This window comes from Juglans microcarpa x Juglans regia, chromosome 1S, assembly GCF_004785595.1.
Source record: "Juglans microcarpa x Juglans regia isolate MS1-56 chromosome 1S, Jm3101_v1.0, whole genome shotgun sequence".
NCBI classification, from domain to species: domain Eukaryota; kingdom Viridiplantae; phylum Streptophyta; class Magnoliopsida; order Fagales; family Juglandaceae; genus Juglans; species Juglans microcarpa x Juglans regia.
This window is the reverse complement of record NC_054595.1, coordinates 22,707,348-22,820,772: the sequence shown is the minus strand read 5'-3', so window position 1 is coordinate 22,820,772 and position 113,425 is coordinate 22,707,348. Positions and strand designations below refer to the sequence as shown.

The following is a 113,425-nucleotide window of genomic DNA, read 5'->3' as shown; positions in this document are numbered from 1 at the left end:
ACTTACAGAAAATCAAAATCAAAATAAAAACAACTACCATACAACGAAAATACCCACAACTGATAAACCAAAAATCTCAACAAAAACACAAAATCAAAATATGAAAAGAACTAATAAAACCCCAAATCTAAAACTAGCATACAAACACTAACCATAAAAATCAAAATAGGGATAGAGATACAGTCTTACAGAGAGAGAGCTGCGAGAGTGAGAGATCTGCGAGCTTGTAAGATAGTGACAGAGAAATCCTTCCTTAGGGAAAGCAAGCTATGGCTGCGAGGGAGAGGAGAGTGCCTGAGATGAGAGTGAGAGTGAGTGATTGAGGGAGAGGAGACTCAAGAGAGTGCCTAAGATGAGAGTGAGAGTGAGAGTGAGTGAGTGAGTGAGTGAGTGAGTGAGAGTGCCTGCGATTTGTGAGGGTGAGACAAGAGAGTGTTTGGACTCTGAGTTGAGTGGGGAAGAAAAATTCATGTACAGTGCCGTTTTGGTCTCAGGTTCGGCTAACGGGTATTAATCGATTCAACATAATTATTTCAGAATTCAATTAGCATTCTTCCGCTTCTGACCTGTTTCTATTCGAGTCGGTTAATTCGAAAACTTGGTGAACGGTTTAAATGTACAGTCCTGGTGAAATGCTTGAAACCATAACGTTACTTTTCCCATATGTTTCGTTTCGTTTATTTTTTTCTCTATTACTTTGGAAAATATCTTATTTATCACATTTTGACAATTAGACTACCACGCATGCATCCACCATTATGCCCGCTAGCAGTCGCCCTTCAAAGCTCAAGTCAAAAGTGCAATGTCATAATAGAAGGCCTAACTTACATCATTTTTATTATAAAAAAAAAAGAGTAATATTACATGCAGTCGTAGAGTGTGCAAGTATTGTGTAATCGTTTTGAAAAATAGTGGGATCTACTATTAAAAAATTAATTTTTTTTATGTGGGTTCGGTATTTGATCCCATACACCATTAGAATGGGGTATCACAATCTTTCCCTTTTATATTCTCGACATCCTCGTTGGGCCAGTCTGTATGTGGTACGACTTAAGTCCCGCAGTTATGGTTATGATAGGCTCTGATACTATTTGTAACGTCTCAATAGAATACCCAACTCACATAGTATATACTTCAAAAGGACTAGTTAATGCTGCAATCAGGGCTGCAACCAGTGCAAACCAATTAGTATTTTGGCCCGGCCCGACCCGACCTAGCCGACATATTTTTTGGAAACTTCTCGACCCGACCCGACCCTATATCGGGTTAACCCGTTTTATATATCCTATGAATATGCTTGCATGTGAGAGATCATCTATGGCTCAGTCTGCTGCTTAAGATGATTAGTTCATACAAATAAGATGATGTTTAACCCGATTATCATCACGACAAAACTCTGAGGGGGGCGACGATCTTGGGCTTCTTGCTCCACCATTGCGACGATCTTGGGCTTCATGACCTTGATGGAGAACAGTGGTAGCTTTTCTGGTAACCGAGGCCTCTGCATCTTGGGCATCACCTCCGTGTTCCCACACTGTCCCTTTGGTTCCGGCATTCCCATAGACATCCGGACACTGATCATTTGCTTCACAGTAGGTTTGGCCATCCTGTTTGTGTGTTTGGTATGCTTCGTCTCCTCGAAGAAGGAGGAAAAAGATCAAGATCGTTTGTTGAAGAACGAATCTTGGGACCTGAAGTCCTTCCACGAGTTGAGCTTCACGGAGGGCAAGATTCTTGGTGCCATCAAGCCAGAGAATGTGTAACAAGTCTGGGCGTATGTTTCGGCTGAAGGGTTCGAATGAAGTCTGAGATGAAAGTTAACTATGAAGTTATGGGTTGTAGATGAGTTGGACAAAGGGGATTAAGCCAGCACAAATAAATAGAAGACTTGCCAAAAGACTTTTAAATAGAATAGTAATTAATTGTTATTACTATTAGTGGCGAGCATTTTTACGTGGGGTCACAGTAAACAATACTCTAGTTTGCTTTGACTGACTTAGCGGGTTGTTGAGATTTAACGGGTTGGACGGGTCGAACCTGAGCATCATCCAAATCCGATTTTTTCGGTGCGGGTCAGGTCGGATCAAGCTGCTTCTTCCACAGGCCTAGCTGCAATTGGAATCTCATTAGAACATTATAAATAGTAATAACTTATACTTCTTAAATAATGTTGGATCTCATACATCATTATCACTTACGGGGTATCACAGAAAGTGCCCCAAACCAAGCCTAAAAAAAATTAGAACCGGGTAAGGACCAATTCAATGAATCGAGTTTTTTAACAAATTGAACTAGACGATTCATGACACTTTTGAATCGGATATTTCAATATAGATAAAAAGTATTAAAAATCACATTTGATGCAATTCAAGTATTTTATATTATGTATAAAAGAGCATGAAATATAAATTCATTAACTAATTCTCAATAAAAATACGATATGAATTTAAATAGTTTCAATAAATATGTAATTTATGTATTTAACCCCAATCGTGAACATTTTTTTTATCTTATATATGAAAAAGATAAAGATCATTAAGTTATAAATACATGGCAAATGTAGTATTTTATGCACAACCATAAATTTAATATAAAATACTCATTCATCTCCTTAATTTTATGTCCAACTAAAAAAGTAAAGAACTACATATTTTATCTTTCAATTTTTCTGTGATTCTTATTGAATACAATAATGAAAATGTTAATATATGTTTAGTTTTATCATATAGTTGTACAATAAATTAAAAGAAAAAACTCAGTCATTAGACAAATTAAAAATAAATATAATTTTAAATCGGTTAGAATCAATTCGAATCGGTCTAAAATCATCTTCAATCTATCTGGATTGGTCAATGAAGTGATTCAGGGAACGATTCAAAATGTTCACTAAAATCGATTCGGTTTCTTATCGATCCAATCTCGAATTTTAGTAAATATTCTAGGGCTCGTTTGTTTTCAGAGATGAGATGAGATGATATGAGATTAATGTTAAAAAGTTAAATAAAATATTGTTAGAATATATTTTTTAATATTATTTTTATTTTGGGATCTGAAAAAGTTGAATTGTTTTTTTTATTTTGTGTAGAAATTTGAGAAAATTGTAATAATGAAATGAGATGAGATGAAATATTTTCTGAAAATAAACGACCTAAATCGATCACTGAATCGTTTATTGACCAATCAATTTGATTTAAAATGTTCACTAAAATCATTTACTGAATTTTAATGAACACTCAAATCGATTTGATTTCTTAATGATTCAGAATGTTCAAATTTATCTAAAATGGGACAGAATCGAAGTTTTTTTTTACCTTGTCCCAAACTACCGCACATGCCTGACACATAGGCACCTGTGTAGCATCACTTCATTTGACCGGTAAGTCATTTTGGTTTTTTTTTTTTTTTTTTTTTTTTTTAATATATTTAAATATTTAAAAAAAGATGTACCAATACATTAAAAATTAATTTATTAATATTTAGTAAAAAAGTAAAAAAAATAAATAGACAAAGAGAAGACAAACTAACATTTTCCTAACTCCCAAACCGTGTGCTATTTCCGCATAGGCGCATAATCCTGGCACCAATCCCCACACGCGCGACAAGATTGAAATCCTAACCTCCAAATGTGTTAAGATCTGGATTACCCCTCCCCACCCTTGCTGGGCGTGAGCCTTTGTGCATTCATTTGATGAATCTCTACCAATTTGGATCGTCGCGGATATACTGATCGTTTAGATTCGCAATTCATTTTAATTTATTTTATCTCATCTTATTATTATAATTTTTTTAAATTTTTATACAAAATATAATAAATAATTCAACTTTTATTTTACTATTTAAAAATTATCTCAACCCATCTCAACTCATCTCTAAATCTAAACCACTCTCAAATCCTTTATTGAATTACAAAATCGTTATTCTAGCACTCCCTTTTTTGGGCCTGGTATAATTTACTAGAACCATTGTCTGTTTAGTTTATTTTACACCAATAATTTTGTAAAAGGGTTTGTAGACATCTATTCTACAATTGTTATATCATTTATAAATGAAGAATGTTACTCATTATCCTACATCACATATTTTATGTATTTTAATATTATTTTTATTATTTGATTTTATTATTGTTAAACTAATTGAGTTGTTATACTTATCATTCATACACCACATATTTGTTATAGGAAAAAAATTAAAATAAATGTGGTGTGCGATGTATGAGGATGATAAGTATAATTATTCTTTAAAAATATTGAAATATTATATTTTTAAGTCAGCGTGAGACCACACAATCCATATATTTTAAATTGTAAGATTTTATTTGTAATATTCAAATCTTAAAATTTACATTTCAAGTTAAATTATGCTACATCAACACTTTATTAGATGTGCTCTACACACCAATTTGAAAATGTAATAACTCTTCTCGATAATATTATTTGGATATAATAATTTTTTTTTAATATATATAAAAGAAAATGCTACTTAGAGCACTCCCAATGAATTCTTTATCTTATCCTTTAAAATACATTACTAAAACTCTATTTTTCTATTTTACATACTGACTTTTACAATGTCATCTATCAGCTTATCTATTTTTTCTCTATATCATTTAAATATTCTTTTTTCATTCTTTTTAAATATTTAATTTCTACCAATAAATTTACAACATCCATATATTTTTTTATATTTGCAATTTATTTTTATATAGAATGTAAAATAATTCAATCTTATACACATAAAACAAAAATATATAAGCCAATAAAAATTAAAAATAAAATCAAATATGAAAAAATTGGTTTAAAAATAATTCCAAGATATATTTTAGAAGAAAATGAAATATATGTGTTTTAAATGATGAACAATAAAAAAAATTTACTTTCATGATAAAAATTAAAGTAAATAAAAATGAGGGAGTAAATGAAATATTAACAATAAAAATTTTTTTATAGGATAAACAGTAGCAGGGTATTGTAGCTAATTGTATTTTATAATTCATTGTACATAATCGGATAGAGCTTCTTTTTAGAACAATTCTTCAAATTATTTACATTTTTTGTATAATAAAAAAGATATTGAAAATTCTCTTAGTTTTCTCAATGTTACAAACGTTAAAAAAAAAAGAGAAAAAATGAGTTTTGTTATACATTAATTACTATTCATTTATATACCCATAATTTTATTTTTTATTTTTTATAAAGTGTGAGATGTATGCAGTAAATAATAACAGATGAAGAGAGGTTTTTTTCTTTTTAAATAATGGATGATGTGTGGTAAAAAAATGCTAATCAGATCCTCTCCTCTCGGTGGTGTGGACGGTGGTGTCAGGTGTGCATCCTCGCACTAATATTTGTTTTCAGTAATCAACCAGTTTATTAATAATTAATCACGTTACTTTCATTACATGAAGGCCAATCACCACTGCTTCGTTTCGCCTATGACGCTACTCCCTTCCGCACCAAACATTTACCGGCGCATTGAACGGATGAAGCAATCAAGCAACTTAACCCAAGTCGAAAAAACAAAACAAAAAATGACCCTTTTAAGCCAAATCAATCAGTGTTTTGATCAACAGCTTAACACGCCACCATCGAAACCCTAACTCCAAAGCACAGGGCTTTTCCATCCCTTTCTCTCCCATTTTCTCTTGCGTTCTTGGGAACCAAACGGGTCCCCTCACTTCCCCTCTTGCTCCACTTTTCTACTTTCTTTCTTTCAAATTAAAAAAGAGAATTATCCTCTTACTTTGCAGACATTAAAAAGAAATTAACAATTCAAAACCACTTTCCCCATCTTAATTCAAGGGTTAGGTTTCCACCACCCAGCAAAGACGCATGAAAGCTTAACCTAAAAAACCCCCCAAACCCACCCTCTAGATTATTCCCCATGGATTTTGTGGAGTTGGAGGCCATCGAAGGTCTCCGCTGGTCCTGGAACTCATGGCCAGCGTCTAAATCTGATTGCTCAGCTCTTGTCATACCCCTCAGCGTCATGTGCACGCCATTGATGCAATCCTCCGAGCTCCCGATCCTCCCCTACGACCCTCTCCTCTGCTCTCACTGCGGTGCCATTTTGAACCCCTACGCCCGACTCGATTACACGTCTCGCATTTGGTACTGCCCGTTTTGTTACCAGAAGAACCCGTTTCCTCGCTCCTATTCCGGTATCGGAGAGACCAATCTTCCCGCCGAACTTTTCCCCACTTACAGCACGGTGGAGTACGCCCCCGGGAGAAAGAGCATGAGCCCCGGTGCCAACCCAAGTGGTCCGAATTTGAATTACAAGCATAATTGGTCGAACGGGCTCTCGTCGTCATCTTCGTTGGCGTCTATGGTTTCGTCGTCATCGTCGTTGTCGATGTCGGGCGGGGATTTGCGAGGGGGAGGATCTGCGTTTGTGTTCGTTGTGGACACCTGCACGGCCGAGGAGGAGCTACGGGCGCTTAAGAACGAGTTGTTGCTTTTGGTGGAGCGATTGCCGGAGAATGCTTTGGTGGGATTGGTTACCTTTGATTCTATGGTTCGTGTCCATGATCTTGGATTTTCCGAGTGCTCGAGAGTCGTTTTGTTTCATGGAGATCGCGAGGTTTCTTCAGAGCAGGTACTTGCTTAGATTTTTCTTCGTTCTTTTCCATTGCTGTAGAAAATAATGCTATTTGTTTCAACTTGTACGTTAAGCGGTTATGACTGTGTTTTGGAAAGTCTAAAGCTTCAATTGCATAGTTTAATTAGCTGCCACATATTTCATTCATTCACTTCTGGGATGAAGGCAAGACTGTTTTGTATTCCATAGTTCATTTTTCTGGAGTAGTCGTACGAATGGTATTCCGATATGGTGTTTTTTTTTTTTTTTTTTTTTTTTTTTTTGGGGGGGGGGGGGGGTGGGGAGGAGGAGGATTCTTTTGCTGGTTTTGTAATGGTGTATGGTTCAGTGCCTTCTGGTTTCTTTCGGTGATTCTGAAAACCTGATAACGCTCAGTTCTCTCCAATACCCTAGTCGCATGTTTATTTAAGGATATTATCATATTTGTCTTATTGTTCATTTCTGCATTTCTTCTTTGTTCTCTCCTTCATACTTATGCCTTGCTTCTCCAAGAGATGAGGTTAGAGTGTGGCCCATGTCATGCATACAAAAGAACATGCGTACCTGCTTAAGGTTTAATGTGTCTTCTTCGTATCTTTAAAACCTTAGACCCAACAATTTCTGGGTTTCAATCCCACAAAGAAACAGCATCTTGGAAAGACACCAGTTATCCGAAAGCAGGGATTTTTGCTACCAGTGTCTGAATGTGAATTCAGTGTAACTACTGCAATAGAAGAGATCCATTCTTCACCGCATGCCAGGCTGGGTCATCGCCCTCTACGGTCCACAGGAACAGCAATATTAGCTGCACTTGGACTTCTGGAAGGATGCTTAGTAAATATTGGCTCTCGTATCATGGTCTTCTCATCTGGACCTGCGACTCTAGGACCAGGGATTGTTGTAGACACAAATCTTGTGAGCGCCATCAGAACTCATCGAGACCTGATAAATGGTCAAGCACCTTACTATAGTAAATCTAGCAGCTTCTATAAGCGAGTATCCCACAGGTTATCCGATGCATCTATTGTTCTTGATTTGTTTGCTTTTTCTCTTGATCAAGTTGGAGCTTCGGAGCTAAAAGGCCCTGTTGAGAGCTCAGGTGGATTCATGATGCTAGGAGACTCATTCGAGTCAAGCCAATTTAGAAAATGCTTGCAGCACATTTTTGATCGTGATGAAGAAGGAAACTTGAAGATGTATTTTGATGCAACTATTGAGATAGTGACCACTAAAGATGTCAAAATCTGTGGAGCCCTTGGACCTTGTGTATCCCTTCGGCGGAAGAACAATTTAGTGAGTAACAATGAGATTGGGGAGGGTGGTACTTATATATGGAAGTTGGGCACACTCACTAGCAAAACATGCTTTGCTTTTTTCTTTCAAGTGAGCGATGAGCAGAAGGTCCAACCTGGATCTGCATTTTCCATACAATTTATAACACGATATCGATATGGGAACACGGAAATAAGGAAAAGAGTGACGACTGCTGCAAGACGATGGGTTGGAAACCACTCACCAGAAATTGCTGCTGGATTCGACCAAGAAGCAGCCGCTTCTGTGATGGCAAGACTTGCTATTGCTCGAGCAGAAAAGTGTCAAGCCCGGGAGGTTATCAGATGGCTGGATGATGCATTGATCCGTTTTGCTTCTAAGTTTGGTGATTATGTCCAGGAAGATCCTTCTTCGTTCCGCCTTTCATCCAATTTCTCACTTTATCCACAGTTCATGTACTACTTAAGAAGGTCCCAGTTTATTGATGTATTTAACTGTACTCCTGATGAAACTGCTTTCTTTCGGCTGATGCTGAACCGTGAGGGGGTGGTTGGTTCGCTTATCATGATCCAACCTACACTTCTCCAATATTCCTTTGATGGGCCGCCTATTCCAGTCCTCTTAGATGTTCGCTCGATTTCTCCAGATGTTATTTTGCTCTTTGATTCTTATTTCCATGTGGTTATTCATTACGGATCTAAGATTTCTCAGTGGAGGAAGCTTGGTTATGACAAGGACCCAAGCCATGGGAATTTAAGAAAGCTGTTGGAAGCTCCAGAGCTTGATGCAGAGCAGCTCGTAGCTGAAAGAGTTCCTGCCCCTAAGATTATAAAATGTGATCAGCATGGCAGTCAGGCAAGGTTTCTTCTAGCAAAATTGAATCCATCCGTTACTCATAATTCGACATACATGCAAGGATCAGATATTATTCTCACTGATGATTTGAGCTTGGAAGTTTTTATAGATCACTTGCAGGCCCTGGCTGTGCAGGGCTGATGAAAAGGAGCACTGTATAGAGTTTTTGTTTATTTAATCAAACGGAAAGGAATTACTGTATATAGCTGTCGAGAGAAGTTCTTCTAATGGTTGTTACCAACAAGGCGGCATCTCCTGCACTGAGCACAAGACGCGGCTTTTTTCATTTTCTTATCATTTTGTAAGTAGGGGAGTTGTTTTTTCAATATCTACTAGACTAATGAGAACATGATCGCATGGGCATCTTTTGAACCGGAAGATAGGTTGTATGGGAACATGATCGCATGGAAAAGTCTACTTATCAAAAAAAAAAAAAAAAAAAAAAAGATGCCCATGCAAATTACACAAATTTGTGACCTCTTCTTTAGCCTCGTTTGAACCGGAAGATATTTGGCGTTTGAGCTGTATTGTTTAGTTAGGCCACTTCTTATTTTTTCTGTTGGAATGGTGTTATTGGTATTGTTCAAGAAAACTTCAAACAAAAATATAGTTAAACAAAATGTCATTCATCCTTTCTTTTTATGTATTTTCTGTTGTTTGGTCTTGTTTTTCGCTCTCTGGCCTGACTCTGCTTCGAAGCATGGTAAAAGTGCCCTTTGTTCAGTTAGTTTTGATATGGCTAGCAGAAAATTAGTGTGACATATGCAAATAATAAATGATATATAGTAATAAGGCCCTGATTAGGATCGCCTACCAAAAATGGCCACAAAATCGTTTCTAACCACGGCCGAAAGCATCCTACTAAGGGCCTCTATTATGATAATAAAGAGAAGTGGAGACAATGAATCTTCTTGTCTTAGGTCACAAGAATTACTGAAGAAACTAGTTGAGCTATCATTAATCGAAATTGAGAACTTTGTCGTTTAGATGCACCATTTGATTCACGTACACCATCTTTCTCCAAAACTACATCTATCAAGCAAATAAAGAAGGAATTCCAAGTTTACATGATCGCATGCCTTTTCCATATTTAGTTTATATATAATCCCTGAGATACTAGACTTTAATCTTTTCTTTTATTCCTTTCTTACTTTTATCTTTTCTTTTATTCCTTTCTTCTAGTCAAGCCTATGAGGAAAATTTGGACATCCTGGCTTTCAAATCTTGATTTATTTTAGGACTTTATTTTGGTTTGGGAACACAATGGATACGTGGGATATGTAAGGATGGATAATCTTTCCCCATCCATTTAATTAATTAATCTCTTTATATAAAAATGAACATAAAGGCTCCCAGTGGGATATCTAGAATTATTGTGGTGGTTGGCGTACCAAATAATTTTATATATTGCTGGATAACAATAAATGAGTTGTATGTGTATTATATATATATATATATTCTACACACAAAAATGGCCTTCAGGCTAGATGTCATTGAATAGAAAACGAGGATGTTGTTGTTTCTAACAGAAACAAACTAACAAACAACAAGTTGAGGTTTGGATATTAACGTCTTGTTTGGGTACTCAGATATTCTTATAGGAAAATGATAGCATCCCGTTGGAGTTGGAACTCTTTATTTTTTATTTAGTTATTAAGAAAGTATTGTTTAATAATATTGTGAATTTTTTTTTAAAAAAAAAATTAAAAGTGTTAAAAAAATAATATGAAAAAAAAACTTTCTTAATCACCAAGTAAAAGAAAAAAGTTCGAAAAAAAAAAAAAAAATTGGAGCTGGAGCGGGATCCTTAGAATTATCCATTATCGTAATACCTCATTATTATTTTATTATTATTTTTCATATATATATTTTTATTATTCACTACTATTTAATATTTTATCATTATTTTGTTACTGCTTTTTACAAAATATCTGAAAATATCTCATCACCTAAAAGTAATCTAAGATTGTTGAGTTAAAATAAAATAAGATAGGATGATAGTTGAAAATCGAATAAAATATGTTAGAATATAATTTTTGTTTTAAAATTTAAAAAGTTAAATTATTTATTATATTTTAATTAAAAATTTAAAATTTTTATAAAAATTATATTAAATAAAATAAATTGAGATGATTTTATGGTGGCTTCTTGTCGATCGTTCTAAGATACTTGTTTGTTTGCCACCACCCATGGCCATTACGTCGTTTTCTGTATTCACATGTAAACTGCTTGGAAAAAAATAAAAAATAAAGGATCTGATTGGAAAGATAACTATTTACAATTTTAAATTATTTTATTATTATTTACCGATATTATGATATGTTCTATTACCGTGAAATTATAGCCAGCTCCAGATTCTTCCATGTTCCATCAAGCAGCCCTTGACGCCTGCGAAGCAGTACTCTATATTCTTCCCCAGGTTACTTTTCCTTTGTGAATTGCCTAGTTCACGACAGCAATGAGTAAACACGTCGTACGCCACCGGCAATCTGTTATACATCGAGAGAAGAACATCGTCCGACTCCAAAGAACTTGAAATTAGCTACATATAAAACATCATAGAATAAAAATTGGACTCGCACGTATAAGTAGTTGTAGTTTTTTGTTTTTCTTGACTGCTCACCCAAAATTCACAAAAAGAGAGGTGTGGTTGGGTTTTTTTTTTTTTGCGAGAGGTGTAGTTGTTGATGATAATAAAAGTCATATCGCGATACGGCATCTTATAAAGTTCGATCTGCAAAAATATAATACCTTAAATTATATAAAGCTACTATTAAAATTTAAAAGCTATGTCCTTTTTCCGCTTTCAAAGCCAATCGGCCCAAATCCAATTCCCCACTTGATTCTACAGCAATTGGGTGTTTTACAAAAATTTGGTGGTTAGTTTTTCTGTTTCTAAAGAGAATTTGGGATCGGGATGTGAGAAGCGGTGAGGGAGAGGGAGAAAGACATCGATGGCACGGGACATGGAGGTGGTGCCCGCGGACCCCGGTGCCGCGGTGGTTCCGAAGAAGAAGAGCCAGATGCTGGCTCGGAGCTGGATACTGTTGGACTGTACGGGGGAACGGACCGTCCTGGACGTCGACAAGTACGCCATCATGCACCGCGTCCACATCCATGCTCGCGATCTCCGAATCCTCGACCCCTTGTTGTCCTACCCCTCCGCCATCCTCGGCCGCGACAGGGCCATCGTTCTCAACTTGGAGGTTCTCTCTCTCTCTCTCTCTCTCTTCTTTTTTATTTTTTCTTGAGGTGGGGAAAGGAGGGGGCCTGTTTGATTCTTCTCATTCTATTCTATTCGAATACTTTGAGACTGATGGATTTTTTGTTGATTTTTTTGTTGGGGCTTTCAGCATATCAAGGCAATTATCACTGCTGAAGAGGTCAGTCTCTCTCTTGACTGGGTCCCGTCGACTTGAGCTTCGGTTTCATCTTCAATTGTGTTTTGTAGTGTATTTACTCTGTCAATTTAACTACTTTCATTTTGCTGGTAATGGTAGCATTGATGATCAATTATCATTTTTTCTCTTTGGGGTGATCAATTAATCAACTGGGTGAGAGTTGAGCAAATTCATGTCTAATGGACGAAGCAAAGAATCTGCTATTGACTCAAACTCTATGAGCTGATTGATGAATGGCATTTAATAAGCCCCCAAAAAAAAAAAAAAAAAAAAAAACTAGTGCAGTATTAATTGAGTTTTGAGTTTGAGCTTTGTTTGCTGAACGCGATTCTATTTTTTATTTTTAATTGTGGGATAGGTATTACTTCGGGATCCAACGGATGAAAATGTTGTCCCTGTTGTTGAGGAACTTCAAAGGCGTTTACCTCCTGTCAATGCCATTCGCCAAGGTCAACCTAACGGAAAAGAGTACCCAGGTGGGCAAAATGATGTCGAGGCCAGTGAAGAAGATGGTATGTGATATTTGATGTAGTGGTTTAAAATTTAAAGAAAAATGGCATTGATTAGTGAAGAGTTGGGACTGTCCTTGGTGTGTTTGGAAACTGTATTATGTTCTTCATCTTTTCTTCTTTTTTTTTTTTTTTTTTTTTTTTTTTTTTTTTTTTTAATTTTAATTAATTAATTTAATTTTTTATATTAGTGTTTTTGATATAAAACTACATAATCTCAGTCCTCGTTTCATTTCTTGATATCTAAATTATCTAGATTATGCAATGTAGAGTCTCCATTTGAGTTCCGGGCCCTGGAGGTAGCTTTGGAAGCTATTTGTAGTTTCCTTGCCGCCCGTACAACAGAATTGGAGAGTGCTGCATATCCTGCACTTGATGAGCTGACCTCTAAGGTGAGTACTTCTGTGTTTCCTCTTCTTCAAATTTGTCCCCATCTGGCTGCTTTCGTAGTTACCCACCCCATCCTGCCCCTCTAGTTGTGGTTCTCGGTTGCTTCTCCTAGTTGGGTTGTGTTTAACGTGTCCAAAATAATTCTTGGAAGCTTTTTAGTATCTCCATTCTGTTTTCTTCCCTATCTTCATTTTTTGTAACTCCACACAGAGAAACATGAGAGTTACATTGGGCTTTTGCTACTCAGATACCAATGGAGAATCATTTTAGTGAATATTTTACTCCAAGCACCCTATGGTTGTATGAGAATGGTGTTCTTTTGTATACTTCCTGTATACATGGGTTTAGCCTACTTCATTCATATTAATAGAATTTTCATTTTACTTGTAAAAAAGTGGTTGTATGAGAATCTGTGTATTTGAAGATGCGGGACTGTCCAAAGAGAGTTGTTTAAGTCTTTGGTATTTTTCTGAAGGTAAGATGTTGGTATCTCCATGGTTGGTCACTTAGGGCCTCTTCGCTTTTCTCTAGTTTTGGATTTTCAGTCGGAGCTCGAGGGGAGCATTATTTTTAGATGGGTTAATATTGACTAATTTCTCTGGAGAGTTCACCATATTTGTGTTAAATTTTACAATTTTTAGCTTAGCTCTTTTTTTATAGTTTCTCTATGCTTTTTCGTAATTTTAGCTTTTAGGTCTATTTTGCTTTTGTATATACGTCCTTGTTCTCATCTCTAAATTCTTGTAATTTCTCTTAAAACTACGTTTCTGCTCCATCTCTTATAGAAGGGATCAGTCATAATCATTTCTCCCATTGGGTTAGGACTTTGGGCTCCTTTTATCTTCATCATTGTTTTCTACTGTCCACTCTTGTAACTCTCTTTGGCCTTGTTGTTTATTCTTCCTTCTTCAATACTCCATTTCTTTGGGCAGCCGCTATAGATTTTAATGGGCTGGTTTTTCATGAGTTTCTTCTCTCTCTCATGTCTCTCTTGTATTCATCATGCATACTTAGAATAAGCTTTTGTGCTTTTCAACAAAATTTTTCAATTACTTATGAGAAAAACTCTACAGATTAGTAGCCGTAACTTGGACAGGGTTCGCAAATTAAAGAGTTCAATGACCAGGTTGACTGCTCGGGTCCAAAAGGTATGCACATATGTTGTAATGTGAGCCACGCCGTACATCTACATGCTAGAAGGCAAATTTATTATATAGTCAAAGCCCCTCCTTTTAATATTTTTTTGTAATCCTTTTACTGATTTATCCTGTCAAGAATTTGTGTAATATGGATTATGGACCTTTTATTCTCCAAATATATATATATATATTTTTTTAATTTATTGAAATATAGTTTTTATTTTCCTCCTCTCTACCTAATGTACTGATGAATATCAATGCATGGTATACTCTTTTAAGTAATTTTATGTCCAACATATAGGCATTATCAATTTCTTTTCAAAGATTTAAATAAATATTTAGGGATTATTGTAGAAGCCAATTACCTGTTATGTAGAATTTTGACCCTTGAAAGTTTAATTCATACCCGACTCTGCCAACTTGTATTTATCCTTGATTGGTTTGCATCTGAGTGAGTATTTTTTTACGAGTATTTTTGGGATGAGTAAAGAGTGAGTATTGTTACAGTCATAAAACTAAGAAATCTGGAAATTTTGAAGCTTGAAAAACAGACCTTTCCAAGAAAAAATATTTCATAGATTTGGGCGGTTTGTTTGCATTGCACTTAGCTATGGCTTTGGATTGCTTGCATAACTGGCCATATAGTTTTGGGCGGGCAAAAATGGAGGTGCTGAGATGATCTCTATGAGCAAAAATCCAGAGCATCTAAACCATTTACTTCAATTAATATTCCATATTAGTTGAAGTAGATTGTCTCCATTATATAGGTTTAGGAAAATAAAAACAAATTGGAGACTACAGCACTGATAAAGAAAAATGTTGAAACCTTGACAGATAGCATTTAATTGCTTCAAGTATGCAACGCCACCTCAGTGGAAGTTGTTGAGAATTCTATTTGTGATTCTGTCTATTATTCTATTTTCATCAGCAGCAGCATCCCCATCCCCACTGGGGCATGTAGCGTGCGAGTGTAGTCCAATAGGAAAATATTTCAAACATTATCACTCTGATTTTTTTCCTCATGGATTTGATAATAATTTACTTCATTAGGTTGCAATGAAGGAAAATGAGTCTATAATTTCCGTTTGCTTTGCTCATACGTTGGGCAACAAGTACTGAAAAAAAAAAAAATATGTTGGGCAATGAGCAATCTGCTGCTTGTCACTAATTGCAGGTTAGAGATGAACTTGAACAACTACTCGATGATGATGATGATATGGCTGACCTTTACTTGTCGAGAAAGTTGGCTGGTGCATCTTCACCAGTTAGTGGCTCTGGTGCTGCCAGTTGGTTTCCTGTCTCCCCAACCATTGGCTCAAAGATATCCAGAGCAAGTAGAGCAAGTATGGCCACAGTCCGGGGAGATGAGAATGATGTTGAGGAGCTTGAAATGTTACTGGAGGTTCTAATATTTATTTACTTATCTTGTCATGTTTTGTCTGAAGTGAAGTCTCGACTGGGATGTAATATATTTTGCAGGCTTACTTTATGCAAATTGATGGCACATTGAACAAATTAACCACGGTATGTGCTATTTTATAAGTTACTTTTTAATTTTTTTATATGTTTCGTCTATTGGTACTTTTCAGTGGATTCTTTTTGACTGATATGAGACATGTGATAGTTGAAAAAACCATGAAGGGCAGATGCTAGTAATCAGTGACTGGTGAGTAATTTTTTAATTGACTAGTGGGGAGATAAGTTGGAACTCCGTTTTTGTTTCTGGAACTAGTCTGTTGTTAGTTTGCTGAACAAATTGTTAGTTTGTGAGTTTGAAAGTTCTTTCTTTTTATAAGCAGAAGTATCTTGACATTATCAGTATAATGGCCTGGGGCTATACATGCATAGATGGAGAATTCTTTTCAGGGTTCTCTTAGGTCTTCTATACATGGGTCTATATCAGTATCTATATTTTACATATGCATGTATTTATGTATGTACATATATGTATAGAAAGGTTTAAATATAAAAGAAAGTAGTGGAGATAAGGTGTTTGCTGCAAGTTTCTGGGAAACTATAATAAATTTAAGGCAATGGGGGTAATAAACCAGGTTTAGAAAATTAGAAAATGTAATCACAACGTGACGGACCTATATTGCTTGGCTATTATGAACAGTTTGCTCGTGGATTTCATGACCATTTCCAGTCTCTAGGTAAGCATTTATTGTTTAGTACAGTAATGTGCTTGTTCCTTTTAAACATTCACTGAAATTCTGGTGCTAAATGTCATTTGCAATTTTGCATAGCCTGGACATTGTCGGCAAAGACCAGAATAAAATAACCCCCTTTGGAAAGGCAGGCCTAATGATAAGTTGAACTAAAACAAGGACGCCTTTTTGTGATCTGTGTTGCTCATTCTTCCTCATACATGATTCTGTTTGTTCAGTTCAAAAAACTCCTGCTATATGTTTAAGTTTAAAAAAGTAGCTAATCTTTTTGAAGTTTGATAATTCTTTTATCGTACTTAATAACTTTGTAATTGCTTATTTTGAGCTGCAGCTGCGAGAATACATTGATGATACAGAAGATTACATCAATATTCAGGTAACCAACCAAGAATTTAAGATTTTTTTGTTCCCGGCCATTGGAGCATCTTATATGATCTAGAATAAAACTTCGATTATTCTGCAGCTCGACAATCATCGAAATCAGCTGATTCAGGTGCTTCAAACTTCCTTGTGTAATCTTGTACTTTAGTATCAACGAGGATATTGCCAAGTCCTGGAATGTTTTTGTTGTTTATATACATATACATTATCATCATCTACTAAACGGCTGCAGTTGGAGCTCTTTCTAAGTTCTGGAACTGTTTGTATATCGATCTTTTCTTTGGTGGCCGCAATATTTGGCATGAACATCCCGTATACTTGGAATGATAACCATGGATATATGTTTAAATGGGTATGCTAGTAATTTCTGTTTGTAAATTTGCTGCAGGTTTATGGATGAAATTCTATCAAAATGTTGAATGAATGATCTCCCCGTTTGTGTTGGCAGGTGGTCATTGTCACGGGAATCAGTTGTGCTTTTCTCTTTCTACTAATTGTTTATCATGCTCGCCACAAAGGATTGATTGGATCTTGAATTCATACTCACACGTACTGAAGCATTCCTGCTGGAAAGGAGTCTCGAGCTTGAGCACTACGACTCGCTTATCATGCGTGGTATAGTAAATTACTTAGCTCAATCTCTCTCTCTCTCTCTCTCTCTCTCTCTAGATTGATTAAAGTTTCAACAAGGATCGCCTCATGTGCCTATGGCAGCTGGGTTTTAATACAAAGGGAGGAACATGGCGAGTTAGCTAATTTATGAACAATCTGATTTATTGATGTTAGGAGCCAACTCATATAAAGTGTAAAAACAGTCGGCTGAGTAATTTATTGTTCTATTTTTGATTCACATTCTTTCCTTATTGTTCTTTATAAACATCAGTATTTGGTTGAAATGTTGAACATAAGGTGAAGAATGCTAACCGCAATATATTTGTAATGAGTTACGGTCGAGATCAGAGACCGTCTATGCAATCATATCATGGGCTCTACTTGTACTACGTCTTTATTTTTTAGTTGAGAACTGTTTTACTTTTACATTATTATTATTATTTTTTTTCAACTTATAATAATTATGTCATTTTTATTCAACAAAATTGATGTAAAGGACCGTGCTAGCCGGCCCTTTTTATTATTTTCTTTTTAATATTTTTTTAACATTTTTAATTATTAAAAAATATATAATTTCATTAATAATCATTAAATAAAAAAATTAAAAATTAAAATACTCGAGCGGTAATATTGAAGAGGCTAAATAGTATTTTTTTATATAAAATAATAATGTTAGGTATAAATTTAAGGGTGTAGTTACTATGCCGCCCCATCTTTATTGCTTTTTTTTTTTTTTTTTTATCTTTTCATCTTTTCATATTTTTTTAATACATTTAAATATTTTTAAAAAATAAAAAAATACATCAATATACTTAAAATCACTTCTTTAATCACTAAATAAATAAAAATAAAAATTTGACCAATGGTCAAGTAGGCAAAGTAGTGTTTTTCTAAATTTAAAGTGTACCTTTTATAAAAAGGTAGGTCTCACATAAAAATAATATATTTTCTTACATTTTTTCATAGTGGAATTTTACATTTTTACAAAAAGATTGAACGGAAGTTGTCTATTTAAAACTTGTTTGAATCATTACTCTATACATCACATATATTTGTCAAATTTGTGGTGAGGATGGAACCCTTCAGTTGCATACATCCATGTTTTTCCTGCTATATATGTTTGATTTTGATCACTTTCAAAATTTATAGGCGTAACTATTTATCCAAAAATCTTATTTTCTAGTGTCTTCGGCTCCACTGATCTATCAACATGAAGATACTGTACTTATACATTGTATTAAGGTATTCTAATTTAGCCTAAGGACAATTTTCATGATTTGAGATTCCTTAATTCTATTTTAATACCAAAACCTAAAACATGAGAGAGGTAAATATAACAAACGTTACTCAAGAAAAATCACAATTAGATAAATAATTCTTAAATTTTCTAGTGATATTTTCATTCTTTTGTAACATTAGGTTACTGAAAAAATGAGTTCTAATAAATTTAAAACTACAAAACTAAGTTCAATTAGAATTAATGCGTTAAATATATTTTATCATAAAAGTAAGTCATTTTATAAATTTTATTTTACGAAATCCTTTCATAAACAAAACATTTATAGAAAAAAAAAACAAAAAAAAAAAAACTCAGGATGCGCAGGTTAAAACCGTAGCCATCACCTGCGCAGACTATGCATCCCCAATCGCTATCACGCGGGCACCTCGCTCTCAAAGACTCGAACTCAGTTGACCTTCGTATCTCTCGCAGAGAAAACATCAGCCATAACTCGTAAGGTCTTCATGGTTTTGGGTACTGTTTCTACCATTGCGCCTCGAACGGATCATCGACATTGACTACTTTTGCCATTCTCCAAATCGAACAAGACCAGCGGGGAACACTCCAAAATCCAACACTTCCTCACTCTGTCTCTCTTTTTTTCTCGCCCACCAAAAGGAAGCAGAGCCAACACAAGAAAACTTATATTCTTCGTGATTGCCGTGGCCTCTCGTCCACAACGGTGGCAAAACTCATGATTTGTAGTCTGTTGGTGACGTGAATAAGGAGGTGCTTACGTTTTTTTTTTTTTTTTTATGTGTGTGTGGGGTCAGAGGGGGACGGAGAAGCAGAAGATGATGATGGCAGGCCAGGTGGTTAAGCTACAGTGGGAGAAACTCGCCGTATGCATGACCTGTCCTTTATGCAATAAGCTCTTCAAAGACGCCACCACCATATCTGAGTGCCTCCACACCTGTGAGTGCTTCTCTCCCTCTAACTCTCTCTGTTTCTCACGGTTACGTTCCTCCAATTTCTGAGTTTTTCTATCTGATTTCATCATTTTATGTATAGTCTAATATTCTTTCCCTTTTTTTTTCTTGGTTCATTGTGGTTTACGTTCAGTGTTTCCTTTTGGCATTTGGAGTTTGATATCTTGTATATATTCTTGTTTCTAAATCAATTCTGCGATCTGGGTAAATAATATTCAACGTTTTTTATGACTCGGGTCTTCATCAATTTGCATTCTTGTCGCGTTGGTTCATTGTGATCAGTGGACTTAGTAATCACTGTTGGGGACCTGGGGTTTTCTTAAATTTCAGTAATGGTAGACTTGAGCTTCGAGATATGGTAGTTTGTAGAATAAAATAAGTAAGAGGAAATTTTCCTGAGGATGGCCATACATACTGCATGCTGGATTGTATCTGTGTAGGTATTTGCAGTGTCCTAGAAGCTGCTTCGCGGCTGCATAATTTACAATCATGAGTACTCTCAGTACTTTAATCAGTTTTTGATTTGCACCAAAGGCTGATGCCCTATGAAAAGAGTATAATTATCAATTTCCCTGAAGTCTGGGGAATAATAAATGTAGATCTCATAATTTGCATCTTCGTTGGACGTGAGGTTTATTTTCTTGCGTTGTTGTTGTTGGTGGTGGTGTTTTTATTTTTATTTATTTATTTTTATTTTTTTAACGTTTCACTATTGTATGGTTCGGACAAAACCCTCCAGCAATGTCATATGCATTGACCCCAGTATTTGATTTAATTTCAGCATTTTAATCAGTTTTTACTTTCCGCCAAGCGTTAATCCTATACAAAAACCATAATGGTCATTTTCCCTTAATTTCTGTGGGATGATAAATTTAGGTCTCATTGTTTTCGTTTAGTTGGGTATGAATAATGGTTTCTTGCCGTTGTTGTTGTTGTTGTTTTTTTTTTTAATTTATTTATTTATTTTTTTTAATGTTTCACTATTGTATGGTTCGGACAAAACCCTCCAGTAATGTCATATGCATTGACCCCAGTATTTGATTTAATTTTAGCACTTTAATCAGTTTTTACTTTCTGCCAGGTGTTAATCCTATACAAAAACCATAATGGTCAATTTCCCTTAATTTCTGTGGGATGATAAATTTAGGTCTCATTGTCTGCGTTTAGTTGGGTATGAATAATGGTTTCTTGCCATTGTTGTTATTGTTGTTGGTTTTTTTTTTTTTTCCTTTTAACGTTTCATTTTTGTATGGTTCAGACAAAACCCTCTAGTAATGTAATATGCATCGACTCCCAGCCCCATATCTGTTTCTGCTGATAAGGGCTATAAGGCTTACTGGTTTGTTATGTCATTGCAAGTTTGGTGCATTGCATATCAATGAAATTTCAGTATAACCAACATTGCAAGTTTAGTGCATTGCATATCAAGTATATATCTACTCTCAAACAATGTCTAGTGTTCTTGTTTAAAAATTTGTAAACAGTTTGCAGGAAGTGCATATATAAGAAGCTAACTAGTGAGGAGTTGAATCACTGTCCCGTGTGCAATAAAGATTTGGGTTGTGCTCCACTGGAGAAACTAAGGTATTTCATCACCATTACTCCCACGAATTTGGAAATTACAAAGTCGCAAATTGCTTTATGAATATATTAACTGCATGTATGGCATGCCAAAGTGATACTACTTTATTTTTCCTTATTATTATACATGTGATTATTTTTCCTTATTATTATACATGTGATTAGCATGCTCAACTAATAACGAGGTAACTGAAAATTTCATTTACTTACTGGGACCATTTGGCATATTTGACAGTGCATATAATTGATAAGATGACCAGCTGATGCTCCCGGAAATGAAATTTCATGTTAAAAAGTTCTATTCTAATTGAGCAGACTGATGATTGTCATGTTCAGCCCCTATTTATCTCTCTCTTTTTTTTATTGAGTTATTAAGGCCTGTAAAACGTAATGGATCAGATGCCCAAAGTTTTAATAAAATTGTTGTTCAATGTTAAGCATATGCAAATATATTCTTTGGTTCAGTAGGGGAAAGGATGCATACTTTCCCCACCTGGGACAACTCATATGCAGCTTCGGAACATTGCTGTACAGTTTGCAGGACTAAAGCAGCATTGTCATGAAAGCAAAGTATATATCAGGTGTAGATGAGATTTCTGTCTGAGATGGTCAACATTCATTTTGACTCTCATTACATTTATTTTCACCAATGTGAGAGGAAAAAATAAATTGACTTCCATACTTTGTTGGAATGAAAGGTCCATGTTAAACTCTGCTCTGAAAGAGCATACTCAAAACTCTAAATGACATATTTCTAGTGGGAAGCATTTGTAGCAACTTAGAGAGGAAATTAGTCACCTTAGATGTTCTGAAGGCTATCAATTGTTGATCAACTAGTTTAGTAGGACTAATTCTTGTCGAGACGAAGTTGTAATTGCAGGGCAGGTTGTGTATATCTCTCTTTCAGTTGTTTTTGGCTTGTATGAACTAGAGGTCCCATTTTGATGATCTTAAGATAGTGTTTTCTTTTGACGCTACCAAATCCATGGTTTTCTTGAGGCTTTTTTCTGATGCTTATTAGTTTAAGTTTTGTAATATGAAAATATATTAAGGATAAAAATATATTAAGGGACAAATAATAGATGTCAACGAAATTTTGATAATGCTTGCTACAGGGAAACCTGACCCAGTGCAAGGTTGTCGGTTGCTTGCCATCGAACCCAATTCTATGCTTGAGGCAGTTTGTTCACTATGTTATAGTTAGAGACATTTTTTCGTAAAATCTCTCTTTAAGTTGAAAGATACAACAAAAATTGAAAAATTGTAAATGATTTTGACTGGAGAAATGGTTTGAGATTGTTTGAAGTTGCTGTAATTTTTGCTGATTTGCAGGGCAGACCACAATGTGCAAGATTTAAGGGCTAGAATCTTCCCTTTTGTAAGGAAAAAGGCCAATGCACCCGAGGTGGTACCCTCAGTTCCATTTTCAGGAAAACGGAAGGAGAGATCCCTCTCTCCATTTAGGGCCAGCATACCTAGAATAAAATGTGCTGCAAGAAAGTGTCTTCCTCTACTTGAACCTACTCTTTTTGTTGATGAGCCTGTTGAAAAGGAGGGAGATGATAAGAAAGTGGGAGATCACCGTCTAAGTTTTAGCTCAAGTGAGACTCTACATGAAAATTTGCAAAATAGAAGACAGGTAAAAGAAGAAAAACTTTTGTTTTGTTTGATCTGTGAGATATAGTCTGTATTTTTTCTATGTAGTTTGTTTAAGAATATGCACAACTTCCTTGATAATTATCCTTTTATGATGAAGAATTCGTCTAATGCTGAGTCATATAAGCAGTATGCGCCTAATAAAGGAACGGAGGACCATCCTGAACTGTGTGAAGGAAAAACTGATTTTTTTTGAAACCCTTAAATTGCCAGGTGGAAGCTGCAAGCAAAACAAAATCTATTAAGTTCACCATGCATGGAATGGTGGTCAAGCCAGCACTGCCCAAAGCCAAAATTAAGGGACATGGTAATAAATCAAAAGGCCATGGTGATGACAATGGCTCAATGTCTGCACCATCAAGTTTAGTGAAAACTAGAAAGTTCCATGGTGTTCGACAAAGAAGAGCCGCTGTCTCTGAAGGCTTGATTAATATTCCTGGACAAGCTCTGATTGATGTAGATTATAAGAATGACAGAAGATTTAGTCCAATTTGGTTCTCATTAGTTGCCTCTAATGACCAGTGAGATTCCATTCCTTTGGTGTAATGAACTGATCATAAAAGAGTTTTTCACAATTCATATATTAAGTTTTGCTTTTGATTAATGACTTCAGGGAAGGAGATTCACCCTTGCCACAGATATCCTCATGCTACTTGCGGGTTAGGTGAGTTTTATCAACCCCAATTCCTGCCAGTACTTGTATTATTCATTAACTATTAGCTGTGTTGTTAAGAATGAGCTTCAGGTTAAACTAAGGCCCCGTTTGGATATAGAAACACTCTCAATCCATCTCATCTCCTCTCATTTCATCATTACAATTTTCTCAAATTCTCATACAAAATATAATAAACAATTCAAATTTTTCAAATCCCAAAATAATAATAATATTCTAACAATATTTTATTCAACTTATCTAAAACCATCTCATATTATCTCATCTCACTATCCAAACGAGTTCAAACCTCCCAAACAATCTCCACCACCGAGTATACTAAGGATGAACTTTGTAGACCACCATCAATAGATGTTGACGCCGGATGCAGGATAAGGATTATTCTGACAGCTAGCTAAACAACAGAAGCTATAGATATTGAGAAAAATGCAAACAGAGAGAAAACTCTGATATTAGAGTTTATTTATAAAAATTGAATATCTCTTCTGAAGCCCACAAGCTGGGCTTAAATAGTTAAGGAAAAAGAGTCAAAAGTACAATTATGACCAAATAATAAAATACGAAATAAGATAAATATCTTGCTAAAGTCTAGCTGAAAATCTGAATAAAATCGTTCCTCAAAATAAACATTATCATAAAAGAAAAATAACAAAAAATGAAAAAATGACTAAAAATGACGATTCAGAGGAGAAAACGGCTGATTTTGGGCTTGAAACGGGGACTACCAGGCATAGCATGGTGACCATGGTGTGTGCGTCGAAGAGAACTTTCTGAATTGGGGTTATATATGCGATTCTGACACCTATAACCAAAGTTATAGCCAAAATATTGTCATGTGTGCAATATCGCCCCCATTTCCTTGCCCAACCAAGGAAAGCCCCGTTCCTTGCCCAATCGAGGAATGCCGGCCTTTCCTTGCTGAGATTATGAATATTCACATTTTTCTGTTGGATTTGCACTGATCTGCCTTCTCTAGGTAGTCTGGCACTTTTAATGTCGAATATGTCAGCTCATCATCACCAGAACCGGATCCCCTTGCATCAGATGTGTGATGCGATCATAATTTACTGTAGATGTTAGAGGCAACATGCCTAACTGTCTGAAGTTGATCCAATTAGTGCTCATTATCGTTTGCATAAATTTAACTGTGAAACGCATGCATTTTGATTTTGTCAAATTATTCTGGTTTGTACTGGGTGCTGCAGTATATGTTTTATTTGTTTGCTTTTGTAAGGGTTTTGATATCAACTTAAAATGAGAGCACCCTTTAGAATAATTTCTACCGTGACTCCTATAACTTAACGGAGAACGTGCCCCCAATTTTTACTGATTTTCTCTTCAAATTGTCACAGGGATGGTAGTTTACCCGTTTCATTTATAAAAAAATATCTTGTGAAAAAACTGGATCTTGATAGCGAGGCCGAGGTAACTCTTTACTTTGTCTGTTCGTCTAAAAAAGAAACGTGTGTTTGTGCAGGGAATATCTTTCTCCATAGTTCATATTATCTTGACATTAATAAAAGTCTTTACAGGTGGAGATCTTGTTACGTGGTCAGCCAATAATTTCTACACAGCAATTTCATGACTTGGTAGACTTGTGGTTACAGACAAAACCAATGTCAGAAAGAATTCAGACATCTATGGGCTGCTCAGCCAAGGAGTTTGTGATTGTTCTGTCTTATGGTCGAAAGATAGACCCCATGAATATGCTTCGATGATGCTTTAGGGTCATCTCTTACTAATCTCAGACCTAAAAAAGGCAGTATTAGTCTTCCCAGCGTCCATGAAAATCTTAAATTCCCTTCTGTTGTATTGAAACCACCCATGCATAAAAGAGGCTAGAGCTATGAATCTATCTATGATGAGTTGTGATGCGATAATTATTAATAAAATTCTATGCTTCCTTTTTCTTGAGTATGTTTTTCATCAATTTTGTTGTTGGAATGTTACATGCAGGAGGCAAAACTTATTTCATGATAACCAGATGAAAGGAAAAGTTGGCTCGCATTCTCATTTTCTAGTAATAAATTCTTAGAAGTTACTCAAGTTTAAAGCAAAATTACTCTTAAATGGTCAGAACTCAGAACTACTATTATAACACAACATTATAGATAGAAACTCTTGGTCTCTCTCCATTTAAGAAAAAAGTGTTACACTCTCCAAAAAAGTCAACTAGCAATTTTTTTTAGAAATTGAAGAGAAGCGTTATAATCATAAAAATATTATATAAAAGTAAACTAAAAAATTGACGTGATTTTATATGATACGTTAAATCTACTTTACAATCTAATACATTACGTTAGCTCAAGTTAATTTGTAAATTTAATTTTATAATTAAAATATTTCTCCAAACTTAATAAGGGATAGTCATATAAAATAGATTCAATCGAGTCAATTGACTGACCGAATTCTTTATTTTTCATATTCCTTTTCTGTTTCATTTTCGTTTTTTTAAAATTATTTTTAAAATCCATTCTAAGATGGGTCAAATGGTTGTCGGCCCAACTATCATTCCCTACGTAGTACGTACTCATCTAAATCTCACATACTGTTGGTACGTGGGATTTTCTGAACCAAAAATTCAATCGACATGAGATTTACTTCGACGCGTCTCTCTCGAACGGTATCCTTGGACAGACTCGCCCACGTTCCTCAGGAAAGAAGTTTGCCAGGAATGCGCACCCCTTCAGGCCTCTGGCCCTCAAGTTCTCTCAACCTTTCTTTTCATCTGGTTCCTCAAGTTCCATTCAGGGTCTGTCCAAAATCTCGAGCAGGTTCTGTTTCTTAAGCACCCTTCTCTATATGGTTCTGGGTTTCTTTTCATTTCCCAAAATGACTTTTTTTTTTTTTTAATTATGAGATTGATAATTAGACCATTTTCTTGTACTGGGTCGTAATCTGTTATGTCTGAAGCTGGTGTTTCTAGGATTGTGAAGCCTTTTGTGAATTGGGTATTTGATAAATTGACTTTAAGAGTTTATTAGTTTCTCAGCTTTGAGTTGTTAGGTTTTTATTTCGAATTCTGAAGTTGGGGGGTGGGGGGAACAGTAGCTGATACTGCATGCAATTTCATGCGTATTTAATCCTATGAGTTGAAATTAGATACATCCAAAAGCACAAAAATTTCGTTGAAGCAAAATTATGCAATTCCATAGTTTGGTCACTGGTAATCTTCTTTATTATTACTTTGATATGTAATGGAAAACTTCTTTAGATGCATTGTCCAAAGGAAGATGGTTGATTAAATGAGCAAACCAATATTAATAATCCTGTTGCTTTTGGTCATTTTGAACTAGATCTCGGACATGTTCTGTGAAGTAGAACTGCTCAGGGATGTGGCAGTCCCTGCAGAAAACTTGGAGGGAACTAGACTTGTTCCCCAGAGGTTCATCATAACGCGCCTGTTGGAGGACTTGTTGAATGAAAAGGCCAGCAAGGATCATGGTTACTTTCTTGCAATAACCAGCTTAAAGAGCATAGGTAAAGGAGAGGTTGTGGATGAGACAGGGGACATTTTCTTCCCTGTAGTCTTTAATTGTCGTATCTTCTTACCATTCAAGGGAGAGGTTTTAGACGGAGTAGTTCACCGCGTTTTTAGGCATGGAGTCTTCTTGAGATGTGGACCTATTAGATATGCTTTTCTCTCAGCAAGAAAAATGCCAAATTACCAGTATGTTGATGGGGAAAATCCAGCCTTCTTGAGTGATGAGCTTGTAAAGATAGAGAACGATATTGTGGTCCGTTTCATGGTGCTGGGAGTAAGGTGGATTGAGAAAAGGGGTGACGTCAAAAAAGAATTTGTGATGCTTACCACTTTAGAAGGTGATTCGCTTGGACCTATTTCATCATCTGGATCTGGTGAATTGTATTTGTAACTAAATAAGAAAACCTGTATGTTTCTCTGTAAATGATTTCAAAGACAAAATGATCTCTTTTTCTCAAGAAAGAAAAGATGGATCGTATATCGCAAATGGGAAGTTGATGATTCTGTGTGGTGTGTGTGTTTACCAAAATATCAATTGTAGCTTTAGAAAGGTTTAGGTCTTATTATTTAAATATGTATTTTTGAACTTGTTAAGAAATTGTTTGTTGTTATTACAATGAGATGATGCTGATGAGCGTTTGTTCAGCATTTCCATACTTTAATCAAAGGATAGCTGATGCACTTCTTTTATATTCTCTGTACACACGTTTTCATTGATATCAAAATACAGGTGCCACTCAGACTGGCGGCCGTCGAGGAGGCTTTGTTGAGGCGATGCAGTCGCATATTCCAATCCTTATCTAGTAGCAGTAAAACGGTTGCTGCTCTGAAGTTCATTGACACTGAATTTCCATGAAACATTGATATATTTATTACCTTCTCATGCTTATGGCTTCTCCTTAGTTTATTATGGTAGTAAGTGTGATGTGTTTCAGACCTTCAACCATAGCCCCGTTAATAGCCATATAATGGGTTGAACCAAATCAGATAAAACTGCTGGAAACCGACTTCTGCATTTGTCTTCGATGTCATCCAGGATTCTGTTGCTTATCCTTTTCCTTACAAGAAAAAGGATAGTCTTATTAGGTACAAGTGGTTTAGTACGCCAAACCACGTATTGACGCAAACAGGTTTTTTTTTTTATTGAAAAGAAAAACAAAAGAAAGAAAAATGTTAAGAGAAGAAAAAAATAATCCGTCTCATGAAAATTATTTGTCTCAATTTGCAAATATATACCAATTGATTTTGGAGCATTAACTATTATTATAGTATTTAACTTTTATGACGGAACGTGTGAGATTAAAATTTAAAAGATCCAATAATTTATAGCTCTTGATGGGAATATTTACTTTGACATAATATAGGGGCTCTTGATCCCTCTCTCGCAAAGTTTATGAGAAGTTTCCAACTACTTAAAGAAGAGTGAGTGAAAATACCAAAATGTTAAACTAAAATTTGGAATTCAAGGTGCTAATATTTAGAATATTTATAAAGATTCCATTCATTGCATAATAGTTCAAATAAAATATTTTTTATTTACTTTGACTAATAATCAATGGGACATAACTAGCTTAAGGTTTTTTTTTTTTTTTTAAATTATTCTCATCAGCTTCTATTCATTATCTCACACTCTACATCCTATGAAAAATACCTCCACACTTGATGAAAAATACCCACACACCTTATGAAAAAAAAAAAAACTATAGGTGTGGGGTGTGAAAGTAAATAGTAATTGATGCATATAATTCCTCTTTTTTAAAACAAGATTTATTTGCATTTTTTCTTTAATGTTTGTCTCAATTGTTTTTTGGGTCCCAACTCCGACGTCCCCTTGCGGTGCATCTGTTTTATTAAGGTTGCATTTAGATGTTGAACTGAATTGAGTTGAGTTAAGTTGAGATGATAAAATATTATTAGAATATTATTTTTTAATATTATTATTATTATTTTAGAATTTGAAAAATTTGAATTGTTTATTATATTTTGTGTAAAATTTAAAAAAATTATAATAATTGATTAAGATGAGTTGAGTTGAATTTAACTTCCAAACTAAGCCAATTCAATGCAATCTTCATTCAGAAAAAAACGAAAAAAAGGAAAAGACAGAGAGAGATAAACTGTAACCCTATTCTGGTGCGAGGATAATCTAGCACGCGTGGAGTGTAAACCCCCACGTATCCAAACGGACTTCAGATATTACTTCCTCGCCATGGATAATAATATACGAGTAGAAAGAGATTTAACCTCCGATATCTCACAAAAATATCCCTGTATGCTAGCAGACCGATTAGTTGATTGATGAAATATTTCTGAGGGGCAGCCATGGCCCTTGCACCCACTCGTCAATTTCACCCAACAGCAACTTTCTTTGATTCATTTCATAGCTCCTTCTCCAGGTTCCACGGCACACCCATTCGGTTCTTCAGGTACGGCTCCTCCATTTCTACCAAAAGATACACTTTCTACGCAAATCACTCCAGTATCACGTCTAATTCAAATCCTGAGCAGCACCCACTTAGGAAATCTAATTTTTGCCAGCCCATTTCTAGTTCTAGTCATCGCAGTAGTATAACTAGTGATAGTTGGATAGATAAATGGAGTGAAACCCACCAACATAACTGTCCAAAACCACCTCGGGCCGTGTTGAATTACCGTAGTGGTGAGAATGGGAGTGTGATGAACTCAGGCTCGGCTGAGAGTGAAGGCAACAGTGGTAGTAGTACAATGGAGAAGATTGTGAAGAAGTTGAAGAAATTTGGGTACATTGATGATGTTGATGGGAGCAAACAGAAAAGGCAGGAGATGGTTATTGAAAAAGGGTCTGTTGAAGATATATTTTATGTTGAGGAAGGAATATTGCCGAATTCGCGAGGTGGGTTTTCAGCGGAATCACCGTTGGGGGTGGAACGTGTGCTTGGAGGTAGTGAAGAGGTGAGGTTCCCATGGGAGAAGCCTAAGGAGGAGGAGGAGGAGGAAGACAAAGCTTCAGTGGTGAGAAAGAGCAGGACTTCAATGGCGGAATTGACTCTTCCAGAGTCGGAGTTGAGAAGGCTGAGGAATTTGACATTCCAGAAGAAGCACAAGACGAGGATTGGAGGTGGTGGCGTTACCCAAGCAGTTGTGGACATGATTCGTGAGAGGTGGAAGTCGTCAGAGATTGTGAGACTGAAGATTGAAGGTGCCGCTGCACTTAATATGAAGAGGATGCATGAGATACTGGAGGTCTGGTTCTTATAATTTTCTTATATCTTCTTGTAATTTCTTTTTCTTTTTTTTTTAACTGTTTCTATCTTTATTTAACTTTCTGCAGAGAAGGAAAAGTGAAGAAATCAGTAACTAAAACTATGAAATAGTAGCTTTGCTTCAATTCTTAGTGAGGATAAAGCAAATTAATTCTCTTCATGGGAATCAATATTCAAGCCCCTTTGGTTCTTGTTGCAACGAAAAGCTGTTAACTAATATCTACTAGATAGGCATTGTTATCCTTTGATATGATTTGGCTCCATCTTACACTAAAGGGAAGAAGGGTTTGGAAGATAGGCATGATAATTTCAAGTAAATGTTTTTTGAGTGGCTTTTTTTCCCAAAACCTGCTTTCAAGTTGGTCGTAATGAGTGAGGACTAGGAAATTTCTATAGTTTGATACATTTATGCTTGAATGATTAAGGTAGAGGTCCTATCCTATAAAAGGTCCTTTTCTTTTTTTGTTCATTTTTTGATTTCATTGATTTTTTTTGCCCATTCATTTGGTGGAAATTTCTTTTATTGTGCTCAGAGAAAGACTGGTGGACTGGTGATTTGGAGGTCTGGTACTTCTCTTTCTCTATATCGAGGTGTGAGCTATGAGGTTCCAAAGGTGGAACTGAACAAACGAATATTTAAGAAAAATGAGATTTCTTCTACTTCCTCATCGACAGCTGCTGAAAAACATTTTAGGAGTCCTTCTGAGCGTGGTTCTGATAATAATAATAATAAGCATGCACCACAAGAAAACTCAAATTCTACTGCTGAGAGAAAAGACAGGGAACCATTGCCAGACGTGAAGTATGAAGATGAAGTAGATAAACTTTTAGATGGTTTGGGTCCTAGATACACGGATTGGCCTGGATGTGATCCATTACCAGTAGATGCAGATATGCTCCCGGCAGTTGTTCCCGGTTACCAACCTCCATTCAGAATACTTCCTTATGGAGTGAGATCAAATCTTGGTGCAAAGGAAGCAACAGATTTGCGAAGGCTTGCCAGGGTTCTTCCTCCACATTTTGCCTTAGGTTTGTCTCCTGCTTTCTCTCATATGAGCTTGAAAATGTTCTCTTGATTGTGCCTCAAATATTCTGCCTCCAGGTAGAAACAGGCACCTCCAAGGTTTAGCTGTGGCAATGATTGCATTGTGGGAAAAAAGTTTGATTGCAAAGATTGCACTTAAACGTGGCGTACAGCTGACTACTAGTGAGAGGATGGCTGAAGATATCAAGGTAATAAAGCATACCTGGTCAACCTTTCTGACTTTAGGGGTTAATTCTGTCAGTGTGGATCTTGTAGCTCACTTATTTTTAGGAAATTGATACTCCCCACCGACAAAGTGTACAGATTAGTGCTTTTGTTTTTCCCTTTAAAAACATTTGTGTATTTTTTAAAAAAAATAAAAAATAAAATAACACAAATGATTTAAAAAAAAAAAATTACACTGTCGGTACCGAGTTCGTTACCCTTTATGAGTGGCTCTACCGCCATCCTATTTTATATTTTCCTTAGATTAATTTACCAACTCCCAAAATGGAGTTGCTCTGTTGCTGAGCATTTTGGACTCCTATTTTGTATACTAATTATTTCCACCTAGTATCAAAAGCACACATGGTTTATCTTGTAGTAGTTACTTGCAAATTTATCTGATTATTTGCTTCGAATTCCATGTTAGTTATACAGGTGTGCCATATAAAACAATTGGTAATAACAAGTTGACTGTTGGCCGCAGAAATTGACAGGGGGCATGCTGCTTTCAAGAAACAAGGACTTCTTGGTCTTCTATAGGGGTAAGAATTTTTTGTCACGAGATGTCACTGACGCCTTATTAGAAAGGGAGAGATTGGCGAAGTCGCTTCAAGATGAAGAAGAGCAGGCCCGATTAAGAGCTTCGGCCCTGGTTATACCAAGAGTCGAAATAGCTGAACAATCTGGAACTGCTGGTACACTTGGAGAAACTTTGGATGCAGATGCTAGGTGGGGTAAGACACTGGATGATCGCCACAAGGAAAAATTGATGAAGGAAGCAGAAATGATAAGGCATGCCAATCTTGTTAGGAAGCTCGAAAGGAAGCTTGCTTTTGTGAGTTCTTTAAAACTCAGGCTCCAAAGATTTGATATCAAAACCATCTCATAAGTACAAGCAACGTTTTTCAGTTCTTAGGTCACTCTGAACTTGCTTACCCAAAAAAGTAATCTTTGAATTCTTTCTTGAATATGCAATTCCCATATGATTTGCGTTGTGTTATTGATTCCCAAATTTTGCACCATCGTTTTGTTACTTTTTAGTGATACTTCGTTGTGAGAATAGATTAGATTAGCTCTAATCCAGAATGTCCTTCATTGAAACTCTTATTTTATTTGTTTGTTTTTTCTGTTAGGCTGAACGAAAGCTGATTAAAGCTGAAAGAGCTCTATATAAAGTAGAGGAGTCTTTAATACCAGCACAGCAGCAAGCTGACCCTGATAGCATAACAGATGAGGAGAGGTTTATGTTCCGCAAACTAGGTTTGCGGATGAAAGCTTTCTTACTTCTCGGTAAAAACTGTCTGCCAAAGTTTTCAGGATTTTTCTTGCTGGGTATGAATTATGAGAGTGTGCAATGAAGAGGGTATGATTTCTTCTTTCAGGTAGACGCGGAGTATTTGATGGTACCGTGGAGAACATGCATTTGCATTGGAAGTACCGAGAATTGGTTAAGATCTTGGTGAAGGCCAAAACTTTTGAGCATGTAAAAAAAATTGCATTAGCACTAGAAGCTGAGAGCGGAGGTGTGCTGGTTTCAGTAGATAAAGTTTCCAAAGGATATGCTATTCTTGTTTTCCGTGGAAAGGAATATAAGCGACCTGCAATGTTGAGACCAAAGAATCTTTTGACAAAGAGGAAGGCTTTGGCGCGATCAATTGAGCTACAAAGGAGTGAGGTATATCTATGCATTTGTATATTATTAATGTGAATATCTAGCCTTTCCAGATATGGGGCGAAAAAGTATGCCTAGCATGCATTTGAGATTTTAATAGTCTCTGAAGTTTATGCATCTATCATATAGAAAATATAGCGACAGCAGAAGACTGGATTCATGGATTATAAATACAAGATACATTCTGCCCACATACTGAACCCCTTTGTAGATCAAAAGGTCTTTTAAATGTTTCATCCGAGTCACGTGCAAAGATTATGGCTGATTTTCTGGTAATTTTGTGTAACAGGCTCTCCAGAACCATATTTCAGCTCTGCAGAGTAAAGTGGAGAAACTAAGATCTGAAATTGTATTCCCTCTTACATATTTTAGTTGTCCCTATTGAAAGTAAAGCTTGTAATTTGGCAGATAAAAATATTAACCATCAATTTTGTGGTCCAGTCTGATTTCCTTAATGTTTTTCATTGCTAGGAGCAAATGGACGTTGTGAAAGACCAAGGAGATGAAGTTTTTTATGACAAGTTGGATTCTGCCTACTCTACTGACGATGAGGAGGCTGAGGTCTGTGTTATATATCATCTCATTTTCTGGAACTGCTAATATTCTGTTACATAAGAACCTTTCTAACATCTAATATCATCCCTTTTTCCCTTCTACAGGAGGAAGGAGATGAGACTTCTCTAGAGACGTATTACAGCGAAGACGAAGATGATGTTGATAATGACAGTGATGGATCAACCTGCAACCTCCAGTCTGAGAGAAATGTTTCCTGCGATTTCCAAAATCCAGAGCCTGAAACAAAATCTGAGATTCCCGAGCCAGATGGATATGCAGTTACCAATTCATTGAGCAATGAAGCTGATGAAATAGACCAAGAAGGCAATATAGCTCGGCTAGTGTGAGCCTAGGAAAAGGACAACAATATAAGTTGGTGAGGCAGAACAGTGAGATTGTGGAAGGCTTATAGCAATAAGATCCCAGAATGCCAATCACTCTATACAAATCATTTTGACAAAACCATGTGTCCATAAATTCTTGTTACCTTTTCAGCTTTTAAAGTCAGGTGTTTTACTCTTAGTCTTATCATTGCTAGATTTTTTGAGCTACACATTTCTCGTAGGGCAGATCAGTTTGACCTTATCTGTGGCAAGACTTGGAATCGTAACTCAGATGGCTTGTTAGTCTGCAAACAATGACGCACTCGGAAGCCAAAAATGTAAATTATGTGGACTGAACAAGCCCCCCATTACGTGAAAAGTACATTGTTTTAAACAATGGCGGGCGATCTATTCTCGTACAGCTGACCGAGTTTTATTTACAATCAATGGATGTATAAAGAAGCTTTGAACTTTCAACACAAGATTGTTTGACTTTGTCTATGATGATTATTAAATTAAATTTCGCACCATCTTATGTTCATAAATACACTTGTGCTATGCGTCTAATGTTGTTTCTATTGAGTGAAATCATTCAGTCCTGCTTTATAAATAGGATCGTGCTACGTCCACCGCTCCAGCGGTAGCTGGGAGTTACCGTTATTATAATTGTTATTCTTCTTTTTGTTGTCTTTCTTTACATATATTTTTTTATACTTTTAAATATTTTTTAAAAAAATAAAAAAAATACAATATTATTAAAAAGTATTTCTTTAATTACTAAGTAAAAAGAAAAATTAAAAAATAAAATAAAAAATTTCAGCAGTAACACCAAACTATAAGAATAAGTGGTGAGAGTATCATTTTCTTAGTTCTGCTAGTTATTTTGATGTGTTTTTTTTCTTTTTTTTTTTTTTACATACATTTTGTTAACACTTTTAAATATATATATTTCTAAAAAAATTCACAACATCATTAAAGAATAATTCTTTAATCATAAAGTAAAAAAAAAAACAAAAAACAAAATAAATGCTAGAGGTAGCTCCCGATGGGAGTTGGGAGCGAGACGCGTAGCATTTTCCTTATAAATAATTATGAATTTGTTATCTGAGTTCTAAATAATTTGAAATGTTATGTCAGTAAATGTTATACATTAAAATCTGAGTGGTGCTACTCTGTCACCTCGATTTACCCGTTTAGTGCAAATTGTATTTTTCTTTTCTTTTTACTTTTTTATTACAAATATTTTTTAAACATATTTAAATATTTTTAAAAAATAAAAAAATATTAATACATTAATAGTTACTTTCTTAACTATTAAAAAAAATTAAATATATGAACGATCAAAATGAAGCAAAATGAGAGGCATACGAACATTATATGCATGTACGAAACACTCCGTATTCTTTCTTTCTTTCTTTCGTGACGCTTCGTCGTCTCTTAGTTTGTTAGAGCACTCTCATTGGATTAGTTAAAAGCTAAATCTAATGAGTATTTAGCTATTAGAGAGTAAAATATGCTCACATTGGATTAGTCAAATTCTAAATATTCAGAATTTAACTACAATAACTTTCAAAAGTTTTTCTAAATTTGAAGGTTAATGTACATACATCAAATACGTATTTTATTAATTATTTCTCTCTCTATTTCTTTCTATCACATATTTTATCACAATTGATATATTAATTTGAGTTAGTGATATATTAATTTAATAAGAATATGATTATTAATTAATATATAATAGGTAGAATAGTAAAATATGATAAAATAAAATAAATTAATAATTAAAAAAATTAAATATTTTTGAAATTATTAGTTATTCATTACTATATAATGAATAAATATATAATCTAATATGGAGATTTGATGTGAATAACTAAAATCAAATTCATCTTATATTATTTTATTATCCTCTAATGAAAAAATAGCTATTTCAATGTGGAGATTTATGTTAATGGAATAGCTAAAAGTCAAATTTTTCTTATATTCATAAAAAAATTTTTGAACTTTAACTAATCTAATGAAAGTACTCTTAAGATTAATAATAGGAAAATGTTATGTTAAAAAAACTCAAGTCAACTTAGGAAATATGATTATCAGGTTTTCCGTTCACCACACGGTTGCTTGTCCATTGTTAACAGTAGATGAGCCCTCACACGTGTTACATAATATATGGACCAATAACAAATTCATCATCTTTTTATTTTGAAAAATAATGATATGCAAATCTTATACACTCATTTAATAAAATAAATAAATAAATCTTACTTATATAAAAAAATATACTTTTTAATAATAAGTCTCGCTTTTTTCTACTATTTATACACCCTAGAATCCTTTAATTTAAATTTAAATAAAGAATTAACTTTGTGATTCCTATCCGATTGATACTTTCTTATATAATTTTTTTTTTTCATTTTTATACGTAATTATCATAACACGGTAACAATGCATTCTAATATATATCTACAAATATCATTTTTTTTTTTTTACAATACAAAACGTGGTCAATAACAAGCAGCAAATATTAAGTCAACATCTGGTCTCGAATGTCACTCTCGTGCGGCGTAGGTAATCCAAATGTTGTGGCCGTGCAACAAGGGCGGCTGATGTGAAATCTAGCGGACAGAATTGTCTGTTCGCTGTTTATGACAAAAGTTCTAGTATGTGGTCAAGCTTCAGAGCAGGACTAGGATGAACTACAATCTTGAAAACTTGTAAGCTTTGACTGTGGCAAATTCTCCCAGGCCAACACAACAACGTTGACCACGTGTTAAATATGCTTCGACAAGTCCTATATATATATATATATATGTGTGTGTGTATATCAATCCCAATCCCAATCCCAATCGATCGTTACAAAACAATTTAACAGCTACGGCCGGTATTTGAAACCCCCGGGAAAACAAAAGGCAGAGACAAGAATGATGGAAATGTTTTGCCCTCAGGATTTGCAGAGTGGCATGTTCTGGTATGATGCTTATGAGGCTCCGCCGGTGAAACAAAGCGCTTTTGTGGCGTACACAGAGGGACCCAGAATTGAGTTTGGGGCAGGGAATTGGAATTCAGGTTGGAATCGTGGAAACAATATGAACAAGAGAATGGTAGAGTTCTTGAGGAGGAGTTGGCATCCAAAAATTGAAATCCAAGAGCACGAGAAAGAACGGGGTTTTCGCCACATGATGAACGAACGGGCGAGGAGGGAGAAGCAGAAGCAAAGTTACATGGCCCTGCATTCAGTGTTGCCATTTGGAACCAAGGTGAGTGTGGATTTTTTCTGTAAATGGGTGCGGTTGTCTTAATTTAAAAAAAAAAAAAAAAAAAAAAAGGTCATGTTGGTTATGAATCTGTTTTCTTTCGTGCTTTTTGTGTACGTGTAGAGTGATAAGAGCTGTATTATTCAAACGGCGGCCAAGAAAATTCAAGAGCTGCAACGGCGTGTGGAGGAGTTGAAAAGGAGAAACAAATTAGGGGTTGAAGCAAGCATGGTGGCAGTGGAAGGGAAGAGAGACGTAGGGGTAGCCAAGATTAGAGTAAGAGTGCCTAATCCTGCATCTGGGGTTGATTCTATGGTGGAAGTTCTTCAATTCTTGAAGACCTTGGGACTGAAAACCAGAACCATCCGTTCAAATTTCTCTGCTCAGGAGTTCTCAGCTGAACTGGAGATTGAAACCGAGGTAGTCCTCTCTCTCTCTCTCTCTCTCTAGCTGGTTTTTTTTTATGAGCAGCTGTTGCATGTCTCTGTTGAGATAAGGACATGGATGATCTCCAACTAGTCCTAGTGAGTGAAAGCTGTTTTCTTCTTCATAAGCTATTTTAGGTACTTGTAGCAGCACGTGACATTCACATAATAAACTTTAGAACATTTGGAAAGATTTCTAATGCCATTGGAGTTTTTTAGATTCACATGACATTCACGTCCACATATTCATCTGCGGTCAAACTTTAAAAAAAAAAAAAAAAAAAAAAAAAAAATTGTCTTTTTAAGACTTCATGGAATTAGCAAGCAGCCCATGCAGTAATTTGGAAGCAAGCATATCTTAAATATGTGAAACATCGCAAGACATAAAGCCAAACATAAGAAAAAGCATGTATCTTTTGGATTAGGTACAAGGATCGTACAGAGGTTTTTTTTTTTTTTCTTAAATTGTCTCAAGACATTTCAATTTTGTCGCAGATTTTTTTATGAAATTTATTTTAAAAAAGAAAAGAACCTTCTTGCAATTAATAATTGTTAGATTTTGAAGAACAAATCACCTAAAAGTTAAGAAGATTGTGATGCTAGGAAAGTTCCTGTCTATGAATATATATATCTATATATATATGTATGTAGGAATATGGATGGAACTGTGGTTACCTGCTCTCATTTTATTACTGCTACTATTCTTTTCTCTCTTTTTTTTTTTTTCTATTTTTGAAAGACTGGAAATTAATGGGATTATGCACGTGGGGTGTTTATATGCTAATTTACAAATACTAAATAGTTTTGACTCTTTTGATTTTGAAAAGATGGTGGGAGCTGCTGACGATGCTGAAAAGGCAATAGACAAAGAGATAACACTACTTGAAGCGGAGAGGAAGCTTCTTCTCCATTTCGACGAAGAAGGATGAAGAAAGCTAAACCAAATGGGTAGGCCACCAAAGAAAATCAACATCTTTTTAACCCTTTTTCTATGTTATATAAATTATGAATGATTAGGTACGCAACTATAAGGAGAAAAGAATAACTTTACTTAGCATCACACACACTACACTTCTTTTAATTTAATTTTTTCTTTTTCTCTTGACATGTAATGTATGGATGATAAGTAAAATAATTCAATTAGTTTAGTATGAATAAAATAAAATAAAAAAATTAAAATATGTATGTGTATGATCTGGGATGATGAGTAGTATAATCAGAAAAGAGAAAGGTGTTAGATTTTCTATGTTTTTGACTTTGAACAAGAATTTAGACGCCTGTTTATAACTCTCAAGCTTGGCTACTAATCTATCTAATTGAGCCCGAGGATGCCGTAGCGTATTGGCCGGTAATGTATGGGTTATTAAACTAATTATAAGCTGAGAAAAAAAGTAACATAGAAGCAACAAGATTAAATGAACGGTTTGACTAAGGTGGTCGGTCTTCTATCAGTACGACAGTTTAAAATAAAACTTCATGTTTCTAACAAGGAAAAAGTGACAGTTTAAGCTGAAAACGAGCATTTTCTATAAATCTTTTTGTTACTTGTAATTACAAAAATAAAATAAAATATTCGAACGATAAGGATAAGATTGAAGGAGCCTCATTTTCCTTAAGATCCATTGTGAGAGAACTTCATACATCATATTTCTTCTTTTACTTTTCTTTTTCCCCTCAGCAAAGAGGAAGATAAATACATTGTGATGTGAGAGAACTACATGCATTTTTTTTCCTCCGCAGTCAAGATTTTTTTGAAGGTATTCGAGAAAAAAGTTCGTGTCCAATGAGCCCAATAAATTCTTAGAACCCAAGAGAGAGAAGACCACAAAAACCAAAGCCCTTGCCAACCCCTAGAGATTAGAACTACGAAAAAAGTTATCTGCAGTCGCTATGCGTAATTGTTGGGAAGTCGGTGCCTACGTGAAAAATGAAACGGCGCGTTCACAATAAAATGGAAAACGATCTGCTTCGTCCCCTCCCCTTCGTCTTCCCACAAACACTCCCTCCCTTCAAAGACCACTGTTCCCACGAATAACACTCCCTTCCCTTCGAGGACCACGAACAAGCCCTCCTCCCTTTGTCTTCCGAGATCTTCCCTCCCACGAAACTACTTTGCCTCTCCACAAATCTTTAACTAACCACTTAACATTTTGTTAGTAATTTAGTATTATAATATCCAATGGATCTGGACTTCATTTCAATCTCTGCGACTCACAAATTTTCATGTTTTTAAGGTATTATTCTCTGCAAATTTAAGGTCCCTTCTGCAAAACTCATCCGGCATTTGTGCCGTTGAGCTGTTGCAGTATGAGGCCTTGATGCTTTTTCTACTCTTAAGTTCAACAAGCCAAGACCATATTTATATGGATAGACTTCAGATGGGTCCTAGGTATAATGGTTTTTTATTGAAGCTACAGACTGGCCATTGTGTTTTAATTGTTTGTAAATTTAAACGCCATGTTTCCCTTATCGGGTGGGTTGGAAAAATATACTTGCATCTCGTGTATTCCTTAATAGGCGATAGAAATTCTACTTCATTTTTGTTGTTAGCTGAGCAGGCTAGGCCATATCCTCTCAGTTTCTTACATTTGTAGAAAATAGAGTTCGAGGAAATTAATCCAAGACTTCTTTCAGATCCTAATTTTTTTTTCTTGGTAGAGAAATGCTTCAACGTACCAGGAATCCTTGTTTGTGCTCTAGTATGCTACTCACCCAAAATAGAAGAAAAATCTCCCATTTTCCTTTCCTTCCAACATTTTTTTTTTCTTTTTTCTTTTTTCATGTAAGCTCCCATATACAGCCGGTTACCGACCGTTTGCAAATGCCGCTTGTACGTAGCAGAGGTGTCTATGATCATTGATCAATAACACTTTGACCCTATAAGTCATGGACGGCATATGCACAGGAGACCCAAAACAAAGAGCTCATGTACACCATACACCAGAGCAAGAAACTTTACTTTTTAAGAAAAATTATATTCTTCATCCTCACACACCGCACAATATACCTTTTTTTTTTTTCTGTTATCAAATGTGTGATATATAAGTGATGTGCAGAAGAATTTAATACGTTTAAGAAAAATAAAATTAAAAAAATAAAAAAAAAATGTGACGGGAGGATGAAAATTAGCAAAGCTCTACTTTTAATGAAAATTAGCAAAGCTCTACTTTTAATGAACATGAAGGGCGCAAACTTAATAAACCAAAAAAACTTCTCTGCGATACTTTGTCAAAGCACACAAAAAATGTCAAACATCAAAACTAAAACATAATCATTGGTATCAAATGCAAAGGCTTCGCTGACTATAAACTGAAGTTCCTTTATCCAATTAAAGGATTCAACAAAACATGGAAACATTAAAACCCAGATTGAGTAACAAACAAAAATTTGATCATCACGGAGGTTCTTTGACAACAAGTCTAAAAATACCGGCCTCTTGTGATGATTTCACTTCAGAGGAATGAACCTTGAAGAATGGGTGGCACCAATACCAGGTCTACCATGCTTGACAGGCTTATAGCTGATTGAGAATTCGGCCAGGTAATGCCCAATCATTTCAGGCTTGATTTCAACTTGATTGAAGGTCTTGCCATTGTAGACCCCAATAATGCTTCCAATCATTTCGGGTACTATGATCATGTTGCGGAGGTGGGTTCGGACAGGTTCTGGCTTCTCACCAGGTGGGGCCTCCCTTTTCTGATCCAAAAAATAATGAAATTGAATCGTTGGAATATGAAATGTAGTTTTCTAGGCCATTATACTTTCACAAAAAAAAAAAACCCATCAAATGGAGAAGAAGGCATTTCCACTCATAGAGGTCGGTAGAAATAAGAATTTCGGATTAACAGACGTCCTAAAAGGTGCATTTATATATCTATTTCCAAACTGTCCACAAAGCATAGAGAGGCCACACTCAGCATCAAACTGTTGATATGCCGTCCAAACATTCCTTACAAACATAAAGAAACAAGCCAGATGTCTAAAAACCTTGATACATTATCATCACAGGCAACACCGATGTCAGTATAATTATATATTCTAATACCAGTTAATGGTCTAACTACAGGCCCATTAGACATGACCAACAATGCCTTTCTTTGCTAGACATCCTCTTGACTTTCAAAGACTCCTTGGAAGTATATGAAAGCAAAGATCTCATCCCATGGTACAACTCAAAAATCATATAAATAATTACAAAGGTTATCCCAAGATAGATTACTAAATGATGAACTCTATTCATCATATACAAGCAACTGCAACTATCACTGTAGAAAACCCATGCCATTCTCATCCAATATAGGAAATTATTTCTAGTTTTTGCAATAAAAAATTATGTAACTGCTATTTCAACCTAGAATCCCATGCATTATTGCATACAATATGCGCGTCGCAGAATACAAAGCCTATTACCAGAGCTTAAAAACAAGCATATATCTTCATTATATATACCAAATGGCTTAAGCAATAATATAAGAAGACAACACCATCCAATTACTGAAGTTTAAAACAAAAAAGCATAAATAGCAGGGACAAAAGCAATGAATCCACCTGTGTGCGCAAAATACGTTATTTAAACTTATTTAATCACAAAGCGCATCGCATTAGACGTGACTTTAATGAGAATAACAACAATGATCAAGAAAAATTACCGCTTTGCGAAGCTTCTTAATCAGGGCCATTGGCTTCCGCTTCAATCCCCTCTGAAACCTGTAACGCCACAACCAATACACACAAATCAGACCAATTCTCGACCTTAACACAAAGGACCCATGAAAAATTCAGAACCATATCCTTAGATCCTTTGCGAAAACTATAACATATACCTTCTGCGAGCACGGGCATGGAAAAGCTTAACGAGCTCATCGGTAGACATGTCAAGGAGAGCGTCCAAATCAACCCCTCTGAAGCTGAACTTCTTGAACGTCCTCTTCTTCGGCTGCCCCGGTAACGCCACATCGGTCTCAACGTCAGCCTGAAACACACGAAGAGAGAAAGTGAGGCTGAGAGAGTCAGAGAAAAGGAAGAATGTACGGGAAATAATGAAATTTGGGGTTGACCATGGTTGGAGCTTGGAGTCGCAGGATCCCTTATCGAGTTATCGGCAAGAAAGCTTGGGTTCGATCTGTGGCCGCTAGGGCTTTCGGGTTATGTCGATGGATGTATATATAGTAGGTAGTGTGTGTGTGTATCTGTAGCCCTAGATTGAGAGTGTGAATTTTTTGTAGAAAGGACCTTTAATTTTCTTTAAACTTATTAAAAGTCCCATAAGTTTGTAAATTGTAGAAAGGGACACTTACGCTTCTTTAATTTTCTTAAAAGTCCCCGAAATTTTGTAAATTGTACAAAGCGGAAGAAAATTGTTTGGGTTTTGAATTAAAATATTTTATTGAGTTTTAAAAAATACGAGAAAAAATTTTGAATAAAAATATTATAAAGTTACAAAATTATTTTTTAATATAATTTCAATTTTAAAATCTAAAACCATTGTATTGGTTTTTATTTTTTATTTAAAACTTATAAAATTTTGTAATAATTAGATGAAAAAATTAAAAATTAAAAATTATTTTATATATGAGTGATATTTAAGAAAAAAATGTCTGAAAATATCTTACGAGACGTTAAGGATATATTGTTACACAAACAAGACAAATTCCAACGACTAGCATATAAGTAATTAATCAATCGTTTTAAAAAATGATATGAGCTTGACAGCTTCAATAAAACATGAAAATTGAAACTAACATGTGGTAACTGTCGTGTATTAATGTTGATTTTTTTTTTTTATATTAATGTTGATGTTGATAACACTCGAACAGCAACATCGGAGTAGATTTTGGCATGTATAGTCTATAGACCTACATATTTTTATTGCCTTTCCACTCTATAATCTATGTAATTGTAATTCAATTGTAATTTATGGCAAAAGTTTATCATAAGGATATTCAATATCTCGATCGTACGTACTGAGTATACAAAAATGGTAAATGAGGGGTCATGCATTATTTTGTAATAAAATTTGTTATTGAAATTCTATACATCAGCCACTATTTACTTTCAGACTTTATTATTATAGTTTTTTTTTTTCATAGGAAATGGAAGTGTTTTTATAAGGTATGAGATGTGAAATAGTGAATAGTAACTGATAAGAAAAATTTTTCTTTCTTTAAATCATTACATGTGCGTGTTCGTTCCCTCTTAAACGATACTAAAAATAAAAATAAAAGGATCAAAATGGTACGTTTGAATCCTAAACCCATCTCAACTCATCTCAATTCATCATTACAACTTTTTCAAATTTCAACACAAAATATAATAAACAATTCAACTTTTTCAAATCTCAAAATAATAATAATATTAAAAAATAATATTCTAATAATATTTTATCATCTCAACTCAGTTCAACGTTCAAATGTAGCCGAAATCTCATTCCCAATCTCTCCTACGAGCCCTCCCTCACAAACACACTTGCCTTAGATTGAAGATCAAAGCTCCATTGCATGGATATATTCACAAAACTCCAGCTTAATTCCATCAATAAACACAAAGTTTCAGTTCCCATAATTCAATCTACCTTCTTCCCACATTAATCCTCAAAAGGCAAAACATTGCAAAATATTCAAAGCAAGAGAATGGATTATATTATTCCTTTTGCATTTTCATTTTTAAGAATACGGGCCCTTAGCTCCAACTGAAGGCTAGGTCTCGAAGGGGACAAAACAATGTCTTTCCAAATGGAACCAGGCTCGAATATTGGGCTCGGGTGCGCGTAAAGTTCGTATATGGATTCTGCTTCAGCATTCAAACTGCTTACTTCTGTCAAACATTTGATTTCCTCTGTATCGACCAGCAGCCTGTCCTCTCCATCTTTCCGTGCTATCAACTGCACATCCATGCCAATCGTGTCAGCTTAAAATATAGTACTTCAAACTACTGATCTTTATGCTGTCATGCGAACTTAAGCTTTGACATAATGCACAAGGTAAACTTGCAGATTTCTTTACTTTTCATGGAATGGTAGAATTAGGATATCCATACTCATCTGATCCTAACACTTTATATGGTTTGGAAATAAATAATGTATGTGGACCGCTATATTTAATGCTGAAGTTCTTCACATTGACCACGGCTAGTACTTAGTGTTGTGAGGTATACATATTATGTCTATCTCTGTCCAAATCATAGAAGAGAGATTATATTTGCAATCGTGAAGTGCGCAAGCGCCGCACAATCATTTTAAAAAAAGTGAGTAAATACGAGATCTACGTAAAAAAGAAAAAAAAAATTTAATAATAGATCTTACTCTTTTTCAAAACGATTGCAAGGCACTTGCATACACTACGATTGTATATAAGATTACTCATCATAGAATCATGTGCTTGAGTTAGAAAATTGTAAGAAATCTTGTGCCAATCCAGACCATCAGGTTCCTAACTATAATTTCACATGGTTATGCAGTAATCGAGCCAGTTGATTGAATGAAATGAAGAAGAAGAAGAGAAGAGAAGAGAAGAGAAAAAAAAAAAAAAAAAACAGGAGTGGAAGATTGAAAAGCTTTTTGTTTTTTCTTTTACCCTGGGTGGACCAGTCACAGCATTGGTGCAATAGAGTCTGGCATTATCGACAAGTTGACAGTATCTTGGAAACGCACTCGCAAATCTCTTGTGGGACTTCAACTGTGAATTAACCCTCACTGCCCTTCCCATTATTATAGCTCTCCTGCACAAATCCCCCCATAAGAGAATATATAGAAGATTAGTATCACATATAAACAACCTTTCAGACCCTAAAAACAATAAAATAAACCAAAGATAATGGTGGTGGTGGTTTAATTTATACTGTACCTGATGCCCCTGGCAACAGCTAAATAAGCATCACAAACCACACCAACCAACTCTATTCTGTAAGGTTTTCTAACGGTGGCTCTTCCATTTTGTTTTGGTTGTTCTTCCTCTTCTTCTTCTCCTTCTTCTACCTGCTCCCAGTAATTTTCAGTAATGGTGCCATCGTCGGCCACCTGGTAGCCTATCCCCATGCGGTAGCGGCATTTGTGTACATTACGAGCCATAGCAATGGTCTGCTCAACGAAGGGCTCCCATGACAGAGTGCCATCCATTATAACATCCCGTCCTTCGTTCAGTGCAGTTACTAGCAGTGATGAGGCAGCATCGGTGGAAGATTGGTGCACCTTATCAAAATCCAGCAATTCAACAGTGTTTTCTTGTCAGTTGAGAAATATACTTTTTCATCTTGAATGTTAATACCTCAATCATATTAATGTGTCACGTTTAAGCAGAAAATTAGCCGAGAAATATGTGTACCAGTTCAGCGGTTTGAAGCATGTCAGTGTGATGGCCTCTAGAGCTAAGGGCCCTGTAGATAACGTCGGTCTCTTTGAAAGCATCTGCCTCTACTACCACGGCACTTGCCTCTGCTTCTGACCAGAATGGTCTGCCGAAAGGGGAAATAAAAAAGGAAAAAGCACATCCAGCCTCGCATCAATCACCAGATGAGATGTTGATTATGATGTTTATAATGGTGAATACTAATAATAGCATTGGAGATAACTATTAATTAATTACCCTTTAAGAATGTCTTTAAGGACAGTGCTCTTGCCAGCACCCATGCCACCACCCATGAGAAGCAGCACCGGACTCCTCTCGCTGTGGGCCACTGGCACCATAACCTCTGTACATTTTGATTCATCAGTAGTACCCTTAGATGCACTGCAGATTGCTTTCATCTCTTCCACCAATGTATTGAACACCCTTGTCACCTTCAAATCCTTAGTCACCCTTTCAACTCTTTGTTTCCTGATCAAAGGTGAAACGAGACTAAACATCATGAGTAGAATGGCAACATTAATCATAGGAAAATCATTTGTGCAGGATGCGCGCATACTCTTTTTTTTTTTTTTTTTTTTTTTAAAGTAGAATTTATTTGAAATTTTCATTTTTTACTGTGAATTTTATTTTATTTTCAAATAAATTAAATGAGAGTTGCACAGCCCTCATCAAACGTGCAAAAAAAGCAATTAGTAATCATATCTAAATTCTAATTGAGCCCACAGCAATTATTACACCCAAGTGGTCGATATAAAAATCATATAAACAGCAAATAAAAGTTAGGTATCATGTGATGCATTAAATTAAATTTATAATAAAAATAATTTTATATAGGCGTCACTTAAAAACATATTAATTTGTGAATTTATTTTATAAAATATGGCTAAAATATTTCTCTCCCAATAAATAAACTGCAAACTGAAAAGGAACTCACCTTGTTACAGCCAAGATCATGTCTTTGAGCTTTGTTTTTTGGCCGGATTCGCTGCTCAAAACCTAACATTCAAAGGATAAGTATATAAGAGGTTGGCAAAGGAAATATAGAGGAACAAAGTAACGAAGGAGGATGATAATTAATTTCAACAAGGAAAAGAAAAAGTCCATATGTCTGTACTAGTTGTTTTCCTCTAGAATTGGCCTACCATTCTTTCTTTCCTTTTTCCCTTTTTGGTTTGCTTTGAAACTGGACTTGGAGCCGAGCCATACCTGACCAATCATAAAAGAAGCATGACCCCAATGGAATGCAAAATAGCTGAGGATGCATTTCTCAAACTCCTCAATCAACTTCACGTAGAGGGACTCAGCGTCTGGTTCATTCGCGAAAAATGCATAGATTCTCTCCTCGCACTCTTTGGGTTTTTTCAAATAATCGTAAGCCAACTTGCATAGTTGGGGACATTCATTTGCATCTGAAAATCCCATTTGCCGAGCTGCAACATCAACAAATATCAATGATTTAATCTAAGTCTTTTCCCCCAAAACAATTTCATATATCTATAACTTTCCCCAGAACTTAATCTTTAACATCTTTCTATCTCAACTAAAAGTAGTGGAGACTAGGCTTTGTAGTTGAAAGAGCCCATTTTGTTTTGAGTTAACGGAAATAATATATTTACCAACATAATGGGAGAATCTCTCGAGCTTTCCGACACGGCCGGATTCTGTCCTTTCTAGCCGTGGAATAATTTTTTTGTCTCTGGCTGGCCTAGACCTCTGCCGGTAGTATTGTGCGGCCGCGGCTGCTATGAATCCGAAGAAGGAGGCGGCGAGGATGTGCGTGATAACGACTTTTCCAGGACCACCATCTGTAGAGTTTCAGTGGAAACTGCGTCACCATAGAGAGAGAGAGAGAGAGAGAGAGAGAGAGAGAGAGAGAGATGGGTTTACCAAGCTGCATCTTGTTAATACTCAGAGGAGGAGGACACGTCCCAAAAAAAGAGGAAACTGATCAAAGGCAGGAGCTGAAGTTGAGAAACTTGCCGAGCTTAATGGATCGATCGAGATTGGGGACCTGGAAAGAAGATTGTTTTGTCTGTGGAACCAGCCAGCCAGCTTGGTGCTGACTTTACATCATCTAAACTTCTATAATTCTCTTATCATCTTATAGTATCACGTGGTTATAAATTATTTATTATATTTAATTTATAAATTTATTATTTAATATCACATAATAAGATGATAGAAGTTAAAATAATGAATAGATTTTTTCTTACATAATATTTCCTGAATTTACATTTGGTTATTTTATTCGAGACTTATTTTTATATTAAATTATCTATAAGTTAAAATAATAATAAAATTTTAATAATTTAATAATATTTGTTCCTAATTTATGTTTTTAATATTTTATACTTCTACTAATTATATGTTAATTAATAATCAAATTATAATTAATATATAATTGATAAAGATAAACGGTAAAAATTCTAACAAAAGAAGATAGAGACAAATTGTAAAGATCTTAATTATAATTAACTTATAATTGATAGATACAAATGGTCAAAATCCTAATTAATAAGTAAAATATGCACGAGAGAGGTAGCCTTTTGAAAGGAAATTTGAGAAAAATAAGATAGAGGTGAATATTATAGTGGTTTTACAAAATTATTCCCTAAAACAACCTGATTTCTGAAAGCTCCAAAATAATTTTTACACTAATTACTTTGTTTTCTAGCCAATCAAAGTGCAAAGGGAGAGTGTTTACGAGGGAATAAATAATTTTTAATGCTTTTAGGCTAATTACTGTGCTTTTAGGCTAGTTACAGTAAACACAAATATGACTCAAGGACTTATTTTATTGTAGCTAAAAGTCTTTGTTTTTTCACATTTGCATAATTCAATGTAATACATTTTTATGCTCTATTAGTCAAACTTCTCACTTTATTTACATTTATATAATCTAATGAGAGTGCTCTAAGTTGGTTAAATTTTGTGCATTTTGAAAAAAATGACTAAATATAAAATTTATACGAAAATTTCTTTTCAACCTCACCTATTTATTTTTAAAAAAATATGATGGTAGACGCTAAATATACACTCTAAATATTACATTTTTTTATGTCAAAAAAACACGTGTATACAAATGATAAATTTTTTAAATATATAAAAATAAAAACAAAAAAATGCAGGCTTGTGCGTTTTGGGGGTGAACATTTGGTGTGCACCAAAGTATTTTTTTTAAAAAAATTATTAAATATGAAATCTATATGAAAAAAATTTTAATAGTGAATTTTTTTTTTCAAATAGAGCGAACGAGGCATACTCTAAAACTATATCTAGTATTTTTTATTTTAATAATGAATCTTACTTTTTTCAAAAAAAAATTTGAAACTTGAACCATCTGAAAATATATCTAGGATTACTTTAGTTATAGGGAAACACTTTTAGATAGCCTTGCTGTTTATAGGAGAAAAACAACCTTCCAATAAATATAAGACACGTAAAAAAGTGGTGAATGAGGACAATACACAATAATACAGGTGATTAAAACCGAATTACTTTGCCTCTAGATTTTCTCTTTCTCGAAATCCATCCACTGCTGAAATCCTTTCCCATTGCACAACAACTCGTCGCCGCCACTGACCATGCATTGAGATCTTACCGTCGCTGCCACCAAATGGAGACCCCACAGTTGCCGTTACCCCTTCGAGATCTTGTCGTCACCATCTTCAAGATTTTTCCGTCGCACACCAAAGATAGATCTTGTCGTCATCCACTACACTGATCAATGGTTTGATTTTTGCAGTCTATAATTGAATTTGTTGGTCTTTTGTGATGTCGGCTAACTCAGTTTGGAAGAAAGAAAACAAACTAGGGTTGTCTTTACATTTGGGTTATGATTATTTAAAGCATTAAAATTGGCAAAAAGAAATTATTTGGTCTATATTGGTGCTAACTTGGTTTATTTAACAGATTACTTACTTATAATTTTGAGAATAAAAATTTCAAAAGTGATGTATAAAGCAAGTCTATCCAAAATGTAAATTATAGAGATTATTGGGTTATCGTGCTTGTCATGCTCTCTGTTATCGGGGATGAGTTTGGGTTGGGATGGAGTGGGGTGGGGTTGGGTTTGAGACCTTGGGTTGGAATACGAAGACATGGAAACATGGTTTGTTGATCTATTTTGTTCTAGTGTAGGCAAATATATGGTAATTAAAATAAAATGCTTATGTGTCAGACTGCTATTGGAGGCTTGGTTATTGTGAAAGATCAGCCAGACTGATCTCTAGGTTTTCTTTTAGTTATAATGAAAATAAATGAGTTTAATTGAAGCAAATCAGAGAGTTTTTTTTTTTTTTTTAAAAGGGTCGATATCCACACACATAGCAGTGTCGTTCCAAATTTATTAATAAATCTTTACTTATGACGAAAGAATACTGTAGTAACATCATAACACTTGGGGGCTTACATGATAAAAAATCAGGGAGTTGAAATCAATATATTTTTAAAGATATGATTATCAACTACTTTATTATTCCTTTAAAATAAAAAAAATACAGAGATTTATTTTATTCAACCAATTGTTTTTATTTAAAAGATATGACTGTTTTATGAGATATGCTGTCAGAATTGCTTATAACATGCATGAGGCCGATCTTATTGGATGGAAGGTTTCCACCACAAAACAGAGGGAATGAATTCTCTCGCTCTCTCTCTCTCTCTCTAATTTTCTCTATCTTTAAGCTAGCAATGTGGGCAGCTTGTTCATCAGAAGAACGTTTTTCCTCATAGTACTGTTATAATTATAGAGAGATTAAATAAAAATAATCTTATAAATTGATATAATTTTATATAATTTGTTAGATTTATTTTATAATAAAAATAATTTTATAACATGACGAAACATATAATGTCATATCAGTTTATGAGATTACTTTTATATAATCTATTTGTAACTAGTGAATTTTCCTTTTCGTAAAGTAATTTTATAAAAGTATATTAAAAAATTAATGTGACTTTATATGTTATTATAAAATAATTTTAATTGTAATGTAAATTTTATAAATCACACCAAATTATATTATTTTATGAATTTATTTTGATAAAATACTCTTGACGGTAGCTCTTTTCTATTGATATTATCCCTCGTAGAAAACACTAAAGTTGAGACTAATAGCAAGAAAAATAAATAACTCCCTCTCTCTTTCTAGTTTCTATAACCTTAAATACTAAAATTGACAATAAAATTGATCTATAAGCTTTAGTTTTTTTCTATTTAAACTTTCACTATGATCTAATTAATCTCTTTCTCACCCTCCCATTAAAAATGTGTAAAGAAAAAAAAATATGATGTTAACATTAATAATATATTTAGAAAATTATTATAAGTAATTCTATATACAACTGTGAAGTGTGCAACCGTTGCGTAATTATTTTGAAAAAAAGTGGAGTCAACTATTAAAAAATTAATTTTTTTTTTCATGTGGATCTCATGTTTTATTCATTTTTTTTAAAGCGATTACGCGGTAGTTGCATAATTTACGATTGTAAATATCTTTTCTATTTAATGTGAGGGGTGAAGGGGGACTTACCAGCTTTCATCCTTACATTTAATGATAGTTCATGTAGACGTGAGTGTGCAAGCGCTCTGCAATTACTTTTAAAAAAAATGAATAAATACAGGACCCTTATGAAAAAAAATTAATTTTTTAAATAGTAGATTTTATTATTTTTTAAAGCGATTACATAATACTTACGCATTCTACGATTATATGTAGCATTATTATTTTTCGTATTTCAAATTACCGTACAAGAAGTGTAAATTGATTTTTTTACTGGGAATACCACGTGAAAGGTGTCAATCACATGAACCAGATTTTACTTTCTTATCATATTATATTTTATATACACTGGCGTTCTTTAATGTGTTATAATTTTTTTTGTTGAGAAGTTTTATTGATCATTTCACATTACATATTTTAAATATTTAAAAATTATTATTTATTATTGTTAAACTAATTAAGTTATTATACTTATTATTTATACACAACATATTTGTACTTGTTATAGAAAACAAATTAAAATAATTACAATGTATGAGAAATAGAGATGATAAGTAGAATTATTCAAAAATTTTTTTCATGAGCTAATTCTATTTACAGAAGTCTACCTGTAGAATTTGCTGCAACATAAAAATCCATTGTAAAATATAAAGATGCATTTTGATCGAATAATATATGTGTATATATATATATATATAATTATTAGTATAAATTTTAAATATATAAGTTTCGTGCAGTATTTTTATTAAAAAAAATGGATTCATTATTTATTTTATATAAGATTTGTACGAAACTTACACACCTTAACATTTTTTTAAAGACAAAAATTTATGTTATTTTTTATAATAGTACAAAATATTAACTTTTGTCTAAATTGGTGAATCAAGTAAATAATTATATAGCACGACTTGTTCATTGAAAAGATCACCTTTCAATAATCGTTCATGCATAGTTACGGGATAAGGTTGGCGTACCTACCGTTGATCAATAGGTAAATAAAAAGACTATGCTGCACGTGTCTCCCTGTTTTATTTTTATTTTTATTTTTATTTTATTATTATTATTATTATTTTATCTCTTTTGCAACAAATTTTTATTTTTGTTCCCTCTCCTAAGTCCAACCACCATGGTTCACGTTCAGTTAATGGATTTCGGTAGTTGAATATCTTAATGACACTCAACGACAAAGCTTAAGAAAAGAAGCCCACGAGATGGGAATTACATACATATATAGGAAAAGTTTTCTTCTAAGGGAGTTCACGCATCAAACTATACATCAATTCTTATATGTAAGACATCTATTTAATGAAATAATATCAATTAAAAATAAAAATAATTTTTATAAGATAGAGAACCTTCTTATTCTCTCAAAATGTTTCTTTTTTTATTTTTTTATGATAAAAAAATTATGTGAGCATTGATACGTGATTTGATGTGCCAAACCGCTTGTACTTAGTAATTCGGTTGTGGATGGTTTAGCTAAAATTTGTGCTAATGGTATTACGGGATCATGGTTATCTCTTCCTGAGTTGCCTCCTTCTATTAGAGGTAACATTAGGCTGGATAGAGGGGGCCTTCCTTACTTACGTTGAATCCGAAGCAGTTGATAGAAAGCTATGTGAGCTGGTCTTTTGAGAGATTTTGTTTTGCAGGTTGTTATTTTGAAGGTTTTTTTTGAGGCTTTTGTATAGTGGTTGAGTTTATTTAGTTTTTTAGGCTTGGGTTTTGGTTTTATTATAATATTTGTAGCCCTCAGGCTTCGGATTGTAACTACGGTTTTCTTCCGTCATAAGTGAGGGTTGATCAATAAAATTAAGGACAGAATCACAATTGGACATGTGACTTTCGACTCTTCTAAAAAAAAAAAAAGACATATATATATGGAATATAAAAATTTTATGTACAGTCATTTTTGTATACCTTTTATACAATCCACTAATATGATTGATTACGTTATTTTTTTAATATAAAATAACTATTTTAACCAAGTGCATCAATAAAATATACAAATTATATGTAAAAAAAGATGTATGTAACAAAACTTTATATAATATCTTCGTGCCGGCAATGATGTTTTTTTGCCAAAAAGACATGAGAGAGGCAGGGATGGGTGGCCACACTGAATAATTTAAAAGGAAAAGGTGACAGGCTGTGGTAGGTGTTTCATCTCGTCTTGTGGTAGGTGTTTCATCTTGTCTTCTTTATCATCGATAAATGGTGAAGGCATTTTCTAAACTCACCATCGAGAATATCAGTCCTCTTACCCCCTTTCTAATGTGCTTTTAAGAATTGGAAAATGCTAGTTAGTATGACTCAAATATGTCCATTCATATATTTTATTTATTTTTTAATAATTATAGAAGTGATTATTAATAAATTTGTATTTTTTTAATGTTTAAAAATGCTTAAAAGAAAAAGAAAAAAACCATTTACACCGGTGTGCATATTTCAGATGCATCCTAACATTGTCCTTGAGAATTTTCTAAACGCATATTCTTCACGGTGCATGGGGCCCTTGTCGGTCCGTATGATATTCCATTAGACGCTCTTTTGCTTTTCCATATAGGAAAAATCCGACTAATTATAGATCCTTCATCATCACCTCTTATCATCTTTCACCAGAACTTTACTTATGAAGTTCTATGTGAAAAAAAATAATGTTAATCCATGCATACCTGAAACTATATGCCATGAAGTTGAACCAAAACCTTGAATCTTCCTCATTTCTACCACTCTTGATATGGAATACGTGTCTCGCATCCAACGAGTCTCGTTCTGGGTGAAACTATACCCAAGCTAGTGTCCATGGAAGTATATGTGCATCTCCCTCACCCCCTCTCAAAAGCAATAGATCAATGCTTAAAAGTTTGGACTCAAGTATAACTGCTATGTATATTGTATTGGGCCATTGGGCAATTGGCATTTCACAATATAACTGCCAGTAATCTCAAAGTTTTCCAGGAAAAGTGGCCCCAGAAATACGGCTAGACCACTTTGTGTGTGAAGGAAGTGCCATCATCTCAGAAAGCATTTCTGACAACTTGTTTGCTGTCCAGGCCAGCAAAATCATTTGAATCCATAAAAAGGGGAGTACGATTATCTTGGGCTAAAAAAATAAACAAAAATCTTTTCTTCTTCATCAACTCAAGAGGACAATCGATAACTTCAGCTGCACATACATGCTTTACATAACCAAACATGAAGGATTTCAGAAACTTACATACAGAATGCAATGAGGCTCGCTCGTTTTGTAGCTTGCACATTCTGGCTTCATCTGTGCTACAATTATACTTGGCCGAGACTTGCATAGATAATTCCTGAAATCACCAGATTGCTATAAGCCTAACATTCTTTTCTTCTTGATTTTTGCAGTTAAATCTTCTTCAGATGGGATCTTGCCACTGTCCGTAGAGGTTGCATTCCACCATGTCATAAGCTCATCCTGCAAAATGTGATGGGATTCCACCATTGCACATAGTATGGGTAACAAGCAAGATTCAGAATACTGTTAATTCCAATTGTAGGATGGCACCTTGAGAATCAACATCCCTTTGACTTGTGTAAAACAATTGAGACTATCATTATGATAAAGGATCTAAAAATTAAGATTGACTACAAAGGTGGAATATAACAACAATTGGCTTGATATTTGATGATATAGGAAACTCCACTGTCTACACATTGTTAGGTTTATATGATATTTTACTTTTTTTTTTTTAAATCGCATAATTATCCAGTTCTCGAACCCATCAACATGGGGCATTCCTGACCTTATACTGTTAGAATATGCCAAGCCTGAAAGATGAGAAATTGAATTAAATCAAACTCACTGGGTCATTTACTGATGTCAGTAATTGACGATTATACAATTTGAACAAGTAAAATTTCACCAAAAAAATAAGTAAATATAATCAAACAAAAAAGTAAATCCGTTAACTAAATATATAGCATAATTTCGAAGTAAGGTTCGGTTTTGATAGAAAGGAATGTCATTTCTTCCATTTATTTTGCTTAGCCCCCAACAACAAATTCCAACTAGGGTTTATGTTGTATCATGCCTGAATCTAACTAGGGTTCGCACTTTGCAGTGGTGGAGGAATTGGATCAGGGAAAAGAGGGATTCTAGTTGTAAGATATCTAATGAAACTGTCGTTGGCATTGAGATCTTATTCAAAGAGGAACAGATTAGCACTGTGTCATGTTTGGTACTCCCTGAACTAGAAACAAGGTGTCTGCTTTACACCAATTTAATGAAAAACAGAACTACTATTTGACTTAGCAATACCAGCACACATTGTAAACACGTACAAGGATTCACTAAGAAGGGAAAAAACCACAAAGAGACATAAAAACATGCAGAAATAAGTAAATTACAATTGAGACTGCAAGCTTGAATAGAAACACTGCACGACAAAGAAACAATAGGCTACAAATTCAACTCATACTATTACCTCAAGGAAATCATGATTGGAGATGTATTGACTCCCTACTAAGAATTTGTTTCCACCTACGTTTACACACACAGGATTTTTGGCATTCTGTGGTGAATTCTCTCTTTGCTTCCCTGTGCACCCAAAAGAAAAATAAGAATAAAATCATTGGAGAAAAGAGTCATTCTATGGTTAAGGTTTAAAGAAGCACATAAAGATGATCCAATAATTGATATCCATATAAAAATCTACTGCCTATCAATTCATTTGTTATCAGAACAAGCTAACAAACACAAATTAATTCAAGTTATACCAGTAATGCAGGCTACATGATATCCAGTTCCCTGCAGTCCTTCCCACTTCCCAAGCCGCACCCGCAAGAAAAAACCGTCAAGATGTGACAATGACATATAGGAATTCATCCATCTGGTGCACCCATGCAACAGAGAGAATATTCTCTTAGCACACGAAGAGAATCAATTATAGAGATGATCACCGTAGGAAGAATTAAGTTCAAAGTCATCCCCTAGAAGGATGGTTTACTAGACTAAAAGTCTGCTTGAAGATCAAGTTCTACCAAGATAAACCCACCCAAATTTGAAGAAAAAATCAGTTAACAATTTGGTAGGAAAAAAAACCAAGGAATTTTTGGAAGCCAATTCACTTCATTCAAATAATAGAGTGGGACTTGCTCCTCCAACAGCAAATGAGGTTTTGCTTCTTTGTTGGGTTGAAATATCAGTTTGGGTTGAATTTACTTCTTTGCAAGTCTCCTATGATTAAAACATACGATAATAGTTGGACTGCAGTATGGAGAGTCTATATCAGAAAGGAAACCTGATAAAAGAATCAAATTTGCTACTTCCTCAAAATGCCCAAGTGAAATTTCAAAAGGTAATCTCAAGTGTGATTGAACAGGTATACTTTCCATAGATTAGAGAAGTTCCAGTCAAGCCAGTAATTAAAACAAGAGTTTATTGGCGACATTATAACGACTAATGGAAAGCCCAAACCACGTATGGAGTAACACTTGAAAAGGAATAGTTGATAATACAATTGAAGCACCTGGAATATTATAAACCCTAATAACTTCTCCCTCCCAAACAATGTAGAATCTCATTCACCACCCTCTCATACTAGATCTGGGATATTACATATTGTAGTTAGTATGCTTGACTTACTTTAGGATATCTGAGCGTGACAAACGAAGGCCTTTTATGGTGTTGAAGATTCCTTTGGGTACATCTGAAAGTTTCCTTTTGACTAGCATGATCTTCTGTTCTTTTGAATAGTTTACCCCAAAACTTGGAGCAATGTGTTTCTTCATTAGGTTTGCATTAGATATGGTTTTTACAGGGGCTATCATTTCCTTTGGCTTCCATCTACTATGCTTTGGTATTCCAAGATCATTCTCATCACAAGCAGCTAGAAATTGTCTCCCCCAACCAGTTATCAGCTTCAAATTTTCTCTATTGCCTTCCTTATGCAGCATTTTGCTAGGACCAGCCATAGAAGCAACACCTGTTGTTTGATGTTTCCCGCTTGAGGAAGCACTGGGACATGCAACAGCCCAATGATTGAGCTGGAAACATCTAATGCACAGACAAGGAAATTCTTTTGCCGCCTTATATGAATTGGAATTCCTTAGAAGATCTTCAATCTCGTTTTCTGTTATCTCAGAACACTCTTGTAAATGGTGGCCTTCTATGCCGCAAAAGACGCAGGTTGTTGTCGCATCTTTTGCATTATCTGTTACATCTGATGGCATGACATGCTTGAGGGCATCCAATCTTCTTGCAAAGATTGAAGACATTTCCATTGCACTTCTAAATTTTGGGGAAGGCAATATAGGGTTCAGTTTGTATGCAGACTCCTGATGATTATGGCATTTCATCCTTTTAGAACCGATGACAGCCTCAGTATCAGCAGGATGTTTCTGTGATTCATTACCCAAAGCAGGCATTGGATCCTCAGCTGAGTGCTCCTTCAATTCCAAACTTTTGTGGTTGTTGTCATCATGATTCCAAGGACAAGGAAGAAGCCTCATGCAATCATTGGAGCACTCAACACCCACACTAATACTCTGGCTACAATCATCTGGGTTTAATAAAGGGCGAGAAGTTTTTGAACAAAACCGCGTTATCCACAAGCTTCCCAAAGGATCATTTCTGTAGCTAAAATCATTAGTTGACTTCCCTTCGGATGGTGGGTCAGGAGCAATGTTCTCTGCACTCCTAATCTTATCTTTACACAGAGTGGAAGTGGAGCTTGTTTCATTTTTTTCCCTACCAAATTCCACTCTGCATGAATTTTTATCCTCCCTGGAGTTAGTCTTTCCAATTTTCTGAAAGGTAGAGAATTTTAAAGGAAAAACCCTAGGCTGGGTTGCTGAAGCTGCTCCATTTCCAGACATTGGTAAGTCAAACTTCTCATTTGGCTGCAGAAATGGTTTGACTTTGTTATCATCATCCCCACGAATGGCTATTGGAGTAGCATTAATGTTACACATCTTGTTAGCCAGCTCATGTTCCTTAGATTCTCCATTTTCATTTTTGGCATTCAATGATGTGGTTTCTCCTTTCACCTTTGGCCCATATAAGGACTGAAAAATTGATCGGAAGCCAATATTTTTTAATCCTGGATCTTGATTCTTGTTGCATGCGAGAAGATTCTGATCATTAGGGTCCTGATGTCCATGATCAGGAGGTGCAATTACAAGAGCAGGAGAAGGTGTCTCATCTAGAATTGGTTTTGAGAAGCCCTTCATCATGTTTGTTATCCAGTTCATAAATGAGCTATCTTGTCTTATATAGGATGTTGAACAGGGTATCTTTTCAATTTGCTTCTTCACTCTTTTACTCCCAGAAATCAAGCATTCTTCAAAGCTTGGCCTCTTCTTGCGTGTTAAAAACAACCCAGCACTGTTGCAGCTTTCAACACTCTCGTGGCTGTCATTTCCCTCTTTCGATGATCTTTCCTTAATATCTCCATCAGATAGAGCCTTTTCCTTTCCTTTCCTTTGATTTCTATGGAAATTTCTGTTAGCTGGGGATAGTTCACTTTGAAAAGTTATGTTTCTCTGAAGTACCTCTTTGTTGTGCTGAAAGCTGTTTTGCAGTTTGTGAGCAAATTCTGATTCTACCCTCTTAGTCACTGCACCACGAGCATTTTCACCAATTGGAGTCCGTAATTCATTCTCTGCAGTTTGCTCAAGCTTTTCCAAAGGCCTTCTGCCTGGGGACTTAAGATTCTTGACTGAAGTTTCAGAACCTTTGCATTCATCCACAGGATGAACATCAGAGGCCAAAGCAATATTCATTCCAAGTATTTGTTCACTTCCAAGATCTCTGCCTCCACCAATAAGATCTGCAGAGAATGGTTCATTCACCACCACATCAGGTTTAGGTTCATCTATTTTAATAGATAAAGTATCAGCATTCCTTCCATTTACCTGGCCTGTTGGTAAATTAAATCAGAAGTTCATAGCATGTCAGATTTGAAAAAAAAAATTCGAAAGCTCCATTATTTTTCAAAAAAGTTGAACATAAAAGAAAATTTCGGCTTAATATGAACAGCAAGACACTTTGCAGTGCTTGTGTGTCTAGAGCATAACCAAAGTGCTCTTTTTAATGGTTCTTTTAGAAAGTAGAACCCTGTCTTGATCCCTTTCCAGACCAATACAATCAATCAGTTATAAACCATTGACCAGTTTCAGCTGTGGGATCGGCCTAGAACTATCTCCTGGATAACAAAGTGAAAAGATAGCAGCATGCACCCGTCAGGAATTCAAAGATTGATAGTTGCACAAATATCTTCACCTTCACTCTTTCTCCTATGATCCTCTTGAGCAATATGTAGAACAGATAATTCCACTGCAGAGCTCATTTCTTCCATATCACTAACAGGTCCTGCCAAACAAGAGTTCCCAGGCTTTGTTAAACAGGTTTTGAAGGGAAAACATCACACACACATGAGAGAGAGAGGTTTGCAATCATCCTTATACAACTTAATACTCTTTTTCGCCAGGGCCTATCCCAGACCTTCCCTTCCTAACAAGTTAACATGAAAAGTTTTTTTCCTTACCAGTCTCATCTTTATTGTTTGAGCCACATCCTGGGATTATGCCAGCATGACGTGTAGAGGATCTGGTTGAATTATTTGCACCAGCAACATTATCGTTTGCATATAATGCTGCTTGTGGTGTAATGACTTCCTCATCTATAGGTTTGCCAGTAGCAGACCTCTTGCCAGATATGCTTTGAGGCAGCGAGAAGGCCACATTACTTGATCCTGCACCCCACATAAGAGGGCCCTTTTTATCGGTGAAGCCACATTCAGCACATTTGAGACTCAAACCTTTATGTGGAGACCAGACTAATTCAGACAGGGGGTTGGAGCCCAAAAATGTCATGTCTATCCTTGAACCTGCATTTGCACCTGCACTTGCCCCTTCATCTTTCGGTTGTCTCTGAATGCACCGGTCAGAATAACCCACAGAAAGTCCTAAATCAGTCACTGGTTCTAGGTTCTCATTTTCCACTTTCATCTTTGGTTGGATCAACTCCTTAGCAGGCGATCTTGAAATGCCAACAGAGACCAGATCAGTCTTCTACATGGTACTACACATGAACAATGTAATAATCATGACAACCAGTTTTCTCTCTAGTGAAAGAGGTAAGTTTCACAATACAAGGAATATTGTTGGAATTTGTAGATTAGAATACACTAGTGAATTGCTTCCACTTGAAAACTGACTGGGTCCGATAAGTAGTGGAGATGAATACCCTATGATTACAATTTGAACCCCTATAAGACAACAGGTAAATATCATTATGAAGACTCTTCTGACAGAGGTGAAAATTTTAATCCCATTAATAGAAAGAAGATGCCTCCTGGAGTACCTTCCTTATCCATCTCTTAAGATAGGAGATGGAAATCAAACAGGACCTACAAAACCCACTCATTGAATTCATCGTTAGCTGCGAGTAAATGTTTATGTCAAGCAAATTTGTCGATAGCCTCAAAATCAAATGTAACCTGACTGTGATCTAACATTTGACAAGATGTTATCTTCAGATCATATGGCAGTAGAAATTGGCATTTAGAAGTCCTAGAATCCTCTCGTGAATCCATGCTGACCACATGTTGAGTTTGTACAACTAAAATGGTAGTAAGCTCCATTTCATGCAAAACTACTTCCGTGGACTAGCTGAAAGTACAAAATTTTCTAAAACATTAAGAGCACGCCCACAACAGCTAGAAGAGGCATGATAAATATGGACGGTTTGCTTTTGCAGATTGGCTACATTAAGATAACTTTGGACAACAGTTTGAGGAATGATTTACCTACATCTCTTACAACTATATTACAACTCATATTACAAGCCATTTTGCAACTCAACCAATGAATCATGCTGCTTTGAAGGCACAATAAATATAAAATGAACACCTAGCCCGTATATTCATTGTCAAAACTTCAATAATAAAACTCTCCAGGACCTCAAACGCGTACAAATATGCATACAGACACGCGTATGTATATATACCCATGAAAATATACTTAAACTAGAACAATATTATTTAAACAAACAAAAAGAATTGTGAAAGCGAGAATGAAGTAACATACGTGATTGTAATGCAGTATACAGAGATCACATCGTGAATCCAAGAAAGAAAACCCAATTAGGACGATTCCATTCTAGAATGGCCCCCTCTGAAAACAAAATATTCACAGAGAATTTTCTCAAACCATCTTTCCTCCACGATAAGATACATTACGTCGCAATAAACTTAACTAAACATGTCAGATTCTCTACCTTATTGTTCGACAGTAAGCTATAGCCTAGAAATCAGGAAAGAATAAAAACTAAACACCATTGTTATTTGAAGAAATGCATGTATCAGAAGCTACTGAGGGTCAAGGCAATAGACTATGGAGTTACAAAGAGAGTAACAAAATTAAAGAATAGCCATACAGAATGATTTGTGGAGACCCACTTACCTCAGTCCCTCGAATCCACCAGAATTGCTTTCCTTCTGCGGCCACTTCTTTTATTATACACAGTAGTACTCCAAACAGGGAAGTACAAGATATTATATATATATATATATATATATATATATTTTTTTTTTTATATACAAGTGAAGTGAAGGAGAAAGAATGAAAGGGAATGCATGAATCTTTAGAGAGAGAAAGAGAGGGTCTGAGACAAAGAGCTAGCCTGCCATGCGTCCTGCTACAGCAGTTACATGAAGTTGTCTAGCTTAATTTTCCTGAGATTCTGAGGTATGAGGTTAAAGACCTGACACGTGGCGGATTCCCTACCAATAAAATCATGCCAGAGCTATTTCACATGTATTCCCTAATATATTTTACAGATAATAGCAGTGGCGTATTACAAAATTGAGTACTGTATATCAGTTGTATCTGAGAAAATTGATCTTATTGACTTTGGAGTCAAAAGCAAGCAATAATTTTTTTTTTCCTGTCTTTTTAACTTTAAAGTACAAATTAGATGATTCATCGAAGAAAATTATGCCTAATGAAGAAAGAAAGTTTAGCTTTTGTCAAAACATTAAAAAAGAAGAAGAAGAAATTTATCCTTGTGCACTTTCTCACATCAAGAAATCTTTGTTTGGATTGACCATGTAATTTTAACTAGAAATTTTATTTATCAGTAACTATTTATTTTTATATTTTATATTTATAATTTTTTTTATAGAGCATGAAAAATTTTTAATAGGAGGTGAGAGTATTTTTATAGAGTGTACAGTGTGATATAATAAATAGTGACTGATGATAAAAATATTTCAATTTTAATTTCTTCCCACATAGTGATTATTGGCTCTTTAACAGTATTTTTAAAAAAAAATTAATAACAAAAAAGAATTTTATTAAAATAACCAAGTACACGACATATAGACCCCAACTATGTTAACTTCATGAGACATACAAAGCTACAAAACCTATCTTTGCTATTTTAGCTACATAGGAAATATTATTTAACGGATTTTATATAAATTTGGTAAGGTTTAAAAGGCACGTGTCACACGAATAAAATCGGAAGAAAAAACGTGCAGATAAATCCTAAGGGGAAAAGGTGAAGAAATTAAGAAGAAAAAAACACAAAAAAAAAATGAAAAAAACTCAAGAAGCAAGAAGAAGTATTTCATAAAAGTTATAATATGCTTTGAGCCTTTGATGGGGTGTCCAATCAAAGCTTTTGAGAATGAGAAGAGAACCAAATAAAGAGACAAAATAAGAAGGATGGGCAAGTTGGCAATTTGATTTGAAAGAGATTCTGATACCTATTTCTAAAAGAATAGATGAGGTTGGAGAAGCATAAGGTCCCCAGTTCCCAAAGAAATCAGTCTCAAGCATTTATTTTTGGACCAAACAACATGACTATAGCTGTCTTGCTGTAACTGTTGCATTTGATCGTTACATCTATTCTGCTACAGTACTCATGCCCCCGGCCCCATATACTCCTCAAGCTAACCCTCAAGCTGATATATGTTCCATAAGATGCCAAGAACCCCTGCATTTACCGTTTGTTGAAATGCTGCCTTGCGTGCAATCATGAATCATCCACAACAAGCTTTAATCATCCACAACAAGCTTTCTTTCCCCCACTACAAGAGGTTTTGACCAGAAACTTTTTAGTGTATGTGCAAGTTGTCGATGATGAGGATATTGATCCACTTGATAATGCTGTATAACTAGAAAGGCATGCATGGTACAGAGCATGCTAATATTTAAGATGAGATAAGATGATTTTAGATAAAAATTAAATAAAATATTATTTTTTAATATTATTATTATTTTAAAATTTAAAAAAATTAAATTATTTATTATATTTTGTATAAAAATTTAAAAAAATTATAATAATTAAATAAGATAAGATAAACCATTTCTATATCTAAATGTTATCTTAATTTCTTGGTTAGATTTGACAATTGATCTGATAATATATATAGAATGAGACGCGATCTTTATTGTAAAATTACAATTTGTCTAAAAAACTTAAATTGATAAGATATGATAGATTTTATTATTTATATTCTTAATATTTATCATATCTTTAATTATTACCGTGTTATTATTATATTTAATTTATTTATTAATTTACAATTAAAAAACAGGTGATTAGACATTTCTATATATAATAAGTTGGAATTGATTAGTTTTTTTTGGTGTAGATAAATAATTGATGCAGCAGCCACTTACGTCCAAAAAGTATATGGTAGGTAGTTAATGAGTGGGCAATAAATTGTTACCAAAATAAACTACATACCTTTTTTTGGAATGAAACTTTTTATTTTGTTTTTTTGTAAACTCTGTCACAACCCATCACAATTACTAATATATTATACAATTATAGTATATGTTTAATATACTAATATTAAACATTTAAAACTTGGACCACACATATTAGCTATCAATATATATTTTTTTATAAATGGGAGTGTGCGGTTTCGAACCTAAATTTTTCATTTAAAAAATTAAATTATATGCCATCAGCCGATCAGATTGCATATTAGCTATCAATTGATTGAGAGCAATATATAAATAATATCTCTATTTGTCATTCACCTACCTCCTGAAGAATAAAGATACTAGACCAAATATCACTTATCAACTAAAGAAATATGAAATGAAAAGTTTTCTTTATTTTGATCAAACGTGAGATATAATAATACTTTCACTTTGAATGAATTATACAAAACTTTATTATAAAATATAAAATTATAAATTAATGTAATTTAATGCTATTTGTAAGATTGTAAATTTAATTTTTTATTATAAAATAAATTTTAAGTAAATTTATAAATTTAATTTATTATTTGGAAGATAGACATGAGTGAGGATAGTCGGTACTAGGTGTTGTCCGAGATCAGGCTACGTCTAGGGGGGCCCCTTGATAAGCCTACTTGTCTTAGTGGCTGATTGGGCTAAAGTTGGTAGGCCCACGTTCGGCGGCCATCATGAAATGTAGCTCTTGGGATAATTGTCCGACATACGTTATTTTACTATTATTGTGAATGCAAGTGGACCAGACACGGGTTTGTTTGATAAAAGTCTATTATTTTCCAACCAGCGATTGAGATGGAACATACAACTTTATCGTTTCAACAAAAACGATAGAATCCATCTGACAACTCATTTGACTTTGCATCTACTGACAGAGCACAAGTTGATGATAGACTTGAAAGGCAACAAAAAGCTTATAAATTTTTTATAAATTAAAGAAAATGAAGAAGAAAAAGAAGCAGCTAACCTTGTTTCTGTTTATCCGTACAAAATGCTCCTCCCAAACCCACTCCATTCATGATCCCCCAACAGTTCGTCTGTTTCATTACAACACTTGTAAGATTATTTTTCCTAAAGAATTATGTCGGTAACAGAAGAGAAGAAGAAGCAGCGGCAACTATGGGTTAGTGTGAGTAATACTATGTATAGTCGTAGAGTACATAAGTGCTGCACAATCATTTTAAAAAAAAATGAGATCTACTATTAAAAAATATAATCTTTTTTTAATGTGAATATCGTATTTATTCTTTTCTTTTAAAGAGATTGCACAGCACTTACAAACTCTATGATTGTAAATATCACTTATCAACTCAATTTTAAGGCATTGAGTTAATTTTCAGCAAAGCAGCAACTCCATGAACCTCCTCTACCCCATGATCAACCAAGCACTTTCAGACTCCATATTGCCTTGACAGTTGTACGTTCAGAGTTGCCTTTGGATTTGGTTGAGAAAGATTATAGTTCACTCGTGCGCCCTAGCAAAGTAGTTCTTCATTTTGATTTTTCATTCTCGTTTTGCCCACAGCAAACATATATTGTCCAAGTCTCCTGTTAGTTTCATTTAGAAGAGCACATCCATTTTTGCTAAAATTTATAGGAGCTCATGGAATAAAATCTCAATCGTGTATTTGAAAAGAGAGTGCAGTGACAATATAACAGGAGATGTCCTGTTACTAGACAACCGGAGGCAAGCTAGACCCCTTATTTTTAAAGGAAAATAAAATGATTACAAAATGAAATTACAATATCTGGTAATTAATCACCACAACCATCTACTTCAAAGGTATGGAAGCTTTGAGATGGTGCTAAATCCAAGCCAATCAACCGAGGTAACATGTCTCCAATTAGCCAGAATTTATGTTCAAAGAATAACTTTTATATCGTATGAATAAAAATAACAATCCATGTGTTTTTTTTTTTTTCATGAATCATCAAAACAGATAGAGAGGAAGGTGTGTTCTCATAGGCATACTCACCTCCGTGCGAATCTCTGCCCTGCTCCCAGTAACAAGGCTTTACCTATTGCACCCGAGCGAAGTCCAAAAACAAGTGCCACGGTTCCACCTATAGCTAACCATTTCCAATCAACGCCATATTCTCTTCCTCTCTTGTCATCTGCAGCTTCATCCTTTTTCTCTTCACCAGAAGCTGCCTCTAAAGACTCCATGCTTCCACCCAAAGATATCTTTGTGGTGATTACGCTTCTAGGAAGAGAAGCCTCTGACTTCCTCACATTCTGATATGCTCTCATGCCAGAGTGCAATTTCTTGACAGCTCCCCACATTCCATGACGGACTCCCAACTTCGCCACGTCCTTGGGAATCCCCATGTCTTCGTAATGTATAAGGGTAACCTCACATGCAGACAATTGTCCATCTCCCTTACGAGATTCCACTGCATACATTTTCCAAAATCAGCGAAGGAGGTAACAACGATGTCATTGCTAAGATCTGCTAGTGCTCACGACATTGTTGCAAAAATCAGTTAAATAACTAGCACTCTTACCGGCCTTGATAACCCAACTAGAGAAATATAGCTCGACACGTCGAGGATTGACACGCTTGGGCAAAGCTGGATATGGCACCCCCTACAATAGTGTAAGCTCACATATTATTATATAAGGCATAGGCATCACATATTATCACCCCATGTATATTCTATTTTTAATATGCAGTAAACATACAAGTATAGTTAAAGACAGAGACACTGAACCAATCAACATAGCGCAATAAAAACGAGATTCAAGATAATTAGTGAAAATCTAATACCACAAAAAATGCATAATAAGATAGAAGACTGAATTGACAAAGGAAACTGATAAAATGCATAGCCATTTCATTCTTTAATCAAGTCCTTTTTTTTTTTTTTTTTGTGGGGAGTAACGGGGTCCTCTATTTCAGGACTAGATTCACTACCTTCGTCCTTGGCTGAAAAAAAGCGCAGTACTTTCCTCCCATGGTTTAATCCTAGATGCAGATGCAGTCAAATGATTAAAGAAAGAGGCTTTTATGGGAAGAGGTCTCCAAGGCTACCAAGTAAAAAACTACATTATTAGGTACGTTGAAGTCCTTTGCTAGGTTGCCCAAGGGAGACAAAATGTAAAGCTGTGAAACAGAAGTTCCTTGTACAAGAAGTGCAACAGGGTCATTCATAAACACTACATTAGCATTTCTTACTACAGCACGGTGGTGTTTTGCGGGGACAATTAAGTGTCTTGATCAGACTATTTTTAGGGTTCATTTCAAGTCTAGATTAGACAAGAGCTGAAACTCCGAATACATGAAAGAGCACAGAAGATTTAATTTGTTCAAAACTGTCTGTTTTTTTTTTTTTTTTTTTGATGTCGGGGAACCTCTCCAAGGCATGGCCTTTTGGACCCACCCCTGCAAAGTAAACCCCGGTCCCGTGCACCGCACCCTCGGAAGTTTTCCTACACGAAACTGATTAAATCTCTGGCTTTTTACCTGGAGGAGTGGCCCTAGAGATTGTTTGCACCCAAGGGGATTTGAACCTTGGACCTGGGGGGAGCATACCCCCAAGCCAAGGCCTTCACCACTTGAGCCAACCTAGGGGTTATGTCTGTTAAAAGTAACAGATCTACTTTCTTAGATCTACTTTCTTTGTCAAAAAACCACCACAGGTCCTTTCACCCCAAAGAGGGATTTTAATCAGCTGATAATTTAAGATATTATACACATTACATGAGTGGTACCCCATAGTGGGTAGTATAGGTGGTAAATGAGATCCACATTACCATTGACTAATCTTGAAATACCATTGATTAGTCCTTTTAGAGTATGGACCTACATGTGACTTGGACTTCCTTGGGGGTTACAACATGTTTCTTCCCTATTGTAACCTTATTAATACATTACAAAAGTCCAGAGGACTCAACTCAATCCCTGCGGTCATAACATGCTACACGGGTCTGTTTCTCAAAAAAGGATTAAGAAGCAATAGAGGACAAAAGATTGCCGTTCGATTGAAAATATGTTGCAACCAATACCTTTGTTACACAATAATAAGTCTTTCCCGCCTCCCATATTCTTCGACCAATGATATATTCTCGATCACTGCAGAAGAAAGGGAACTGCAAATACATACAATGAATGCTCTAAAGAGTTGTATTATGAAACCAAGACATAATACAAGTCTGCAAATCCTTTGATATACCAACCTTTTTTATCCACTGAACAATCATTGTCCCAGTGTGTGGGTACTCTTCCAATATTTTGAAGTATACAAGCATAGGATCCCATTTAGGTCGAAACTCATCATCCCAGAAGTAATCTCTAACTACCTCTGGAGTCACATCTTCAAAGACAGTTCTACTGCGGTATACAGTTGGGCCTGTCTGATAACAAAATCACCATCAGATACTGATACACGATACAGTCCAACTACAACAATAATAGGAAAGACACAAAATAGTGAAGAGAAGTACAACTGAAAGATTCATGATTGAATATATGATTATACAGAAGAGAAGAAACAGATTAAGAATGGGCAAACTACTTGGGGCACCAAGCTTCTCAAGTCTCTTTAAAAGCACAAATTTCAATGTTAAAACATGAAAGAAGAAAAACTTATGTTGTCTACCATCTAACCAAGAAGAGGGATGCTAGAGCCACACAAGAATACCACAAATAATCCCACAAGCTGAGATGGCACAATGCCATGTCATCTAAGTTATTATTTTTTATTTTCATTTTTTCTGTTTTTGGAGGGTGGGTGAATTTGCTTTAGATCCCAAGATTCGTGGATTGTGCGAAATTTCTAGCTTCAAACTAGCTTCGAGAATGGTGGCTCCACAATCAGTAACACCTTCGATATTATTGATTGGGGACCCATGAAAAAAAAAAGAAAGAAAAGACCGCTTGGCAAAACTTATTTAAAAGTCTTCTAGCTTAATTGTCTTAGTTACCCACACTTTTCTGGATAACCAAATAGCAGATCAAAGAATCCAGAAAACATCAACCTTTAGACCTTTCTAAATTACTGAGAAATGCAAATTAATATGGAACCCGGCAGCGGCGGTGGTGAGAGATGGTACAGCTTCGATGGGGTTGGGGTTTGGGAATGCAGGAAGACGCAGGGGCACAGGGGGCTCTGTTGGGAACAGAGGAGAGATGTGGGGCTGGGGGAGAAATTGAAAAAACAAATACGTGGCATGTTTGTGGGAATCCCTTTGTAGAATTCATTTGTGTCTCTAGTAGTTTTCAACCAAGAATACAAAGTCCCAATGACCGCAATGAGAAACAGAGACCCTGCATTACATAGATCTCAGAATGAGGTGTCCCATGATATAAAGATATTTCAGCAAATGCAAGTTATGCATGCCGAACACATAACAATCGACTGAAGATTGCAAGAAAATGGATAAAGATAAACACATGAACAGTCTAATCATATTAATTAGTAATGGTATGAGCGCCAATATTCTTCTCAGGTGCAATACAGTTAGATGACACTTATACACATCATTTTAGCAGATGAAGAACAGAGAAGATAGATGTGATGATAATCAAAGTAAGAATCTACCTCAGGCTCATGGCGCCAAGCTTGGTATGCAAAGTTAGGAGTAGACCTATCCATCATACTTTGCCATTCCAACTCTCCACCCTTCCCTTCAAGAAGATGCAATAGGTGTTCTAAATCATTCTCTGTGACAATGTCCTGCACTCGCCCCTCGGCTGCTGTGGTGGGGCTGCAGGAAAGTTAAGGTATCACAAACCAAGTAATTCATGAATAAGATAGCACTATTCCAACACACTGCTGGATTTTGAGAGTAACAGTTTTTGCAAAAGCACTAATAGATTAAACGTAAGGCATTATAGTATGGCAATAGAAAGTTTTAAATCATTTGAAGATCCTTTCATTCCTTCGCAAAAGTGGCTTATTATCCCCATGCACAAACAAGCTCTACCAAACTCGACAGTTGTCTTGACGGATAAATTATCATTCCATAAAAAATCACAAAATCAAATCATTTCAAACCAAATGCACGATTAACATTGATAAAAGAAAAAAATTTAGATTGGAAAAATGACCTCAATACTTGTGTATCTATAAAATCTAAAAGGCGTTTCCACTTCCACACCATGCATGATACAACAAGCATCACATTCTATACTTCACAATTTAGTTAACAACCACTTTTTCAAAACTTTTTCTAAATGCTTATACGCCGTTGATTGACCAATCATATAGACCAAATATACAACACAAACAGCAATCATCAATACTTACTACTGATAAATACATATTGCAATCAAGTGAAAATACTATAAAATCTATCGGAAACACCAAGGATAAGAGTAAGGTTTCGTCCAAGTCATAATCTAAGACCTTTATTGTAATAGCCATACAAGCATTTTCAGCAAAAATTTTCATATCTCGTCCAGTAAAATTGCTTTGAGAAGGCTTAAAATATTTATATTTCCAGGTCCTAGTGACAAGCAGAATAAAAAAAATACCCTCTAGATTTTATTCTTTAAGTTAAAGCACTGGATTAGATTAACATGCTCTCCCTCAATAAACCCGTCGATATAATTGACAGAACAGTGAAGCAAACAGTACTCCCCAAAACCAGCCTCCAGTTCAATAAATTATCGATCAACCATAAAAATACAATATAGTGCTTCCAGGGCATGCAGCTAGTCTCTCATACTGGGTTACGAGTGTATAAGAAACTCAAGTACCAACCTTTTAATCTTTGAACTGAAAATCAAATCACTCTTTGTTTTGAGAATCTATGCCCCTAACTCCTATAGGACAACAGAAGCTCCTGCTGTCCCCGTTGGCTCCAAATTCCAAAAGATGGCCATCTCCACACATTAAACCCTGGTAGCTTACATTCAAAAGTATGAAATCCAAATTCCTAGGTCTCATTTAAAAGATCATCGAAAGCAATTGTGCCACTCTTACCCACAATCTGCCAACTTATATGCATGCAAAACGGATATTTATATCTCAAACTAGCAACGGTATCATCGTCTCGTATGATTAACAAAACCATACCTATCCGAATACTTACTCTGTTTACCATTAAGGCGTTAACATAAGTCCCAACTTTCTACTACAAAACTGAAATGCGTCCCACCACCAGTTGGCAGATAATTATCTAGTGAAGCTCAATTGCATTCAGACAATCCTAGTATCTAACTAAAACATTACATAAACTTTATAAAAAAAAAATACAAAAATGAAAGCCAAAACCAAAAAAGCCAGTCTCCATATATAACAGACAACCTTGACGAACAATATTATAAACACAACAAAATAAAAATAATGCCAAAAAAGTAGAAATAGAATTGAAAAGAACTCACCCAACAGCATCTAGAATTCCTGCGGGGGAAAGCTTTGAAGTTGGCGATTCCTTGCTTTTGCGCTTGAAATTGGACCAAATGGTCCGGCAAACGGAGAAGGCAGAGAGGGCCGTGAAGGCGAGCCAGAGGCGGCGCGCTCCGAAGCCTGGCGGAGCCGTCCAGAGGAAGCGGAACTTAGGGCGGAGGCCGAGGAAGACGAGGCCAGTCCACCTGGGGCGCCAAGACCAGCCGATGACGAGGCCGATCATAACGGCCAGCCAAATCGGAACTGCGCAGAGCAAGATGTCAACGAATGTCTCGGCGATTGAAGGTCGCCTCAGAAACTCCGCCAGATCGAAGAACGGCTCCTCCATTGCTCCCACTTCCCTCAAAACCCCGATCCTCGTGTACCTTTTCCCCGAAGATTGGTGAGAAACTGAGACGAGATCTACATGGACCCCGGATCCTCTCTGCAACGCCAAGCACGAGAGAGAGAGACGCGGGGCGGGTTAGGACGTTAAGACGACGTGGCAAAGTATAAGCCGTCGATGGGGGCTGCTTTTGGTAGGCGGTGGTTTTGTAAGGGGGAGGTTGAGATGAACGCGGTTGGTTGAGCGCGGGGTTTGTTTTGTTAATAATTTTTCAAGTTCAGGATAAGATTTTCTTTCTCATTGCGCTTTTACTGTCGGAAATGTTTTTTCTGCTGTCTTTGTAATTGAAAATAATATATATATTTTTATATAAAAAATAATATTTTAGTTATTTCATATAATTTAAAATATAATATATGAAAAATAATATTTATTTATTTTTTATATAGAAAATAATATAGATATAACTCTTTATAAATTTTTTTTGAACGAGAGATATTTTTATTACGTGGAAAAGAAAAAATCTATTTATCATCTCAACTCTCATCATCTTTTTATTATCTTATAATATGATATTAGATGATAGGTCTATAAATAAAATATAATAAATAATTTTCAATCACTTAATATCACATCATAGGATAATAGAAGGATGATAAAAGTTAAGATGATGAGTAGCATTACTCTTTTACTTAATAGTTAAGAAATTGACTATTAGTAAAATTATATATTTTTTTAATTTTTTCTTAAAAATTAAGGATGTTAAAAAAATACTTAAAAAAATAATAAAAAAAATAAATACACTATACTAATAACCCTATCACTACTCTATACTAAAAGTTTAAAATTCTTTTCACTTATATTATGACACGTGGCAATTAGCTGTAACGGAAGAAGCTAAGTTTATAATCTGTCTCATTTCTTTGGTGTAAATTTTATGACGTATCTTATTGTTTACGAATTGGAAGAATTTTAATTCCATTGTTAAAAGAGAAATTATTTACATCAGCCGCTGTAGTCGCAGCATACTATAATGATGAAGAAAAAAAAAATCACATTGAATATATAAAAAATACGACTGATACATAGCATTACTCTTATTAAAATTAGTATAAAATCCTATTGAATATTGTAAGACTCGTATATTATATTTAATATTTTTAAATCAATTCTCAACTATGCTTTTCGAGGCTCTCTAAACTTTACTTTAGAACATAAGCCAAACTCTCCACTTTCTCTCTCTCTCTCTCGAAATCAAGAGCTTGAAATCTGATTTTTGTTGGAGGGAAAACTCCTCCCTCTCAGTCATTCATTCTTCCATTCATCCATTTTTTCTATTAAGATTTTTTTTATTTAATTTTATTTTACTTTCTTCAAAATCAAAAAAGATAGATTTACAGCTTTCTGACAACTTCCGAGAGACATGCGCAACACAAGCAGATTCACAAATCAAAAATTGTTCGAAGAAAAGTGATGATTTTATGAAAATCCCAGCGCGTGTTTCTCACGCGCCACGCACATCTTCGTGTGGTCCTCACACGTTACTCCTTCCGGCAGCTCTTCTTGACACATGCGCCAAATCACCGGACTCGCCACCACCAGACCTTTCAAATGTGATATTTGTGGTTGAAAAAAGACAAGTATGTTGCCTTCACAGACCGTCACAAATTTCGAGGTCTACCAGAGTTGGTCCAAACTGTTATCCGTCATTTTTCGCATCTATTTTACTGCTTTCTCTTTTGGTTTCCTTATTATTAATTAAAATAAAAAAGAGTTTGTCTCTTGGATATTTGTCTGTAGAAAGTAACAACAATAGTGAAAACTAAACCAATCACAAAAGGAAGTAGTGAACTGGTAGAGCTCCAAATGAATTGTTTTGGTTTATGACGTCATGTTTGATATGAGGACATTTCAGAATGTATCTGATCATGAATGTAAGTTTTTCTGATAAATGAATGATGGCAATTTCCCTTAAAAAAAATTGGCTACTGTTTCAGGACCACTCCCATTAGAGATCATATTTGTTACCTTTTGCAAGGCTTCTCTTCTCTAGTCCTAGATGGCTAACAAAGTGTTTAGGTTCTATGCTACTAATTCTTTTGTGCACGGTTTTGAACATTGAAAATGATAGAGATGCAATATTTTTTACAATTTTTTATAAAGTTATATTTTAAATGAGAGATATTTTTATAAAATAATTTATAAACATAATATCACTTTATGTAAATATCACCACTTTAAAATTACATGATTGTATAAAAAATTATAAAAATAATTGTATATGCATCATTACTCTTTATGCATAGAATTACGTCTACTTTTTTATCAAGTAATTTATGAATTTAGATGTGATATTTTCATCTTATTATAAGATGTCATATTATAAATAGCAATTACATGATCATTAATTTGGATGATATGAAATCTATAATAAGATAAGAATATGGAAGGTATTCGAAGTCAAAATCAAGGTAGTTTGTTCGACTTTTTCACGTACGGCAAGAAGAACCCACCCTAATGCAATGTACATATATATGTCCTACAAAAATAAGAATGCTTGATATAATGTTATCTGATCTAAAATTACAAGGGGCTAGAGTGGTCGGTCCATCCCAACTAGGGAGATGGAATCACAAGTTTTACGTTGTAAGTAAAACTTGTACGTGTATTAGAAAAGTTTGTGATTGTGATAGCCAACAAATTAAATCACTCCTTCACCCTTTTAAATCATGGGCATGAGGTACTTTTTTTGGTATTTTTCAATTTTCTGTTGGATGTTTTATAGAATTTACAAACGGTCAATCACCAAAAAAGTAGTAGAAATTATTAATTTTGGAATCCATGATTTTACCATTTTGACAAGGGATTCCTAGCTGATCTATCGAGCATAGGAATTATTCTTTTTTTTTTTTTTTTTTTTTGTCATTCATATTTCAAGATGTTCTCTCATCTCTTTTGACTCTGACGAAAATCTCAAGTTAATTATTTTTTATCGGTGGGATCTCAAGCTAATTCGTGTAATTCAAAATGAAGTTCTTGTCGAAAGTCTATGTACCTTCGATATTAGTTGGAATTTTATTCTCATACTCCGGCAAATTCCAATAAAAAAAATTCAAAGTGATATATCTAGCGTCTTCTCTCATTATGATTGTTGTGGATATGTTAATATGCTTTGCAAAAATGGATGAGAAGGTTACATTTGGGTAGTGAGAATATTTGAGAAGTATTAAAAATGTTTGTGAATAGTAATGAAAAAATAATAATAAATAATAAGTAAAAAATAATAAATAATAAAAAAATAGATAAAAAATAATAATAAAATAAAAAATAATAATAAGAATATTTAAGATATTCTTAATATATAAATATAGTCTAAAAAAAATCAGAGTGTTGTGATTGTTAGGGATCTAGAACGGACCCACATGGTAGAATTAATTTAGGTATTCCAAGCACGTACGTACGACCTGACAACATTAATGCATGGGTAGGATCTGACCCACATCGTGTTAAAAAAGTATTAGCTAGGAATGGACTAAGACTATAGAGATATTGGCTATCATAATGACATTCTTAAAAGTGAAAAGAAATGATAATTATATTTAAGAACGTGTAAGTGCTGTATAATTATTTTAAAAAATTTAAATAAATACGAAATTTATATAAAAAATAATATTTTTTAATAGTAGATCTCACTCTTTTTTTAAAGCGATTGTATGGTACTTGTACACTCTACGACTGTATATAACATTATTCTAAAGTGAAAAAGAGAGTAAGTTCAAAGCTCAACTTTGATATCTGGGAGCTTCGGCTCATTCCCTCCCTCTTCTCCTCTATCCAATTTCTTTTTCTATGTAGTGTTTTGATTTTATTTTTATATTTTTCAGGCCAAATAAAGGAGAATCATTGTTTAGGACCTCCCGACATCCATTAGCCAACATGCACCCCACCTGGATGCTACCCAGCTGCCGATCTTCAAGACCACCGAACATAGCGCCAAACGAAGTGGAGCGTAGCTCGCACGCACGGGTTGAAGCCTCAGAGCTCGTCGGTGCTGATGAGTCTTCTACCGATGCAACACTCGGCTTTTCTAGGACCTTTGACTCTGGGACTTCCAAGATCGACCATCGGCCTTCCTTCCAGAGTTCACGCACAACTGCCGACTCTTTGTGTGTTGTACCTCCGTTTTTTGCAGCATTTTCTTAGTGTTTTTCCATTGTTTTTCAAATGTATAGCTTTTGTTCCTCTTCTCCCTTTCTCTTTAACTCGAGGGAAGTGTTGAGCTGCCTGGATCGGACGCAATCTGGGGCAAAAGCTGGTCGAGAGAGGCGGGTGATGCTATGGCCGGTGTTTGTATGGCCGGTGCTTGTGCATAGGAGCCGCCTGCGTTGTGGAGGTTGTTGTATGTGCGAGAGCAGGGTGCTTGTGTCGTCTGGGCTCGTGAAGCTGATGCTAGCGGTGGGCATGCCGTTTAGGCTCACGCCAGTGCTCGTGGTGGGGGGTGGTGGTAGAGAGTTTTTATGTGTTTTTTGTATTTCTGTATTTTTTTAATGTGTTTCTTTTTCCAGTTTTTATTTTTTGTAATTAATAAAAAAGAAATAGGCTATTAGACTTGGTGTCCATAGCAGCAGAGTCCCATACTCGTCCTCCCTGGGAGGAAGAAAGGGGTGAGTGCTTATCTTCTTTGAAAGATGGGTCGTGTAGTTCTGTTTTTGCAGAGCGTTTTTAGAAGTTAAGACAATGTCTGCCACAAAAGAATTTGTGTGTGGGGGTGCCCTAGAGCAGATGTGTAGGTTGGCTTATAGTTTGGGTTTTCCCTGTATTGATAACTCACAGCTGTAACTTCAGTACATTGAATGAAATGAAGTCTGTTTCCATTTAAATAAAAATTAAAATTAAAATTAAAAAAAAAAAAAAAAAAAAAAAGAAGAAGAAGAAGAAGTATCTCCCCCCCACCCCCGGCGCTCTCATGCAACACATAAAGTGAAAGCTCCTAAGCTAGCTAGCTTATATTCTTTGCAACTCTATGCAAGCAAAGGCAATTTGGCTCAAATTCTTTCACGAAAAGATCAAACACTACTTTATTTGCTTGTTTTTTTTTTTTGCCTTTCCAGTCATATTTTCACGCTGGATTTTTTCAACGAATTTGGTAAAATAAAGTTGTGCAGACTTGTAAGGAGGGAGCATTTGAAACCAAATCCTAGAAAATATCCAACATCCCCTATATATACTTTTCTGCCTTTCCAATTAATTCATCTCCAACTTAATTAATTTTCCTCATCATGAACAGATTTCCTGCACAATCTTCTGCGGTTAATAAATCCACCAATATTTTGCATGATCATGAAGTCTTTCTTTTGATCAAGGAGAAAAACAAAGCTATGAACTATAGCACTTCTTTTTATCTCGAGCAAAAATTATAAATTCACCAGTAATTTGCATGATCCAGTTATACTGATCTTTCATTTGATCAAGGTGAGAGGAAAAATAACAATTTCTCTACAAGAATTGGTAGCTAGATTGCCTCCTGTTTTCTGAACATATATATATATATATATATATATATATATATATATATATATATATATATTGGTCTAAACCAGGCCATATAAAAATAAATGCACCTGGATCGTATAGCCATACTCCAACAGCTAGCTTGCCTGCCGCCCTAGCTCCTTCGGTTGTCGTTTACGTGAGAGAGAAAGGGAGAGATGCATATATAGAGTGCAAGAACAAGTGATATGGGAAGGAAGAGAATTAGTGAGAACTACTTACATGTACTTGAAAAAGCAGAAGAAATATGCAGTACTGAGAATATTGTCGAAGTGTTGATGTATGTTTGGGCTTCCATTAATCATTGCTTGCATGAAATTAAGTACTTGATCTCTAGCACATTAGTACTGATGACTGATGAGTTGGGGGGAATGAAGCCTGGTCCGACATCATTTGATTTATGATTCTGATCATGATCTGTGCTTCAAATGGTCTCGAACCAGACAGCATTCTCCTCAACTATTTCATGGTTAGACAACACAGAGACAGAGATCAGAGAGAGAGAGAGAGAGAGAGAGAGGACTGTTTGTACTTTGATTTTTAAACGGCCATGCATTTCATGGTCCCATATATACGTGGGGAAGGAGGAGTTTTCTTCTTTTTGTTGGACGGGTGACGTGGATCTCAGTTTCTGAAGCTCCCTATGCGAGACTTTACAGATCATCAATTTATTTTAAATAATATTTTAAGTTGTGTAAGTTCTGTATATTTTTTTAAAAAAAATTAAAGCACATCATTAAAAATATGATTTTTTTTTCTTGCAATTTCAAATTTATCTAATTTTTTAAAGGAAATTTGTAAGATTTATATGCTCTAAAATTGTAAATATCGTAACTTTTCTGAAATAAAACAACTTTTAGGCTAGGTTTGGCACTCGCACCAGCACCCTTCCCTAATCTTTTAATCTAGCAAACTTTCCTTCGGTCACCCTTGTTTTTAACACCACCTGATCGAATTCTACTCATCTTACAAACATAGACAATCCAAAAACGTTTTGATCTAATGTCACAATGTTGTTTTTTGTCCACAGAGCCAAACAGATCTTTATTTAGGTTATTAATTAGGAAAATATAAATAGGTAATAAGATGTCAAATGAATTGAAAAAGACATGCAGTTTGGTGGAAGAAATTAAGACCACTTGCCACCGTTAATAAATAGGCCGTTCAGATTGAGGCAATATTTTGATCAGGTCAAACCAGACTTGTTTTAGCATATCCTACCAGACTCGCCATCTTTCAGTAAGCATTGAAATCATGTGGCATGCATACATACATACATACACATATATATACACACAAGCTTCATCTCCGTCCGATTGACCGATCCTATCATGACCGATCAATATTGCTTAGAGGGAGTTGATCATGTTACGATAGTAGTCTTAAAGGTGAAATGTGTACGATAGTAGTCTTAATTATCATGGTGCTTATAAAAGGAGGTCTCTGTTGTCCCATTCCCATTCGAAGAAAAGGGGAAGACGAGAGGTGGCAGAATCTTCAATATTGATGAAGGGCGTGCCCCAAAATAGTACTATTCCGAGTTTATATGGAAATAAATACAGGTTGGTCTGTTAAAAAAGCTTGAGCTGATTTGTAAAAGATCGAAAAATTAGGAAGATATATGTGCTTTAAATTGTTTGAGATAATGTCAGGAACCTACCACCCATCACGTGTTGCATTTCATGTTCTAGATGGTGCAAAAACCAATTTGGTTCAAGATTTAAAAATGTATCTAATTCGATATGAAAAAATAGAAAAATAAAAAGGGTGTACGAAATTAGTTAGGCCCGTTTATAGTGCTTAATTAATTAACAAATAGATATTTATGTTGTAATCATATTGTTGATTGAGAAATGATAGTTGCAATCGTTAGTGTGCAAGCGCCGCGTAATTATTTTGAAAAAAGTAAATAAATATGAGATTAACATGAAAATAAGTTAATTTTTTAATAGTAGACCCCACTCTCTTTCAAGCGACTGCACGGCGCATACGCACTCCACGACTATACGTAGCATTACTCGAGTAGTATTACTACTCTTAAAAGATTAGATTGTTTATGATATTACAACCAAATACAACACTGAAATCAATTGGTAATTACCAGCGTTACAATTGAATGCTTTCACCCAAATTACATCTCTTTAATTCAAACAGGTCAAGATTTATGTGGCCGCTTAAAAGCAAATGAAATATTTTTCAGACAATTTGAGAAGTTAAGTCGCGGATGAACCATTCTTAAAACAAATTAAATTTTTAAGAGTATTATTATTATCTGCACGGATACTCGTGACATGAACTATACAGATAGCATTGTCACGCCAGCTTAGTCAACGGTCAATGCTGACAATTTGCCCGACATCACAGCATGCCACGAAGAAAGTTGAGCAAGCCGACGTAGGATGCCACTCAGACATGCACGGCCGTATCTGCACAAAGTATTTTACTACCAAAGGGTATTGCAATTTGACAAGGGATGAACTTGAACCTTTGGGTTTGTAGTTTGTACTTCGTAGCCCAGATAGGCGATGTTCATAGCTGTTGGTGAGTATGTTGGTGAGTAGATCAGAAAAAATTCTGTGATTTTCAAACTAATTTTTCTGTGCAACCAAACACGGTTTTAATGCTAATCTTGGAAACTCTTTTCCAAAAACACATAAAATATCAGAATCACTAAGAATCAAGAACTTAAAGTAGAGATGATTTTGGAACCAGCATCCTTTTTGACCAGCAAGTTTTGCTCCCCATAAACGGGGCATGGTGAGCTCAGAAAAGTGATCTTTGCTACTGCGTGGTATCTAAGAAGCTTTGAAACGACGTGCTTTACGCTCCATAGTGTCCTTTTTTTTAGCTTTCGCTTTGAGCTTTTCATAATGAGGCTCACCATAATCACGCAAAAGATGGATTTCCAACACAGCAAAGGACAACTCTCTGCTCCTCCCACACTACCAAGCAAAATGATCTTCCACTTCCAGTACAGATAATTATGTTACATAAATACTATTTTGTACAATATCCCAAAAGCAAAAAAAAAATCGAATCCTAATATAAAAATTAATTAGATGGGAACCACTAGCACGAAACACTTCATTTCTGATCTAGCATATAAAAATTCAGCGGATTTTACAGCCCACAAAAAAAAGTCCATTTTTATATAAATATAACTTAGAATTTACACATCATACATTAAATAAAACACTGCAACGAGTCCTTGCAAGTTTAAGGAAATAACTTAATTGTTTAAGCAGTCACAATAAAACTAGAGAAAATGAAGGCCCATTTCCCTTTTTAAATTAGAAAACTCACCAGAAACTCAAGAATGGACATCGTAGTGCACATCCCCCTGACCATTTACCTTGGTCGCATTTGATTCGCTTATATCTTCTGTTTCTTTCGGTTCATCATTGAATTTCCACGTGGCATTACCATTCTGGAAGTTGCTCCGATTCCTAAAATTATTGGGGCCATTGGTGGTGGTCTCTTCTTTGTAAATACCAAGGCTCCGACGATTTTCCCAAGCACAAGCTCCTTTCACTTTGTGTTCCAGGGATGAACTGACTGCATTACTGCAGCTCTTCCTTCGGCCAAGCTTTGGTGATTTTGCACGAGTTGGTGGCAGCTACCAATCATACAGGCAACAAAATCAAGTTTTTAAGCTATCACGTATAATTAAAGAGAAGCAGTTATGATAGATTTTTCCTACTTCTGTCTACATTAAGACAGCCATTTTTTTTTTCTGTCATTTTTTATTTGTAAACTGCAAGAAGTTAGAAGTTCAAATACTGGCTCAAAATTCCTAGAATCTTTATTAGGCTGGAAAAAAAAAATTAGAACAAATCTATGGGCACGCAAACAAGTACATAAAGAGTGGAGAACCAAGTAAAACAAATGAGGAAAGAATACTAAACATAAAGATTCTAGGAGATCCAAAAAGGAATTTAAATCTGGGAAAGATCCTATACTTATATATGATAGCATAAGAATGAGAAAGGTCCATGCAGTACCTTCTTAAGTTCAGCCTTAGGTGGAGGTCCCTCAAGGTAGAAGCTTGGCATTGGGTTTGCCTTGAACATTAAGCTCTTCCTCAGTTGTTTAATAGCTGCATCTTTCTCTTCCTTAAAAATTCAAAATTGATGAAGAGGACAAAGGCAAAGCTATAATACTAGAATTAAACACCTTGACCATACAACATTAATACACAGAAATGAGTGAGGGAAAAAGTTTAGAAAGAAACCCTATCTATGGGGGGGGGGGGGGGGGGGGGGGTGGGGGGGGGGGAGAGAAGAGAGAGAGAGAGAGAGAGTACTAAATAGTCTGGTTTAAAGTAGCTAGAGAGAGTATCCTACCTTGTCCTCGCTTCACTTTGGTTTTTCTCAGCTTCCAATGCTTGGTGTTTTCCTCTAATTTTTGAATAAAACTGAAAAGATGGCAATAAGGTAGGGATGTGTGGTTTGCATTTAGGAAGTGTCATAAACAGATACTTATATTCAAACATAAAAAGGAACTTCAAATGTAAAATTCTGAAGAGGCAACTACCTCCTTCCGCTTCTCAGCACGCTCCATGCATCTAAATATTGGAGCTGATGCAACAGTAGGCTTGGACTTAATTGCCCTTGCAGATCTTGCAGTGCTATGCAAAGTCAAGGAATGAAATAAATTTAATAACTGGGAGAGATACAAGAGACACTAGAAAAATAGGAAAGAAGCATGAAGTAAAACAAGTAAATAAGACTGCAAGGGGTAAGAGGATACGAGGAAGCAATAGAACAAGAATCTTCTTCATCAGGATGCTTCTTGTTATCAGGTTGCAGTGGCTTCCTCGGTACCAGTTCTGATATTTGCTGCAGTAACATACAGAAGTTTCAAGATAAAGAATTTATATATAACTCGATGGCTGTGGTCTTATGATATTTCTCTCTATCCAAAAGTCAGTTTTACAAGAAATCCAACATTGGTCAGAAGTTACCTGATTGGGCTTTATGATATTTGGATGTCTCACATTGTTTGCATTAGACAATTTATTCAGACGGGTGCCAAAATCAGGTTGTGCACCACCAGGAGAAAGTCCATATGAGGCACGCTTTTCAGTTGCTAGGCAAAATGGCTGTGGAACAGTGTGTTTTGTTCGAGCATTTGCAGCAACAGATCTGGATGCTTGCTTGACAGAAATGTGTGACTTATTATTGTCCTTTTTCTTCTGGGTTTCTGATTTTATACTTTCCACACGCAGACCAGCTTTAACATGTGAGTTTAGTACATTCTGCTCTTCCTTATATTTCTCATTATGACAGAATTCAGATACCTCTACTGAGTTTTCAGTAGTACATTCCTTCACATCATATTCCTTTGCTTCGGTACTCTCTTCTGTACTTTGGATTTCAGGACCCTCGTTAATAGGCTCATATGACTCTTGCCCATTATGATGATTGGGATCAGGTTCATGATCTGAATCATGGGAAACACCATTTGCATAAACTATGACACAATCTGGCTCCTTGTCCATACAAATATCTGCAACTTCTATCCCCATGGCACTGCAATAAAGGAACATAAGTCTCACATTCTCAATAATTGTTCCATGCTTTCATGCCACAAAGATCTCTGCATGCAAACTGCCAATCCTTGCCTTCACTTTCCCAAATTTGTTATGATTTCCAAGTTACCAAGTTGCTAATTGCGATGGTGGTTTATGCTAGAATCATGTAAATGGTAGATAGAAAATTACATCTGAAGAATATTTATACTGTATCATCCAATACCGTTCTCTTTGATAAGTTTAAAATTAATTCTATGACAAAGAAAGAGAGTGAAGACTAATCTTGTAGAGACTTCTTCCAAGAGAAAAAAACAAAACTACATGAGATTTTTTTATATAATTTTAAAGATCACAGAGTACAAGGTGCACCTCGAGTAGCAAACGAAAGAAAAGGAAGACAAACACATGAAAGTCTGCTAATCATTACATTTTGGTTAGTGCCCGGCCCAAGCAGGTATTCATGATAGCAACTGTCTTCCTATATGCTCGACCAAAGCCTTCATTATAGAAAGAGGATTTTTGAACGTTGTTTTCATTCGCCACACAAACATAGCTGATATAAATTGTAATTTTTTGGTAAAAAGAAAATCACGGAAATTATAAATACGAATGAAAGAAAAGGCTAAGCACAAAAGAAATGAGATTTCATTTGATGGGGAGAAGGTTACAAGTACTGCTTCTTTATCAATATTGTAAGAGTAAAGCAAGTTCAGCACAAATAACAGACAACAGGCACACACTCAGATATAGTAAATGGCAAAGTGGCATATTGGCAACAGGGAGATTATTGTATCATTAAAGCCAATACTTCAGTAAGTCTATAACAAATCAAGAAAGGAGATCACTCATCTGCTGGATTCAACTTTACAGCATCCATACGCCTACAAATCTTTTACGCAAATGTAAAAAGTTCAGCTTGAATCTGCATTTCTACGGCATAACCACATGACATATGTATGTTTTCATATACACACATAACGGATTAAACTCAACCAGAGCAAACGGATGCATTAGTCTTTGTTGAGCAGAGATTCCCGTTCTTCTGAAATCGCAGATTGACGAAAACACAAAAGGAATATAACCTCGAGATTATATTCCAAATAAAAACAAGGTCCAAGGAGAGAATAATCGAATCGTAAATCTAATATTTGATTGTTTTTTTTACTTGATTTAATATCCTACATTTTCACAACAGGCAAACAAGCTTTAAATATATAAACAACATTTTCGAATCGAATCACTGTGAAGAGACAGAAATGCAAGGAAAGGCAAAACCAGAGAGAGGTAGAGGTCAAAGAACGAAGAATAACAAGCAACGAAACGACACCGCACGGATCGAGGCATTGAATGTTTGAATTTAGAGCTGCATTTTCAGGCATGCACGAGGGATTAGCAGATCCGAGAGGAGCAGAGAGTGAAGCAAAGAGAATGGCAAATGCCGTAAATAACTCACGGTTATGTTCCGGTCTGTGAAAAGTACGGAGGCTCGCTCTCTCCGGTAACCAGTCTCCAGTGCTAGACCGCTTTGGCCTTATCGAGCTGCGAATGTCTCTCTGTCTCTCTCTGTGTCTCTCTCTGTGTCTTCGAGTGCGTTTTTGTTTTATTGTGCTTTGCAGTGCCTCGTCGGTGCTCACGCCGTCACTTCACGGCGTAATGCAACTTTAATTTTGAAAATGTTTATACCATGCATGTACGTACGTCTCTTTTACGGTTTTACCACCACCGTTTAGAGAAAAAAAGTATTACAAGCTCATAAAAAAGAAAAAAAAAATATTAGAGATAAATAATTTATTAGAGAAATGTTAAATTCGCCAATTTTTTTTTTTTATAAATGTAAAGAAGATTGACGCTGCAAAATATGAAATTTATTAAAATAAGTAGTAGAATATTAAATAATTAAAATACTAACTCGGCCATAATTAAATAACGTAATCATTCGCCAAGAATTTTGAACTTCCTACCTCCAAAATTCAAACAAACGAAGCGCCATTTGGAATCTTATTCCTTCCGTACAAAGAACAAAATTCAAACTTCGTCCTTTCAAAGAGCTGGTACATATTGATGGGATTTGTAGGGTAAATACAAGGTACTATTTGATTCTCAATGATTTACTATAAGTTAAATTAAGATCCGTTTAAATATAGAAATAGTTTTATTTTATTTTATTTTATTATTATAAATTTTTTAAATTTTTATATAAAATATAATAAATAATTCAATTTTTTTAAATATTAAAATAATAATATTATTAAAAAATAATATTTTAATAATATTTTATTCAATTTTTAACTTTTATCTAAAACCATCTGATCTCATTTTATTTCAATTTCTGAGCCTTTTGTGACATTTTATTGGGTGAGCTATTTTCTTTTCTTTTTTCAATTTGATGATCTTAACCCATTATTTCTATTAATATTGGGGATTGAAGTTGGAAATTAGATTCTATCAAGAGTTTTGTTATTTGCAAGTTTATCGCGTCCATATATTATTTATTGTGAGACTAATTATACTCGTAAAAGGTTATATATAATACGAATACTTTTTTCATCATAGTTGAACGCATTTCAATTGTGTGTTAGGTATTAAAAAGCATGGTTAAAATATAATTTTTTGCTTATGCTAAATAAGAGGATTATGGGATTTTTGGCAATGTCCCAAAGATGTTGATATCTTAGCTAAAAACGAAAAACAAAATGAATTAAGGAGAGAAGATGTTTACATGGAATAATGGCCTAGCTAGGTCCCATGCCTCCATCCTTGACTATGCTCGCTTAACCTTCTTGATAATGCCTTAACATCCTCCAATTGAAATAAATAATGATGCCTTGTCCTCTTCCGTTCACATGCCCAATTTTACCCTTGGTATAACCTTATAAATAATTAATATGATCTATAAAATAAAAAACAAAGTAACGTTGTTAATGTGATTCACATTCATGTCAACTTCACATGGATGAGATCATTATATCCTATGTCTCAAGCAACAACAACCAGTTGGTGTGGAGTTCAATCGGGGGATTAGACTCAACACTCAACAGACCAGGGGTCAACTACTTTTTTGTAGAGTGTAGATTACATTACATCTGGTACTCTTGCTGCTGAAAGAGGCCATCCTAGTCATGATGGGTGCAACATGACAAAATGTTGCGGGAAATGTGTGCATGGGGCATTCTTAAAAGTAAAAATTTAATTGTAAGCGATTCTGCGTGTTAATACGTGTATCCATTTAATATAATTGGCCAAAAAGTAAATTGTATTGAAAATAATGCTAATTTGAATTTAGAATATGAAGACAATAACATTAATACGCAGATTGGTATGCAAACTTACTTGTATATAGCAAAACTCTTCCCACAAAATCCATTAATGTTCCTCACCTTCACATGCACAATGCCATCCTAATTAAGCTCTTCCAATCCATGTAGATCTGCTCTTCACATCAATTAATTATAAATGTAATTTCCTATATATATATATATATATAGTATATTCTCTCTTATCAATCGTCAAATATAATGTTATTAAAATTCTTGAAGTAACCATGCATCAACTTTTAAATATATGATATCAAGTTAATTAGACTATGCGTATAATTTTTATATATTTCAAAACTATGCAATAACTATTTTTTTCTTAATTCACATGAACTAAGTACATTTGTTTCCACACTGTTAAGGAACTTCTTTGGTTGATTGGATCGGAGCGTTACAGCATAATTCACAAGACCAAGTAGCCCATATAATGATTTTGGTGATACTTTGACAATTGAACCAACATTGACACCTCACAAACTAAACCTAGAATATAATACCAAACCAAGACATTAGACACCAAAATACCACTAATGGCACTACCCCATGCTCAAAATGATATGATATTATCAATTTGAAAGTGAAATGGAGAATATATATTTTGTTTATTCTTATTTTGAGAAAATATATTTACAACCGTGAATTGTATAACCGGCACATAATTGCTTTGAAAAAAATAAAAAAACATGAGATCCACATGAAAAAAATTAATTTTTTAATAGTAGACTTCACTAAATTTTAAAACAATTACGCGATATATACGCACTTCACGATTGTATGTAGAATTATTGTTCTTGCTTATACTAATATGGTCAAGAGACAAGACACTCCTAAGGTTGTGAAAAATAAGAAGAAAAGTATCTAACCAAGAAATCACACCGAATCACATTCAATTAATGTGATAAATTTTAATTCAAATTATTTAAATGAGTCATATTTGTGGTATCTAACTCTTTGCAGTTTAAGATCAAGTAATTGGGTGATTATGAAGTAACGACCTGAATAATTACCGTGAAGAATCGGGAGTCCAATCAAACACAACCACGCGTCCACTTATGGTTAATTCAGGGGCCAGTCTAATAAGCATAGAGAAAAACTGACAAACCTCCGCATTCGGTATTAGCTTCATACCTGCAGAACATATTCCCGCTCTTTTCACAGTTCAGAGAGAGAGAAATATCTTCAATGGAGGCGAGCGCGGCTGTCGAGGAGGCCAACAAGGCAACAGAGGAAGCCAGTAACAGCGAGAAGCGAGTCTTTGTAGTTGATATTTGTGCCGAGGGCAAGACTACTACAGTACTACTACTGCTGCTAGAAGAATCACTTTCAGGTCTCCAGCACCAAGAAACCACCCCTCTTCTACGTCAATCTCGCCGAGGTATTCTTCATACCCGGAGAATTAACTCTTATAATTAAAAACCATCTCACATATATATGTATTTCAAATTTTTTATAAAATAGAAACTCATTTATTCAAAACCAAAGATATATTTCTCCACGAAGACACCAAGAAATACATTAACGAAATAAATTAAAATTTTCATAAAGATTCGAAAATATTCCTATCTCAAAATATCAAATAACATAAAATAATAAATATACTAAATAAAACTCTCCAACAATTATTTATACATTTTAGCATTTATTCCTCTACAACTATCAAATTTTATTAACATTTTCTACTTTTCAACTTATAGTTTAGGCATTAAGATTATCTGAAAAATATTGTAAAGATATTTTACTTACAAAATAGAGAACAAAATATTTTACTTACAAAATGCACAGTCAGAATATATTATCAAAAATTTTAAAGTGAAAATTCAAAAATATTCTTATTAAAATTTTCATTAACATAACATAACTGAAACATCACATCATAACAAAATTTCATATTTAACTCTCGTGATAAGGTTGTGCAAACCCCACAGCCAACTAAGCATAAATAGAATGTGAAATCTTCCACTTATTATTCTCAGAGTCCCGAGTATACACATAAAAAAGACTACGCAGAAAACTATTTTGACTTTCAAAGTGGGTACACTGGAAACAGAAAAGTTGATACCAACCCAAACAGAGGCCATAATTTTATACTCGTGGTAAGGTAAAAAAAAAAAGAAATAGAATGTCATGCTAGAAGTTTTATAAATCACATATCATATCAAAGTACAAAATATTTTTAGAATAGAATAGAATCAGATCATAAAATATAGTTTATGCACAAATTTTCATATTCGTTCTATTTTGCACAGTTTATAAATAAAATGCTAAAATAGATCGTGTCTACACCAGTTATGTAGTGCTCCAATGAAAAGTCAAAATCATATGACCTATACTCTAAAAGGAATAGTCAATTATACAATTGGAGTCCCATTGAAAACTTATAAGGAGTAAGAACTTTTCATTTTCAAGTAATGTGAGATCTCATACATCATCTACTCTTATCGTTATCATATAGGGTATCACAATCAACCCAGTGATACCCCTTTAAATTCCCGATCGACATCCTCGTCGTTGGTGGTACTGCTCAAGTCTCACGTTTCTAATTGAGATAAGCTCTGATACCATTTCGAGAGTTTTATTTAGTATATTTATTATTTTATATTATTAGGTATTCTAAGTCATAGATAATTTTGAATCTTTGTGGAGATTTTAATTTATTTTGTTGAGATATTTATTGGTGTTGTGGTGGAGGAACATATATTTGGTTTTGAATAAATGAGTTTATATTTTATGAAAAATTTGAAATATATAAATATGTTATGGGGATGATTTTAGATTACAAGAGTTAACTCTCCGAACCTCCAAAATCAGAGCGTTACATTCTCTGTTTTTCTTTATGCTTGGCTCAATTCTACATGTCCAGGATACTGAGAAATGGTGGGAAATAAAAATAGATTATTAAGGATTCGTGGGGAGCTTGGGTTTTTATTTGATTTTTCTCTATTCCGTTGTAATAGAGATGGGGTCAGGGTCGTAGACATTGGGAGTTTCTACGTTTTATATTTCTTTTCGATGCTTCTTTAAATACTTTTAGCAACTGATTTATTGTCCGGCTTGATCATGGGTTGAATTATGTCGCAGATTATTCTTTAATTGAGGTCCTACAAAATTAAGTTCGTGGGGCTTTAATTGAACGTCATGCTGCTGTAAAATCTCTCCTTTTTCTAATGCGGTTTGGTTCAATATTCTGATTTCGTTTCAATATTAATGAGCCATCCGCCTTGGGTATGGGTACAAGTCTTGAATCCTTTCCCTTCTCTATTTCTTCAAATCATGTTTCTTTTCTTTTTCCTGTACTTTTCAATCCTTTTCGCTCCTGGTTTTCTCCGATAAAAATGAAATGATGCTTATGAATGATGGGATGCCACATCGGCAGATACTTTGATTGGGTTTCTAAAGCTCATGCTTCTATTCACACGTCCCCAAGTTTCCATAAATTTCAAAATTAGGATGTTACGACCAATTATTTCTATTTGATATGCACAGTTAAAAATGATTTTCCCTGCTGATTTTTATTTATTTTACGATTACTTTTATTTCTTCTCAAAATCTAATGCGATTATTAAGTCATTCCTATTCCTTTTCATTCGGGAGATGAAACAGAGACATCTTCTTTTAGTTCAATAAATGACAAGAAAGGGCGATTTCTATTCATTCATTGCTTGTTTTGCCCTAGCTAGGAAAAAAATATCGTCAATCTCATGTCTCCCCTCTCTCTCCCACAGAATGAGATTATACTGGAAAAGGCTGAGAAGCTTGACAAAATCACAGTTGCTACGGCACCAAAGAAGACCGCTGATCAAAAGAACTGAAAGAACATATTGTGGGGTTTCCATTCTGGTGCCTGATTTCACATTCATCTTTTTTACGCTCTTACAGATTATACTAGACGTGATGAGGATATTCACGTGGAGAAGGGTGCCTTTTGTGCTAGTGGCATCCTGATCCCTGAATCAGTTAAATAATGCTGAATGGAAGATGCATGAGCTGCAATCAATGAGTTCTAACTGCGTGCTTCGACAGTGTCACGTACGATGTCTGCTGATGCTGTTTTGTCCAATCAAAAGGTTCCCAGTCTTGGACAAAGCTTTTAGGTTGCGTTTGTATTTTAAAGTGAATTGAGTTGGGTTGAGTTGAGATGATAAAATATTGTTAGAATATTATTTTTTAATATTATTATTATTTTAAGATTTGAAAAAGTTGAATTATTTATTATATTTTTTACTGAAATTTGAAAAAGTTGTAATGATGAGTTGAGATAAATTATAATTCCAAACAATTACTTCCCTTTGAACTTCAATGGACTCATTCTTTCGGCGACGATGCATGTCTTCCTCCGGCGACTGTAGCATGCCTCTTATGACATTAAGCCGAAGCTGCTCTTAAACTGTTTCTCCTCGTCTATTACATGTACAAATCCCTTACATAGACCAAACTCAACATGAAAGTATGGAAAGTTTTTGGGAATTGAAACACACAACCCTTTCTTCTTTGCATTATGTTGGCTCCAATATTCATTCTGGGCTTCATCAATTGCCTAAAAAATAAACTTCTTTTATGAACTTGTAAAACAAATAATAAATAAATATCTAGCACTTACGGTATATTCAAAAGAGAATTGATATAGACACAAACAGATTATACAAATTAAACCTATAAACTGATTGATTTTATAGAATCCGTCAGATTTATTTTATAATAAAGATAACTTTACAAAGTCTTTAAGAGAGATCAAAAGGATAATTACAACTTATGAATCTTGGTCGGAACAAAAGGTTAATAAGGAGAAATCTTTCATGATTTTTTCTAAACACATGGCTCCTACAAGGAAAAGGACGCTTCTGAGTATAACTGGATTTAAAGAGGATAGTGTACCTTTCAAGTATTTAGGGGCTCCTTTGATTACTAGCAAATTGCAGGTGAAGCATATGGATGAGTTAGTGGAGAAAATACAAAAGAATGTGGAAGGATGGCAGACCAAGTTGCAATCTAATGGAGCAAGAATTTTGCTCTCAAGATATGTAGTGTCGAGTATACCTATCCATTTAATGTCCATTATTCAAGTCCCAACTTTGGTGATAAGAAAATTAAATAAGATACTGAGCTCATTCTTTTGGGGCATTTCGGATGTAAAATCTAAAAAAAAATAGTGCTCTTGGGATAGAATTTGCAAGCCAATACAGGAGGGTGGATTGAGAATTAGAGATTTTAAGGATATTTAAACTTCTTTACATATGAAATTTGCTTGGAAGATGTTAATAGAGCATTGTCTATGGACTGAGTTTTTTAATGCCAAGTACATGAAAAACAAGCATATTTCTCTGGTTGATGCGGAAGAAGGAACTCGATTTTGGAAAAATATTCTTAAGTGTATCCCAAGGGTGATTGTACAATCAAAATGGAAGGTTAGAGATGGAGAGATTTCATTTTGGAGGGACAAATGGACATCGGATGGCCCACTAGCTGATCAATTTGAGGTGAATGTATGTCCAAATCTTCTCATTAAAGACTGTAAAATAGATAATGGTTGGAATGTGGATTACTTGCAAGAGTTGGTCGGAATGGATAAAATAGATGAGCTGTTGGAAGTTTTGGGAAGGAGGAAAGAGGGAGCTGATTTAATAATCTGGACAACAGAAAATAATAGGAAGTTTACAACAAAAAGTGCAGCATGGCAATGTATCATAATTTTGGCTCGAAGAATCAACTCGTTTGAATGGACGTGGCATCCTAGCCTTCCAAAAAATATTTATGTTACAGCATGGAAAGCAATGAATAATGTGTTAAGAGTTGGTTTGGATTCAGATATGAGATGAAATGAGATAGTTTTAGACAGGTTTTGGGCAAAGATAAAACACAAAATTCTCATCTTATCTCATCTCATCATTACAACTTGTTTAAATTCTCACGTAAAATATAATAAATAATTCAACTTTTTCAAATCTCAAAACAATAATAATATTAAAAAATAATATTTTAAACTTTCATCTAAAACTCAAAATTCTCATCTCTCCCTAAAATTGAATTTTAGAAAAAAATTAGAAACTTTTTTTGAAAAACTTCATTATAGATTTTTAGAAATTTTTTTAGAAAAACTTCAATATAAATTTTAGAAAAATTCTATTCATCATCCTTACACATCACGCACCACATTTTTTTTTTCTCTTACCAAATATGTAATATATGTATAATAAATAGAAGAATTCAATAAGTTTAAGAAGAATAAAACCAAAATATATATATATATATATATTTATATATATATATATATATGATGTGTAGGGATAATGGGTAGTAAAACTCTAAATTTTATAATCTTCAATTACATCAGCCTAGATGTCATATTTTGAAAGACTTTCATTTAAGTTATAGATCTATAAAATTATGGTAAACATATCGCATTGTCCTGTACAATTAAAAAGAATAAAATAAAAAATAAAGTACCGTTGTTAATCTGATTCACATTCATGTCAACTTCACGGGGATGGGATCATTATATCCCATGTCTCAAACATCAACAACCAGTTGGTTAATCGGGCCATTAGACTCAACAGAGCAGGTGTAAACTATTTTTCAGTAGTGTAGATTACATTTAGTACCCTTCCTAGCGGTCAAGTGCCAGCAGATTTAATTTAACCTAAGCATCCGCACGTTTTCATTTGTTTTCACCTTCAGTGTTACTGTAAGCAAATATAATCTGTGTTAAGTAGACGGACAAGTTCTGTTCCGGCTTAGAGCTCACATAATAGAAGAAATCTACAAATTTGCACCTCTCTCTCTCTCTCTCTCTCTCTCTGCGCACGTCCTGCACAGACAGTTCCAGATCAATGTGTTAAAATATAGGATATTCCTGTGGAAAAGGGCGTCTTTTGTGCTAGTAGCATCCTGATTCCTGCATCCGTTAAATATGCTGAATGAAAGATGCAGCTGCAAGCAATGAGATCTAACCGCAAGCTTCAACAATGTCACGATGCCTGCCGAAGCTGCTTTGTCCAATCAAAAGGTTCCCAGTCTCGGACAAAGCTTTTAACTGCTTCTCTTTGAACTTCAATGGACTCATACCTTCGGCGACGATGCATGTCTTCCTCCGGCAACTGTAGCATGCCTCTTATGACATTAAGGCCGAGGCTGCTCTTAAACTGTTTCTCGTCGTCTATTACATGGACAAATCCCTTATATAGACCAAACTCAACATGGAAGTATGGAAAGTTTTTGGGAATTGAACCACGCAACCCCTTTTGGCTTGTATCAATGAGCTTCTTTGCATTATGTTGGCTCCATTCATCCTCGGCTTCATCAATTGCCTAAAAAATAAACTTCTTTTAGAAACTCGTAAAACAAATAATAAATAAATATCTAGCACTTACCGCTTACGGGCATATTCAAAATCAAACACATGAACTCAGATACGTACACTATACAATCCATGCATCGCAAATCCAGTTTTCAACGCGAGAAGCATCAACTGCTAGCTTCTAATGAAAAATCATGAGTTTCTTTTCTTAAGATAAATTGTGGAGAACGGAGATCATACCACATGTGAAGATAGAACAGATAGTAACATAATTATTTTTTATGAGATGATAACATAATTATCAAAACATTAAAACAATAAATTAATGGGAAAATAGCATTATTATTCTTTCTTCTTTTTTTTTTTTTGGGGGGGGGGGGGGGGTGTTTTGCTTCAACATGAGTTTCTCCAGCTCTGCTGACCTGCTAAAAGGTTGTTCTAAGATTATTTTTTTTTAAATATCTCTTCGGCTAACTTCAAAGCAAAAAAATCCAATTACAAAAGGTCGCCAATAATTTTTCTAAGCTATTTTTGAAAACATACATCTTCAGCGAACTTTAATTGAATATCTCCTTGGTTTGTTTGTTGGCTGTATTGGATGGATATACTTGGTTATCTTCGCAGGAATATTGGCTGTAATTTGGTAGTTACGGAGTAATCTCTGCAGAAATTTGTGTTTGCTATTGTGAGTACTATAATTTAGGTGTTGTAGCTGCAATGTACCAGCGTGTATGATGGGTGAGGGTCTGTAAATATATATATATATATATATATATATATATATATATTCTAGGTGATTTGTTAACTTACTAACTTACCAGACCCTTCTCCCCTAAAAAAGAAACAAAAACTTCAAAGCACAAAAATTAACCGAGTACAGAATAGTACCTTTTTCTATATAAAGAAAAAAGAACAATACCTTTTTAAAATATAAAGGAGCCTGTTGTGCGATTTCTCGGGGCAAAGGTATACACTCAATCAAACAATGGCGACGTTGTTGTGCCAAGCTCATCACTGTTTCAAGAAACACCACATCCTTCTCTTGCTTTGCAAACATCATAATAAGGCATTTCTTGAAGTTGCGAATTTCTTCCCACACATTATCCTCCACAATTCTTGTGGCCGATTCATGCTGCACAGCAAATAGATATGTTTCAGGAAATACAATTTTCATATCCAGGAAATTGGTTAAATAAAAGAAAAAGAAGAGGCATGTCCATGTCCCCAAGAATGATTTTATTATTATTATTATTAATACCACTTTGAACAGATTCACCTACTTTCCAGACCAGGTAGACAATCTGTTGCATCTCATGGTACAAGCACATTATACAACTGACCTCGCAAACATTATTCATTATCATTTTTGTGATAGATCAAGTAGTCCGCTATTCTCCCACTCTTTTGTAGAAGGTTTGGGGGGTGAGATAAGAATTTTGTGTTTTGTTTTAGTGTTTAAAATATTATGTTTTAGTATTATTATTGTGTTGGGATTTTAAAAAGTTGAATTGGGATTTGAAAAAATTGAATTGTTTATTATATTTTTTATGGAGATTTGAAAAATGTGTAATGATGAGATGAGATGAGATGAGAATTTTGTGTCTCATCTCACCCCCAAACCTGCCGCGGGCCTTTGATACAACTCTGACCACACTGGCATTTTTACCTATAGGCAAAATCCTACTTGGAAGTTGAAAGTAAACCTCGTTTAATCCACTTTAAACTTAAAGTGGATTAGTTCAAACTTAAAGGATGGGCCTTTGATACAACTCTGACCACACTGTCAATTTTAACTATAGGCAAAATCCTACTTGGAAGTAGAAAGTAAACCTCGTTTAATCCACTTTATAACTTCAAGAAGGAAACAAGTTAAGCTCACCTGCAGTGGTACAATGCAGCAATGACCAGGCACTATAGGCTGCCAATGTGGCAACATCAAGTATGTGAATTGTGCAATTGACACAATAAGATGTTTCGGCGCCTTTGGATTCTCAAAGCAAAAAAGGCACCTCTCTTGTTGAGTTAACAGTCTCATATTCTTCTGGGTGACCTTTTGCTCATTACCTCCACCCTTCTTCTGAGCCTTTCTGCTAGGGCCATCTTCAAAATCATATTCATCATCTGCCTGACCATACGTAGTAAACTGTTTGTTATGCATTATGTTTCGAGCTAGATGCATATCAGCATCATCCTCATCCTTCTTTCGTCGAACAGATCTATCCTGCATAATATATCTAGGTAAAAAAGGATATATCAATTCAATGATATTACCACTACCCAGGTTACAGCTAAGAAAGATATTGAATTGAGAAATTGTACATTTTAAAAAATCAATAAAAAAACTTTCCATGACTACATTCTGAAGAGAAAGGAAAATAATCTGTTCACCCACTCACTCACACAAGTTGAATCCATCTTTGCTGCTATAAGTTTCATATACACAAATACTTGTATTCTCGTAAACAATGAAATTTGGAGTTTCTGAAAAAAAAAATACACTCCCCAAAAAAAAAGATCACGAGATGCCTAATTACCTGCTTGAGTTTCCTTCCTTCTGCAGTCTAATTGAATTATCACCAGCACCCTGCTTTGCCTTTATCTTCTCTGCTTCTAGCTAGTGAAAAGAAAGAAAAGCAAGATAACTCCAATCAATCACTGAAGCAAAAGCACACACTCTTAACAACTAATTTATTATGTATAATGACTCTAATTAAGATACAGAAATCCAACAGGAGCCTTTTTTTTTTTTTTTTTCCTTTTTGGCAGGTATACAAGTATGCTAACATGTTAGGGCCGCTTTATCCTAGGTTTATCATTCCAAAGTAATGCAGGGAAACTTTCAATTCATAACTTTAAAATATCAACCCACAATCAAGTCAAGGAGTGGCAACTCCTTATTGAACCTTGGGGAAGAGAGAGCTAGGGGGGAAGGAAAAACTTAAAAAATCGTATCTTTTGCTGCAACCAAAAGTGAGAAAAATAGAATCAGTGCTCCTACAAAAACATAAATACAACTTATGGCATGCATCTTTAACAATATAGCACAAGAAGTGGATTAGCTTTCAAAACCACCTTATTTCATTATTGGCTTTCAATTTGGAAATATGAGGGGGCCCAAAAATAATCAAGCACTAGAAAGACACATAACAAGCCAAGACCCCATAAATCACATTTTAATATTGGTTTAAAATAAACAAGAAGAAGAAGAAATAGTGCTTAAGGAAGAAAGCCCACTAATGTCATGATCAATTAGAGGTGTATAGAAACCGATAGAACTGGTCGGCACAAATGGGAACCGGCCGGCAGGTGGTGGGAATTTGATGAAACCGACGTTGGTCAATTCGGTCCCGGTTTGAACTAGGCTGAACTGGCCGATATAATATATATATATATATATATATTAAGTAAAACGACGTCGTTTCACTTAGGTGAAATAACGTCGTTTTACACATAACATTTTAGAAAAAAATAAAAAAATGAAACGACGCCATTTGGAATTAGGGTTTGAATACCCCTGCCCCTCCCCTCCCCTCCCGATCTCATTTCTCTCTTCACTTTCTCACTCCTCAGTTTCTCATTCTTCTCTCTCTCTCACACACACACATCGCACCTCACATATCTCTCCTCTCTCATCGCACCATTTTCTCTCTCATCACAATGTTCTCACTTCTAAGTACGTTCTCTAATTCTCTCCATTCTCTCTCTCATCGCGCCATCGATGGGACACCGGCGACCGGACCAAATTTACGCCAAGACTGACGTCGCCGTTTTCTCCCCTTCACTGACCGGTTTCGGCCAGTTTTAGACATGTTTACACATTATCAGTTTGGTTTTCACCCCTATGATCAATGGTTCTAAGATAAACTAAATGGTAAAGCAAGTTGCTTTACGAGAAGAATTCTTCAACCAGCCCAAATTAGAGAAATCCCTAAAATTTCATTAGAATATGACCCAAAACAACTCAAGGCTTTCACCCTTAAGTTTCTTGTTATTGGTGAGATGACCAAAATTAGTTTAACTAACAACACTCGACACTTCTAGTACCTCCTCACAGACATGCAAGATCTAGGAAATTCCTTTCTCGTTTGGAAGGTATTGAACCCAGATTGCAATGCCCCATTTGGTGTCTATAAGCTTTTACCTCAAAATTAATAGTGTTTTCAATAACATTTTACTTAGATATTTTTGTTCCCTTAAATATTATCTGCTTATAATTAGATCCTCTGAGAATGCTGTTGCAAGTCACAAACAATCAGACAATCATTTGGGAGAGGGAAAGAGACAGAGTCGACATTCTTCATGTGAAATATTGACTAGCGAGAAGAGAGTAGAGAAGTTTATAATGCAGACAACACTGTCTTACCAAAAGTTTATCGGCTTCTTCATGCTTTCCTTTCATACGAAGCTGAATTGCCTTGGCTGCCAACTGGTTTGCACTCAATGCATCATTAGCCACTCCAATGCCTTCACCAGATTGCTTCATTTGAGATGAAGCAAATTCCATCTCCACGTTTCCCTCAACAGAACCAACAGGATCGTTATTCTGCTGTCGAAGAGCACTGTGTATAAAGCTTCCATCATTGGCAAACCTATTTAAGCTAGATACTGCAGAAGATATAAGGCCAGCATCCTTAGAAGACATATTTTGATTCTTCCGCCTTCCCCATGATAAAGAATCTCGAACTTTAGGCTCCCTCATTTTATGATGCTGGAAAGGTACATCCTTCAAGTCATGCCTGTCATGCCCTGAGAAGCAGAAATATGTAACATGTAAGCAAAAGGAATGTGATAATTATTTTCACTGCAAACAATAAGTTTCAACTTAAATAGAACATAAATGCATTTAAAGAAAAAAAAAACAGCAATGCATTGGATAATGCAAGGTGGCAAGGTACCTTTTTGGTAACTGTCTCACTTTGATTGTCTGAACCTGTTCGCTGTTCCCCTCTCTTTCTATCATTTATGGCACGTAGATGAGCTCGAGATGGGGCAGCTGAACGAGATGCTACAGAAACAGCCAGGTGACCAAGAGAACCCCACCTTTCTTCAACAACCTGCACAATTCCATTTGTAAGGAACAACGAAAATAGGAAGAGAGAGGAAAAAAAAGATCATAGAGATGCTTGCTAATTTTTAGAATTTAAGGTAACATACTTCCTCAAGCCTTCGCCCTTCTCGGGCTGCTTGTTCTTGTGCACGCTTCAAGGCTTTCAGTCTCCAGCTTGCACCTCCATCTCCAACAACAGAAGATAAAAGTTGGTCACCACTAGCTTTGCTCCTGTTAATATCTTCTGGATAACCACTACCATTATCCTTCAAATAAGGATTCAATTCCTTGGGATGCACCTTATTTATCTAGAAAAGAAGTAAACAAATCGTGTCATAGTAAGCAAGGTGAGACAGGCAGCAAAGAAGGCATACATGTTTCATACAAACAGAATATGTATGTAAAAACTTGGAAAAAGGTAGAAGGGGGCTGGGAACAGAAAGACCAAAAAAAAAAGACTAAAAAAAAAAAGTACATTGCAAATTAGAACAGCTGAATTTTCGTGTGAGTTGTCAAACTAAGATTATACCTCCTCAGTGGGAGTTTCTTCCAAGTGGTTGTCAACAGTCACTACAGGCCTTTCGACCCTCCTTTCAGCAGGTCGAAGCATCCATTCTAATCCCATTTCTTTTCTCACAATTTCCATCTCCTTCATGGAATGAGTAGTTCCTTCATCACTTTCTAAAAAATCAAAGCAAAAAAAAAAAAAAAATTAACCACTATAATAGAAGCTCAAACATTCTCTCTCTCTCTCTCTCTCTTTTTCATTCTAACAGCAAAACAGTATATACCAGACAAGTCTTCTGCAGTGATATCCTCTCGATCCCCTCTATCCTTGCTCTTTCTCCTTCTATCTTCCCTATGACTTGATTTCTTCTTTGACCTATCACTATCATCCCCAAAATTTCACCCTTACCTCGCTTACCCTTACTCCTACTCTTCCTCTTATCCCGACCATTATTTTCTTCTTCGTCAGAATTGCCAGCACTTTCACCCGAGGAATACTCATCTGATGAGTACCACTTCTTCTTGCTAGACCGTTTCTTAATTCTCTGGACGTCCTCATCATCCGAACTACTGTACCTAGAACTCTTCGTTTTCATCCCATCTTTTGCTTTTCTGCTACTGGATTTTTTCTTCTCTTTTAAAGAATCATCCGAGTCATCATTTTGTGCCTAATATCCAGAACATGAATTCAGAGGCATATAATCGAAACATAAACAAATATATATTTCAAAAAACAAATGTCATGAATTTACCCTTTCAATCTTGTCGCGGGGAATGAACTTGAGTCCAGAAAGCATTGTTTATGCAGTGGTGAGGCTTATACAATTAAACGTGCTGCGATGACAAAAACCTCGAATGAATTACAATTTATGCATGGAAAAGCTCAAACTTTCACTTTCAGCAATACAATAAAACAGTTCTGTGGTGACAAAAAACTCGAATGAATTAATGCTTCTATATAGTAAGATTGAAAATTCTCAATGATAAATAGATTAAGCAACTTGTTGATAGATCCATTAAAAAACTCATATGCTGATATATGATGTGGAAAATCAGAATATTCAAGACGAAAGCTCAAATACACAGGCAAAAATACTCCGCAGAGAGAGAGAGAGAGAGAGATCATATTGGGTAGCGAAAATTGCAGTGGAACTGATTCACTGGAAAGCTCCAATGTCTTCGTATTAAACTCAAAATGGAAGAAGAAAATTGGGGCTCCAATTGCAACGTATTTGAAACGGTCTTCTAATCTCTTGCAGTAAACTGGACTCTACTTCCCATCCTAAGCATGACACAAGCTACGGCCCATACCACATAAAAAAAACTGAATGGAATTATCAATGGCAAACACACTAATAAATATTAATTCCCTAATACCAATGACGTCATAGCCTGGGAAAGTTTGAAACCGGAGAATTGAACACAGAAACACAAAATCGCATAATCAAAACTCAAATTAATTGCAATTTACTGTTTAGTTCAGAGTACCAACGCCCAGATCCTCTCGAGTATTTTGAACAGACCAGAATAATTGCTCTGCTCAAGAAGAATAAAAATTTCAGGGTTTCTTTTTCTCAAGAAACCAGAAGAAAAATAAATCAATCACAAAACCAAGGAATTCTGTAACGCCCCGTACCCGGATGGGCCGGAGAGTTACTTCCTGTCACCTAAAATCATCATTCACAATACAAATAGATATTCCAAAAAACTCCATAAACATAACCTCATCTATTTTCAAAGACTCCGTAAATATAAATTCATCTAATTCCACCAAATATACATATATATCCCTCTACAAGTCATCAAAATAATAATCTAACAAATAAATCGACAACTCCTTAAGACTTAATAAAAGTGTCAACATCCCAATAAACCAAATCAATAGAACAAATCAATCAACTAAATAATAGTTTTTAGTAATCTCAATACTTATTCCCTACACAATCTCAATCACCAGTTGAAACATTCACTTCATCTGAAAAATATTGTAGAGATAAGGGGGTGAGTTATTAACAACTCAATAAACAAAGAACATATAATACTACGTAAACATGAGCATTTACAATGTTCAAAATGCAAGAAAAAACATTTTTATTCTCAGAATGCAGAATCAAAACATGTTATCAAAATGTCAGAGCGACAGATCAAAACATTCGTATTAAAAAAAAAAAAAACCTTTGGCATAGCATAACTGAGTATCATCATCATATCATATCATATCAAGACATCATATCAGAACAAAGGCCGTGTTTAACCCTCGTGGTAGGGTTTTGCATGTCTTTGGTTAACCAAGCATAACCTATCACTATTCGTTATCGAGGAGATGCATTCAGAACAGATACCACTATTATATCCCGTGATGGGGCCAGAGGCTACTATTGCATCCCGTGGCAGGGTTGGAGGCCACTACTGTATCCCGTGGCAGGGCCAGAGGCCGCCATTATGTCTTATGGCATGGCCATAGGCCACTATTATCTCCCATGGCAGGGCCAGACACCATTGTTATATTACGTGACGGGGCCAGAGGTCATTATTATGTCCCACCCATGACAAGGCCAAAGGCCACTATTATATCCTGTGGCAAGGCCATAAGCAGAGCGGAACAAAATGTTGGTACCATCACAATCCCAGAATCATAATCAACAAATCAGAACCAAAAACATAATCAAACACATAATTAGAATGTTATGCCAAAAGTTATCAAATGCCACATCATATCATAACAGAGCACTGAACAAGTTCAGATCATTTTCACATATTCAAAAGAGATTCAAAGCATCTTCACATAACGTTCACAAATTTTCAGATTTCATATTCGCTCTTTTTGCATAGTTCAAAAATAGAATACAAAAAATTTGCTCATGTCTACACCAATCATGACAAAAATACTTTTCTCTTTTATACAGATTTCATGAGTAATGCAGAACAAATAATTGAGGTTGTTTCAATTTTTTTTTCATAACAAAACATGCATATTTTTTCAAAATCAACCTCAGTTCATTTCTTTTAATGTGAAGTCTAACATAGAAACCCCGCTTACTTGACCCTTCAACTTTTCTGAAAAATCCTCTAAATAGTGTTAAGCAAAATTTGATCGTTACCTAGACATAATTAAACATACTATAAATTAATACAATTAAACTGGCACATCTAAAATAAACAATACAACAAAACAACTCCACGACAATAGTTCCATACTTATAAAAAAGAAATAAGTCTCATAGTTTCAATTCTTCTAACCCAGTTACTACTCATCTCAAACCCACAAAATAACTTCCCGAACCTCGCCCATTAGAAAACTTTACACTTATCCCATAAGCATACCCAACATCCAATCACAATACAAACTACAAATTTTATCCCAACACTTCGCACAACACACCAACCACATCACAATTACCTATTTTATCTCAACATTTCACAGGGGCCCTCGGCCACTATGCAGATTCACAAACAGTGCTACAAAGCAATCCCAACACTTCACATAATTATTTCGAACATAACCACAGCGCCCAATTCTTAGTTTCTCACTTCCATCACTTCACACATCGCACAATCAACATCACAATGACACAGTTTCCCCAACCACCGATTACAACCATTCACACAAGCAACAATTTCAACACGAAAATTCATAGTTATCACAACACATGAATTTCTAGAAATCAGGTGTCAGTTATACCTCTATGATTTGACCAACAAGATTAACCGTCAGATGCGAAGATGCTGCTGGATTGCTGCGAAAACAGGGGATGCTGTGTGCGACGGAGGTTAGCAGCGGGTGGGGGCTTTTGTAAGTGATGGCATGGGTGTTTGCCGTGGTCTGAGGTGGAGCCGAGTGGTCTGGCCGTGAAGGCTGGAGGCGAGGAGCTGAACTACGACAGCACAAAGAGGGGCAACAAGCCCCGATCTGAACAGAGACCGAGAGGGAGATCGACTGAGAAAGATCAAGAAAGAGAGAGACGGAGGAAGGAAGGAGTGAGGCTTACCTGCCGACGAAGCAAAGGCAGACGGTGTGGGGAGGGTGGCCGCTGCCACGCGGTGGCACAGCAAGACGGCGGCTTGAGATTGGAATCGAAGGAGCGGAACGCGGGGGATGGCGCTCGATGCAGGGGCTCGGTACTACGGCCAGAGAGGCGTGAAACCCTGGCGGAGGCACTCACTGCGACATAGCGGTGCAGAGAAGCTGATGAGGGTACGGGAGAGAGTTTAACCGAGAGTTAGAGAGAGAGAACGTGAGGAAGAGAGAGAGCTTACCGGCGTTGTGGTGGGTGGCGGTTACAAGAAGAGGGAGACGCAGAGAAAGTGGGCGGATTGAAGGGAGAAGCTGAAAAAAATGGGGAAGAAAAAAAATGGAGAGAGACCGAGAGAAGAAACGGAGGAGAGAGAGGGAGGCGTGGGGAATGGGAATGGATCTGAAGTGGTGGGCCGGTGGCTGTGTGAAACAGGGGGAAGTTTCGGGGAGTTATCGGGGACTGCGGTAAAAAGAAAGGGAAAAATGAAAAAGATTGATGCCCGTTTACAGCAGTATGTTGGTTTGGCTAAATGGTCTCTAAAATTTAATCAATATCACATTTTTTTTATATTTATTTATTTTATTTAAATTTAATCTTTATATTAAATTAATTATTTATTTTTTATATAATAATAAAATATTATTAAATTAAAATTTTTTTATTTAATTTATTTGTATCACATTTATAATTTTACCAATTTAATATTTATAATAATTATATTCTAATTAAATGAATATTAAAAAAATTATATTTTCAAAAATTATTTAACGCTAATAATAAAAAATTGAGATTAAATTTATCTAAAAATTTATCTAAATTTCTTATTTACTAACCAAATATCTAGCAACATACTCATTTCAATGTCAATAAAAAATATGCACCTATATAAACACATACAAGTGATGGGAGTGATAAATTAGTATTTTAATATTTAGTGAATCAATTGTAGTTCTCTATCTTTGGTCAACTACTGTAACAAAAGTCTAAATTGTTTTAGAGATGTCCAATCCAATGTAGGGTCTTTTTAGAACAAATTATCTAAATTTTAACTATCATTCAACTTTAGCCAAGCCAATGAGGATGCTATTAGATAGTGAAACTGTCTAATTTCATTTTATATCATAATTATAATTTTTTAAAATTAATAAATAATTGAATTTTTTTAATTTTTAAAATAATAATAATATTCAAAAGTAGTATTTTAATAATATTTTATTCAACTTTCATCTCAACTCACTATCCATGTGAATATGTAAATACACCAAACCCAAAATAGTTCTCAAGGCCCAGCTCCTCAATGGGTCATCACTAGAAAGCAAAAGAGGAGAGGGAAATGCTAATAGAGAAGGGATAAAGAAAGACAAAGGATAACGTGTCATGAAGAAAATTGGTGATTTGATGTAAAGTAAAGAGAAGTGACATAAAGTAAAGGGAGGCAGAAGATAAAAGGGACATGGTGCCTACGATTTCAGGGACTTTTGTTTTGGACGCTTAGAGGGATTTTTGGCCAAGCTTCTTGGGGGCTTCTTTTTCGGCTACTTCTTCAACCTCAAGACAGAGAGTTCTAGAGAGAACATCTTCCTCAACAAGTAGATCTCGAGCTTCCATTATACAGTGAGAAATGAGGTATGAGAGATTGTAAATAGGCATATTATAGTTGAACCTCCCCTATCCAAATCTTGTAAACGTAGGCCTAGTGTTAAATCACGCAAATCTGTGTGTCTATTTTTTCTTATTTTCTCAGTATTTAAATACTGTTCACGGTCATAGACGTACACACGGACACCGTACAGCCTCACCAGATCATCGTTAGAGGCTCCACACCTCACTGATTGAGGCCTAGCCCACCTCAATGCATCCGAAAATAGATCTTTCTCCCATTCTGGGTTGCACCATTAACAATCCAAACTACATTTCAATAGATCTGGACCCTGGTCATGGGCTAGGATTTGACTTTAATGGGCTTGGTTACAAATTCGATTTGAAATGGAACATATAAAGCTCTGAGAACAAATTCAATCTGGACCTTGGTCCTGGGCTAGGATTTGACTTCAATGGGCTTGGTTACAAATTCGATTTGAAATGAAACATAGAAAACTCTGAGAACATATTCAAGATTGATGGTAACTGAAATCACGACGAGAATGGACAGATTTGAAAGGTGTGAGGGTTCAAAATCTGAGAGAACAAAAAGAGATCCAAACAAAAAGAAGGTTGGATAAAAGTCTCATTTTTTTCCTTCCAATAAATGTTTTGAAAGTCGGATGAGAGATAGAAAGAAAATGAAAGAAAATGAAACTGTAAGTTCTTAACAGAAGAGAAAATGCACGAGGGGAAAACAGAGAGGAAGTTCATGCGGGAGGAAGATAGGAAAAAAAAAAGAGTTTGGTAGATTGAAAATTTGAGAAAAAGAAGTTAAAAAGTGATAAAAATGATAATAATAAAATATTAAAAGTAGTGAATAGTAGTGTAAATTAGATAAATAATAATAATAATAAATATTAAATAGCAGTAAAATAATTTCAAATCATTTTACTATCCAAATACAACCTTATACAATAAAAAGTATCTTTTATTGCGAATGCTAAAAAAGACAAGGCCCTCGGCATTTTTGTAGGGCTTCTATATCTAATGGGCCAAGACCAAGGACTCACATTCTCCTAACCCACTTTTACTTTTCATAAAAACTTAAAATTACTTATTGATTGAACGTGACCTTTTTCTTTTTTTCTTTCAAAATGAACGTGACCTTTTTCAATTATAAATTTCCGAAGCTATTAGTATAGAGAAAATGATAGGAAATGCTACAAAGATAATAAGATGAAGTCTAAAAACTTCTAAAATTTTATATTGACAAGATTTTTAAATTATTTTGTCACATGTCCCTCTTTTACAAAAATTCCAAGGATTTTGTGTGATAACCCGAAATTTAGTTAGATTTGATCCATAATTATTTTCGCTACCTTGGTATTATTTTAGGGCCATGAAAATAGGTCTAGTTGAATAGAGGCCTTGGACTTTTAGTTAGCAACCCAAACCCAAGAGATGGCCAACCAATCCCATGTATATTTGGCTACCATAAGAAAATCCAAACTCAAAAACTCTAGAAACCCATAGCCCATGACCAAAGCCATTGTTACTAGTGCCATGTGTCATGCATGCATAGCACTATATATCTGGACGTGATAGTGGCCTAAGGGGGAGAGAGAAAAGTGTTTGGAAAATATAGTTTGATTGCCACGTGTCCTTCATGCAAGATGGCTTCTAGAAGAAAATAATGATGAGATGACATAGAGGAGGGCAAAGGCCACTCGGCCAACTCACCCAACATGCCTACACCATGTCATTGGGCAAATGTTTGAGTTCCAAGATTGATTTCTATGGGAAGTGGCGCTTAGGGAAGACAAATGAGATTGTTTTCAAGGGGTTTGCATAGGGAAACCCAAGGGACAAAGAGGAGTTTCAGTTTTCCTACACCCACACGCCCACTCAAGTGTTTTCTTAAGATTTTGGCACTTGTCAACCATGCAAAGAGTTTCTAGAAAGAATGAGAATGAACATTTGCACAAAATGACTAACATACCCTCGTATTTTTAGTTACTGCACCCAATGGCATATTCACACACGTCACTTGTCACATTAGGGCTACAAAATGAACCATTGGTAAGTGAAATGTTACCTAGAGAATGAGCACTAGTAGATGAAGAATCATCGTGGGATTTGGAGAAGGAAGTGGACGGCTAGGACAAGGTGGACGCCTATGCCATGTGTCACACATGCAAAGTTTCACTTTTGAGAAGATGAAGGGATTTGGTGATTATTTTACCTTTTTGCCCTAAAGTACATTGCATCTAGACGAAAATGGAAGGGACTTAGAGGAAAAAGGGTTCGGCCAAGGCAAAGGGTTACACGCCACAAGCAAAATCTTTTCACATTTCTAAAGCAATCCAATGATCTAGAAGAGGAATAAATATTCAGCTGGAGGGAAAAAGGAGAGTACACTTGTCCTTCAAGCAATAGATCACAAGCAACCAATGAGAGATTGATGAGATTTCTATTAAAGGGGAAGAGAGACACACTTCCAAGGGCTTTTATTTCTTTGCCACTTTCGAAATTGCACATGCTCTCATCTTCTCCATACTATTTCATCCAAACATTTGAAGATTTCTTACTTTCTCTCACTTTCCTTCCGACCAAATAAAAGAAACGACTCTTTTCTATGTTTAAAGAGGACCACGTCACTAGCAAGGAAGGAACCACGGTGATGATCTCGTATTTTCCTACTTTCTCTTCACACTACTCACACTTAAATCAATGAGATGACGAAATCTCTCAAGAGTTCTAGATTCTTGGAAAGCACACACGATTTCAAGGTTATTTCATTTTGAAGTGACCTAGGGTTTTCCATGTAAGGAGAGAGAGCCGAAACTTTGAGGACTTAGATCCTCCACACAATCGGCCGCCCACATGAACTACACATATGTTCAATTTAGCCGAGAGTCACGTGAAATTTGAAGGGTTTTCATGTTTAAAAACCCTAAAAACAAATTGTTTTGAAGTATCCAAAAACAAGTGACAACCCCATAAAAACTCACACACTCATGCACACGGATTAGGATTTGAAACCCTTATTCTAACGAGTTGTACATCGAATTTACAGCTTGCTATCATTTTCTCGAAGAACTTTTGTAAGTAAACACTCAACTTAGTTTGATTAATATGCGTATATTTTGTGTAAATCTTTCTTTGTTATTGATTACCTTTGATTGTTAATCTATGTTTTGCTTGATTGAATATATTGTGTTGACTTTGTATAAAGATCATGAAAGAGGTTATATGATTCGAATTTACGTTGAAAATGCCATGATTCACATGCTTATGTTTCGGTTTTGCTTGAGATTATATTGATGTTTCACATATCATGAAGATTCAGTTATAGTGATGTTATGTGTTTTAGATTTTTTTAATATTGCCAGGGGTTCATGTTTGTTTCACCCTTGCCATGGCTTTTATCTATTATGTTTTAGGTTTGGAACATGTTAAAGCGAAATTTCTCTAAGTTATATGTCTTTGATGTTTCGGCCAAGTCATGTTCTTTTATGTTCATGAAATTGTTTTGATATTTCATATGTCCTATAATATCATGCCATGATTTGAATATGTTACGCTTGATGATTTCATGCATGGCATCTCATGTGTCACATATCTAGTATAAGAAGGTAAACATCTTAAGTCTCATGTTACATATATTTGGATAAATGATCTTTAAAAAAAAAGAGTCAAAAAAATATTTTATCACGATCCCAAATGCTAGAACAGGGGAATATCATGGTGAAATTCCTGTCCACTCTGGAGTGCTTAAGAATAGAGTGGTAATCCCTGGGTAGACAAAGAATCGTTAGTGTGCCTCGAATGGATCTTTTTAGATATGATGTTGGAGCAAGATAGCACCTGGTGCTAGTGGGTGCCATGACTAAAGTCAATAACTCAACGAAATACTGTCGTGTTATAATGAATATGGATAAAACATATTCATCACGGTGTACGAATCGTTGGTGGTGCAGTAACTAGCAAGAATACACGGTGCTTAGAGGAGCTGTGATGTGTCCACTATGTATTATAAGAATAAGACAATAAGCTCACATGATACGGATCACGTGATATGACATGATATGATACAATACAATATGGATCACTTGATATGATAAGATAAGAAATGATGTCAAATAATGTTTTTTCGAAAAGTCCAAAGAATCTGTAACATGTCTTTTGAAAAAGGTCAAGTGCATAAGTTAAGTTTGGGTTACGTCATGTGTCAAGTACACGTTCATGCATGCATTTCATGGTTTACCACTTGTATACTTATGTTAATCATTATATGTTGTATGCTTACTTCTTTAGATTTCTCGAAATCTCATTGTGGTAGTTTCAACTACTAATCTTCACTTGAAATTGTAGAAGTTGTGACAGGTTTAGAAAATTACCCCGTGGTGAAATACAAGAGGACTATGGTACCCCCGACCAATGAGGAGGTATCGAAGAACAATAAGAGCTCGACGGAGCCCTCCTTATAAGGGTGATAAATGGTCAGTCTAAACCAAACGGACCGACTGTTTCGGTCCAGACTGGACTGGACCGAGACTGAGATTGGTCGGTCTCGGTCCACGTTTTCTAGGACCAAAAGTTTCGGTCTGGTCCACGATCTAGAGTTTTTCCAAACCAGATCAACTGAAAAAATAAATAAATAATATTTTATATATATTATTTATATAATAATTATACAATTAACAATATAAAATTTTAAATATGTTATTAATACTTGTTAATATTCTATAAATTAACAATATTTTATATATATTTTCATCTAATCTATCACTATTAAAAATATAAAATTTTAAATATGTTATTAACACTTGTTAATATTCTATGAATTAACTAATATATAATATCATTTAGTTAATTATATAGTAATTATATAAATTAATAATGTAATTTTCATCTAATTTATTATTATTAACCATATAAAATATTTTTTTATTGAGTTTGTTACATAATCTACATTAATAAGTCACTTAGTTTAATTTAGTATTTAAATAATTTTTTTAATTAATTGATTTAAAAAAGAAAAAAAGAAAAAAAATAGGCTGGACCGACCGGACCAGACTGGTCCCTATGGGTGTTCGGTTTGGTCCATTCCCGAAAAATGAATGGATCGAAAATGTTCGGTCTATTGCCAGACCGGACCGACCAATTTGCACCCCTACCTTCTTGTTGGATAGGATACAGAACGCCGACCAACTTATCTTTTAGGCATTGTAGCTCATTGACGAGTTGAAGAGGTTAATGAATCGGGACAATGATCGATTCTTAAAGAAAAGGAAGAAGTTCGAGTAGTTGTGGAAAAAAAAAAGGATTGTTTTCTTGTACCAGGAAATATATTTTGGATGTTCTAATGACTAAAGTTCTTTTGTGATCAGTCCCTCTGTTTTGGGGAAAAATATTTTTTGTTAGCTATCATTGTTTTGGGAGACAATAAACATATCCTATTGAGATCTTTTATTATGAAATTTTTATGTTAAAGACAATGTTTAGATTATGCATATTCTTACGATACCATGTGCTAAGGCAACTGCTTTAAGCGTTGCCTAGTTTCATGCGAATCTTATATTTTTTGCTACGTTAATTATTGCATACTGGTAGTATACGTAGGAGTATTGCATTTTATCTGTCATGTATGAGAGGTATGTAGCCATGTGTTACATGTTTTGGCATTTCAGTCACCATCCAATCCCAAGCGAGCGCTGGGAGCGCCATATTTTGCATTTTTCAAAAATTAAAATCGCTTGTCGATTAGGTACAAAAAATAATACTGCATGTGCTTACAATTTTATGCACAACATTATATGTATTAAGTAAAATATCTATTTTATCACGTTTTTTTTTTTTAATTTGAATTTTGAATTTTGAATTTTATAATATTCAATATATCATGAATAGCTGCACACACGTAAGCACGTATTGTTATGTGAGTAAAAATTGTAAGTAGAAATAACATTTTCTTATTATATATACGTTATGAATATCATAGTTCGTAAAAAAAAAAAATCAAATATATAGATGCCTTTCAAAGTTTTCCATGGCTAACCAACGAACAAGTTTAGGTTGTACATATACATAGTACAATCATTAAGAAAAAATAAAGATTTAAGCTTTTATGATTTATCCAAATAATGTCTCTCTCCTATAGATGCACAACATATAGATATATATGTACGCATGTATATTACTTAAATATTGTACTTAATCGTATATAATTAGTGTTGATGTGTGCGAGTTGTCGTTAGACGAAAAACATAAAGGTAAAGAATTCGACGCTGGATCGCCGAGCTAGTGGGATGAATGTGTCACAGTCCAAAGAAAGTGTACAAGCCCATTAACGTAGTTAGAACTGATATGTTTGTTGGGCTATGGCCATCTTATGTTCGGCTCTCTTTATTTTAATTGGATTTTAGTGATAGTAGGTTAATGGGCTTGGCCATTTAGAGTAGTTATCATTAAAAATGGTTGTTCTAATGTGCTTTTAGTCTAGACCCGTATGAGGCCAGCCTTGTTGAAGTCTGCACACCATATGTAAGGAGCCAGGTCCTCTATGAAAATTCTTCTGGAATGTTGAAAGAAATTTTTCTATCTTTATCTCATTTTTTTCTCCAATTTTTTTGGAGGAACTGCTTTTGAAGAGAGCAAATTGGTACAAGACACAAGCTAACTTTAAGAGTTTAATTCATGGAGGGGTGATTTATATGTTAGATTAAAATGCATTGGTACTATGTATGAATATAGTATTACATCATTCAAGTCTAAATAGATAAGTGAAGCCGCCAAGAGAAAAAGGACTACCACCGGGTCAGTATCGATAGAGTGGGTCACTATAAACGTCGGATTTGAAAGCGCGGTAGAATGTTATGATTCTAAGAGTTAAAAGTTTAACCAAATTAATATCCAACCTTCCATAACTTTTAGATCAATGTTTTTAATATTTTACATATAACGGAGAAGCTGCAGCAGCAATTACAATGAGAGAGAACCTGAGAATCGTAAGGGCTATGACTTTTAGAAGAGAAGGATCGAAGGTGGCTGCTAATTTTTGTTGAGATAGTAGTCCGAGTCTAGATTGATGAGCATGACGTCGTCGCTCTGGTCCCTAAAATTGGTTAGCAGATAATCGAAGCTGTTGGGGAGCTATACATTTTAATGCTTTTTCGTTTTGGTTTCTGTTTGATCATTAATACTGTATATATATTGTGTTTGCTTTAAACATACTAAGTGATTTTATTCATGTAAGCTCTAATTAACTCAAAACATCAATTTTTTTCATTACCTCAACAAGCATTGAAATGCAATATTTGGAGTTTGATATAACAAAAATGGATTTTGTCGTTTTGAATTGTTGGATATTCCGTGCGAGAAATAATAAATTTATAAATATTTTAATTATTATTTCACACCTCTATCCGAAATAGAAGATACTTAGGTAAAATCAAAATGATTTTTAATAAAAAGAAGTAATTATATTGGTTAATTATAAAATGAAAAAAGCTTCAGGTCAAATGGGTGCCAAACATGCTTTCCCACATGCCAATAGGAACTTGCCACGTAGGCATTCCACGGGAAAGTGAAATGAAGGCTAATGCACTGAATCTCGTCTTATGACTCAATCGAATCACCTCTCTCCTTCTCTCTCCCTCACCCTTTTCCTCTCCCATCTGCGCTCCACTCCACCACGCCGAAAGCTCCAAAGAAATCGTCTTCAGGTTGAAAGGTAAAAAAAATTTGTGTTTGGTGCAGCAATTTCCTTCAATTTGTATTCCTACAATGATCTTGCCTAATGAAGGTTAACATAAAAATTAAATTAGTTAGGAATAACATTTTTACACACTGCAGTGATTTCCTTCAATTTGTATTGTCTATGCCCTTTAGGTAAAAAATGATCAACATTTTCTTTCTCCCCCTCAATCCTTCGTCTTTTCCTCTTCAAGCCCTCACTCTAGGTTTTTTTTTTTTTCTCTGTTTTCCTGAAATTACACATCTCTCTCTCTCTCTCTCTCTCTCTCCACCACATCCCGTCGAACCCATTCCATCTCTGCAGCAAATGTGGTTTCATCGAGTTCAAAGCAAGATGTGCGGTTGGCTGTACAAGAAAGGGCACTGGTTCAATTGGTTGGATTTGTTTGAGGGTGCATACAAATTGAAAAGGCGCATGAGGGAAATGTTTTGGGGTACTATCTCATATTTAAATCTTTCATGGTAGGCAATATTCAAGCTATCCTGTACTTACAGATAAATTTCTTTATCAAGTTTCGATACTGATTTCATTCCTATGTGATATAGGCTTTATAGTTAATATCGAGATTGGGGGGAGGGGAGAGGGGGCCGACGGGTACATGCATGCACCTCTATTTATCATGTTGCTGAAATATTCGGTGCATTAGCCTTCATTTCACTCTCCCATGGAATGCCTGCATGGCATGTTCTTATTAGCCGGTGGAAAAATATGTTTGGTACCCATTCGGCCTGAAGCGCTACTCTTATAAAATAAGTGTATAACGCCCACATAGATTTGTAGTTACATGTAACTACGTACGACAGTAGAACTTGCTGAAGTGATGCGAAGACTAGGGTTGTCTAAAATTGCACGACACTTCACGTTGTCATCTCGAGATTGAGATAATAAACCTATTGTCGGAGTGGAGGTAGAAAATAGGTCGGATCGTCCTATC

At 35.1% G+C, this 113,425-nt stretch overlaps 12 protein-coding genes and 1 long non-coding RNA gene across 25 annotated transcripts; 7 read left to right on the top strand and 6 right to left on the bottom strand.

Annotated features, from left to right (window-relative positions):
• The first annotated feature begins 5,405 nt into the window (after positions 1-5,405).
• Positions 5,406-9,058, top strand: LOC121245848 (protein transport protein SEC23). The gene is made up of 2 exons (XM_041143736.1): positions 5,406-6,594; positions 7,186-9,058. Exons 1-2 carry the CDS (start codon positions 5,881-5,883, stop codon positions 8,842-8,844), a joined length of 2,373 nt encoding a protein of 790 aa, XP_040999670.1. The 5' UTR covers positions 5,406-5,880; the 3' UTR covers positions 8,845-9,058.
• Positions 9,059-11,037: 1,979 nt separating this feature from the next.
• Positions 11,038-17,541, top strand: LOC121245866 (magnesium transporter MRS2-I-like). 3 transcript variants are annotated; one of them, XR_005937016.1, is made up of 11 exons: positions 11,038-11,909; positions 12,057-12,086; positions 12,463-12,616; positions 12,884-13,005; positions 14,077-14,151; positions 15,317-15,544; positions 15,622-15,666; positions 15,767-15,808; positions 16,642-16,686; positions 16,774-16,803; positions 16,924-16,974. XR_005937016.1 is itself a non-coding variant. In XM_041143762.1 (11 exons), exons 1-11 carry the CDS (start codon positions 11,658-11,660, stop codon positions 17,224-17,226), a joined length of 1,188 nt encoding a protein of 395 aa, XP_040999696.1. In that variant the 5' UTR covers positions 11,038-11,657; the 3' UTR covers positions 17,227-17,541. The 3 variants fall into 3 exon arrangements, 2 of the variants coding, with proteins under 2 accessions (XP_040999696.1, XP_040999697.1); XM_041143762.1 differs by lacking the exon at positions 15,767-15,808 and adding an exon at positions 17,140-17,541 and having other exon boundaries at positions 16,924-17,043; XM_041143763.1 differs by lacking the exons at positions 16,642-16,686; positions 16,774-16,803; positions 16,924-16,974 and having other exon boundaries at positions 15,767-16,615.
• A 1,360-nt stretch (positions 17,542-18,901) lies between these two features.
• LOC121245865 (E3 ubiquitin protein ligase DRIP2-like) lies at positions 18,902-25,335 on the top strand. Of its 4 annotated transcripts, XM_041143760.1 has the most exons (8): positions 18,902-19,264; positions 19,356-19,497; positions 20,996-21,095; positions 22,425-22,731; positions 22,962-23,269; positions 23,362-23,412; positions 24,774-24,846; positions 24,945-25,335. In XM_041143760.1, exons 2-8 carry the CDS (start codon positions 19,377-19,379, stop codon positions 25,137-25,139), a joined length of 1,155 nt encoding a protein of 384 aa, XP_040999694.1. In that variant the 5' UTR covers positions 18,902-19,264; positions 19,356-19,376; the 3' UTR covers positions 25,140-25,335. The 4 variants fall into 4 exon arrangements, with proteins under 4 accessions (XP_040999694.1, XP_040999693.1, XP_040999692.1 ...); XM_041143759.1 differs by having other exon boundaries at positions 18,902-19,497; positions 24,954-25,335; XM_041143758.1 differs by having other exon boundaries at positions 18,902-19,497.
• A 605-nt stretch (positions 25,336-25,940) lies between these two features.
• On the top strand, positions 25,941-27,550 carry LOC121245887 (DNA-directed RNA polymerase V subunit 7-like). Its single transcript, XM_041143796.1, has 2 exons — positions 25,941-26,195; positions 26,718-27,550. The coding sequence occupies exon 2, from the start codon at positions 26,727-26,729 to the stop codon at positions 27,294-27,296; it is 570 nt and encodes a 189-aa protein (XP_040999730.1). The 5' UTR covers positions 25,941-26,195; positions 26,718-26,726; the 3' UTR covers positions 27,297-27,550.
• A 1,567-nt stretch (positions 27,551-29,117) lies between these two features.
• LOC121245846 (CRM-domain containing factor CFM3A, chloroplastic/mitochondrial) lies at positions 29,118-34,476 on the top strand. The gene is made up of 9 exons (XM_041143733.1): positions 29,118-30,127; positions 30,681-31,176; positions 31,250-31,380; positions 31,881-32,231; positions 32,530-32,686; positions 32,779-33,071; positions 33,358-33,417; positions 33,540-33,629; positions 33,728-34,476. Exons 1-9 carry the CDS (start codon positions 29,228-29,230, stop codon positions 33,968-33,970), a joined length of 2,721 nt encoding a protein of 906 aa, XP_040999667.1. The 5' UTR covers positions 29,118-29,227; the 3' UTR covers positions 33,971-34,476.
• Positions 34,477-36,764: 2,288 nt separating this feature from the next.
• LOC121245881 (transcription factor bHLH92-like) lies at positions 36,765-38,806 on the top strand. Its single transcript, XM_041143788.1, has 3 exons — positions 36,765-37,203; positions 37,324-37,620; positions 38,453-38,806. Exons 1-3 carry the CDS (start codon positions 36,868-36,870, stop codon positions 38,552-38,554), a joined length of 735 nt encoding a protein of 244 aa, XP_040999722.1. The 5' UTR covers positions 36,765-36,867; the 3' UTR covers positions 38,555-38,806.
• A 2,118-nt stretch (positions 38,807-40,924) lies between these two features.
• Positions 40,925-42,843, bottom strand: LOC121245893 (40S ribosomal protein S15). Its single transcript, XM_041143801.1, has 4 exons — positions 42,683-42,843; positions 42,449-42,597; positions 42,275-42,332; positions 40,925-41,321 (listed from the first exon to the last, which is right to left on the bottom strand). The coding sequence occupies exons 1-4, from the start codon at positions 42,683-42,685 to the stop codon at positions 41,073-41,075; spliced, it is 459 nt and encodes a 152-aa protein (XP_040999735.1). The 5' UTR covers positions 42,686-42,843; the 3' UTR covers positions 40,925-41,072.
• Positions 42,844-44,095: 1,252 nt separating this feature from the next.
• LOC121245856 (calmodulin calcium-dependent NAD kinase-like) lies at positions 44,096-48,036 on the bottom strand. Its single transcript, XM_041143745.1, has 9 exons — positions 47,855-48,036; positions 47,584-47,772; positions 47,174-47,397; positions 46,902-46,963; positions 46,205-46,435; positions 45,944-46,073; positions 45,467-45,810; positions 45,197-45,341; positions 44,096-44,505 (listed from the first exon to the last, which is right to left on the bottom strand). The coding sequence occupies exons 1-9, from the start codon at positions 47,862-47,864 to the stop codon at positions 44,260-44,262; spliced, it is 1,581 nt and encodes a 526-aa protein (XP_040999679.1). The 5' UTR covers positions 47,865-48,036; the 3' UTR covers positions 44,096-44,259.
• A 6,465-nt stretch (positions 48,037-54,501) lies between these two features.
• LOC121245840 lies at positions 54,502-62,091 on the bottom strand. 6 transcript variants are annotated; one of them, XM_041143724.1, is made up of 8 exons: positions 61,903-62,091; positions 61,528-61,614; positions 59,985-60,520; positions 59,720-59,809; positions 57,083-59,357; positions 56,215-56,327; positions 55,923-56,035; positions 54,502-55,266 (listed from the first exon to the last, which is right to left on the bottom strand). In XM_041143724.1, the coding sequence occupies exons 3-8, from the start codon at positions 60,445-60,447 to the stop codon at positions 55,243-55,245; spliced, it is 3,078 nt and encodes a 1,025-aa protein (XP_040999658.1). In that variant the 5' UTR covers positions 60,448-60,520; positions 61,528-61,614; positions 61,903-62,091; the 3' UTR covers positions 54,502-55,242. The 6 variants fall into 6 exon arrangements, with proteins under 6 accessions (XP_040999658.1, XP_040999653.1, XP_040999654.1 ...); XM_041143719.1 differs by having other exon boundaries at positions 54,502-54,913; positions 61,903-62,090; XM_041143720.1 differs by having other exon boundaries at positions 54,502-54,913; positions 59,985-60,478; positions 61,903-62,090.
• Positions 62,092-66,018: 3,927 nt separating this feature from the next.
• LOC121245860 (stAR-related lipid transfer protein 7, mitochondrial-like) lies at positions 66,019-72,161 on the bottom strand. Its single transcript, XM_041143749.1, has 6 exons — positions 71,541-72,161; positions 69,754-69,919; positions 68,390-68,566; positions 68,219-68,302; positions 66,718-66,799; positions 66,019-66,606 (listed from the first exon to the last, which is right to left on the bottom strand). The coding sequence occupies exons 1-6, from the start codon at positions 71,891-71,893 to the stop codon at positions 66,185-66,187; spliced, it is 1,284 nt and encodes a 427-aa protein (XP_040999683.1). The 5' UTR covers positions 71,894-72,161; the 3' UTR covers positions 66,019-66,184.
• An 8,397-nt stretch (positions 72,162-80,558) lies between these two features.
• LOC121245861 (protein WVD2-like 3) lies at positions 80,559-84,584 on the bottom strand. 3 transcript variants are annotated; one of them, XM_041143752.1, is made up of 8 exons: positions 84,427-84,572; positions 84,249-84,336; positions 82,404-82,971; positions 82,191-82,278; positions 81,974-82,065; positions 81,786-81,854; positions 81,442-81,555; positions 80,559-81,056 (listed from the first exon to the last, which is right to left on the bottom strand). In XM_041143752.1, exons 3-8 carry the CDS (start codon positions 82,965-82,967, stop codon positions 80,751-80,753), a joined length of 1,233 nt encoding a protein of 410 aa, XP_040999686.1. In that variant the 5' UTR covers positions 82,968-82,971; positions 84,249-84,336; positions 84,427-84,572; the 3' UTR covers positions 80,559-80,750. The 3 variants fall into 3 exon arrangements, with proteins under 3 accessions (XP_040999686.1, XP_040999685.1, XP_040999684.1); XM_041143751.1 differs by lacking the exon at positions 84,249-84,336 and having other exon boundaries at positions 84,427-84,584; XM_041143750.1 differs by lacking the exons at positions 84,249-84,336; positions 84,427-84,572 and adding an exon at positions 83,401-84,226.
• Positions 84,585-87,397: 2,813 nt separating this feature from the next.
• Positions 87,398-107,038, top strand: LOC121245901. Its single transcript, XR_005937018.1, has 3 exons — positions 87,398-87,662; positions 88,195-88,197; positions 107,027-107,038. It is a non-coding gene; the product is annotated as an uncharacterized LOC121245901 (long non-coding RNA).
• LOC121245899 (CWF19-like protein 2) lies at positions 92,826-103,576 on the bottom strand. Its single transcript, XM_041143808.1, is given in 14 exon segments — positions 92,826-93,588; positions 94,498-94,710; positions 95,458-95,812; positions 96,113-96,192; positions 97,942-98,325; positions 98,474-98,632; positions 98,733-98,933; positions 99,155-99,302; positions 99,422-99,528; positions 99,531-99,800; positions 99,885-99,968; positions 100,604-100,668; positions 102,815-103,042; positions 103,122-103,576. Coding segments are annotated over 11 exon segments (2,301 nt in total). The 5' UTR covers positions 99,930-99,968; positions 100,604-100,668; positions 102,815-103,042; positions 103,122-103,576; the 3' UTR covers positions 92,826-93,249.
• Positions 107,039-113,425: the final 6,387 nt, after the last annotated feature.

Bases quoted from the DNA above. Each gene is read 5' to 3' on its own strand.
- LOC121245848 (XM_041143736.1), top strand. From the start codon at position 5,881: ATGGATTTTGTGGAGTTGGAGGCCATCGAAGGTCTCCGCTGGTCCTGG. The intron at 6,595-7,185 runs GTACTTGCTTAG...TTAAAACCTTAG, and splicing joins GCGAGGTTTCTTCAGAGCAG to ACCCAACAATTTCTGGGTTT.
- LOC121245866 (XM_041143762.1), top strand. From the start codon at position 11,658: ATGGCACGGGACATGGAGGTGGTGCCCGCGGACCCCGGTGCCGCGGTG. The intron at 12,087-12,462 runs GTCAGTCTCTCT...ATTGTGGGATAG, and splicing joins CAATTATCACTGCTGAAGAG to GTATTACTTCGGGATCCAAC. The intron at 15,545-15,621 runs GTTCTAATATTT...TATATTTTGCAG, and splicing joins AGCTTGAAATGTTACTGGAG to GCTTACTTTATGCAAATTGA.
- LOC121245865 (XM_041143758.1), top strand. From the start codon at position 19,338: ATGTGTGTGTGGGGTCAGAGGGGGACGGAGAAGCAGAAGATGATGATG. The intron at 21,096-22,424 runs GTATTTCATCAC...GCTGATTTGCAG, and splicing joins GCTCCACTGGAGAAACTAAG to GGCAGACCACAATGTGCAAG. The intron at 24,847-24,944 runs GTAACTCTTTAC...CATTAATAAAAG, and splicing joins ATCTTGATAGCGAGGCCGAG to TCTTTACAGGTGGAGATCTT.
- LOC121245887 (XM_041143796.1), top strand. From the start codon at position 26,727: ATGTTCTGTGAAGTAGAACTGCTCAGGGATGTGGCAGTCCCTGCAGAA.
- LOC121245846 (XM_041143733.1), top strand. From the start codon at position 29,228: ATGGCCCTTGCACCCACTCGTCAATTTCACCCAACAGCAACTTTCTTT. The intron at 32,232-32,529 runs GTGAGTTCTTTA...TTTTTCTGTTAG, and splicing joins TCGAAAGGAAGCTTGCTTTT to GCTGAACGAAAGCTGATTAA. The intron at 32,687-32,778 runs GTAAAAACTGTC...TTCTTCTTTCAG, and splicing joins GAAAGCTTTCTTACTTCTCG to GTAGACGCGGAGTATTTGAT.
- LOC121245881 (XM_041143788.1), top strand. From the start codon at position 36,868: ATGATGGAAATGTTTTGCCCTCAGGATTTGCAGAGTGGCATGTTCTGG. The intron at 37,204-37,323 runs GTGAGTGTGGAT...GTGTACGTGTAG, and splicing joins TGTTGCCATTTGGAACCAAG to AGTGATAAGAGCTGTATTAT. The intron at 37,621-38,452 runs GTAGTCCTCTCT...GATTTTGAAAAG, and splicing joins AACTGGAGATTGAAACCGAG to ATGGTGGGAGCTGCTGACGA.
- LOC121245893 (XM_041143801.1), bottom strand. The intron at 42,333-42,448 runs GTATATGTTATA...GTGGCGTTACAG, and splicing joins CATGCCCGTGCTCGCAGAAG to GTTTCAGAGGGGATTGAAGC. The intron at 41,322-42,274 runs GTAATTTTTCTT...TTTTTGGATCAG, and splicing joins TTAAGAAGCTTCGCAAAGCG to AAAAGGGAGGCCCCACCTGG.
- LOC121245856 (XM_041143745.1), bottom strand. The intron at 47,398-47,583 runs GTAAATATATTA...TTGATGTTGCAG, and splicing joins GAGATTCTCCCATTATGTTG to CTCGGCAAATGGGATTTTCA. The intron at 45,342-45,466 runs GTACAGTATAAA...GGATTTGTGCAG, and splicing joins GCTGTTGCCAGGGGCATCAG to GAGAGCTATAATAATGGGAA.
- LOC121245840 (XM_041143719.1), bottom strand. From the start codon at position 60,447: ATGAAAGTGGAAAATGAGAACCTAGAACCAGTGACTGATTTAGGACTT. The intron at 56,036-56,214 runs GTATAACTTGAA...TTGGGTGCACAG, and splicing joins TCATGTAGCCTGCATTACTG to GGAAGCAAAGAGAGAATTCA. The intron at 54,914-55,922 runs GTAATAGTATGA...CACATTTTGCAG, and splicing joins CCAATCATGATTTCCTTGAG to GATGAGCTTATGACATGGTG.
- LOC121245860 (XM_041143749.1), bottom strand. From the start codon at position 71,893: ATGGAGGAGCCGTTCTTCGATCTGGCGGAGTTTCTGAGGCGACCTTCA. The intron at 69,920-71,540 runs GTGAGTTCTTTT...ACTTTCCTGCAG, and splicing joins GGAATTCTAGATGCTGTTGG to CCCCACCACAGCAGCCGAGG. The intron at 68,567-69,753 runs GTAGATTCTTAC...TTTTGTTATCAG, and splicing joins CTTGGCGCCATGAGCCTGAG to ACAGGCCCAACTGTATACCG.
- LOC121245861 (XM_041143750.1), bottom strand. From the start codon at position 83,435: ATGAATACCTGCTTGGGCCGGGCACTAACCAAAAT. The intron at 82,972-83,400 runs GTAATGATTAGC...CCTTTATTGCAG, and splicing joins GGCCGGGCACTAACCAAAAT to TGCCATGGGGATAGAAGTTG. The intron at 81,057-81,441 runs GTACTGCATGGA...TATGATTGGTAG, and splicing joins CTAAGGCTGAACTTAAGAAG to CTGCCACCAACTCGTGCAAA.